Source organism: Rhipicephalus microplus, unplaced genomic scaffold (assembly GCF_043290135.1).
Source record: "Rhipicephalus microplus isolate Deutch F79 unplaced genomic scaffold, USDA_Rmic scaffold_14, whole genome shotgun sequence".
Taxonomy (NCBI): domain Eukaryota; kingdom Metazoa; phylum Arthropoda; class Arachnida; order Ixodida; family Ixodidae; genus Rhipicephalus; species Rhipicephalus microplus.
This window is the reverse complement of record NW_027464587.1, coordinates 21,248,436-21,392,614: the sequence shown is the minus strand read 5'-3', so window position 1 is coordinate 21,392,614 and position 144,179 is coordinate 21,248,436. Positions and strand designations below refer to the sequence as shown.

Genomic DNA, 144,179 nt, shown 5'->3' with positions numbered 1-144,179 from the left:
CCCATATACCATCAGTTCCTCGTGCCTCAACTGCTCTTCTGTCTCTCCCCACTTTCACCTATTCCTGCCACTCTGCATGTTAATATAGCACATGTCTTCATTCGCTCGGCAATTGTGCTCACGTAGATTTCTTCTCCCATGGACTCTGTGGCTCGAATATTTGTGCCCCTTTAGAACCGTCTTCGGCTAAACTGTTGGCCTCAGAGCTCTTGGCCTTCCTGAAAAAGCTGTGGCTTGACGACCCATCCTATTACCAACCCTCTTGCCCGTCACACCACTGTTGTGAATGCCATCCTGTGCAAAAGGATGGGCGCCGCGCTCACCTCCATTACGCTGTATTTGAGTTGCCGGCTCATACCCTTGATCACACAGTTGGCCCCCACTACCCCCCTTTCAATCCCACGACACTGCCCCCAGACCTCTGGGTCTGTGCATAAGGTCACGTGCACACTCCCAGAGGCTTCTCGGAGCTTACGCATCCCATCCTTTGACTGTCTTTGAAGGTTCTGATCCTTGCCCTTCAACACATCATTGAGCCCAGCATGAATAATTACGAGGTTTTCACCCTCCATGCTGTCCTGTACAACCTCCTAAGCTTTGGCCAGAGCATCTATAATGCCCTTCCCTGACTCGGCCTCCACCCTCACTCTCCCATCTTCCGTCACCGTTTTGAAGACACCATCCTTAACCCTTGCCACGTTAGAGTCCCCCAGCATCAGGACCCCTACACCCCAATCGCTGGCTTTCTGTTTTTGATGGCGCCCCTGTTTATTTCACCTATTTCTGTGTCTGCCATCTGTCCTGTGTTCCGGCCCTGCTCGAAGACTGCCGCGCCACTGAGCTGTAAGTTCTCGGAGCCTCCGTGCTGTCGCCAGACACGGCGGCCCCCTGACCGCTCTTCTCGCCTTTTCCCGCCTGTCACCTTCTCCGCTATCCACTCCTCCGTCTCACACCGCCCGGGGCTGGCGCAAAGCGCCATCAGCTCCTTTACCCGCTGCTCGAGCTCGGTCCGTCCTTCCCATTCTTTTCGAAGGTCGCCCTTCATTTGGTCTAGTAGGCTGGCGGTAGCCTCCTCCCGCTGACGCGAAGCTCCAGGGTGTTTTTGGTGTTCTATCCTCTGGTCTCGTTCCGCCCTGAGCTCCTCTTGAAGCCCCACGATGTTATCCTCCGTGCGCTGCAAGGCCGCCTTCAGTGCCTCGCACAGCCTGCACACGAAGCTCGCCTTCTGCGCGTCGGCCAAACTCGTGAAGGTTCTCATCTAAGTAGCACCAGCGCTTGCATTCTTCGCACTGCAACAGCTCACTCTCGCTCGTGGTTTTCCTAGCCTCTTTAGCAATCGCCCGCCCGACCATCGGACCGAGCGCCCGACAAGCCTACATTCAACCCTAATCCCGCTATCCAGCCGCCTCTGCATGTTAACTCTCCTACCTCAACAACTGTTTGAAGCTGCCGCCTACACCGCACTTACGTGCTCAATTTCGCTAGTAGCCTCTAACTATTCCCTTTGTGTATGGCTCTAGCTGTTTAACAACTAACCGGGCGCCCGAACTTCTTCAAAACAGCGGCCTAGCCCGTTCACGTGGACAACGTCACTACAACGTCGCTTGTGTCCCACACATACAGTAGTCGCAACGCGAAATATTGTTTAGGAGAGAAAAACTAATGATGGTGTTCACAAACACAAAGAAATTAAGAGAAACTTATCTCTCGTTTTACGCTGCTTCTGCACCAACCGACCTTGCACAACCTTGCACGACCTTGAATTCGCCGATCAGATGGAGCACGCAAAAACAGGTCCGCACACACGCAGGAAGAAAAGGTAGGAGAGGGCATGCCCAGCCGGCGCGCGGCGTGAAAAGTGTGCCAGAAATCACAACATAGCGGCCATATTGACTGAGCAAAATGGCGGCGTTGCTATGGTTACGTGTTGCGCAGTGGAGCTGGTCTAGCAGTGAGCGGCCGCGGCTGGTGGCAGAATGTGTGCCTCCCCAGGTCTCGTGCTGAGCCGTGGCGGACAATATCCGCGCTCTGCGCCGCGTTATTGGTTACGCAGTGTTCTCCTGGCAGTTACTGTACTCTTAGCAACGTTTACACATCTCTTTGTCCATCACGGGGTTTCAACAGTGCGTAGAACGAGTGCATATCCATGTGTCGTGCGGCGGATGAAGCAGTTAGTATTCAGCGAAATTCCGTTGGGCACCATGACAAAGCTGAACGACGACGAATACCTTTCAGGTCAGTGATGGCTGAACAGTGCTCCTGCTTGTGACAACGGACGACGCTGTTGATCCCAGCAAGACGCCATGAGGACCATGTGCACATACGTAGTTTCGTGTTGTGTATGTACAGTAACAACTGGCATGTGCGCATTGAAACACCTTTTCTGTTCCGCTTCATACACTCTTCACCAGCAGTGCATGTAATCTCAACGTAACAGCAACCGCGTTCAAGCGTCACTTGCACCGTTCTCAAAGTTACCACGGTCGCAGAATGCTGACGCCGGTGAGTTTCACGCGGAACACGGACACAATGGCCGGGGCGCTGCGTCGGCCTCGTGTCGGAATGCAACCATAGAAGGCGCACGACCGATCGTGATGTCTGTACAGTTGCTGAATTAATGACGTGAAAACACTCGCCGTTGTCAGTGCATCTAGCGCGCGTTCTCTTGTAGTTGCTTCGTTGTCGGTGAGCCGTTACACCCTGTTATTACTCGCCCGAAATGATTTCGCCGAAGGTGTCTCGCTGGCTCAGAGTGATGAGCCTCGTTCCATTAGTTTCGGATCATCACGACACACCCGCTGCGCAGCCCACGTGCTTTTCGGGCCGGAGAGAGAGTCGCGCCTTCTGCTTTACATTCGGATGTAAACAAGAGAGGAGAATTTGCCCCGTCAATATGGCCGACTTCCGTCTTCATCGCGGCTTCACGAGTGACGTCAGGGCCTCTCCTACCTTTCCTTCATGGAGGAAGGAAAAAATAAGGAGATGCCCTATCCTATCCCAATGCAGTGCGAGAAGTGTGGCGGAAGTGACGTCAAACTTATGCGGCAAACAAATCGGGATGGGGCAAACAAAACAGCAGACGCTCCTCGGCGTGCTCTCAGTGCTGTTTCGCTTATATAGTCCCGGCGTTAACTTAACGCATATTGTATGGTTTGCATGCAGTAAAATGTTGCGAGCACACCTTTTCCAGACTGTTCATGCGTGGCAGGCCCAAGCGCGGCGTGCTGAAGTACTTCATGGAATGTTTTGTGCAACGGCACAGAAATCACCGGTACGTGTCGGAATGAAAATCATTCAGCCTCTGCATCATCGCATTCGCACTCACCCGGCAGTGCCTTACGCGTTCATCTCGCCGCAAAGCCTTTTTTTTCTCTCTCTTAGCCATATTTCCTGATCTACGGGCTGATTAACAGTTCTTTGCTCGTGTATAGTGTCAGTGTGGCAATGCACGATATTGAGAGCTTGCTTCATAGTTATTCCGTGCAACGCCAGCCTAGTACTTGACGTACTTCACGTCGGCAAGAAGGCACAGCCGCATTGTATACGTGATCGTACACGTTAAGTGTGTATTTCCAGTGCGCACACAACTAACATGCTGCGAGCGCACACCGTACGCTGCATACACACTTAGTCTGGTAACAAGAAAAGTTTATTGCCCTTACGTATGAACGACACAACTACAAACGCGACACGATGCTTACAACAGTAAAAACAAAAGTTAGCGTGTATTCTCAGTTGACACAATGAATAAGAACCAACGGAGCGTAAAGCTGAGAGCTCTACATGCAAATTCCATCAACAGTGAAGCAAACATACGTGAAAAGTGTCACGAGGTACATCCGGCGGTGCACACGATTCGCACCGAGTATACAGCTGGGCATCCCACATCTTTTCTTTTTAAAACATGCAAAAGAAGCAGCACTCGTGGATTAACTCGCTGGCGGCAGAGAACTGCTTCCAAGGCCGCTGCGGCGACTTGTCACCGGAAATCGCGAAGTGTTTATCTGCTTCTCCGCTGAAAGAAGTGCGGGTGTTTGCGATGCGGCGGCTTCACGATTATGACGTCATAGCCTCTCCTATAATTTTTCTTCCTCCATGCTTTCCTTCCTCCGTGTCCGCACAGCTAGGCCCATCACAGCTCAAAAGTAAAGAAGTATTGCCACGATGGATAGATGGATGAATAGTTATTGCTGTACCCCTTAAATTGGGCGGTAGCTAGCGCCACCTAGTCGTATTACTTAATGAGTCAAAAATTTAATTTATTTTTTTCCTTTAAATAGTGAGGTTGTGGATTCGTACTTTACTTTGCAGTGAAAGGTTTAATTTTCACTCGTGCCTTGACTTTAACCACCAATCAGATAACCTCCTTCTAGTTAATTCTACCCGCTTAAAGTTCATTTGCCCTCACTGTCCCTAATCCCCAGTGCTTTGAAAAACTCTGCGCCATCATTTTGAACTATTGGGTGAAGCCCTTTACAGAACATTATCAAATGTTCCGAAGTTTCTTTTTCCTCTCCACACGCACTGCATACCGCGTCTACCCCTTCGTATTTGACCCGATATGTCTTGGTTCGGAATACTCCCGTCCTGGCCTCAAACAGTAGAGAACTACCCCGAGTATTATCATAGACTCTTTCCTTGGTAATTTTCTGCTTAAAAGTTCGACAGATCTCTAGTGCAGACTTCTTAATCATGCCGATTCTCTACATGTCAGTCTCCGTTTGCTTCACTTTCTTCTTAACCGATAGTTCTTTTTGGTTTGGCCACCTACTGTTTTCAATGTATTTACCAGTCGATTTCCTGGTTCGCTTCCTCCATTTTGTATCCACATTCTTCATGTACAAGTAGCTGGAAACCTTTCTAGCCCAACGCTCCGCCCCCATTTCGCGCTTCTCAAATTTTCTCTTGCTGCTAGCTTCCCTGCCCTCAAATGATGTCCATCCCATATCACTTTGTACTCTCTGATTTGGTGTATTCCCGTGAGCTCCTAAAGCAAGCCTACCTATTCCACGTCGCTTAATTTCTAGTCTTGCTTGAACTTCTGATCTCATGCACAAGACTACATTGCCGAACGTCAGCCCAGGAACCATGACCCCTTTCCATATTCCTCTCACAACATCATACCTATTGTAATTCCACAGTGCCCTGTTTTTCATTACCACTGTATTTCTGTTGCCTTTAGTCGTCACGTATATTTCGTGTTCCCTTAGGTACTCGGCCCGATTTCTTATCCATACGCGCAGATATTTGTATTTATCTGATATCTCTAGCGTGACCTCCTGTATTCTAAGCTCACTACCTTCGTTATCATTAAAATTCATGACTGCTGATTTTTCTTTACTGAATCTAAAATCCTACCTATCTCCCTCATTACCGCAGATGTCCATCAATCGCTGCAAATCTTCATTGTTGTCGGCCATTAGCACTATATCATCTGCCTAAATTAATAATGATACTGCCTGATAAATGAGCTTTCCTTGTTTGACTAAAGAGAGGTTGAAGCCAAGTCAACTTCCCTCTAATTTGGCCTCTAATCCTTGTAGGTACATCATGAATAACAAGGGTGACAGTGGACACCCCTGCCTAAGTCCCCGTTTCATCTCTGTGGGCTTGGATACCTCTTTTTCCCACTTTATAACTACCTTGTTACTTTTATAAATTTCCTTTAAAAGATTAGTGACTTCATCTTCCACACCCAGTGTGTCTAGTAGTCCCCACAAGTCCTCTTGAACCACGCTATCGTACGCTCTCTTGATATCCAAAAATGCTAGCCACAGGGGGCTGTGTTCCTTTTCTGCTATTTCGATGCACTGGGTCAGTGAGAACAGATTGTCTTCCAACCTCCTGTGTTTCCGAAACCCATTCTGCACTTCCCCCAGCACCCCCTCATCCTCTATCCATGCCTGCAGGCAGTCTTTCATTTATAATCTGCATCGCCAGCCTGTAGACCACTGATGTCGCTGTTATAGGACGGTAGTTGTTTATGTCATCTTTGTCCCCGTTTCCTTTATAGATCATAACATAACGTAACTTTATTTTCCTTAAAGACCCCTCGAGGGGGTATTACATAAGGGGTGGGTTAACATATTATTTTTTTTGTTGCCACAAGTTTTTATCACGAAAAGTGGACACATAATCGATCAAAAAGTGATGATGAGCATTCAGTGGTGACGACATCATGGGGAAGGTCATTCCAGTCTTTTGCTGTCCGAACAAAGAAGGACATAGAAAAGGTGGTCGTCTTAATCCTCGGCCGCGCAACTTGGAGCGAATCATACGTGCGGTGAGATATGCGGGCCGGTGGGGCGATATAGGGATGACGAAGAATGCTGTAAAAAAACTTATGAAAAAGGCTGAGACTAGAGATGCGGCGGCGAATGTCAAGGTTTCAAATAGCCGATTCTTTTTTGAGCGATGTTACACTTGTATTGTAAGAGTACGAAGAATGAATGAACCTGATGGCACGGTTTTGAACTGCCTCGAGTGAGTCGATCAGATAGGCTTGGTGTGGGCTCCAGACTGCGGATGCGTATTGTAATTTGGATCGGATAAGGGACTTGTAGGCCTGTAGCTTGACAGTTTTAGGTGCGTGCCGGAGGTGACGTTTCAGGAAACCCAGAGATTTGTTCGCTGATGATATAATATTAGTAATATGCGTGCACCAGTTTAGATCATTACATATAGTGACACCGAGATACTTGTATGACTGCACGTGTTCGAGGGTAACGCTAGCAATTACATAGAGGAACAGAAAGGGGTTGTGGCGGCGGTGAAATGAAACGATCTTGCATTTGTTGGGATTAAGTTTCATGAGCCACAGGTCACACCATTCTTGCACGTGGTTTAGGTCATCTTGGACAGCGGCTTGATCAGTGGGGTTGGTAATTGGTTGATATATTACGCAGTCGTCGGCGAACGAACGGATACAAGAGGACACACATGAAGCTAGGTCGTTTATGTAAATCAGGAAGAGAAGGGGCCCGAGTACGGAGCCTTGGGGGACACCTGACGCTACTGGAATGGGACTAGAGTGTACTTCATCGATGGAGACAAACTGCGAGCGGTTGGTTAGAAATTCCTCAATCCAATTTACTATGTCATGATGTATATTTAAAGATCTAAGTTTCAATAAGAGCCGCTTATGGGGTACCGTATTGAACGCTTTCGAGAAATCTGAAAATATGGCGTCCGTCAGCAGATTAATGTCAAAATTGGCCTGCAAATCCTGATTAAAGAGGGCTAATTTGGTTTCGCAAGAGTAACCCTTGCGAAAACCATGCTGTGCGAGGTGGAAGAAGTTATCGCAGTCAAGAAAATTATTGATTTGGGAAAAGATCACGTGCTCCATGATTCTACAGGGTACGCTTGTTAAAGAAATGGGGCGATAGTTTAGAGGGCTGTCTTTGTTACCTAATTTGAAGACCGCAGTGCCCTTCCCCATCCTCCAGTCGGCTGGTAAGTGGCCGGTGTAAAGTGACTGTGAGAATATCAGCGACAGAATCACTGAAGAAATACATTTAGTGATTTTAGGAATTGATTCCGTCCACACCTGCTGAAGAAGACAGTTTCAATTGTTCAATGACAGGCATTATACCATCTGGCATAAATGTTATACGCGACATAGAAGACGGTACACAAATTGGTAACACAGGGAATGGTATGGGGTTTCGTGGGTAAACACAGATGAAAAAGTAGTATAGAATTGCTCAGCGCTCTCAAAATTACCAATATCGTCCCCCACTTCACTTTTCAATGTAATGCTGCGCGTTTCCTGGGGATTAATTATTTTCCAAAACTTTCTGGGGTTATTAGTAAGTATTTTGGGTAAATCTGTGTGAAAAAACGAGTGCCGGGCGCTGCGTAAGGCGAGCAAGTGTGCTTTTTCAGTCACATAGTAATTTTCCCAATTGTGAGCACTGTGTTTTAGCTTGGCAGCGCGAAATAATCGTTTTTTCTTATTTTCTAGTCTTTTCAAGGTTTTTGAGAACCATGGTTTCTGGAAAGACGTACGAAATGTAGTTGTAGGTATGAACTTTCTTGCAAGCTCCCCTGTTTTGTTTTTGAAGATTGTCCAGTTGTGTTCGACTGTTCTGCTTGAAAGGCGAGCTTCAAAGTGTGGTAAAAAGCCTTGAAGTTCATTGTTGATTGCCTCGTAATTCCATTTATCATACAGACTGATAGTCTTCGATTGAATCTGGCTGGGCGAGTGACTGAAATTGAAGACTGAGTGTATAACCTTATGGTCGCTGATTTCGCGCAAATATGTAAGCGAAGATAGCGTTTCTGGATGTGTTGTTAATATCAAGTCCAATATGTTCGCTGAACTATTTGTCACGCGGGTTGGCTCCAACACCAGCTGTGTGAGGTTGAAGTTTAGGCAGATATTGACGAATTCTTTTGCTTCCGCGCTTGTTTCTGACAAAGCTGCCTGATTTTGCCAATCGATGTCGGGATAGTTAAAATCGCCGAAAACTAGGACGCGCGCGTTGGGGTGTTTCAAAATGAGATGATTCAAGATGTGGTTAAATTTCTGTGGAAAGACTGGGTTGCTTTGCGGGGGCCGATAGCACACTCCAAGTAGCAATGTTAGTGGTGTAGAACGAATGAGAAGCCATGGGATTTCTAAGTCAGTCGCAATGTCGATGACTGAGCAAGAAAGTAGCTTACTAGTGGCGATCAGAACACCTCCCCCACGGGCACCCTTACGATCGTAACGGAAAACGTTGAAGTTCGGAAGATCGGTCAGGATTTCGTCGTCTGTGACGTCACCAGAAAGCCACGTTTCGGAGAGCACGACTATATTGCTGCTAGATGACGAGACAAGACTACGTATTTCCTCGCGTTTTGAAAGGAAGCTGCGCACGTTAGTGTAGACCACAGAAGTAGTGATATTTGCTCGGGCGTCATTACGGGGGCGGTGTGGCCGTTGGCGATGCTGCCTTGTTTGCTATTGGATTTCTTTGACTTTTTGCGATATTTCATCGAAGGCATACTTTATTCAAACAAGAAACAACGTTTTGTAAGGGCATGAAAAAGCGGTTGACTTGTTTCTAGCGAAGGCTATTAGGTGTTTTCGTGCATTTTGAACCGAGCGTGAAAGTCCTGCCTGATTGCGTAAGTTATACCTTTCAGTTTTTTGCCTTTAGACAAGATTGCTTCTTTAGTTTTAAAAAATGTAAATCTTACTATGATAGGACGCTGCAGGCCAGCCTTGTAGCGGCCGAGCCGATGCGCCCTTTCAATTTCCTTCGGCTCAATTTTTATGTTTAAGTGCTCACTGCAGAGGTTCATAATTAATCCTTCCGATTCCAAGAAAGTTTCAGAGTGGTTAGTATCTGGAATTCCGTGGAATAGGAGGTTGTTGCGTCGCGAGCGATTTTCAGCGTCCTCAAACCGAGCCTCTAAGGTTTCATAGTGACGGCTGGTGGCCGCCGTAGTGGCCTGCAATGTCACTAGTTCTGATCGCACAGATGAAAGGGCTTTGTAGTGCTCCTCCAACTGTGCTATTCTATCACTTAGGCCACGAATCGTTTTTTCCGTAGTATGCAGCTGTACTTTTAAGTCTTGCACTTCCGAAAGGAGTGCAGACTGCCCAGTAGATATTTTTTGCAGCTCAGCGAGAATTACAGACACAGTAGGCCCTGTATTGGTTTCTATGTCCCCTGACAGTAGCAGTAATAAACCGTGAATGGCATCGATACATTCAAAAGCAAGGCATACACAGTACTGCGAGCTCGGCAGCTGGACGAGACAGTAATTACTTGATTTTTTTAAAACAATGAGCTTTTCTACCAACCTGCATGGCAAACAGGAGCGGGTTAGATGACTGTTCCGTGGCGTAGCCACCGAGCCTACAGCATGCCGCGTGGGGATGCTCCGGTTTTATAGCTGTTGGTGATGCTGATGACGATAGGGCTACTAGTGGCTGCTGTATCCATAGTCCCTCGCGTGGGGGCGCCGCTTGACAGGCCAGCGCATCGATGTTGAAACCGCATCGGGTATCACGCTCATCCTGCTAAGTTTCCATCCATCAGGGACTTCACCATCGATTATTGTTCTGCTCACTGCCTCTCTCAGAGTCTGTTTAGACTTCGGACCCAATGTCTTTATCAGCATAATTGGAATGCCATCTGGGCCTGTTGATGTACTACTTGGAACCTTCTTCTCAGCCCTTTCCCACTCTCGTTGTAAAAATGAAGCCATTGTGCCACTTGATCCATCCCTGTCTACTGTGGTGCATAAGGCACTTTTTTGTTGAAATTTTTTTGTCACCCCTGTTTTTATATATTCAATAGCTTCGTCCCCTCTTCCCACTTTAACCTATTCCTGCCACCCTGCAATATTATATAGCCTACGTCTGACTTAGCTCAGCCCTTGTGCTTACGTCGATTTCTTCTTCCACGGACTTCGTGTGGCTTGAATATTTGTGCCCCTTTTGGTCCGTCTTTGGCTACACTGCTGGCCTCAGGGCTCTGGGTCCCCCTAAAAAAGCTATGGCTTGGCAACCCATTCTGTTACCTACCCTCCTGCCCGTCGCACCACTGTAGTGAGTGCCATCCTGTGCAAAAGGGTGGGCGCCGGGCTCGTACACGTCTTCGTTAAGTTCCATTACGCTGTATCCGAGTTGCTGGCTCAAACCCTTGATTACACAATTGGCCTCCACTACCCTCCTTTCAATCCCACGAGGCTGCCCCCAGACCTCTGGGGCTGTGAATATGGTCACATGCACACTTCCAGAGGCTTCTCGGAGCTTACGCATCCCATCCTTTGACTGCCTTTGAAGGTTCTGATCCTTGCCCCTCAACACATCATTGAGCCCAGCATGAATAATTACGAAGTTTTCACTCTCCATGCTGTCCTCTACAACCTCCTAAGCTTTGGCCAGTGCATCTATAATGCCCTTCCCTGACTCGGCCTTCACCTTGACTCTCCCATCTTCCTTCACTGTCTTGAAGACGCCATCCCTAACCCTGGCCACGTTAGAGTCCCCCACCACTAGGACCCTTCTACGCTCCAATCGCTGGCTTCCTGTTTGCGATGGCGCCCCTGTTTGCTTCACCTGTTTCTTTCTCTGCCGTCTGTCCTGTGTTTCTGCCCTGCTTGAGGACTGCTGCGCCACCGAGCTGTATGTTCTCGGAGCCTCCGTGCTGTGGCCAGACACTGCGGCCCACCTTACCTCCCTTCTCGCCTGTTCCTTCCCGCCTGTCGCCTTCTCTGCTATCCACTCCTCCGTCTCACACCGCTCGGGGCCGGGGCAAAGCGCCATCAGCTACTTTACCCGCTGCTCTAGCTCGGTCCGCCCTTTCCCTTCTTTTCGAAGGTCGCCCTTGATTTGCTCTAATAGGCTGGTGGTAGCCTCCTCCCGCTTTCGCGACGCTCCGAGCTGTTTTTGGAGTTCTATCCTCTGTTCCCGTTCCGCTCTAAGCTCTCCCAGAAGCCCCTTGATGCTAGCCTCCGTGCGCTGCAAGGCCGCCTTCAGTGCCTCGCAGAGCCTGCACACGAAGCTCGCCTTCTGCGCGTCGGCCAAACTCGTGAATGTTCTCATCTTGACCGTCGTTCCAAAGCGGACTGTATTTTTTTAGATTTTGCAAAAGCCTTTGAGAAAGTGTCCCATAATCTCCTACTCCTGAAACTTAGCAAACTTAACCTTGATCGTGATGTGTTCAAATGGCTTGAACACTTTTTGTGTGGCCGTACACAGTTTGTTGCAGCCAACTCATATAATTCCCCAGAATGTTCTGTTAATTCGGGCGTACCCCAAGGCTCAGTCCTGGGCCCCCTCTTATTTTTAATTGACATCAATGACCTCACTGATTGCGTTTCATCAAACATACACCTGTTCGCTGACGATTGTGTGATATTTCGTGAAATTAACGACACAAGCGATGTTAGTATTATACAAAACGACCTTAACGCTATTTCAAACTGGTGCAGTCTTTGGCTAATGAACCTTAATATTAAATAGTGTAAAGTTTTACGCGTATGTCGAACTTCAACCACTCCCGCCTCGTACCATCTTAATAATGTTCTACTCGATAGTGTTTCATCCTACCGGTACTTAGGTGTGCACATTACTTCTTGCCTGACATGGTCCGTTCACATAAGAAACATTATTAACAATGCAAACCGTATGTTAGGCTATCTTCGTCGCAATTTTTCTTCTTCACCTGCCTCTCTAAAACTACTGAGGTATAAGAACTTGGTTAGAAGTAAATTAGAATATGCAGCTTCAGTTTGGGATCCCAGCATGGTTTATCTGATCAAAGCCCTCGAACTGGTCCAAAATAACTCTGCCCGGTTTATCCTACACGATTACGATCGAACAGCAAGCGTTACAGCTATGAAAAACTCGTTGCAGCTGACTTCCCTTTCTTCTCGTCGTAAGTTTTTTCGCCTGTGCCTTTTTCATAAAATCTTCCATAATAGCCCCCACCTTCGTGCTAATCTTTTTCTTTCACCGTCCTACGTGTCCTCTCGCATCGATCAAGCGCACAAAGTTGGTGTACCTATATGCCAAACAATTACGTGTTCAGAATCTTTTGTCCCACGCACCAGCAAAGACTGGAACCAGCTTCCTGGAGCGACTGCTGCGATTACTGATTATCAGCTGTTTCGCGCTGCACTAACAAACATTGTAAACTGAGGTTACTTATTACGTGTGCCTTTTTCGTTTTTTTATGTTCTTGCGTGTTCTGATGTGTTTTGTAGCTAGAATTGTATACTAGGATTATTTAAAATATGTACACCAGATCTCTTTTGTTCTACTTTTGTGTCCTAACTTTGTTATCAGCTAAAATTGATTATTCAGTAAACGTTGAATCCTGTACTCCCCTTTACTCACCTTCTGAATCCATTTTTTGTAAACCCACTCCCCTCTTCAATGCCTCTGGCCCTGAGGGTACAATAAATAAATAAATAAATAAATCTAAGTAGCACCAGCGCTTGCATTCTTCGCACTGCAACAGCTCACTCCCGCTCGTGGTTTTCCTAGCCTCCTTAGCCATCACCCGCCCGACCATCGGACGGAGCGCCCGACAAGCCTACGTTCAACCCTAATACCGCTATGCAGCCGCCTCTGCATGTTAACTCTCCTACCTCAACAACTGTTTGAAGCTGCCGCCTACACCGCACATACGTGTTCAATTTCGCTAGTAGCCTCTAACTAGGTCCCCTTTGTGTTCGGCTCTAGCTGTTTAACAACTAACCGGGCGCCCGAACTTCTTCAAAACAGCGGCCTAGCCCGTTCACGTGGACAACGTCACCACAACGTTGCCTGTGTCCCACACCTACAGTACTCGCAACGATAATTATTGATTAGGAGAAAAAAATAATAATGGTGTTCACAAACACAAAGAAATGAGGAGAAACTTATATCTCATTGCGCGCTGCTTCTGCACCAACTGACCTTGCACAACCTTCAATTCAAGTTCCGTGTACATGGACGCGACGGGGGCGGGCTGAGTTGAGTGGCGGGTTCAGCTTACCTCGACGCGCCCTAGTTTATATGAACTCGCACGGACGAGTTGAGGTGAGCGGTGATCTCAGCGACGCTTTGCGTCGAGGCGAGCCGAAAGCCCGTCTTCCGGTACCGGTTTCCGCTCCTTTAAGCCTGCGCTCTCGCCGCTGTGAGCTGCGGTTGTTTACGCAGTTGTCGCTCCGCCACCGCGATGGCTGTCTTGGAATTTTTTTCTCAGTTTGCACCAGCTGTACTTTATGGTTGTGTTGGTGTCTTACACAACACTGCACAACGCGATGGCAGCAGTGGTTCTGTTGCGGCATAGCGCTCGCCGCAGGCGTATCCGCAGCCTGACGCACCGTCCCCTGTTCACCCCTGGCTGGTCTCTCCAGGTATTCGCCGTGATGCTGTGGAAAATCCTTTGAAGCCCTGCACGCGAGTCATTTTTTGCAATAGTTGTGGCTTGTCGCTAATACGAATTAAGCGGCGCCTTGAACCTCGTTGAAAATTTTAAATTGAAAACAGTAAGCAGTTTTTAAATGAAAATGACTAAAGACCCTCATCAATTGTTGGAACGAAGTGTACAGTTCCACCACAATTAAGTGCACCGTGTTCCTCTTGCCTCATACGCTCACCCTGTTTGGCTAATCTGATTTCTGTGGCTTTTGGACTGGACAGTGAGATCCTTACACGATGAATTTTTAATCTGAGGGCTTGTAATTTCAATTGGAATGCAATATACATTTTGAGTAAAATTTCTATCGTCTTACGTAAAAATTTATACGGCCGAATACCATTTCGCCGTAATTTTACACCTCTATTTCTATTGTGCCTCGTTTATGCTTAAAAATGAAAGTAATTTGCTATTTTTTTATATTTCCTTGCAGGATTGGAGCAAATCACTCAGTTTTTTCTCGTTGACTAAAGCTAGCAACGTCGTTATTTCATCATCTGTCCACATGGTGCGTGGAGCCCGCGAGGATGTCATCTTGCCTAGCGCGCGCGTACCGGCCGACAGAGAAAGAGCAACGTCGGAGTGATGGGGACAGGGGAAGCGGAGACCGCGACGGGCGGGAGAGGTCACGAGCCGTCAACGCAGCGCGACCTGTTGTACATGCCCTTTCTGAGCGTGGCGAGTTCGGTGAACCTACCCCCTGTCTCCGGGTCGACGGGAGTCGCCGCGACGACTCTCCGCCCCGACGCGTCCGCTTATACATAGGGAGGGCGAGTCCAGAAAACCTGTTTATTTCGACTCAACGCGCCCTCGTAGGGTCAATGTAAACGGGCCTTCAGACAGTTTATGCTAAGGTGGCGTCATCTCGCGGCTGTCAATACCAACTCCAGCAGCCACGGCTTCTTCCCATAAGGCCCGTTAACACTGACCCGACGAGGGCGCGTTGAGTCGAAATAAACAGGTTTTCTGGACTCGCCCTCCCCATGTATAAGCGGACGCGTCGGGGCGGAGAGTCGTCGCGGCGAGTCCCGTCGACACGGAGACAGGGGGTAGGTTCACCGAACTCGCCGCGCTCAGAAAGGGCATGTATAACCGGTCGCGCTGAGGTGACGCCTCGTGACCTCTCCCGCCCGTCGCTGTCTCCGCTTCCCCTGTCCCCATCACTCCGACGTTGCTCTTTCTCTGTCGGCTGGTACGCGCGGAGGACATCGCTCTGTTATGCGGTAAATGCAGATCACTTTTACGTTTAAATCTTGCTTGGCACGTCCTACGGGAGCTTGTTGGTTATCGTTCTCACGACCGGCTATTTTGCTCTGCCCGTAGCAGGAAATCGGCTTGTGCGCCAGAAATCTCAAATACGTGCACATGAACGCTTTAATAAAGTTTCTGGTCACCTCGCCATCAGAATACATTTGCGTAAATTCATAGAATTGTCTACTAATGTGCAGCATTCCAACTCCGCTTGCATTTATTTTATGTTCTTCACAGCCAGGTTCAACTATGAAAAGGCAAATACTTTCGGGTATTTTATTCTTTGTAAGTTTTGTTTTCGGTTTTTCGCAAATGGTGTAAATTGACTTTATCATAAAAATTAAGTGCCTTTACCAATACATGTAATTTCCCCCAGAGGAAAAGCATAGTCCAGGGTTGGTTTCGCTCTTTTTAATTCATGTTTCATGAATCCCCGAATGGACTTGGGCATTTCGAACGTTTTTTCGGGTTTAGTGTTCGGGTTTTGGAGGAGAGGAGGGTCGTTCCACGCCAAATATCCCAGACAGTACGCTAGCCCATCTACGATTACACTCTAAAAAGTAATGGTTGGTCACTTTACTACACTATTCATTTTTGGAACCAATTTTCTAAAGAAAATTTTAATTTCTTAAATATGGTGGCAGTTAGGTTGCGACAAAACTTCGAAAAAGTAAAATATTATACGCAGCACGGTAAAACGATTCTAGTCGGCAGGAAAAGAACCGCATTTCCTTGTTAAAACGCATTCACCACTAGTGTATGTTAATGTGCTTTGCGGGGAAGCAATGCAGTGTTCTTGACCAAAGTCAGAAAATTTTACAGCTTTTCAACTTTTCCAGAGACAACGCAGCTGCATAGCTTGCTTGCATTGTTGACGGTAAGTGGGGGAAAAACACGAGTCGCAAAGACAGTAGTTTGGAAGCGCTGGCACATGAACTTTGAAAAATTTGCAATATTGTTCATGTTCAGGCACTTATCGGTCTGTGTGGCACTCCATATAAAAAATATACACTTTGGATCATTTCAAAGGGTGCAGAAACGATATTTAGTTCTGTAAGTTTAATACGAATCTTTGTTTTACGCGACAAAATATTATTTATATTCGGTACGGCGAATTCCTGGAGAGACCAGCCAGGGGTGAACAAGGGACGGTGCGTCAGGCTGCGGATACGCCTGCGGCGAGCGCTGTGCCGCAACAGAACCACTGCTGCCATCGCATTGTGCAGTGTTAGCCAAGACACCCACACAACCATAAAGTACAGCTGGTACAAACTGAGAAAAAATACCAAGATAGCCATCGCGGTGGCGGAGCGACAACTGCGTAAACAACCGCAGCCCGCAGCGGCGAGAGGCGAGAGCGCAGGCTTGGAGGAGCGGAAACCGGTACCGGAAGACGGGCTTTCGGCTCGCCTCGACGCAAAGCGTCGCGACGATCACCACTCACCTCAACTCGTCCGTGCGAGTTCATGTAAACTCGGGCGCGTTGAGGTAAGCTGAACCCGCCACTCAACTCAGCCCGCCCCCGTCGCGTCCATGTACACGGGGCTATAGAGTTTCCCACAATACTTACTAGAGTGAACTCTGGCGCTAGTGTCTATACAAATAAATACAAATATCTGGGCGTATGGATAAATACAAATATCTGGTTGTATGGATAAGCAATGGGACCGAGTATCTGAGGGAACACGAAATATATGTGACGACTAAAGGTAACAGGAATGCAGCAGTCATGAAAAATAGGGCACTGTGGAATTACAATAGGTATGATGTTGTGAGAGGAATATGGAAAAGGGTCATGGTTCCTGGGCTGACGTTCGGCAATGCGGTCTTGTGCATGAGATCAGAAGTTCAAGCAAGATTAGAAATTAAGCAACGTGGAATAGGTAGGCTTGCTTTAGGAGCTCACGGGAATACACCAAATCAGGGAGTACAAGGCGATATGGGATGGACATCACTTGAGGGCAGGGAAGCTAGCAGCAAGATAAATTTGAGAAACGATTGAGAGAAATGGGGGAAGAGCGTTGGGCTAGGAAGGTTTTCAGCTACTTGTACATGAAGAATGTCGATACAAAATGGAGGAAGCGAACCAGGAAGTTGACTGGTAAATACTTAGAAAACAGCAGGTGGCCAAACCAAAAAAAACTATCGGTTAAGAAGAAAGTGAAGGAAATGGAGACTGACATGTGGAGAATGGGCATGATTAAGAAGTCCGCACTAGAGATCTATCGAGCTTTTAAGCAGGAAATTGCCAAGGAAAGGATCTATGATAATACTCGGGGTAGTTCTCTACTGTTTGAGGCCAGGACGGGAGTACTGCGAACCAAGACATATCGGGCCAAATACGAAGGGGTAGACACAGTATGCAGTGCGTGTGGAGAGGAAGAAGAAACTGCCGAACACTTGATAATGTTCTGAAAAGGGCTTCACCCTATAGTTCAGGATGATAGCGCAGAGTTTTTCAAAGCACTGGGATTTAGGGACCGGGAGGGCAAAATAAACTTTAAGCGGGTAGACTTAACTAGAAGGAGGTTATCTGATTGGTGGCTAAAGTCAAGGCACGAGTGAAAATTGAACTCTTTACTGCAAAGTACGAATCCTCAAACTCACTTTTTAAGGGAAAAAATAAATATAGTTTTTGGTTCATTAGGTATTACGGCTTGGTGGCGCTAGCCACCGCCCGATCTAAAGGGTACAGCCATATCCATCCATCCATCCATCCATCCATCCTATGGGAGCTGCAACACACGGCGCTTCAGCCAACGTTTCTGGTCTACAAACGTTGGCTTCAGCGAGCATGGGAATGATGGGTAGTACACACATTTGTCTAAACTTCATACTCCTGGCCTGCTTTTAGCTCCGTGTGTGTTTGTGTGGCTTGAGGCTGTTTTCTCATGAAACAAAAATTAGCAAATGTTCAGCGATTGCGTTTCGCCACCACATTTTTTAATTACCTTTGCAAATTGGGACACGAAGTTTAAAAGGGTTGATTTTTTTTTTCAAAACAAAATCAAAAAATAGCAATAAACGAAGCCACAAGTACAATTCGCCGCCCGCAAGTACGAAGACTAGGCAAATGTGTGTTCTACGGTACAGTGTACTAGTACACTGTATCTATGGTTCTACTAGAGTGTACTAGAATAGGTCGAGTGGCGCGATCGCCGGGCGCCGCCTACGCTTCCTGGCGAAGCCCGAGCTGCGGAAAGTTAGCGTGGGGGCGCTGCGATCGAAGCGGCTTGGAAATTTCCTCCGCGTCCGCCGCCGGGCCATTGCAATTTGCAGCGAAGGCGACGGAGACTGCGTGTTCTCATCAAACTGATGACCTCCAGATTCAAGTCCGAGGCTCTTTGGCCGAACTGAAGTGGTAGTTCTGCGCTCTCCAGTTTTCTAGACTACATTGACCAGTGGGAGCAGCATGTCGGCAAGGGCGTCGGGTTCCTTAGCAAGCAGACAGCTACTGGCCTGAGGGTTACGCTGTCCAGTGTGCTTTCTTTACTGGACTAAGTTACCACAGAACTGAGCTACATGTACTTGATGACGAGTAACCTAAGCCAAGATCCACTCGAGAACTTGTTTGGAGTTGTGCGGCAGTCGTCGGGCTGTAATGACCATCCGACCCCAGAGCAGTTCTTAATCGCTGTCAACTGCCTGAGCTACTATAGGCCAGTGCACGGTGCGAGCGTTACACCATTGGCGCTTACATCACTGCTCGACACTGGAGATGCACACTCGGCAGATGCAACAAGCCTGCAGCAAACAATTGATGTCCACATCGCTCAAGGAGATCTTGACGTGATAGAAAGCGCTGCCTGCCATGACAGTATTGCTGCCCCAACTGAGCATTACAGCCTTGTGGGAAAAAAAGTGACTCTCGCCTAGCATATTACATGGCTGGATATGTTGCTAGAAAGTGTGTGCAGAAGTCAGGATGCACTGCTTGTCGTACTTCACTGCTTGTTCCAGCTTAAGGGAAGGAACATGAGTGTTCGGCCTTTACGAACTTTTGCGACAAAGGTGGTTTGTTGTACCCGTCTAAGGAGCTTTTTGACTTCGTTAGCTATTTGGAAGACACATTTACAGACTGCTTCAGCACTAATGAACTGCGCAGTGATAGCATTTTAGATGTGCTGCATCTGGTCAGGGTTGAAGGGAGACCCCTTGGCTGTACTCAACATGCAAAAGCAGTGAAGTCTCATGTGGTAAAATTTTATGTTGTCACTCGATTGCACTTTTTGGTTAAAGGAATCAATAGAGCTAAGGAAGAACGGCGCAGGAAGCTGCAGCACCTAAAGCTCCGTAGGTGCGTGTAGGATTCCCGTACAGCTGAGTGCTCCACTCGTCCTGTTACATACCTGTAACAGTTTTCTTTGTACATAGTATTTACAGTGATTTTTTTGTACTTTGAAGTTTATCTGTGTACATAGCCAGTGTAACAGTGATACTTCTTTGTATATATGTAAAGCAATAAGTTTTAAGCATCTTTATTTTTGTTTTGTTTTCCTTTAAAATGTATCTTTATGCATAGTGTGTGTGACTGATATTTCTTTGTATATAGCAGCCGGTTTCAAACATCTTTATTTTTATTTTGTCGTGTCTGTAAACACATTTAATATGCTGTTGACAGGTGGAAAAAACCGCGTTGGTTTATGACTGGCTTTATCCTTTGGCTAAATTACAGCTGCTTGTTTCTACACATTGAACGATATTTGTATATTTGCTGCTGATCCAATAAAATGCTAAGGGATGCAGACATCACTGTTGTCCTTTTAATATGGGTGTAAGAAAAAGCAGTTTTCTATTAGCATCGTTATTTAAAGCATTCCTACCCGTAGCCGAGGCGTTGTGATAAAAGCACACGTGTAGCTTTCGGTCACGACATTCATTCCAATTTGAACTGCTATTTACAGCTTCACTTTACTGCGGCCATGCACAATGAGACGGACAGCACGCGGACTTGAGAGTTTCTACCAATTGGTAAAAAGACTAAAAAAAACGGAATCGCGAACAACCTACGCAAGGGGCGCATTAGCGCGTCACCGTAGCAGACGCTCAGAGCCGCGAAACCAGTGCAGCAACATTTAGGGGCAATATTATGAGGCGAAAGCCTGATTATTGTGTGGAAACACCCTTTTTAATGCTACTCTGACAGTATGAATCTATAGCCGTACACCGGTAAGAAACTGGCCGTCGCACGTGTCGCCAAAGGCGCAGAAGGCCGGCAACGCACGACCGCGCGAGCGATGCGCGACCAAGCCGGATTGCTCGTAGCGCCCTCTATCGCAACCGCGTACGGAGCTTCAGAAAAACAGTGGTGGTCGCGCCACTCGACCTATTCTAGTACACTCTAGTTCTACCTAGAGGTGTGCGCCGAGGCGATTTTGACCGGCGGCGGCGTGGAGGTCGTCCAGAGTCGGCGGTGGTGGCGTTGTCGGCGCACGCCGGTTTTTTCATCGGCGGCGGCGTGCGGCCAATTTTCGTCGGCGGCGGCGGCGTCGGCGGCGCAGAAACCGAAACTGAAAATTCAAAAGGCTCTTCTGCCACAGATTACTGAATTCGTTGAAATTCAGGGATTTTCATCCAAATAGCATAAATGACACTACACAGATGTGTCGACATCCCAATGAATGCAAAGCGTTTTGTAAAATAGTTTTATTTCGCATTCATAAAAAAAATAACGCGTATTTCAATCTATGTCCATGTTCTACCGTAAATGTGCAGCACTTTGCTTTTTTTTAATTTAAAATGCAGCAGTTTGTTGCTATTGTTGGCTACGTCATACTTTATGAAACCTTCTTTCATTGAACAATGAGCAAGCAGTGACGCACGTCACTCATTTCGCTTTTTCCGAATCCGATCTTACTTTTACACTGTATGCTGCACAAAAAAGAAGCACCTCTGCTTCGAGTTTTCTTATTGCGATTGCATGAAACCACTTTTTTGAGTATCTGTCATGCAACTTTCCTTCAAACGAATCAAAATACCTACTTTTCACAATGTGAGAATCTTTTATGCGGCGGTATAGGATGCGGAAGGAAACAAATCTATGAATTTATTCAACTAGTTCTCAGCACGGTGTTCAATGAATGAAGTGTAGACGTGGGCGAGGCGGGTGGTGAAACACGGACACTTGAACTCTTCAAGCTCCACCAGCACTTGCTACCCACTCTAGCGACACCAACACGACCCGCTCCCTCAGTCGTGATGCAAGTTGAAAGAATGGTTTGCATCCCCCCAAGACAAAAACCTGTCGATGGTCATATGTGTAGATGAGAGCAAATGCAATATTTGCTCAGATACACAGCCCATAGTGGTCACAAGCTGGGCGTCCGTTGACCACGCCTGCAGAGAACGTTGACTCCCCGACCCCTTTGTGCTCGGTCAGGGGAGGGAAACACCCCTTGCAAGTGGGCCCCATTAAAATTTCTCTTAAAAATGTCACAAATAAGAATGCTTGATAAGTATGTATAAAACATTCCACTTTTCAATGCTTTTTTGTACCGTGTACACGTGCTCAATACCCATCAGATGTGTGAGACATTCGAAATAGCAACTGCCACTCTCGACTTGTTCCGGAAAAGACTCAATAGAAGAATGCAATTACGAGTGCTGGGAACCTATGTTCGTTTGTATATTTGATTTCTAGGCATGATTTGAATTCTTATATAAACAAAAATAAAACCTGCAACATATTAAAAACAGGCTGCTATTGCAGGATGTGTGTTGCAAGACGTGATTTTTCTGGACTTACATCTCTGCAAGGCACATCTGGTGTCACAAACTTGCAAGTGACCCCCATTTTCCCCACGACATTTCCCGATCTCCCCCCCCCCCCCTTTCTAATAAAAAGGCACCAATGTAGGCCTCCGTAGGCCTCCGTGATTGCCTGCTGGTGCGTGGCGGGCCATTCCGGTGGCTAGGACCAACAGTGCCGATTTCGACTTGCTTTATTGGAGGTGCTGAGGGATCAAGAAAAGGCCGATATTTGTAAACTTCTTGAGAGTTCAGTGATAGTTTCTTTGTGAATACCGTGGATTATTGAATCTCACTTTGAGTGTAATCCTCCAATGAAAAAAAAAATGGTTTCATCCTGTGTCACTGCAGAGTCAGAAACCATCACATGTGCAAGCATCATTGAGCTTCTATATAACATTGCTAAAATTCAGTACATTTGTACAAATAATTCTCGTTAATTGAACATTTTGAGTATAATCCTTGCTTGGGTTAGTATGTGTGAAACATAAATTTGAGTTTTAAAAATTCTCCTTGTGGGTTTCTGCAGCAAAGACACATTGATTAAAACTGATGACTTCGGAGCTACGGCAGAAGTAACATTCGTTATGTTTTTTTCGGTTAGGGTAACGGTAATGCGTTACCTTTTTTATGTATTTTTATAACGTGGACCCGTGAAACGATTCCCTTTTTCTTATTAGAGTAACGAGTGGGGTATTTAGTTACTTTTTACTGTAACAGATACATCACTAAATAGACTTACAGGAGTGATGTCGGCCCACACTGTCGGTTGTTGTTGCGGTCTATAGGCTGGCTGTAAAGATTACATGGATATATTCCTTTCACCCAGCACGTGATAGGGAAGGGTTGCTTGATCATTGAGGATCTCGACCTTTGAGAAATACACAACAGCTTCTTAATGATATGCATAACATCCCACCGAAGCGTGCACTTCGTTTCGTTAAAGTTTACAGTCAACGTGAGTGCTGTCGTCACGCCGTATGTTTTAGGCAGAAATTTAGCCTACACGAAATACCCAAAAACGCCGATCCACTTAGCAACGCGTGGCCACCCGCTGACGGCTCTGTATGAAAATGGCATCCACAATGAAACATGTTGCATCTGCTGAGATTTTATCGCAACATTATTATACTGCCACGCTCACTTGTATTTTTATGTCACTGTCTTGCGCAAAGGCACTGCCGTAGTGGTTCAGTAGCTAGGGTAGTCGGCTGCTGACCCGCAGGTCGCAGGATCAAGTCCCACCTGCGGCTGCTTTATTTTCGATAGAGGCGAAAATGCTGTAGGTCCATGTGCTGCGATTTGGGTGCATGTTAAAGAAACCCAGGTTGTCAAAATTTCCGGAGGCATCTCTCATAATCACGTGGTGGTTTTGAAACGTTAAACACCACATATTAATCAGTTGCCTTGCGCAAAGGACGCTTGGCTGCCTGCGAACACTCTAGATTATTTTAGAATTTTCTGATAAGCTTGAGACACCTACGATATGGATGCTACGTGTATAAATGGCGACGTACCTTCGCGCAGATCATATTACCAACGACCAATGCTCTGATTACCGCTATCTGTGTAAAGCACGAATTTCGAGCACTTTGCACTTTCCTATGCACATGTTCACTCAATAAAAAGTGTCGTCTTGAGCAACCCACGTACCATCTTCTTTGACGTCGCAACCACGCGGCAATACCGTAAGTGAAATGAGAACGCTGAAATGATCGATACAAAACAGTGAGATGGGGCGTAAGTGCACGCCCAAGTTTGATTTGAGATGCGTATACCACAAGCTATTTTCTTCTATAGAACCAATATGATGCGGATTTGTTAAATTACTGTGTAGTTGGATGTCAAGAAAGGAAGAACACGAACTTGGAAAGAGACAGTGGAGACGAAAAGTGATAGGTATTGACGTAAAGTTTTATCAGTCATTCCACGCCTAACGTCCAAGGCGTTTTGGCGACTATCTCAGGTGTATTCGAAAAACGTCGGGCTGATTTACTCTATTGAAAGCAGTCTATTGCGAAAATGTTTTGCAGAGAAAAATGTTTTTGGTCACCTATATGTGACCAAAATTCCGGCAATAGGCTGGGCCCTATATTGAGTCCTAAGATAAAAGCCTATTTACTGAGAGAGTCTATGTATAGGCTCTATTTATTTTGCCTACCTATGGTTTCGAATATTTAAAACCTCCCACTGTGGCGTGCCTTGTTGTCGTATTGACGTTCTGGCTTGTAAAGCCAAAAATTTTATTTTTCAAATTATAAGACTGTTCATATCTCCCCCCTCTCCGGAACTCGTTCTAGGGTTGGTCCTTTGATAAAATCCAGTCTTATATCTTAAAAAAATGCTTGGATATCAGCTATTCATATCTCTCAATAAAGATGTGGAAATTAAATGGCCATCACTAAATGACTGATGAGGTGAAATATTAGCCTTAAAAGGCATAGTAAACGTGACTGAAAAGCTAATTCTACAAAAACAACGTAACTTGAACTAATGATGTCACCACACATCTAAAACCTCATGCAATGTATATTGCATACCTGCAAGGTGCTGTTATTCGAGCGCTTTTTGCAGTGAAATTTGGTCACGGAGTTAATCCCGTTCACGGTGGTGCTATTTTAAATTTAACGGTTGAATATCTAACGAAGCATTAGGAAATTTTTTGCGTGAAACCCATATTTTTTTGCGACGTAATTGAGGATTGTATACATTGTGCTGGCACGAAGTTTAATGCAGGTGATGTGTTTATAGAGTACACCGTTCGGTGACTGTGGTAAAATAGAAAAAGCAATTGATGTTGATTCATGCTACAAAACTCACGTGACCTGGTTCCAGAGAACAGAAGAATGCATAACGAAGGGCGTTACCAACAAACGGAAGAATTAAATAATTCTCGGTCTTTAATGTTGTTTCTGTAGTCCAATCTACAACCGTTCGTATTAAACGAGCATGACGGTACGAAGGCATGGAATTGGGTTCTGCAGCATGTTGTGACGCATAGTGCCACTTCAGGTCACCTTTATTACGTGACATTGGAATCCACACTGAGCTTGATCTATGATTATGTACCTAATCAACGGAGAATGAGTGCTAAGCTCCGGTTTCATTATTAATGTGGCATCAAAGATGAAAAAGCAGCAGGATTCGCGATCAATCGAGCACCCGTTCTGTTTTTCTATTGCGTTGAACTGCTTGTGCCTTCAGATGCCACTTCAGTTTTTTCTTGAATAATTGTGGTGATTGGGAAAGTTGTGAGCACCAAACAAGACGTTAACAAGAACGAGAGAGACAGGACGGATGCTTGCGAACGTCGTGTGGAACCATTAGTTTGCGCTTAAGATTTGCCGATAGCAATGTGCCATCTGGCTGGATTTCAAATTTTGTTCAAATGTGGCGATGGCACAGACCATGGGCTTTTGTCATGCAATTTACTACCATTTAAACAGCAGCGGCGTAATTTAGGGTACCATGAAAATTGTCGCGGTCATATTTCAAGAAGGAAGGAGACAGAAACGCACCGTTCATGCCATACGTGATCCTTCATCACACGCGGAAATAAATTTATTCAAGCTGTAACATGGTCGAAGAATTCTGTTACTTCTCGGCAATCAGAGAGGCTTTTAATTCTCGAGTCTCTTTATGAGATATTGCTGCCATCTTTTTCCGACAGGCCTGCAGTTTTTTTGTACCGACATAGCAACGCCCAAATTTTTGAAGATTTTTTTTTCATTCCCATTCAAAAACTATTCCATTCGTAGTCATTTTTGAAGCGCGTAAGAACTTCCTGTCGTTCGTCACCCGTCGTTGCGTTCGTCCAGTACACACTGCAAAAGGCTTGATGGCAAAGTCGTTTTCCATGTTCAAGTTCCTCGTACCCATCCTTTCGCGCTCTTTGTGCACTTCAAGGAATGCAGAAAGACTACAAAACAACGCAACGAGCTCTACACCGTGCCGTCGGGACTGGTATGCATGGCGCAAACATGTTGCGAGTGGTCTCGCAGTGTTCTGCCACTGCACTCCGTTCGCTGTTCCGTTAGCTCAAGTTGGGTCGACACGCGGCGTCGTTGCGGCGCCATTGGTGTCGTGTTTCCCGTGTCTTTTCTTATACACAATGTTCTGCGAATAAATGCCTCTCTTTAGCCGCTGGTGCCAAGGTGACGCATTACGTTTTTCCTTCTTTCCTTCCGCAGCTGTCGTGACAATTGGTGGTTAGATTATCGGTTATTTCTTTATTTATTTTAGTTTTCTCGTTTAGCTAGTTTTCTGTATTCTTGCCCAAGAAATGTGATTCAGAACATTTTTTTTCTCGTGGGAATGACCATAGGTATGTGCGTATGTGGTTGCAGCTCCACATTTCCAAGTCGTACGACTCGGACTGCCCTGCCGACGGCCCCTATTCTCTTTCTGCTCTAGCAGCCATGGCCATCACGTTCTTCCAAACCTTCTCCTCCTTCCTACTTCTAAACTCTTTTCTCCACTCCCCCCCCCCCCCTCCCTTCAACCCACTGAGCCCTGCTCTCGCAAGGAAAGATAGCGTCTTTTTCCTGTTCTTCAACCACAGACTCATCCATTCAGGGGAAGCTTGCATGCAGTAACTGGTTTGGATGGCATGTAAGGTTCGCGGAAACTCACCTCACCCTGAGCTACCGAGCACAATACAAAGCTTAGCCCAGAGTCATGAGAAGGCTAGATTACACAGCAAGATGAAAAGAGAAGATATTTTGCCTAATGAAGTATTGCGAAAGCCACTGGGGCAACCCTTTCTTTACCACCATCCCCACTTCTATTTGTACATTAAAGTAATGAGAAAAGTCCAACCGAAACATATATATATATATATATATATATATATATATATATATATATATATATATATATATATATATATATATATATATATATATATATATATATATATATATACATATATATATATATATATATATATATATATATATATATATATATATATATATATATATATATATATATATATATATATATATGTATATATATATATATATATATTTATATATATTTATATATATATATATATATGTGTGTGTGTGTGTGTGTGTGTGTGTGTGTGTGTGTGTGTGTGTGTGTGTGTGTGTGTGTGTTGCTTACTTGGCAATTGCAATTCCTTCACATGTGTTTTTTAATGGTGCTCCTTCGACGTTTATGGTATGAGCCATACCACGTCGAATATCGCTCATTTTTAGTCCGAGTGAGTCCAAAGCAAAATATTTTTATATATGGTTATTGAGTTAGTCTGAGTGAGTCCCATTTATTTTGCCAACCTATGCCATACGTGGGATCTTTCCGTATTCCGCATGGTGTAGTCTGAGTGTTGTTTGCGAAATTTACTATAACCTTGCTCGTTTGAATGGCGAATTTGGTTTTCATATTAAGCAAAATCGTTTGTTCCAGGTGTTAAAAGCTGAAAAATATTGCTGCTATTTTTCTGTCATACAAGCATCGAGACATCTTGCTGAAATGCTCTTTTTGCGTTTTGTTTGCAAAACCACTTGATGCCGCTCTGGGCAACCCGGACAATGACGACGTTTGAATTTTTCGACAACGAATTGCACACAAGCTGTTTGCGATAAGCAAGAAATCACTCTGATGTGCGATTGGAGGTGAAGAATATATAGTTTGCTATTTGTATGAAGGCTTGAGATAAACGTAAAGGGACAACTGGAAATGAGGGTGAAAGAGTGTGCTGGCGTAACCTCTAATTTAGGTAGGTACCTCATCTTCCAGTATAGCTAGGTGGCGCAGACATTTTGATATTTCGACATTTCGGTAGTTAGGTGTTTTGATTTTTTGACTTGGTGCAGAAGAATGAGGCACTAAAAACATATCGTGAAGCAGGAAGAGCAGAAGAGAAGAAAGAACAGTGCCATTGACATTTTACACTTTCGGTATCTTGTTCAATCAACTTTTTGATTTTTTGGTGTACTAACTTTCGGCATTCCAATAGTTCGTCATTTCGATTTTCGGCGTTTCGAGTGCCACATTATTATAGCTTTAGTCAACAAAAAATGCGAACTCTACCCAGGTACATTTAAACCACGTGCAGCGCTCCGCTTACCGGGAAGTGATACCAACCTGTGCGACAAAAGCAAATAATCCATGAAAAAAATATTGCATAACAAAGCCACAGTTATGAACTAACTGAATAGTATTTGACGAACCATGTTTATTTAACCAGTACTCATGCGTTGGTTTATATTTGCAACTCATCCACCGCGAAACATACCTTTTTTTATTTTCGCGGATTCTTTGCTCGTTGTTCTCTGTCAATTTATTATTCTTCGGATGTAATTAACCAAGTGCTTTACACGTCAGTATTCCTTCACAGTGTCACAAGAGGTCCACGTGGTGCACTCTAAAAGTATTCGAATTCTTCGATGACCAAAGCTAATACTTGCGCGGAAATAATTTGAATAAGTACTTAGAGAGCTGTATGTACTGTCTAGATGTTTCTCGCGTTCACTCAGCTTGTACTTAATGCTCGAATTGCACTTAATGCTAGGAATCACCACAACCAACCACCTTAATATAAACACATGCGAGGACTGAGATCAGTAGTACGCCAATTTAAAATTATCTAGCTGACTGAAAACAAAAAAAGCTTTTTTTGAAAAAAAAACTTACAGTCGGTACACAAGGCAGGCTGCTAGCAAATGCGCTCTGGACACATCAATGTTAAATTTAGAACCTAATGCGGCGCGTCATTGGCTCAACATCTTTCTGCAGAACACCACAGTCTAGATGCTGATGGTCTACAAGTCCTTCAATTAGCAGAAGTGGTCTCTTACAACGCGCTTTACTTTTCCAACTGCGCCATGCGTATAGTCTTCTATGCAGCCCCCTAGAATAGGTTTAATCGAAGGACTCATTGAAGAAGAGATACAAGCTAGCTAGTTTTCTTTTTGTACCAGCACCAAAAAGCACATCGGCACTACTGCCGTGTGCTCCACATAGCACCACTCAGTGAATAGACAGACGCCATTATGAAAGATAGCAATGAGTAAAGTGCATGGTTTAACCCCCCAACCTCAAGACTAGAGGGTTTCGTTACACCGGCCGTACAGACAATAGCATAAAGGCTTTTACTTGCCATCTTCGTGTTCGCGATGGTCAAGAGTTGTAGTGTGCAACATCTGTGCACCGGGCCCCAGTGCATAAACTGAGTTTTCAGCAAAAATATGTCGCTTCTTTTAATCAAAATATGCCGGAGGGAAAATGTCTAGTGATCGAATGCTTGGTAGTCTGTAGGAAATCCTGTCACAGCGTTGATACGGCTTATTGTACACCACTCTATAGAAGCGGCAGCGGGGCTTAACATTCATGAACCATGGAAAAGCACAGACAGAAAACAAGTACTCCCACGTGCGAGCTTAGTTTAAAAAAAATGTTGGAGCGATTTCCTTTTTCTTGGCGCATCATTCAGGAGTATCATTTCCAGAAATCATGCGCGGAGAATAAATATTTGTAGTACTTTACCCCAAAGATATGCGACTAACAACCGCCTCATACTTCAACTATATAATGAAAGTATACTAGAATCCCAAAACTTTCTAAGAAAAGAAGCTATGGCATATACTGCACGCCTTTTTATAGCAGATGCACGTTACGTACGTCGTTGTGACCACTACCAATTCTCTATTGGAGTGAAACTGTGCGTGCTTGTGTGCGTGTGTCTGTAGAAGATGTTAAGATCGGCCGCTTTGGCTCGGCGCCGCTTGGACGCGAGGGACGATTGCAGCTAAGCCTATCCTGATTTGTTCCGGGTCAACGCTCTCAAGGTGTGCCAAAAGAGGCGACAACACGAAAGTCATACTTCGAATTCTTTAGGGCTGTTGGCTCCCCTCGTCAAAAACTCTTTGGACACGCCTGACGGACTGACGGCCTAGGAAGAGCTGTTGGAAATCGAGGCTGCTTGATTTGTTCGACGTGCCACGAGACGCGCTGAACAATTAGCCGAGAGCTTGGGATCCGTCGTCAGGTATGTTTCCCACACTCTGCGGTGCTTTCAAGTCTTACACTCCCCCAGGCCCTAGCCTGAATAGCGCTGCAGACACTATTCTGCACGTTCGATGCAAGTTGCAACGTTATTGCACTGTGCTGTATTGTGCGTATTATTGCATTATGACCTACGTTGTGTTTCTCTCTCGCCGTGGGATGAACTGAACGTGCATCTTTTCTATTTCCTGGGTAGAAAAGAAGGCAATCTTTGACTTTCTCTCTCTTTCTCCCTCTCGTTTTTTTTATCCTTATTCGCTGCGCCGTGCTCCCTGCTGGGCTGCAGAAATTAGGCGCCTTCTTCTAACCACTACCCCCACCATGTGGGGGACGGAGATGAAGACGGCAATTTCTTTGGACTGCCCTGGACTGAATGGACATGCAGTCTGTCCATTTCCAGTGACCTGCAAGGCGGCTTTCCTGTAAGGTTTATTTTCTAGCCAAAAACTATCGTTCACAGACTGCTTTTCTCCCTCATTGTGTCTTTACCTTTTCGAATTCCAGCGAATGCACGCGAGCACGCGAGTACAACAAAATGTCACCTCTCTAAATTCCAGCGAAGGCACGCGAACACAACAAGATCTCAAAAAGGTGAATGGCAAAAACAAAATGAGCGAGAAAAGCAGTCTGTGAACGAGAGTTTTTGGTTGGAAAACTAACCTTACAGAAAAGCTGCCTTGCAGATTATTGCAAACTGTGCATTGTTTTCTACTGCAGAGAGTTTTAGGAAGACCACGGCTTAAAACGCGAGCACCGAGACGCTCTGAACCAGCTCTCAGAAGCTCTCATCAAGCTTCAATGATGCTACCATCAACATATAGTATTACGCTACCTTTAGTGTGTAAATGGTGTATATAAACGTTGCTCTTATCAGCACCGGCTACTCTGCTTGACTTCTACCTGACACTTGGCTAGCTCCTTCGAATACATCACGAGCAAGCAAAAGGGCACGGAGTTGTTAAGATGAAAATCTGCAACATCACATCGCTTTTATTACGTGACATATTCGTTTTCCACCGCATTCGCCCGATCGTGTCCACATATAACTTTCCTGTTTTTATAGCGACGACACACCGTTGATTGCCCTCACGTCATTGAATGTCAATTAAACAGCGGTTGCATTATTTATTTGCAAATTACTTCTTCATAAAGTATGGTGAAGTAATTTATTATTTGGCCACCTAAGGAGCTTTCTAACTTGACTTACTTTTTTATCAAGACTTGAATATAATGTTAAGTTTTATTTGGTTGATTTTGAGCATTACGTTCGCAACAGAAGTACATCTGTCAGCGACAATCATTCTTGACCTCTCCCAGTGCCAGTAGGTCCGTTCAAGTTACGTGATGAAAACCAGTTTGCTGGACTATGTCATATATGACATGTCGCTCAAATTTTGGTCTCTGCATTTTTGATGAATCCAGCCGTCTTTTGTAAAGTCTCTACTGGCAAGTTTTTTAAAATTTTGTTTTGTTTTTTTTTTTAAACTGGTGGCCTCAGACAAGCTTATTACGCCGCTTCTCACCACTGGATAGCCGTTGTTACGCGCGGCGCCTGGGCCGACGGGGGAGGGCCGCGTTCTTTGTTCATCAAACAAGTCACCGAAGGGCTGCTGTCCGCCCTGTATCGTCCATCTTAGCCGGGAAGTGAGGTGGCATTCCGACAACATAATACGTTCGACGAGACGATCACAATGGTTTCTTGGTGTCACAGGTGCAGTGTGATGACCACGCCTCCATCAAAGATCTTGACTTGAGCGAGTGTGAGTGGCACCGTCAGAAATGGTGTGTGTGTCTCGTGATACAACAGCACATTCTGGGCCCATTCCCTGATTTAGTCAAAACGCACACTTTATAGTGAGCCACCCAGCTCATTCGCAAGAGATCTCTCGCCGTGTCTGTACAGAATGTAATAAATCCTCTGTTGAGTTTGCCATCTTACTCCTGAGTGCACATGCGTTTTCCTTTCTGTCTCTTTACACGCCCTTTCTTGCCACTATTTTTTCACCCCCAGTGCTGGGCAGCAAACCAGATGCCAAGATATGGTTAATCCCTCAGCCTTCCTTTCTCTCTCTTGCCATCTTACAGCCTTGGCATCTTCATCCCGGATATCCAATGTCTTAAAAGGCCGGTACAAACAGATAAGTTAAAGAATAAAACAGATGGTGAATATTTTCTGCAGCATGTTCAGACGCTGCATATAAGTGGTCATCCTCGAAAATTATCAACTTTAACACCGCGGACAGGTGCTGATGTACCCTGAGTAGGTTCGAGCATGTATTATGCCTCGACGCTTTTAATCTTCATTAAACTTCTCTCTTTCGATTTCATCCTTCGGGGCTTTATGTAGTTCTTCATCTAACGCGCTGCATTCGTGCTGCACTGCTACCACTTCATTTCTTCTGTATATGCGAACTGTTTCGGGCACAATTATAGGCTGCCATCTTGGACTGATAATGATGACGTTTTGCATCCGTATGAATATTCGAATAGTGCTATGGTGAACTCACACGCATCAAAACGCTGGGCCATTACATTCAACGTCGTATGACCATAATCGTAGCTAATTACGACGCAAAAACAGCAAAAATTGCTTTTAAGCCTAAGATGGCAGTGTCTATGCTTTACTGTAACTGTTGCATTTATTGTTTGTCAATTTGGCCAATATGACATTTCACGCAGCGGCCGTCGAACTTGTGCCGCTGTTCATACTGGTACTGCCGGTCTCTGCAGCTGGATGAAGATAACTAAGAAGCCTGATTTTTACTGGCTACATAAAATGTGAAACGAAGCTATTAATCAAGATGAAAAAGACGACAAATCTGTGAAAAGTCAGTACTGGCGCATAATTGGCGCGCCGATTGCGCCGATGAAAAACGTCGGCGCCGGCGGCGGCGGCACGCCGATCAGTTCGCGTCGGCGGCGGCAGCGTGGCGAAAACTCTCGGCGGCGGCGCGCCGACCAGTCGGCGCACACCTCTAGTTCTACCCACCATTTCCATGGTCGCTGAACGATCGCAGCGCCAGAGTGCTCTCTAGGTAATTTTGAGAAACTCTATGCTTCTTCCTGAACACCAAGGTTGCTAGAGGTGTGCGCCGAGGCAGTTTTGACCGGCGGCGGCAGCGTCGGTGGCGCAGAAACCGAAACTGAAAATTCAAAAGGCTCTTCCGCCACAGGTTACTGAATTCGTTGAAATTCAGGAATTTTAATCCAAATAGCAGAAATGACACTACACAGATGTGTCGACATCCCGATGAATGCAAAGCGTTTTGTAAAGTAGTTATTTCGCTTTCATAAAAAAATAACGCGTATTGCAATCTATGTCCATGTTCTACGGTAAATGTGCAGCACTTTGCTTTTTTTTTAATTTAAGATGCATCAGTTTGTTATTGTTGTTGTTGGCAACGTCATACTTCATGAAACCTTTTTTCATTGAACAATGAGCAAGCAGTGACGCACGTCACTCATTTCGCTTTTTCCGGATCTGATCTTACTTTTACATTGTACGCTGCACAAAAGAAGAAGCACCTCTGCTTCAAGTTTTCTTATTACGATTGCATGAAACCGCTTTTTTGAGTATCTGTCATGCTTTGAATGTAACTTTCCTTCAAACGAATCAAAATACCTACTTTTCACAATGTGAGAATCTTTTATGCAGCGGTATAGGATGCGGAAGGAGACAAATCTGCGCATTTATTCAACTAGTTCTCAGCGCGGTGTTCAATGAATGAAGTGTAAACATGGGCGTGGGCGAGGCGGGTGGTACAAAAAGGACACTTGAACCCTTCAAGCTCCACCAGCACTTGCTACCCACTCTAGCGACACCAACACGACCTACTCCCTCAGTCGTGATGCAAGTTGAAAGAAGGCTTTGCATCCACCCAAGACAAAAGCCTGTCGATGGTCATATGTGCAAATGAGAGCAAATGCAATATTTGCTCAAATAGACAGCCCATACTGGTCACGAGCTGGGCGTCCGTTGACCACGCCTGCAGAGCACGTTGACTCCCCGACCCCTTTGTGTTTGGTTAGGGCATTGGGACACCCCTTCCAAGTGGGCCCCATTAAAATTTCTCTTTAAAAACGTCACAATTAAGAATTCTTGATAAGTATGTCTAAAACATTCAACTTTTCAATGCTTCTTTGTAGCGTGTTCACATGCTCAATACCCATAAGATGTGTAAGAAATCGAAATAGCAACTGCCACTCTCGACTTGTTCCGTAAAAGACACAATAGAACAATGCAATTACGAGTGCTGAGAACCTTTGTTCTTTTGTATATTTGATTTCTAGGCATGATTTGAATTCTTATATAAACAAAAATAAAATCTGCAACATATTAAAAAAAGGCTGCTATTGCAAGATGTGTGTTGCAAGACGTGATTTTTCTAGACTTAAGTCTCTGCAAGGCACATCTGGTGTCACAAACTTGTAAGTGTCCCCCCCCCCCCTTTTCCCCACGACATCTACCGATTCCCCCCCCTCAAATAAAAAGGCACCAATGTAGGCCTCCGTGATTGCCTACTGGCGCGCGGCGGGCCATTTCGGTGGCTAGATCCAACAGTGGCGATTTCGACTTGCTTTATTGGAGGTGCTGAAGGATCAAGAAAAGGCCGATATTTGTAAATTTCTTGAGAGTTCAGTGATAGTTTCTTCATGAATACCGTGGATTATTGGACCTCACTTTGTGTATAATGCTCCAATGAAAAAAAAAATGGTTTCATCCTGTGTCACTGCAGAGTCAGAAGCCATCACATGTGCAGGTATCATTAAGCTTCTATATGGCATTGCTAAGGTTCAGTACATTTGTACAAATAATTCTCGTTAATTGAACATTTTGAGTATAATCCTTGCTTGGGTTAGTATGTGTGAAACATAAATTTGAGATTTAAAATTATCATTGTGGGTTTCTGCAGCAAAGACACATTGATTAAAACTGATGACTCCGGAGCTACGGTAGAGGTAACATTCATTCTGTTTTTTTCGGTTGCGGTAACGGTAATGCGTTACCTTTTTTATGTATCTATATAACGTGGAGCCGTGAAACGTTCCCCTTTTTCTTATTTGAGTAACTAGTGAGGTATTTAGTTACTGTTTACTGTAACGGATACATCACTAAATAGACTTACAGGAGTGATGTCGGCCCACACCGTTAGTTGTTGCGGTCTACAGGCTGGCTGTAAACATCACATGGAGATATATTCCTTTCATCCAGAAGGGTTGATAATTAATGATATGCATATCATCCCACCGAAGCGTGCACTTCGTTTCGCTAAAGTTTACAGTCAACGTCAGTGCGGTCGTCACGCGGTATGTTTTAGGTAGAAACTTAGCCTTCTCAAAATACCCAAAGACGTCGATCCACCGTGCAACGCGTGGCCACCCGATGACGGTTCTGTATGAAAATGGCATCCACAGTGAAACATGTTGCATCTGCTGAAATTTTATCACAACATTATTATACTGCCACGCTCGCTTGTATTTTTATGTCACAGTCTTGCGCAAAGGCACTGCCGTAGTGGTTCAGTAGCTAAGGTACTCGGCTGCTGACCCGCAGGTCGCGGGATCAAGTCCCACCTGCGGCTGCTTTATTTTCGATAGAAGCGAAACTGCTGTAGGCCTATGTGCTGCGATTTGGGTGCATGTTAAAGAAACCCAGGTTGTCAAAATTTCCGGAGGCATCTCTCATAATCACGTGGTGGTTTTGAAACGTTAAACACCACATATTAATCAGTTGCCTTGCGCAAAGGACGCTTGGCTGCCTGCGAACACTCTAGATTATTTTAGAATTTTCTGATAAGCTTGAGACACCTACGATATGGATGCTACGTGTATAAATGGCGACGTACCTTCGCGCAGATCATATTACCAACGACCAATGCTCTGATTACCGCTATCTGTGTAAAGCACGAATTTCGAGCACTTTGCACTTTCGTATGCACATGTTCACTCAATAAAAAGTGTCGTCTTGAGCAACCCACGTACCATCTTCTTTGACGTCGCAACCACGCGGCAATACCGTAAGTGAAATGAGAACGCTGAAATGATTGATACAAAACAGTGAGATGGGGCGTAAGTGCATGGCCAAGTTTTGTTTAAGATGCGTATACCACAAGCTATTGTCTTCTATAGAACCAATATGATGCGGATTTGTTAAAATACTGTGAAGTTGAATGTCAAGAAAGGAATAACATGAACTTAGAAAGAGACAGTGGAGACGAAAAGTGATAGGTATCGACGTAAAGTTTGATCGGTCGTTCCCCGCAAAACGTCCTAAACGTTTTGTCGACTATCTCAGGTGCATTCGAAAAAAAAAAAGTTGGGCTGATTTACTTCATTGAAATCAGTCTATCGGGAAAATTCTTTCGAAAGAAAAATATTTTTGGTGACCTATATGTGACTGAAATTTCAGCTATAGGCTGGGCCCTATATTGAGTCCTAAGATAAAAGCCTATTTACTGAGAGAGTCTATGTATAGGCTCTATTTATTTTGCCTACCTATGGTTTCGAATATTTAAAACCTCCCACTGTGGCGTGCCTTGGTGTCGTATTGACGTTCTCGCTTGTAAAGCCGAAAACTTTATTTTTCAAATTATAAACTGTTCATATCTCCCCCCCCCCCTCCGCTCCCCGGCACTCGTTCTAGGGCTGGTCCTTTGATAAACACCAGTCACATATCTTTAAAGAAATGCTTGGATATCAACTATTCATAGCTCTCATTTAAAGATGTGGAAATGAAATGACGTCACTAAATTACCGATGAGGTGAAATATTAACTTTAAAAGCACAGTAAACGTGACTAAAAAGCTAATTCAACGCTAAAACAATGTAACCTTAGCTAATAATGTCACCACACTTCTAAAACCTCATGAAATGTATATTGCATACCTGCAAGGTGCAGTTATTCGAGCGCTTTTTGCAGTGAAATTTGGCCATAGAGTTAATCTGGTTCATGGCAGTGCTATTTCTAAATTTGACGTTTGAATATCTAACGAGGCTTACGAGTTTCTTTCGGTGAAATCCGCGTTTTTTTTTTTTGGCGATGTAATTGAGCATTTTATGCATTGTGCTGGCACGAAGTTTATTGTAGATGATGCGTTTATGGAGTACACCATTCAACGACTGTGGTGAAATAGAAACAGCAATTTATGTTCATTCATGCTACACAACTCTCGTGATATGCTCCCAGAGAACAGAAAAACGCATAACGAAGTACATTACTAACGAATGGAAGAATAAATATTTCTTGGTCTTTTCATGTTGTTTCTGTAGTCCAATCTACAAACGTTCGTATTAAATGAGCATGACGGTACGAAGGCATGAAATTGGGTTCTGCAGCATGTTGTGACACATGTGCCACTCCAGGTCACCTTTATTACATGACATCGGAATCCACACTGAGCTTGATCTATGATTATGTACCTAATCAACGGAGAATAAGAGCTAAGCTCCGGATTCATTATTAATGTGGCTTCAAAGACGAGAACCCAGCATGATTTGCGAGCAATCGAGCGCCCGTTCTCTCTCTCTATTTCGTTGAACTGCTTGTGCCCTGAGATGCCACTTCGATTTCTTTTTGAATAAATGTGGCGATCTGGAAAGTTGTGAGCGCCAAACAAGGCGCTAACAAGAATGAGAGAGACAGGACGGGTGCTTGTGAACGTCGCGTGGAGGCATTAGTTAGCGCTCGAAATTTCCCGATAGCAATGCGCCATCTGGCAGGATTTCAAGTTTTGTTAAAATGTAGCGATGGCACAGATCATGGGTTTTGTCATGTCATTTGCTACCAATTAAACAGTGGCTGCGTAATTTAGGTTATCATGAAAATTGTCGCGGCCATATTTCAAGAAGGAAGGAGGCAGAAACGCACCGTTCATGCCATACCTGATCCTTCATCACTCGTGGAAATCAATTTATTCAAGCTGCAACGTGATTGAAGAATTCTGTTACTTCTCGGCAATCAGAGAGGCTTTTAATTCTCCAGTCTCTTTATGAGATATTGCTGCCATCTTTTTCCAACAGGCTTGCAGTTCTGTTGCACCGACATAGCAACACTTATGTTTTTGATGATTTTTTCATTCCCATTCAAAAACTTTTCTATTCATAGTCATTTTTGAAGCGCATAAGAACTGAATTCCTGTCGTTCGTCACCCGTCACTGCGTTCGTCCAGTACACACTGCAAAAGGCTTGATGGCAAAGTTGTTTTCTATGTTCAAGTTCCTTGTACCCAACCTTTCGCGCTCTTTGTGCACTTCAAGGAATTCAGAAAGACTACAATACAACCCAACGAGCTGTACACCGTGCTGTCGGGACTGGTATGCATGACGCAAATATGTTGCGAGTGGTCTCGCAGTGTTCTGCCATTGTGCTTCGTTCCCTGTTCCGTGAGCTCAAGTTTGGTCGACACATGGCGTCGTTGCGGCGCCATTGGTGTTGTGTTTCCCCTGTCTTTTCTTATACACAGTGTTCTACGAAGAAATGCCTCTGTGTAGCCGCTGGTGCCGAGGTCGCGGATTACGTTTTTGCTTCTTTCCTTCCGCAGCTGTGGTGACAATTGGTGGTTAGATTATCGGTTATTTCTTTACTTATTTTAGCTTTCTCGTTTAGCTAGTTTTCTGTATTCTTGCCAAAGAAAGGTGATCCAGATTTTTTTTTCGTGGGAATGACCATAGGTATCTGCGTACATGGTTGCAGCTCCACATTTCCAAGTTGTACGACTCGGACTGCCCTGCTGATGGCCCCTATTCTCTTTCTGCTCTAGCAGCCATGACCGTCACGTTCTTCCAAACCTTCTCCTCCTACCTACTTCTAAACTATTTTCTCCACTCTCCCCTTTCCCTTCAAGGGACTGAGCCGTGGTCTCGCAAGGAAAGATAGTGTCTTTTTTTTTTTTCAACCACACATTCATCCATTCAGGGGAAGCTTGCATGCAGTAACTGGTTTGGAAAGCAGGTAAGGTTCGCTGAAAGTCACCTCACCTACCCTGATTTCTTCCGGGTCAACACTCTCGAGGTGCGCCAAAAGAGGCGACAACACGAAAGTCATACTTCGAATTCTTTAGGGCTGTTGGCTCCCCTCGTCGAAAACTCTTTGGACACGCCTGACTGACTGATGGCCTAGGAAGAGCTGTCGAAAATCGAGGCAGCTTGATTAGTTCGACGTGCCACGAGACGCGCTGAATAATTAGCCGAGAGGTTGGGATTCGTCGTCAGGTATGTTTCCCACACTCAGTGGTGCTTTCAAGTCTTTCACTCTCCCACGCCTTAGCCTGCCTAGCGCTGCAGGCCCTATTCTGCACGTGCGATGCAACGTTATCGCACTGTGCTGTGTTGTGCGTATTATTGCATTATGACCTACGTTGTGTTTCTCTCTCGCCGTGTGACGAACTGAACGTGCATCCTTTTTATTTCCTGGGTAGAAAAGAAGGCAGTGTTTGACTTTCTCTCTATTTCTCCTTCTCTTTTTTTATCTTTATTCGCTGCGCTGTGCTCCCTGCTGGGCTGCAGAAATTAGGCGCCTTCTTCTAACCACTACCCCCACCATTTGGGGGACGGAGATGAAGACGACAATTTATTTGGACTGCCCTGATGAGCCAAGATCTCCTAGGAGACAAGACAAGACAAGACTGCCCTGGACTGAATGGACATGCAGTCTGTCCATTTACAGTGATCTGCAAGGCGGCTTTCCTGTAAGGTTTATTTTCTAGCCCAAAACTATCGTTCACAGACTGCATTTCTCTCTCATTGTGTCTTTACCTCTTCGAATTCCAGCGAATGCACGCGAGCACGCGAGTACAACAAAATGTCACCTCTCCAAATTCCAGCAAAGGCACGCGAGCACAAGATCTCGAAAAGGTGAATGGCAAAAAGAAAATGAGCGAGAAAAGCAGTCTGTGAACGAGAGTTTATGGTTGGGAAACTAACCTTACCGAAAAGCTGCCTTGCAGATTATTGCAAACTGTCTATTGTTTTCTCCTGCAGAGAATTTTAGGAAGAACACGGCTTAAAACGCGAGCACCGAGACGCTCTGAACCAGCTCTCGGAAGCTCTCATCAAGCTTCCATGATGCTACCTTTAGTGTGTAAATAGTGAACATAAACGTTGCTCTTATCAGCCCCGGCTACTCTGCTTGACTTCTACCTGAGACTTGGCTAGCTCCTTCGAACACATCACGAGCAAGCAAAAGGGCACGGAGTTGTAAATATGAAAATGTGCAACATCATATCGCTTTTATTACGTGACATATTCGTTCTCCGCCGCATTCGCCCGATCGTGTCCACATATAACTTTCCCGTTTTATAGCGACGACACACCGTTGATTGCGGTCACGCCATTGAATGTCATTTAAACAGCGGTTGCATAATTTATTTGCAAATTACTTCTTCATAAAGTATGGTGAAGTAATTTATTATTTGGCCACCTGAGGAGCTTTCTAACTTGACTTGTTTTTTTATCAAGACTTGAATATAATGTTAAATTTTATTTGGTTGACTCTGAGCATTACCTTCGCAACAGCAGTACATCTGTCAGCGACAATCATTCTTAACCTCTCCCAGTGCCAGTAGGTCCGTTCAAGTTACGTGATGAAAACCAGTTTGCTGAACTATGTCATATATGACATGTCGCTCAAATGTCGGTCTCATGCATTTTTGATGAATCCAGCCGTCTTTTGTAAATTGTCTACTGGCAAGTTTTTAAAATTTTGTTTTGTTCTTTTTAAAACTGGTGGTCTCAGACAAGCTTATTACGCCTCTTTTCACCACTGGATAGCCGTTGTTACGCGCGGCGCCTGGGCCGACGGGGGAGGGCCGCGTTCTTTGTTCATCAAACAAGTCACCGAAGGGCTGCCAGCCTGCTGTCCACCGTGTACTGTCCATCTTAGCCGGGAAGTAAGGTGGCATTCCGACACCATAAGACGTTCGACGAGACGACCACAATGGTTTCTTGGTGTCACAGGTGCAGTGAGGTGGCCACGCCCCTATCAAAGACCTTGACTGTAGCGAGTGTGAGCGGCACCGTCAGAAGTGGTGTGTGTGTCTCGTGATTCAACAGCGCATTCTGGACCGATTCCCTGATTAAGTCAAAACGTACACTTTATAGTGAGCCACCCAGCTCATTCGCAAGAGACCTCTCGCCCTGTCTGTACAGAAGGTAATAAATACTCTGTTAAGTTTGCCATCTTACTCCTGAGTGCACATGCGTTTTCTTTTCTGTCTCTCTACACGCCCTTTCTTGCCCCTATTTCTCAACCCTCAGTGCTAGGCAGCGAACCGGATGCCAAGATATGGTTAATCCCGCAGCCTTCCTTTCTCTCTCTTGCCATCTTTCTGCCTTGGCATCTTCATCCCGGGTATACAATGTCTTAAAAACCGGTACAAACAGACAAGTTAATAAAACAGATGGTGAATGTTTTCTGCAGCATGTTCAGACGCTGCATATAAGTGGTCATCCTCGAAAATTATCAACTTTAACACCGGGGACAGGTGCTGATATACCCTGAGTAGGTTCGAGCATGTATTATGCCTCGACGCTTTTAATCTTCATTAAACTTCTCCCTTTCAATTTCATCCTTCGGGGTTTTGTGAAGTTCTTCATTTAACGCCTAACCTCCATGTCCTTCCTCATTTATTCCTCCTCCTCCCTTCATCTAACGCGCTGCATTCGTGCTGCACTGCTACCACTTCATTTTTTCTTTATGTACGCCCTGTTTCGGGCACAATTATAGGCTGCCATCTTGGACTGATAATGATGCCGTTTTCCATCCGTATGAATATTCGAATTGTGCTATGGCGAACTCGCACGCATCAAAACGCTGGGCCGTTACATTCAACGTCGTATCACCATAATCATAGCTAATTACGACACAAAAAACAGATAAGTTGCTTCTAAGCCTAAAATGGCAGTGTCTATGCTTTACTGTAACTGTTACATTTATTTTTTGTCAATTTGTCCAATATGTCAGTTCATGCAGCGGCCGTCGAACTCGTTCCGCTGTTCATTGTGGTACTCTCGGTCTCTGAAGCTGGATGAAGATAACTAAGAAGCCTGGTTTTTACTGGCTACATAAAATGTGAAACGAAGCTATAAATCACGATGAAAAAGAAGACAAATCTGGGGAAAGTCAGTACTGGCGCATAAATGGCGCGCCAATTGCGCCGATGAAAAACGTCGGCGGCGGCGGCGCGCCGACCAGTCGGCGCACATCTCTAAAGGTTGCTAAACACACTACTCTATATTCTAGAAGCCGCGATGAAGCCGGAAGTCAGCCATATTGACTAGGCAAATTCTCCTTTCTTGTTTACATATGAATGCGAAGCAGAAGGCGCGACTCCCTCTCCGGCTCGGAAAGCACGTGGGCTGCGCAGCGCGTGTGTCGTGACGATCCGAAACTAATGAAACTGGGCTCATAACTCTGAGCCAACGGGACACCTTCAGCGAAATCGCTTCGTCCGAGTAATAACAGGGAGTAACAGCTCGCCGACAACGAAGCAACTACGAGAGAACGCGCGCTAGATGCACTGACAACGGCGAGTGCTTTCACGTCATTAATTCAGCAACTGTACAGACAACACGATCGGTCCTGCGCCTTCTACTGTTGCATTCCTCCACGCGGCCGACGCAGTGTCCGGCCACTGTGTCCGTGTTTCGCGTGAAACTCACCTGCATCAGCATTCTGCGACCGTGGTGACTGAGCACAGTGCTAGTGACAGTTCAACGTGGTTGCTGTTACGTTGAGATTACATGCAATGCTGGTGGAGAGTGTACCAAGCGGAACAGAAAAGGCGTTTTAATACGCACATGCAAGTTGTTACTGTACACACACAACACGAAACTACGTATGCGCACATGGTCCTCACGGCGTCTTGCTGAGCTCAACAGCGCCGTCCGTTGTCACAAGCAGGAGCACTGCTCAACCGTCACTGACCTGCAAGGCGTTCGTCGTCATTCAGCTTGGTCATGGTGACCAACGCAATTTCGCTGAACACTAACTGCTTCATCCGCGTCATCCGCCGCACGACACATGGATATGCACTTGTTCTACGCACTGTTGAAACCCCGTGATGGATAAAGGGATTTGTAAACGTTGATAAGAGTAATGTAACAGCCAGGAGAACACTGCGTAACCAATAACGCGGCGCAGAGCACAGATATTGTCCGCCACGGCTCAGCACGAGACCTGGGGAGGCACACATTCTGCCGCCAGCCGCGGCCGCTCACTGCTAGACCAGCTCCACTGCGCAACACGTAACCATAACAACGCCGCCATTGTGCCTAGTGAATATGGCAGCCATGATGTCATTTCCGCCACACTTTTTACGCCCTGCGCCGGCTAGGCATGCCCTCTCCTAACCTTTTTCCTTCCTCTGTGATATTCTAGAACACTATAAGTCTGTTCGATTCACCTGCACCGGTCGGAACCAGTTCATGGCTGTGCACGCGAAGTTCAGAAATTGTTCAGTGTGAGTTCAGCGGTGCAGGCACAGCACGACACCCGAAACAAATGACGATGTGCCGACAAGGTGTTGGCCTTATTTCTTTTCGGTTAATTTACACCGTTCAGCAAACACTGACCTATGGCGAAACGCACATGCGGACAGTTTATGAGGCGCGAACATCTTGGCAAAACACACCGCATTTGTAGAGGCGGGTACGGCGCCTAAGCCACCTACGTCTAAGTGCTGCGTCGTCTGCTCAGCTGCACGCGCGCCTGCACCAAGCCGGCACCGTCAGCGAAGGACGTGCAGAAAAATCGTGAACCGGTGCTGCACCTCTTCTGCACCTTTCGAAACGATTGGCAGGGTTCAGTGGTCGTCAATGCTGCACCACTGAAACAAACGGCAAGGTGCAGCAGCTCGTGAACTAGGCGAATCGAACGGACGTTATACTTGGCCCTACTCCCCTCCCGTCCGGAACCAAGCCAGGAATCCGAAAATCGAATAGGTTTGTTCGCCCTCAATCTCGGAAGCCGCAGCCGGCATGTCGGCAGCGCGTGTCTCGAAGAGTCTTATGTTCCATCGAGTTTTATAGGTACTGCCCGTGCTGGCATGTGGCGCGGCGCTTTATTGAAGCGCATCTCGCCGCTGAACACCATCGCATTTGAAGGGAGCACTCGCGAGCGCCCGTTGTGATGCGGCTGGACCACGTAGCTGCCGTACTCGAGCAGCTGCTGTCACCCGTGGGCATCGAAACATATCCTTTCAAGGTAAGGCGGTCTTCACTGACTGCGATCAACCATTTAAATGTCGCACAGTGACTGACGCTTTTAAAGACAGGCCAGGAGCGTACGCCTTGAGGAAATCAGTCAGTCGCATATTTCAAGGCCACCTCGTGTTTTGACGGGTGCCGATAACGGCTTTGTTTACGTGATGAGCCAGATTGTTACTTTTCAGATATTGTGGTACAACGAGCGCGTGCCGGATGCATTCAAGTTCCCGCACCAGTCGGACACCCTGTGCTTCGTGGCCCTCAGCACACCGTCGACGTTTGAAAAGGCATTCTTGCCATTCATCCTGGACAACCGGAACTCTACAATCAAGGACCCCTACGATCAGTGCATGACGGCCTGCTTTGCCAGGGTCAAGCAGGTCAGTTATCAGATTTGACACACATATATTCCTTCTCGCAGGTTGTGTTTTATTCATAAGAGGTGGCATAACTCTTGCGAGATGACTACTGTGCAAGCTAGATTACAGCAAATCCCGCAGTGATCAGCAGCATCTAGAAGAGCCAAGGTAGAAGCCATGGAGTTGGTTATACGTACTGTGAAAGTTTTGGGCGTTACATTGGCCAAACAGGTCTATGCATTAATGATCGCTTGAGGAAGCTTGCAAAACGCTCCGTTCCCAGCTACTTGGTGGACCATTGTAAAAAGTGTGGTTGTCAGCCAATTCTTGACAAGTGTGTGATTATGGGGCGATATAAAAATGAGCGCGAGATTCGCAAAGCGTTCCACATTCAACGATTTGGTGCTTCCTGTGTTAGCGACATTTGATTTTTTTTTTCACGGCTGTGAAATTAGTTATCTAGGGTCTACTAGCTCTTGATAAGGTAGGCCGTTTGGCACATGTATGTGCGATTTTGCTGATGTTGCGTAGTGCGCAGATTCTGTTTTCCTATTATTTCAGTTGGTTTGCAATAAACTTTGGTTGTTAGTTCAGTGCACTGATCACTTCTATCCCATCCTGTTGTTTGCACTGTTAAGCACTTTTTCCTCTACCATGCACGCTACTAATTAATATTGCTCACAACATTTTTCTTGTAAGGCGCAAAACGTTTTCGCTGTCTGCAGCATCGCGAGTGCTACATGCATAGAGCAGCTAGACTAGGCCCCGCTTATTTGGCACTTAGTATTTGACGCAATTGAATGGCGTAAAAGTAATCATTATCAGCCTGACTACACCCATAGCAGGACAAAGGCCTCTCCCATGTTCCACTAATCAAACGGGCTTTTGCTTGCTGCTGTCACGTTGTATTCTCAAACTTCTCAATGTCATGGGCCCGTGTAACTTCGCTTCATGCATTTGCCTTCTGTTGCAATCTACTCAGTTACCCTTAATGACTTACGGGTACCCTACCAGCGTGCTATGTTTCTTGTCTATGTTATCCATTTCTTCATCTTGATTTCAACCATGATGTCCTTAAAGGGGTCTTGCTGCCAATTTTGTGTTGTGGCCTGCACGTTATTTGCTTCAAGGGTTTCTTACAGCTTCAAAAAGCATGACACATGCACCAAAATTATGACCAAATAATATATATTACCTTATTCATGTGCACAACTTTCAGTTCTGGGTGCCAAGTTGGGCAGTGTCGTAGCAGTGTAGGTGGCTCGGTCATTTGACCACACAATTCTGTCATGCACGTCATGCCGAGTTTCATCTACTCTCTCACACACATGCCACACAAGCACTAGCAAAACAATGCGCCTACAGTTGCAATGGTTAGCTGCAGCGCTGCGAGTGATGTAGCAACCGATGTCTTGCCGGTCTGGAGGTCACTCACATTGCTAGAGATCTGGTGTGTCATCACTACAACTTTTATTGCTCGTCCTAAAGAGCTGTGTCATTGTTGGATGCGGTAGCGATGGGTTTTGATTGAGAAAATAAACATTTAGGTACCCTTTGAAAGAGGATTAAAATATAATCTAAACATTTAACTGGCTTTTCATTTGGGCTGTCCTTGCATATACAGGAAACCCATAACGGGCTTGTTATAGCCTTAAAATTTGATGGCACGACCTCGTTGGCTCCCTGACCCACTCTGCTCTCTTCAACACTCGTTACCTCAGATCATTTCCTTACCTTACAGAAAGAGCTCTTCATGCTTCCTCACTTTAAGGAGTTCCTTGAGGGATCCAGTGTATTTTGAAAGCTTCCTTCAACCTTCCTTTGCTAATGGACGCTTCAGTAAGATAAAGTGCGTGTTTCACTTGTGTGGTACCAAGAGTAGCTGTGAAATACAGGCTAAACATCCGTTTTGAATGCGAAGCATTTCTTAATGACCTTCCGCGATTTGGAGCGTATCTATCTATCTAGCCGCGTACGGCCTTTCTCTCCTGGCCGTTTCGATAATGGTATCGATACCAAATCTGGTATGGGATAACATGATCATATGAAGGACATATTTGACTAGTCATAACATGAAAATCATGACATGTGTCATGAATGTCATGATTTACATTTCTTAGTCCTGCAGCTCTTGCGGTGATTTCGATAATGGTATCGATACCAAATCTGGTATGGGATAACATGATCATATGAAGGACATATTTGACTAGTCATAACATGAAAATCATGACATGTGTCATGAATGTCATGATTTACATTTCTTAGTCCTGCAGCTCTTGCGGTGATTTCGTCCACATGGTATGTTGCAAAACTGCGATGGTATCGCATGATTGCATGGCGAACACAATCGACAGACCCTAACATGAAAATCATCACATGCATGTCATGTAACAACATGACTAACGTGCCTCGCTCATGATGTGCTCGCGGCTGTTTCGCTAGCTTCACATATACCAAATTTGGTATTATAGTACGTGAATGGATGATGAAGGTATGTGACTGGTGTTAACATGATAATCATGACATGGATGTCATGTAACAACATGACTACATGCCACGCTTATGATGTGCTGGCGGACGTTTCGCTAGCTTCACTTATACCAAGTTTGGTAATAACAGACGTAAATGGATGACGAAGGTATGATACTGGTGCAAACATGATAAATATGAGAGGTGCGTCATATAACAACATGACTACATAATACGCTCATGATGTGCTCGCGGCCATTTCACCAGCTTCACATGTGCCAAACTTGATATTACGCGACGCAAATCGACGACATAAGTAAATGACACATCCAAACATTATAAACACGACATGCGTATCATGTAACAACATGACTACATGATACACTGATGATGCGCTCGCAGCCGTTTCGCTAGCTTTACATATGCTAATTTGGTATTACATGACACCAATGAATGACGAAGGTATGTGACTGTTGCAAACATGATAATCATGAGATGTCTACACGCCACAGTCAATGCACCAATACATTTTGATGTGACGCGGTGTGCATGCTCGCCTGCGTTCATTTTGTTGTGTAACACCGGCGTTGCCACGCGAGGCGTCGGTCCTGCCATATACTCGCAGGCGCGCGCCGTGCTGCGTTGCTATGACACATGCGCGTTTCAGCGTGTCCCGTGTCCCTTTGTCACAAAAATAGGAAGACGCAGTGTTATCTGGGTAATAGACCGGCGCGGAATGCAGCATTTCGCATTTCGTGCCGGTTGCCGTCGGGACGCGCTCACGGACGCTAGTCGCGCCTGGCGTCAGACTATAGAATGCTCGCATTCGCTAACGTAGTGTCACTGTGCCCAGCGTGCGCGCGCGTCAACGCTACATGAGAGTATATTGGGCCCTTCATGATGCGCTTGCAGCCGTTTTGATAGTGCCACATATACCAAATTTGGTGTTACGTGATGTCAATGAATGATGAAATATATGACTGGTGCAAACATGATAATCCTGACATGCGTGTCATGTAAGAAGATGACAACATACCACGCCCATAGGGTGCTCGCGGCCGTTTCACTAGCTCCACATATACTAAATGTGGTATCCCGTAACGTGAATAGATGACGAAGGTAAACGACACATGCAAGCATGATAATAATGACACAGAAGTCATATACGGCATCATTTACATCCACCTCATAACGTTATGCTGATTTTAAGGTGACGTATAAAAATTTGTTAATTGTGCTTCGCATATCATCGATTCCCACTGTACGTGAAATCTGCCATTTTTTAAAGAAAGAGTGAATAATGTATTGTTCGTGCATTGTTGAATAATAAAGCGTACACTGATTTTCGTGATATGAATGCCCAGCCTTTCCCTTTTTAGCTGTTGCAGCACCGAAAAGAGGCATAGTCGAACACCCTTGAGGCTTGCTTTCATTGGTGCATTTTAACAGCCAGTTATATGGTAACGAACAATAAAGATCGCTTAAAGAATTGAGTAAATGGGCGAGAGAGATTTTCAGAACAGAGCAGTGCTAAGCATGTCCAATTTTCTGAGTTTGGTCTAATCTTATTTAGAATGTGGGAATATGTTTAAATTATCATGTTTACATTCAGAACAACGGTGCGTATATTGTGTCGTGCAGCATGCATATTCGAAGCGAAAATGCGGTGTCTCGAGTTTCTATTCTGATGTCAGAAATGGCCGGAATATTTTGAGAAAGTCCATTCATCTTGCCAAGAAACTTGAGGGCTCGCTTTCTGCAATGAGTATATTTGCTGAATCTGTGAACCAGGTGTAAACAAATTGTCCTTTTCTTCCCGCAGTAAACTTGTAAAAATGGGTATCGTTGAGGCTTGCTTCTTGAATGCGTTGAAGAAGTCCCACTGCCTCGGAGTAGGTGCCTGTTTTCAGGCAAAGGTCCCTCACCTGAAAGGCTCATCACGGCATATTCCTGATTTCAGTAGCCGAGTCGGTTCTCAGACAACTGAAAGCAGGTGGACCGTGTCATTCTTTCTTGCCCCGTAGAAGCTTTGCGATTTATCAAGAAGAAGCATTCCTACAAGGAATGAAGCCCTTTTAAATTAACCACAGGAACCAACTTGTGGTATGTTGAATTGGTGTCGTGTACAGAACTTCTCAAAACATTTAAACTCGTAGATCTTGGAACGATCAACCGTGAAAACATGCCAACTGTGTTAGGAACAAAAAGGAGGGTTTGCTGCACGTTTGCGTTTTCTGCGACCGTGGCAATTTTCTCGATGCGGACAACTGCACCTGCATCATTGTGGAAGAAGCTGGAATGGCATGCTCTGCTCACAAACTGCTTCGACATGCTGACAAGGTCACCAACCACACACTTGATCGCGCAGCGGCACTGCTTTCACTTTGTGATCAGTGAAGGAGGGTCGTCTGCTACCTCTGCACGCGAAACAGCGGGAAATTCGTTTCTGAATACGAGTACTTTATGCGTACTTCGTCAGTTTACGCGTACTTACATGTACTGCGTAATACGCGTACTTCGCGAGTTTCAGCCTGCTGAAACTCTCGAAGTACGCTCAAGCTTGCAGATGGTATCAGATTTTCATAGTCATGTTGATCACCTAAAGATATGCACGGGCTGTCATAGCAGCTTATTTCCTTTCATTTCAACCGCAAAATCCCTGAAGATTTGGAATGTGTGGAGGAGCACTGTCGGGCTGCCCCGATAAGCCTCATGTCCACCATGCAAGAGCACAAGGAAGAATGGGTGAGCGCGGTAAAAGAAAAAAAGAAAGGATAAATCTATGGAAGCAACGACCCCTCACCAAAAATTACTCTAGAATACTAAAACCCAAGAAAGAGAGTAATTAGTGTGGTAGTTTTTGAGAAAAAGCAAAGAACAACATTCGCAAAATGAAAACACAGCTTTGAAAAGGTCTACTAGTCAAGTGGACGAACTCACGACCGGCCTTCCTCCAGCAGAACAGCTGATTCAGCTGAGCAAAGCCTTATTGAACCCAAATTTTCGAGGCATTCCTTTATAATTTCTGCAAGGCGTGAGGATATCGGCAGAGGCAGCAATAGAGGCAGTATGTTCATTTTTGACATCAGCCCATAAACAGCAGGGCTCGGTATTTTAAGGAGCAGGCAAGTAGTCAGCCACTCAGTTTCGTAGCGCTAGCCTCCGGCTGACTTTGCTTTCGAAGCATTTAGCGCAAGACGAAGAGAGTTTAAAAAAAACTAAACAAAAACAACTTGTTTCTGGATAAGCTGGACATTTCAAGGTTAGAACTATGTTTGGTCTTGTAAAGCATAGAACCAAGTTGCCACCCCTGGAGACAACTCTGTATCGCAGGGGACGTCAGTAGCTCCGTCAACATCGCTGTTCTTCAAAATGGCGTCAGGCACATCGCCACCTCTTGCCGACATGATTCTTGAAATTCACGATTTTTCTAAGTTTCAGGGTTTCTTTTTGCGCTTTGATGTCGCTGGTTTAAGCAAGTGTGCAGGAATATTCGGGAAAATTCGAGGAACAGCATGGAGCTTAAGTGTTCCACCTATCACGTGGAATTTTGACGTTTCCCCCTACGATGCGCTCGTAGCAATTAAGTTCTCAGATTCGAGAGGTAGATCGCGAATGTAGGTCTTCACTGTCACCTGGAAGGCTTTTCGTGGAATAGTAGCTGTCTAGGCCTCGAGAACTGCAGTGTCATTTTGGGCTTTGAAGAAGTGCCGCCAATTGCAAGTGTTTTTCTCGGAGGCATAGCCACTTTGACTGCTCAGCGCGCTGCACGTTGGCATGTTTACTATGATAAACTGCTAATTCTTTCAAGCCTGCTTGGTCGTCATGTCACATGTGAAATACAATTTTGAATGACCGAAATCTAACCTTCAAGCTCCCGCCGCTGTGTTATGAGCAAGCAAAAAAAAAAATTCAAAGCAGGAAATGGCAGGTAGGCGGCGGCTTAATCTGAAGGCAATGCAGCACCATCCTCGGAGCGAATAGGAGTTGGAGCCGCCTTCGGAGCAGCCTTTTCCAACTGACAGTACCTAAAAATGTTGGGTCTAAAAGGTTCAACTGATACCCCTCGGGTTCCTTATTGAAGGTGTCGCATAGCAATACAAGTCGCCTATCACTCGCTCATTACGCGAAGTTGGCCAACGACGCACAAAGCACCATTCTGGTTTTTTTGTTTTTTTCAACTGGCTGTGGCAGCTGGCGTACTTCCCTTCCCCCCTGTTGGCAGATCCGAGAGCACTGCATCAAAGCGCCCTTTAAGGTTCAAGAAGCTATGGCACCTTCAAGCAGTTGAAGCCCCCCTCATTGAGGTGAGGAAAATATGGCCCTTAATTACACTTATTACATTCCTTTATATTGCTCGTTACAGCATCCTCAATTTAGGCTGAGCTCTTTTTGTTAGCCTCTAAGTTCCTGCTCTGTAGATAAGTACCAGTAAAATGCAGCTGTTGCATACTTTCCTCTTGAGAGTTTGGGGCAGATTACCATTCATGATTTGAGAATGCTTGCTGAATGTGCTCCACTATATCTTTATTTTTCTAGTTATTTTACTCTCGTGGTTCGGCTCCATGGTTACTATCTGTCCCAAGTAGAAGTATTTCTTAACAGCTTTCAGTGTCTTGCAACCTATCGTAAATGTGCTGTTCTATTTTGAGCCTTTTCTTAACACTTTGGGTACCCACTGTGAGCCCATTTGCAGGGTACCCACTACGCCATCAATAGTTGTGTAGTAGGGAGGCATTCACTCTGCCATTCCTTAGAAAAAAGTGGTAACCACTGCACACTTGGAAGGAAATTTGTGCCATTTCTTTTATGACGATGAAGAATTATGCCAGAAGCTTTTGTTCTTTGGGGCACAATCCCCACATGCACCACATTTAATAGATGAACAAGATCACGCTTTTGTAATTGGTTAGAGCAATCGACAACCCACTCGTTGCGTGATTCGCATTGTGTGACACCTGGTTGTTCTTCTGCTTTTCTAAAATGCTTTATTACTCATAATAACACGATTTATTTTCCGACATCAAGCTTGCCTAACGCCGGTTTACAAAGGTGTCTCAAGCACAGGTCTGGCTCAGTAGCAGAATATTGAACTGGCACGCAGGGGACCCGGGTTCAATCCCATTCTGTTCTTGATGTTTTTTATTTACTTTCTTTTTTCTTATTTCATGAGGTAGTGGTTACAGACACCGGCCGCAGCGGCAGCAGACAACTACGGTGACACACGCGACCCTTGTTGTGATCGCATGACAGCTTTCGCTATAAAAGTGCACAAAAAGATGACTGTGGAGGCAGTCACCGAACCTCCTACCTACGAAAAATGCGTCCCATACTCTTCCTGTTGAGCTACCGCGGCAGCCTTCTCCCTGTCCTCTTCCTTGATATAGCACATATTCGCAAAGTTCTTGCGACAGCATGTTCGCAAAGAAAAACTGCACATATATTTCTTAAAAAAATTTTTGGACCTCAGGGCTGTTTACTAGCCCTTTAAGGGGGCAGATTGGTCTTTCAGACAAAAAAGTTACAAAAAAAAATTTATTTTTTTAAATTGACATTTTTGGTTTTTGCATGTATTTTTCTTTCAGCAAATTTTCACACACCAGGCAGTAGTAGTTTTTTTGTAATGTCATTCTAACTGTCGAGATTCTTGGTGCTGTTAACATGCAGAACCTGCCAAAAATGGGGAACCGACTTTGAGGCTTCCTTATAATTGGTTGGCACCTGTGTTGGAAGCTCTGCTACGAATTTATGAGCACATTTATGAGGATTGCTAGACATGCGCAGCATGATTGTTGCTTTTTGGAGAAGCTGTGCATTTTCAGTTTTTTTTGTTCAGTTTTCTCAAACAAGTAAATTTACGACTGTTCAATTTTGAGGTCTGAATATTTCTGTAGCTAGGCAAGGTACAACTATAATTCTTTTTGCAATGGAAACCTGTATGTGTGTAGAATGTAGTTATAGGACCAGATTTTAGAGCACAAGCCTTTTTAATTGAATACTCGCCAAAATTGTAATACAATTCCAACTGCTTTTGAATATAGATTGTTCATTTTGCTGTAAAATAACCAATAAATGCCTAAAAACAAAAAAAAAAAACTCTTGTATACTTTCACTCTATAGTCATCAGTAAAAGTTGGCATATCCTAAATGTCACTTTCAATTAAGCACTTTTTTTCTATGGCGGCCTTAAACAGTAGGGGGTAAACTTATGTTATGGCGGGAACAAGATGAGTTACAGGCAAACTAATGACATTTGAAATCAGCAGAAAAAGCTGCATAACCCTGTGCAGTTTGATCAGCATCACTGAAAAAATAAACAAAAAATGTCTAAGACCAGTCTGTTTCTTTAAATGCACATATATCACATCTCCCTGTCCTTAGAGAAGAGGGAGATGGGTTATATGTGCATTTAAAGGGCCAGTAAACAGCCCTGAGGTCCGAGAGAGAGAGAAAGATAAAGATGCAAGAAAAAGCAGGGAGGTTAACCAGACGCACATCCGGTTTGCTACCCTGCACTGAGGAAGGGATGAGGGTGAGAAAGGACGTTGCAGAGAGATAAGAAGGTAGAGACAATCACAAGCACACTGGGGGAAGCACACACAGTCTACAGGCGGTCGCTCAGGTTTGTTGTCTTCAAGTAACGTAGGAGTGCTTTAGTCGCTTTCTGCGCAGTAGAGGCAGACGCCCAAGGTTCCAGAATCTTCTGCACACAGAATGGTCTGGAGTCAAGCTAATTCAAAACCAACCGGAGTTGGCATCGCTGCGTGTCGTAGCAAGCGCAGCTGCACAGGACATGTTCAATGGTCTCTTCAGCTCCGCAGGAGTCGCATGTAGAGGTGTCTGCCGTACCAATGCGAAAGGAGTACACCTTTGGGAATACAGCACTTGTCCAAAGGCGGCATAACAGTGTCGCATCGGAGCAGGAAAGTTGTGATGGTAGCTGTATCTTAAGGGAGGATCCAGTTCTTGTAAGTGACACCTTTGGAAGCTGGTAGACAACCAGAACGTGCATGTGAGATCTCGAGCCAGCTAGTAAAGCTGTCTTGCTGCATCAGTCCTTGATAGAGGTTTCTGGACCACACAGGTTCCTTCATGGGCTGAGCGGGCTGCATCATTGGCTAATTGATTTCCAGTAACGCTGATATGTCCAGGCAACCATTGATATATAGTATCATGCCCTCGTGCTAGAGCTTCATGATGGCAATGTCTTATTTCATGTACCAATTGTTCATGATTCCTCTTACGCATGGCAAACTGCAAACTCTGAAGTGCTGCCTTCGAGTCACAGAATATGACCTATTTTCCTGAATGCTCTTGAACGAGATATTGTAAAGCGGCTCTTATAGCAGCAAGCTCTGATGCCGTAGACATAGTCATATGCGACAACTTGAATTTGATTCTCATTGCTGCAGCCGGAATTACAGCAGCACCTGATGAGCTGCTGGACGAGACAGACCTATCAGTGTATATCTGCGTTCGGTCCAAGTACAACTCATGTAATAATAGCAGTGTTGCTTGCTTCAATGCTACTCTGAAGTGATTGCTTTTCTTTTTGATACCCGAATTTCTAGACAAACTTGCGGCTGGTCGAGGCACCAAAAAGGACATGCAATTCTCGTAGCTGGCATATATCCTGATGGAATGCTGTTTAGGTGCTTGGCTATGACGTCTGAAAACGTAACACATGGTCTTTCGAAGGGTAGAAGGGCGAAGTAGTGGTCGGGGACACGGCTAGCATGTCGAATGTGCGCCCCGAGGCAATCCACATCTCTATATGTCCTGACCAAATGGTCTTTGGCAAGCACAATTGTGGCATAAGTAGAAACGCATCGGGGCAGTCCTAGGCAGATACACAGCGCCTGACCCTGCAAACTTTCCAATGAATGAGTATTGGATTTGCAAGTGTTAGCCAGTACCGGCAAGTTGTAGCGCAATAGACCCAGAAATAGGGCCCTGTACAACTGTAGCGTGGAGGCCACAGTAGTTCCCTATGCTTTCTCACACATGAATTTCATTAGATGCACAATAGATAGCAGTCTCTTCTTCAAGTACGCACAATGCGTGCTCCACGAAAGACTTCTGTCTATTATTATTCCAAGGAAACGATGCGTCCGTGCATATTTGACACTCTGCCCATTGATGTAAACAGGGTATGGCGTCATTGGTTTGCATGTAAAAGCAATCGACGCGCACTTCACAGTGAATATAGTCAGGCCTTGTTTCTGAAGGTAGGCTGTTGTGAGGGTTGCTGCCCGCTGTATTCGTGCATGCACCTGAGGGCGAGTAACTGCAGCACTCCACAGGCAAATATCATCGGCGTATATTGATAGGCACACCGACTTTGGCAGAACCTCCGCCAGACGAAGGAGGACAACAATGAGCAAGGTGGGGCTTAAAGCACGTCCCTGAGGTACTTCGCAGCAGGTGTAATGTACAATAGTTTTACCCTCATTTGTTAGCACAAAAAAAAAACCCTGCCAGTTATATAATCTTTTATTTATTGATACATTCGTCCATTAATGCCCATTGCTGCGAGAAAAGTGAGGATGGCATCGTGAGCTACATCATTATATGCACCCTTCATGTCAAGAAAGAGTGCCACTTATATACGCTTGCGACTTTTTCTTGCTGATCAAATGTCGATAAGTCAAGGACACAGTCTATGGAGGAGCGGCCCCGACGGAAGCCTGTCATGCAGGAAGGGTAGTTGGTGTATCGTTCCAAGTACCACTCGAGACGAAATAGGATCATTCTTTCCATCATCTTTCCGAGGCAGGTTGCGAGGGCAATAGGGCGATATGCTGTCAAGTCCAATGGTGATTTTCCAGATTTCAAAAGTGATATTAATCGACTTATTTTCCATTCTCGGGGAACACTGCCGCTGAGCCAGGAGTTGTTGAAGCATGTTAAAAGTTCTGTTCTGGCTCTTTGTCCAACGTGTTCCAAGGCACTATAAGTAATACCATCAGGACCTGGCAATGACGTGTGCTTAGAAGCGGCTAACGCACGTTCCAGTTCTTCCACGGTGAATGGAATGTCCGTTTCTGCTAATCGAGTCTCAGGAACGATCATAGCGTCGATGCTCTCGTTCATAATATTCCCGGCAACTCTCGTGCAAAATTCTTCAGCCACTTCGAGTTCTGTTTTTCCATGATGGAGTGCCAAAGCTTTAAAAGGGTTCCGTTATTCCGGAGAGGAGCGAAGACCACGAACTGTTCTCCAGATATATGACAGTGGTTTAAGAGGGTCTAGAGGTTCGCAGAATGCTTTCCAGCGTTCACTCTCCAGCTTGTCAATGTGTCTTTGTACCTTTTTCTGGAGCCGTCTTGCTTCCCTAAGGTCGTCAATCGATTTTGTGCGTCTGTATGGTTGTTCAGCACGCCTTCGTATAGCTGGTAATCTTTCCAGTTCGATGTCGAACTGTGTTATTTTAGAGAAGAATGATAACTTACATTTGGACGCTTGCATAGCTTCCGCGATGGTATCTTCCAGGCTGCAGGCAAGGCCTTCTTGGCAAGCGTCTTCAACACCCAATGTAAACATCGACCAGTCAGTGCCAAATACAACACCCGAGGATAAATTTTTTCTGATACCATCGATCTTCGCATAGGTGGGTATGTGATCACTCCCATGAGTCTCAATATCGCAAAATCATTTAACTTTGCGAGAGAAGCACCGTGACACCAATGTCAGGTCAAGACAACTGCCATACGTGAGACCCCGCAATTATGTTGGGGTACCATCGTTTATGATGGAAAGGTCGTAATTGGAAGCGAATGTAACAATATTGTGGGCATTTAATATACAAATCCTCTTCATCTGTACATTATCATCATTATCATGTGTTGCTCATGCATCCTCATCGCTGTCACGTATCATCATCATCTTGGTTCGTTCATCTCAGCTGTCGGCTGCCGGTTCCGCGGGCCTAATAAAGGTCATCAAAACCAAGACTTCATACGTGGTGGAGGAGCTGTTAGATCCCTCGTCATTTTCTCGACCACTCTACCCCCTGGAGCTACGTTCAGGTCGCCGCTTGGGCCAGGTGTCCGGAAATATGTCGCACCAAGAAGAGGTCGGTGCTGCAACCGTTCCGACTCCGCCACCGCGTGCCGCGCCTTCTCACGTCATTAACAACCTCCAGCGTGAGCCCCATCCCTTCGCTGGTATGCGCGGGGAAGATGTGGAGGAATGGCTGGACGATTTCGAACGTGTCGGCGCTGCTAATCGGTGAAATGACACCTACAAACTCGCTTACGTGTCATTCTACCTCACGGGTGTCGCGAAGACGTGGTTCCTCAACCACTTCATTGACATCCCCGACTGGTCAGCCTTCAAAGATCAGCTTCGCCATGTCTTTGGCACACCGACTGTTCGTTCGGCTCTCGCAAAGAAAGCTCTCGCGGCTCGGAAACAACACATCGGGGAGTCTTATACATCCTACATTGAGGATGTCCTTTCACTTTGCCACCGGGTTGAAACCCCAATGACAGAGTCAGACAAGGTACGCCAGCTTCTTAAGGGGATTGCACCCGTCGCATTCAATGCCCTTGCAATCCAGAATACGGCTACTGTTGCTGACGTTGCGACAACCTGTCAGCGCCTCGAAGAACTCGAGTCTATGCGCCTACAACCGGACAGTGACACGGCCCGTATTACGGCAGATCCAAACCTACGAGACACAATAAGGGTGATTATATGCGAAGAATTAGAATCAATGGGATTCACACTACCTTCAGTGGGTCCCATTCATTCTTCTTCAACGTCATTGCGGGATGTCATCAGGGAGGAGCTCACGTCCATGACCCACACGGCCCACCTGCAGCCCACTGTCGCTCATACTCTCCCATCGTTCTCGCATGCAGTCGCCCCACCATCAGGCACCGTCAGCTCGACGTCGCCGCCACCAACGTACGCGTCGGTTGCTGCCGCACCTCCCAGAAGCTTTCCCACGAGCTTTCCATCACCACCGCCTGAGCCATCATCTGTCCCTCTCACTGCTCTCTCTCCCGGTGCATCTAACACAAGCTACTACCCTCCTTATCGATTGACTCGCCCTACGGGCTATTATTGCGGCTATCATGGTCACATTTCACGCTTTTGCCGCAAGCGCCAGCAAGATGAGCGCCGAGGGTACGACATACGCGAACGAGACTATACCGCAGGAGCCTTGTACCAGGGTCGTCGTTATTCGTCACCGCCGCGTCGGTCTCCATCTCCGCCAGCATCCGGTGAACTTCGCAGTAGTCATCGATCAACAAGACGCCGTTCACCATCACCCTACCGTCGCTCCTCTTCTCCTCTTCAGCCTGCTTTCCTCGCTTCTGATCGGCGTCCGGAAAACTATGCGATGCAGTTTTTGGAGGACAAACTGCATTCCAACACAGTACTGCAATTCCTCCAGCACGCCCTTACAATATGATTGCAGTCTCAGTTGAGGGAGTGGACGTTGATGCTTTAGTGGACACTGGGGCTGGGTTTTCTATTATTCGTGCTGATTTGTGTGCCCGTCTTCGAAAAGTCACGACGCCTTATGATGGACCAACACTGGTTACAGCCCAGGGAACAATGATTCGCCCTTCCGCTCTCTGTACTGCCCGTGTGCTAATCGACGACATTCTTCATCATATACAATTCGCTGTGCTATCCCCGTGCTCCCACGAACTCATTTTAGGCTGGGACTTTCTTTCATCTGCTTCCGCGGCTATTTGTTGTGCACAACATCTTACTGACACAGACCGCTTGCTCAGTGACGAAACCTACAGGCCACTTCGACTCATCGCTGCTGTAGACATCGAGCTACCCCCAAATGAACATCAATTAATCACTGTTTTGTTCAACGAGGTTGACTCTGGTGACATTTTGTTCACTCCATCGTTCCGTTGCCTTAATAAAGGCATAGCTCTCGCACCAGGTGTGGCTCGCTTCAACAAAGGATCAGCTGTCCTCGCTGCTACGAACACCACACCAGATAAAATTTTACTGCCGCGGGGCACTACTGTCGCCTGCATTGCCGATCTGGAGCCTGTGTGCGTCGTGCCTCTTACACCTGCCTCCCCTAAAGGCCATCCTGGAGATCATGCTGCTTCTTCGGCCTTTACAGCAGCCATCAACAAGGACTTGACAGACTCGCAGAAGCAGCAGCTGCTTGATTTGTTGCAAAAGCATGCAAACTCTTTTGACGTTCATTCATCCAGCCTGGGTCAGACAACTGCTACAGCACATCGTATTCAGACCGACGGAACATCCATTGTGCATCGTCGTCCGTACCGCGTCTCCCTAGCCGAACAAAAAATCACTGAGGAAAACGTAGACGATATGCTGCAACGGGAGATAATCCGACCCTCAACCAGTCCTTGGTCGTCTCCAGTGGTTCTGGTGCGTAAAAAAGATGGTTCCGTACGATTTCGCGTCGATTACCGAGCACTCAATAAGATCACTAGGAAGGACGTATACCCCATGCCACGTATCAACGACGCCCTCGATTCCTTACAAGGTGCTCAATTCTTTTCAAGCCTCGACTTGCGTTCCGGCTATTGACAAATCCCCATGCACGAAGATGACAAAGAAAAAACTGCGTTTGCAACCCCGGACGGCCTGTACGAATTCAATGTTATGCCGTTTGGTCTGTGCAATGCGCCCGCAACTTTTGAGCGCTTGATTGACACCATGCTGCGTGGCCTGAAATGGAAGACTTGCCTATGTTACCTCGATGACATTGTTGTCTTTTCATCGACGTTTCCTCAACATCTGCAACACTTGGACGAGGTCCTGACTTGCCTTGCGGGCGCTGGTCTTCAAATTAACACCAAGAAGTGCCATTTCGCCAGCAAATCTACCAAGTTCCTCGGTCATGTTGTGAGCAAGGACGGAATTCGTCCAGACCCTGAGAAAACTGCTGCGGTGCTTCGCTTCCCTCGCCCTGACAAGCCGAAAAATTTGCGAAGTTTCCTTGGTCTCGCCTCTTACTTTCGGCGATTCATACAAAACTTTGCCTCCATAGCCGCACCACTCCATAAGCTACTTGCTTCTGGTATGCCCTTTCAGTGGTCTCAGGAATGTGAATCGGCTTTCGACAGGTTGAAGAGTGCCCTCACGACCGATCCTGTACTTTTTCATTTTCACGATGGTGCACCGACCTTCCTCCATACAGACGCTAGCGGCCACAATTTAGGAGCCGTCCTCCTCCAGCGCGACAACTCTTCGCGAGAGCGAGTCGTTGTGTACGCCAGCCGCGTCCTCTCCGCAGCCGAGAGGAACTACACGATCACCGAGAAGGAGTGCCTTGCCATCGTTTGGTCAGTGCAGAAATTTCGTCCCTATCTTCACGGCCGCCATTTCATCATTGTGACCGACCACCACGCTTTATGGTGGCTTTCGACACTCAAGAACTTGTCCGGATGCCTCGGCCGCTGGATTCTACGCCTACAAGAGTATGATTTTGACATCATATACAAGTGTGGCAGAAAGCATAGCGACGCCGATGCTCTTTCTCGCTGCCCACTACCAGCGGCTCCCCCCAGCTCTTCCGCAATCACTTTGCACAACACATCTTGGAGTCCACGTCTACGGCGGTTTCCTCTCTTGCCTCTATGGACCAACTGCCTTCGGACGACCCGCTCGATTTTTCTTCTCGACAGCTGGCTGACTTATACTGTCGACGTATTATAGGCTACCTCACTGGCAGTTCCCGTCCACCTAGTGCGAGGTTTCGTCGCCAACTCTCGCAGTTTAAGCTGGACAACTCGGTGCTGTACCGCAAAATTTATCATCGTGACGGTCAGCGCTGGGTTCCCGTTCTACCCCGATCGCTTCGGTCCGAAGTCCTCAGAGCACTTCATGACCATCCGACGGCTGGTCACCTTGCTTACCACAAAATCTACGATCGCCTTCGAAGTCGGTTTTATTGGCCAGGTATTACCACTAGTGTAGCTCGGTACGTTGGGTTCTGCACTACCTGCCAATGTAGAAAACTACCCACATCTGCTCCAGCCGGTACACTACAGCCTCTTCCATGCCCAGCCACACCATTCGAAGTTGTAGGCATCGATCTTTATGGCCCCCTTCCAGTCAGTGCTGCTGGAAACCGATGGATAGTAACAGCCGTTGACCATTTGACGCGCTTTGCCGAGACGGCATCCATCACTACAGGTTCAGCTTCTGAAATTGAAGACTTCATCCTCCGAGCCATTATACTGCGTAATGGTGCTCCACGTGTATTGCTCAGCGACCGTGGAAGGGCCTTCCTTTCACAACTAGTGAAGGAACTTCTTCGCGCCTCTGGCACAACTCACAAGACTGCCTCTAGTTATAATCCCCAAACTAACGGCCTCACTGAGCGATTCCACCGCACTCTTGCTGACATGATCGCCGCCTACATTCAACCAGGCCACAAGAACTGGGATGTAGTTCTACCATTCGTCACTTTCGCCTACAATACGGCTATTCAGCGGACAACCGGCTACTCACCATTTTACCTAGTTTGTGGACGCTCCCCTACTTCTCTCCTGGACGTCTCTTTTTTTACCTGCCATGCAGATTCATCTCCATCCACTTCAGAGGAATACGTTTTACGGCTCCCAGAGAGCCGCCAACGTGCTCGTATAAACACTGAAGCCCCACAGCAAGACAGAAAGCTGGTTTATAATGAATCGCATCGTGCCGTATCCTTTCAACCTGGAGACGAAGTGCTCATTTTGACGCCTATTCGCACACCTGGTTTGCGCGACAAATTCCAGCCACGATTTATCGGGCCGTACACAGTTCTTGAAGAAACTTCACCAGTGAATTATCGCGTTACGCCACTTGTAGCCCCAGCAGATCGCCGTTATCGAACTACAGAGGTCGTCCATGTCTCCCGTATGAAGCCCTTCATGCGACGTTCTTTGTCCCCTTGACTTGCCGCGGCCAGGCTGGCCACTTTCACGTGGGGGGAATCAGTGTGGGCATTTAGTATACCAATCCTCTTCATGTGTACATTATCATCATTATGATGTGTTGCTCATGCATCCTCATCGTTGTCACGTATCATCATCATCTTGGTTCGTTCATCTGAGCTGTCGGCTGCCGCTTCCTCGGGCTTAGTAAAGGTCTTCAAAACCAAGACTTCATAATATTCCTGCCCCTGGCATTCATCCTAGTGCTCCCCCAAAGCGTTGAAGTCACCGGTGATGATGCAAGGCCCATCAGTCTTCATTAGGATGTCTTTTAATCTGTCTCAGTCAAATCGTGCTGACGGAGATATATATACACCAATAAGTGTGAACAAAACAGCATTCTTTACACGAAGACATTCGTACTGGTTGTCGTTATTTGAACTTATTAGGTGTGAGTGTGAACATAAGTCAAGTCTGTGCAGAGGTAAACTATTACTTTGCTTCATTCTTCGCAAGCGGCTGAACAAAGAGCTTCATAACTGGACAATCCATAAGGCGTTGATACGTTTGGTTCACATATGACAAGTATAGGGAATTAATTGGCCCGAACAAATTGGCAAAAGTCCGATATACGGGACTTCATACCTCTGGCATTCCATTGAAAAATCGACGCACCTTTAACTTCAGTGCGGAAGAAGAGATTTTCTTGAGCCATTGTGCTTATACGATGTTAGCATGCACTGGATTCAGTGCATCCAGTATTTGCAGTGCACTGTTAGCAGACGGAGATTGTATGCTGCTCAGTAGCGTGCGAATCGTGGCAATTAATGATTGCACGATTGCAGTCACTTGCCTGCCTTGGTTGGAAAGATCTCGAACCGGGATCCCAGGCTGGCCGTCATGAAACTCCTTCGGTTCGCTTGATGCTGTTTCCCTTTGAAGTGCAGGCCACTCTGTCGCAGTTAGGGCAGGCTCACTGGCCTTGTCCTTTAGAGTCTTTCCTACAGCATGTGGGCTGGGAGGTAAAGGAAGTGGTAATGAGGTTGAGGGAGCTGGTAAACGCATCGAGGAGGTAGCAGGCGTTCTTGAAGACCGACGTCGCCGTTAACGACGCCTTCTGACTTTAGCTGCGGCTTCTCGATTAGATGAGTGATCGCGCACCATTTTCTTCAATATGGCAATTTCCTTGTGAATTCGCGGGCAGTCCTTCGATGTGGCCTCATGAGATTTATTGCAATTCGATCATTTCTTGACAGTAGCGATGCACTTATCCGCTGCATGGGGCTCAGCGCAGGGGTGGCATACCACCGAATTCTTGCAGACGCTGCTCACATGTCCGAGTTTCATGCATTTACGGCACTGGAGAGACTTTGGAATGAAAGGCCGCACAGCATGTCTGAAGTACCTCACCTTAACATGAGAAGGGAGGGATGTGCTCTTAAACACAATCTTCACACAGTGAGACTTGCCCAGCCGGGTGACATCAACGATTGGAGTATCAGTTGTTGACTTGACAATAAATTGTAAGTCATTATCTGAAATAGCCACATTTATGTCGTAGATCACGCCGGTTACTACATCATTCCAAGGGAACATGAGAGCGCATCTGATTGTCGTCCAAGTCAGTTACACTGCGCAGAACGCCCAAAGCACTTGCATGCAGGACGTCAACAGCCAGTATATTCTTTCTTGTGTTCACTCTTACGTCCGTGATCTCATTTGGCATGAGCGCTTCCAGAGACCTCGACACAGACTGTCTGTTAAGGCGTTTCATGTTGACGGTAGAAAGTGCAGGCAGAAACAGGATGGTATAAGTGTTCGACTAGGTGTTTCACTTACAGGTAATACTTGAGGATGAGGATGTCCTCATGTTCCTCCTCTTCGCTTTGCGGCTCCCCACAGGTTGAAAACCGTCATTTAAAAAGTTATTACTGCTGAGAGAGTAGGCTTGAGTATCTTCACTGTCGCTGTCGCTCGCTTGTCCAATCCACCTCCTGGAGGCGGCCGCCGCTGGTGCCGGGAGGCGCCCGGGGTGGTCTACATACATCCCCTCCAAAAGAACAGCGAAAACCGATCGACAGACTTAAATTGCCACAGAAATACGCCGGAGTTAGCAGAAGTAGCACTTATTCAAAACACACTTCTTTGTCTTTCGCCCTCAAGCACTATAATCTATTTGGTTGGAACCCTGAAGTTAAAAAATTTCTAAAAAGAGATATATGTGCAATTTTTCTTTGCGAACATGCTGTCACAAGAATTTTGCGAATATGTGCTATATTAAGGAAGTTACAGGGGTTAGAACATCGGTCTAAGCTGGTTTCAAATTTTCGTGCGGCCTTGCCCCCCTTGTCCCTTCCATGAAGGGAAAGGCGTAGCCTATCGTCGTGACTCCGCCCACTTTGGCAACGTGGCACCACGTCAGCGATTGACGTCATCGGGGAACTCGATCAGTCGCAACACACTTCCGCTTGCTGCGAAGCGTGGTTGTTTGTTTACTGTTTGCCGCGCCAGCCGCGGGTCAACCGTGTAAGCCTCGGGAGAGGTGTACCACAAATGATCAGGTCCCTGTCGTTTGTCGCTGGATGGCCGATTCGCTTCAGTCATGCAGCGCGCAGGGCCCCATCGTGAGGCACCCAATGATTCTCCGGTGCCCAGTCGCTCGATTCGCAGGGGACGACAGAGCAACGCTTTTTACCCGTGTTGCTCATATCAAAGGCGAAGTACGTTTGTATGTGCGCACAGGTGCTGTAGTTGAGCGAGAAGTGTACACGTATACGCGACAGCTGCGAGGCTGGTTCTTTCGCCGCAGTGCCAAGAAACAAGGGACAGTTTGGATGTGGGTGGGAACAGGAACTGCCAGGGATTTCACTGCTGTTTTTTCACACCTGAATTGACCAATCGGTGAGCTGCTTCGGCGAGCTTCGTGCTACATCACGTCGCCGATCGCCAAGTTGACATCACTGCGTGCGCAAGGGGGTCGGTCAGGCATAGGAAAGATGCGTGGGAATTGTTTCTCGAAATAGAGGCTCTGCGCGGCGCTCAGCGCCGTAATATTCAGAAAACGTGATCGCTGCGGTCTAATCTACGAATTGCCCAGCTTGTATGGGTGGTGTAAAAAAAAAGAAGTCGGAGCCTGTTTACTGGCCCTTTAAACATGGGAGCATCAGTCAGTGCCATTACTGGCCGTGACGGCAAGTGTTGGACACTTTTACTGCTTGATAGCATTACGTAACATTCTCATCTACCTACTTGCCACGGGCAGGAACCGAATTTGGGAATAACGCGTCCGATGCTCTGCCAACTCGGCTACCACATTGGCTGAGCTACCGTCCACTTTATGGGGTATATATGTGCATTTGTAAGATTGTAAAGAGTGCTATAGCCTTGTCATGCCTTAGATATCGTCTCGCCAAGTTGTGTGAGCATAAACTGAGTGCCAGCTTTAATAATACGCAGGTTACGTGTCTTTTAGGTGTAGGTTATCATGACAGTGGCTGCTGTTGATGAATGCTTAACGAAGTCCATTTCTTTAGGTTTTAGCATGGTTGAAGAAAGCAATAGGAAAAAAATCACAGCATATCCATGGACTGAATGATGAAGAGTGGGGTGAAGCGTCCGTCCGTTCGTTTGTGCACCCATCCGTCCGTCCAACCAAGGGTCGATCTGTCTGTCTGTGCGTCTGTCCGTCTTCTTGTCCGTCCGTCTAGTGAACACGCCAAGTACCACCATTTCACATCTTTTTATTATATATTGATTATATACAAGTACCGTCGTCTAGTGGACATTATAAACTTGAACATAGACACATGCATTTCAAGTTCAATGTCATATATTACAAAGTAATCAGGTCCATTGGTTCTACCGAACCAATCAACTATAATGGCAGGGCATTTCATTTGTTAATAGTGCGAGGAAAAAAAAAAAGAAAACTTGAAGGTGTTCTTGTTTGATATGAAGTTAAGGACTCAGAGTGATAATATCTAGCTAGTCTTGTTGCTAACAGTCGTAGATTTGTAGCAAGTTGAAACGAGAGTTTGTTATTTTTTAGGAGAAAAAGAAATTTAAGCCTTAGTATTTTACATCGTAACTTCAAAGTTGGTATGCCATGAGAGCTTTTGGTAAGTCGATGCTACAGAATTTAGAAAAAACAAATCTAACAGTCTTGCTCTGCAGATTTGGGTGCACGTTAAAGAACCCCAGGTGGTCGAAATTTCCGGAGCCCTCCACTACGGCGTCTCTCATAATCATATGATGGTTTTGGGACGTTAAACCCCACAAATCAATCAAGTGGTGTTGTATATTTACCTTAATTTCTCAATTAGTAAAGCACTGCCCTCAGCAATATTGATGTTTCAGCTGTTATAAAACATTGATCTTTCACTATGACTTAAATTGTGATTTGCCTTTAGTGTCCCTTTAAGAAGCCTGTGTTTTTCAGCTCAGTTTTTTTTCTGCCAGGTTAGGCAGAAAAAAAACTATATATATATAGCGGGTAACATACAGTAAGACGAAAACAAATACAATATGTATACCGCACAACAAAACACCCGTCATCAACTGAAGAGCTCACTTGACTCTAACAAAGGAAAAAATGAATCACTACCAATAGCGACAACGATCGCTGAAGGTAATCGATGCCACTGGGAAACCGTTTTAGGGAAAAAAGAATTACTGAACGCTGCTGTCTTACATCGGTACTTCCGCACTTTGTAAATGTGGTTGACTCGTCCAGACATGTAATGAGGTGGAAAGATGTAGCTGTCACGAGGAATACAAGTTCGAGATAAGTATACATCATGGAAAAGCTTCAGACGCTGCTTAGCCCGGCGTGTGACCAGCTGTTCCCATCCTAAAGCTTGCTTGCAGCGCGTCATGCTGAAGTTGTGGCTCTTAACAATGTTTCGCAGGACATAACGGGCGCCCATGTTTTGCACTTTTTTCAATTTATCTTTATCGAGGGCAGTGGGCGGGTCCATGCGCTACTTGCGTAATCAAGTATCGACCGCCCGCATGATTTGTACAGTAATTCCCACGTGGACTGGGGAAACTCACGCGTGTTTCGCCGCAGGAACCACAGCGATCTACAAGCCTTAGTTGTCGCATAATCAATATGACCGTGCTAACACAAAGTTGGCGTGAAAAATATGCCCAAATACCTGTACTCAGAGACTATTTTTAAGACCTTCTTGTTTATAGTATACGAAGGCGAAGCTTCATCCCTTTTTCTAGAAAACGTCATACACATTCTCTTCTCCAAATTAAGTTGCATTTGCCATTTTTTACACCATGCATTTATCTTGTCGAAGTCGTCTTGAACTGCGCCCCGATCACTTTCGCAGTTTATTGCTCTATAAACGATGCAGTCATCTGCAAACATTCTCATCGACAATTATACCTTTAGGTTGATGTCATTAATATGCATTAAAAACAGTAATGGGCCCAGTACTGACCCCTGAGGGACGCCGGATGTCACATCTGGGGTCCTTCAGGGACTGTTCACCGTTCACGATGACGTACTGCTGCCTGGAATTTAAGTATTCTGCTATCCAGTTAATAACTTTCGGGTTAATGTTGTATTGGGTCATTTTCTGCAATAATAAATTATGGGGAACCAAATCGAACGCTTTTCTGAAATCCAAAAAAATGCAGTCAATACTGGTTCGGTTGTCCAGTGCGCATGCTACCTCATGAGTAAATTCAATTAACTGGGTCACACAGGAATGGTTCTTGCGAAAGCCATGTTGGCATTCATTTATCATGGAATTGACTTCTAAATGCTTCATTATTGATGAGTATAAGACATGCTCTAAGATTTTGCAGCAAACGGCTGTTAACGATATAGGACGATAATTTGAAACAATTTCTTGTGGTCCCGATTTGTGAATAGGTACAACAGCAGCCAATTTCCAATCACAAGGTAAGGCACAATCGCATAAAGATTTTTCGAAGATTATTACTAAATACCGAGACACTATGTGCGCACAAGATTTCAAGAAAGCGTTAGGCAGTTCGTCAGGTCCAGAAGCTTTTGATACATCTAGGTGCTTTAGCAGGGTTTCAACTCCTTGGCTACAAAATACAATATCGTCCATCTGAGTCTCGCCCAGAGAAGGTACAGATAAACGTTACGCATTTGTTTTCGTAAATGGTACAGAAGAAATAGAGGTACTGGGCACAGCGACGCTGTGTTAGCAAAACGCGAGCACTCTATAGTCTGATGCCAAGCGCGACCAGCGTCCGGCGGCGCGGCCCGACGGCAGCTGGCATGAAATGCGACATGCTGCATTTTGCGCCGATGCGATAACCAAACAACACTGCGTCCCCCTTTTTTCGTGACGGAGGGACGCCGGACGTGCTCAAACGCGCATGCCTCAAAGCAATGCAGCGCGGCGTGCGCCTTTGAGTATATGGCAGGACCGGCGCCTGGCGGAGCAACGCCGACGTGACGCGACAAAATGAACGCCAGCAAACACGCGCACCGTGTCACGTCGAAATGTATTGGCGCCTTAACTGTGGCATGTAGTCATGTTCTCACATGACACGCATCTCATGATTATCATGTTCGCACCAGTCACATGCCTTCATCATCCGTTGGCGTCAACTAATTCGAAATTTGGCATATGTGAAACTAGCGAGACGGCCGCGAGCGCAGGATCAGTGTGGCATGTAGTCATGTTTTACATGACGTGAATGTCATGTTTATCATGTTTGGATGTGTTATTTATCTATGTCGTCTGTTCGCGTCACGTGATATCGAATTTGGTACGTGTGAAGCTAGTGAAACTGCCGCCAGCCCATCATGAGCGTAGCATGTAGTCATATCGTTACATGACACGCATCTCATTTTATCATGTTTGCACTAGTCTCATACCTTTGTCATTCAATCACGTCCCGTAATATGAAATTTGGTATAAGTGAAGGTACCGAAATAAGTGAAGTGAAGGTACCGGCGGGCGGGCGGGCGGGCGGGCGGGCGGGCGGGCGGGCGGGCGGGCAGGCGGGCAGGCGGGCAGGCGGGCAGGCGGGCAGGCAGGCAGGCAGGCAGGCAGGCAGGCAGGCAGGCAGGCAGGCAGGCCGGCGGGCAGGCAGGCGGGCAGGCAGGCAGGCAGGCAGGCAGGCAGGCAGGCAGGCAGGCAGGCAGGCAGGCAGGCAGGCAGGCAGGCAGGCAGGCAGGCAGGCAGGCAGGCAGGCAGGCAGGCAGGCAGGCAGGCAGGCAGGCAGGCAGGCAGGCAGGCAGGCAGGCAGGCAGGCAGGCAGGCAGGCAGGCAGGCAGGCAGGCAGGCAGGCAGGCAGGCAGGCAGGCAGGCAGGCAGGCAGGCAGGCAGGCAGGCAGGCAGGCAGGCAGGCAGGCAGGCAGGCAGGCAGGCAGGCAGGCAGGCAGGCAGGCAGGCAGGCAGGCAGGCAGGCAGGCAGGCAGGCAGGCAGGCAGGCAGGCAGGCAGGCAGGCAGGCAGGCAGGCAGGCAGGCAGGCAGGCAGGCAGGCAGGCAGGCAGGCAGGCAGGCAGGCAGGCAGGCAGGCAGGCAGGCAGGCAGGCAGGCAGGCAGGCAGGCAGGCAGGCAGGCAGGCAGGCAGGCAGGCAGGCAGGCAGGCAGGCAGGCAGGCAGGCAGGCAGGCAGGCAGGCAGGCAGGCAGGCAGGCAGGCAGGCAGGCAGGCAGGCAGGCAGGCAGGCAGGCAGGCAGGCAGGCAGGCAGGCAGGCAGGCAGGCAGGCAGGCAGGCAGGCAGGCAGGCAGGCAGGCAGGCAGGCAGGCAGGCAGGCAGGCAGGCAGGCAGGCAGGCAGGCAGGCAGGCAGGCAGGCAGGCAGGCAGGCAGGCAGGCAGGCAGGCAGGCAGGCAGGCAGGCAGGCAGGCAGGCAGGCAGGCAGGCAGGCAGGCAGGCAGGCAGGCAGGCAGGCAGGCAGGCAGGCAGGCAGGCAGGCAGGCAGGCAGGCAGGCAGGCAGGCAGGCAGGCAGGCAGGCAGGCAGGCAGGCAGGCAGGCAGGCAGGCAGGCAGGCAGGCAGGCAGGCAGGCAGGCAGGCAGGCAGGCAGGCAGGCAGGCAGGCAGGCAGGCAGGCAGGCAGGCAGGCAGGCAGGCAGGCAGGCAGGCAGGCAGGCAGGCAGGCAGGCAGGCAGGCAGGCAGGCAGGCAGGCAGGCAGGCAGGCAGGCAGGCAGGCAGGCAGGCAGGCAGGCAGGCAGGCAGGCAGGCAGGCAGGCAGGCAGGCAGGCAGGCAGGCAGGCAGGCAGGCAGGCAGGCAGGCAGGCAGGCAGGCAGGCAGGCAGGCAGGCAGGCAGGCAGGCAGGCAGGCAGGCAGGCAGGCAGGCAGGCAGGCAGGCAGGCAGGCAGGCAGGCAGGCAGGCAGGCAGGCAGGCAGGCAGGCAGGCAGGCAGGCAGGCAGGCAGGCAGGCAGGCAGGCAGGCAGGCAGGCAGGCAGGCAGGCAGGCAGGCAGGCAGGCAGGCAGGCAGGCAGGCAGGCAGGCAGGCAGGCAGGCAGGCAGGCAGGCAGGCAGGCAGGCAGGCAGGCAGGCAGGCAGGCAGGCAGGCAGGCAGGCAGGCAGGCAGGCAGGCAGGCAGGCAGGCAGGCAGGCAGGCAGGCAGGCAGGCAGGCAGGCAGGCAGGCAGGCAGGCAGGCAGGCAGGCAGGCAGGCAGGCAGGCAGGCAGGCAGGCAGGCAGGCAGGCAGGCAGGCAGGCAGGCAGGCAGGCAGGCAGGCAGGCAGGCAGGCAGGCAGGCAGGCAGGCAGGCAGGCAGGCAGGCAGGCAGGCAGGCAGGCAGGCAGGCAGGCAGGCAGGCAGGCAGGCAGGCAGGCAGGCAGGCAGGCAGGCAGGCAGGCAGGCAGGCAGGCAGGCAGGCAGGCAGGCAGGCAGGCAGGCAGGCAGGCAGGCAGGCAGGCAGGCAGGCAGGCAGGCAGGCAGGCAGGCAGGCAGGCAGGCAGGCAGGCAGGCAGGCAGGCAGGCAGGCAGGCAGGCAGGCAGGCAGGCAGGCAGGCAGGCAGGCAGGCAGGCAGGCAGGCAGGCAGGCAGGCAGGCAGGCAGGCAGGCAGGCAGGCAGGCAGGCAGGCAGGCAGGCAGGCAGGCAGGCAGGCAGGCAGGCAGGCAGGCAGGCAGGCAGGCAGGCAGGCAGGCAGGCAGGCAGGCAGGCAGGCAGGCAGGCAGGCAGGCAGGCAGGCAGGCAGGCAGGCAGGCAGGCAGGCAGGCAGGCAGGCAGGCAGGCAGGCAGGCAGGCAGGCAGGCAGGCAGGCAGGCAGGCAGGCAGGCAGGCAGGCAGGCAGGCAGGCAGGCAGGCAGGCAGGCAGGCAGGCAGGCAGGCAGGCAGGCAGGCAGGCAGGCAGGCAGGCAGGCAGGCAGGCAGGCAGGCAGGCAGGCAGGCAGGCAGGCAGGCAGGCAGGCAGGCAGGCAGGCAGGCAGGCAGGCAGGCAGGCAGGCAGGCAGGCAGGCAGGCAGGCAGGCAGGCAGGCAGGCAGGCAGGCAGGCAGGCAGGCAGGCAGGCAGGCAGGCAGGCAGGCAGGCAGGCAGGCAGGCAGGCAGGCAGGCAGGCAGGCAGGCAGGCAGGCAGGCAGGCAGGCAGGCAGGCAGGCAGGCAGGCAGGCAGGCAGGCAGGCAGGCAGGCAGGCAGGCAGGCAGGCAGGCAGGCAGGCAGGCAGGCAGGCAGGCAGGCAGGCAGGCAGGCAGGCAGGCAGGCAGGCAGGCAGGCAGGCAGGCAGGCAGGCAGGCAGGCAGGCAGGCAGGCAGGCAGGCAGGCAGGCAGGCAGGCAGGCAGGCAGGCAGGCAGGCAGGCAGGCAGGCAGGCAGGCAGGCAGGCAGGCAGGCAGGCAGGCAGGCAGGCAGGCAGGCAGGCAGGCAGGCAGGCAGGCAGGCAGGCAGGCAGGCAGGCAGGCAGGCAGGCAGGCAGGCAGGCAGGCAGGCAGGCAGGCAGGCAGGCAGGCAGGCAGGCAGGCAGGCAGGCAGGCAGGCAGGCAGGCAGGCAGGCAGGCAGGCAGGCAGGCAGGCAGGCAGGCAGGCAGGCAGGCAGGCAGGCAGGCAGGCAGGCAGGCAGGCAGGCAGGCAGGCAGGCAGGCAGGCAGGCAGGCAGGCAGGCAGGCAGGCAGGCAGGCAGGCAGGCAGGCAGGCAGGCAGGCAGGCAGGCAGGCAGGCAGGCAGGCAGGCAGGCAGGCAGGCAGGCAGGCAGGCAGGCAGGCAGGCAGGCAGGCAGGCAGGCAGGCAGGCAGGCAGGCAGGCAGGCAGGCAGGCAGGCAGGCAGGCAGGCAGGCAGGCAGGCAGGCAGGCAGGCAGGCAGGCAGGCAGGCAGGCAGGCAGGCAGGCAGGCAGGCAGGCAGGCAGGCAGGCAGGCAGGCAGGCAGGCAGGCAGGCAGGCAGGCAGGCAGGCAGGCAGGCAGGCAGGCAGGCAGGCAGGCAGGCAGGCAGGCAGGCAGGCAGGCAGGCAGGCAGGCAGGCAGGCAGGCAGGCAGGCAGGCAGGCAGGCAGGCAGGCAGGCAGGCAGGCAGGCAGGCAGGCAGGCAGGCAGGCAGGCAGGCAGGCAGGCAGGCAGGCAGGCAGGCAGGCAGGCAGGCAGGCAGGCAGGCAGGCAGGCAGGCAGGCAGGCAGGCAGGCAGGCAGGCAGGCAGGCAGGCAGGCAGGCAGGCAGGCAGGCAGGCAGGCAGGCAGGCAGGCAGGCAGGCAGGCAGGCAGGCAGGCAGGCAGGCAGGCAGGCAGGCAGGCAGGCAGGCAGGCAGGCAGGCAGGCAGGCAGGCAGGCAGGCAGGCAGGCAGGCAGGCAGGCAGGCAGGCAGGCAGGCAGGCAGGCAGGCAGGCAGGCAGGCAGGCAGGCAGGCAGGCAGGCAGGCAGGCAGGCAGGCAGGCAGGCAGGCAGGCAGGCAGGCAGGCAGGCAGGCAGGCAGGCAGGCAGGCAGGCAGGCAGGCAGGCAGGCAGGCAGGCAGGCAGGCAGGCAGGCAGGCAGGCAGGCAGGCAGGCAGGCAGGCAGGCAGGCAGGCAGGCAGGCAGGCAGGCAGGCAGGCAGGCAGGCAGGCAGGCAGGCAGGCAGGCAGGCAGGCAGGCAGGCAGGCAGGCAGGCAGGCAGGCAGGCAGGCAGGCAGGCAGGCAGGCAGGCAGGCAGGCAGGCAGGCAGGCAGGCAGGCAGGCAGGCAGGCAGGCAGGCAGGCAGGCAGGCAGGCAGGCAGGCAGGCAGGCAGGCAGGCAGGCAGGCAGGCAGGCAGGCAGGCAGGCAGGCAGGCAGGCAGGCAGGCAGGCAGGCAGGCAGGCAGGCAGGCAGGCAGGCAGGCAGGCAGGCAGGCAGGCAGGCAGGCAGGCAGGCAGGCAGGCAGGCAGGCAGGCAGGCAGGCAGGCAGGCAGGCAGGCAGGCAGGCTCAAAGCCGCTGAAGTTCGCAAAGAAATGCTTCGCATTCAAAAAAATAGGATGGCGGTAAGGTGTTAAAAATAAAGTGGTGTCAGGCTCTCAGAACAGCCTAGTGAAGATGGTTGCACAGGACTGCTCATCAAGCCCACCCACATAATCTCGTTCATTTTGCCACTATACTTCGTTATATGACGCTTATGGAGTAGGTGGTTGACGCTTGCATGTTAACTGCTAATTTTTTTTTTTTTGAAATTTCCAGTCAAAAGTGCCTATTTTATTTATTGCTCATTTCGAATCTGATTGTACTAAAATGTAGCTAGTCGGTGTTGAAAAAAATATTTTCCTCGCGTACTTTGTCAAATCAACGGAATAAAGTTTATTTCTGAGCAATACATAGGAAGCCAGCTACCTGCTGCTGATAGGATTTGAAAATCTTATAAATCAAACAGTTACAGATGCCACATGTTTCTACACTTCTGTAGGCTAAGCACCCTTAGGGTATTTCACTCGGGAAGCTTTGGGGCTGTGTAGAAAATTTAAAAATGCGGAATAATGCAAGGCGGCTTCACTGGCGGGCACTCGCAACGTTCGCATCCGAGCTGTCTTCATTGTCACCGGAGCAGCTGTCTACGCTTCTCGGCACATTATAAATATCTTTACTCGAATCGTCAGCACTCTGAGAATATCGCGAAAACGAATGGCATTTTTTTCTTTCGTGTTCATGGGCCAGCTATGCATGTATCGGCACCACCGCATGTCGTCTTTCCCTACAAAAACTATGCTCCTGTTGCAGCAGAAAAATCAATTTTCGAGAAATCTGCCATCTCGTCAATGACACGCAAAATAAGCCGTAAATGTGTGCTTTTCGGCCTGAACGCTAGAGGGGTGTATCGATTCCGCAAAGACGAGTTCTACTTGTCCAAAACAGTTCGGTGACGGTTTGGGCAGGAAACGCAGTTAAGGGGTTATGGTTGAAAAACTGGTTGCTGTTCATAACTAAAAAAGTCATGGTTTCACCTCATGACTCAGCAGCGAGTGCGATAGCAATAAATTGTAATGTTATATGAAGTGAAGCTGACAGCTAACTCTTTTAGATACAATCTCACATAACTCTATAAAACACTGGTGTAAAAGAATATGGCCACGCATTTTTCGCAGTCTCTTCACGATGACAACACAACTCTTCAAAGCATTTGAGAGCTGCCCACTGATGGCAGCCGAGCTAGCGCATGCGCTAGCTAGTGGGACCGCGTCCTTATGGAAGCAAGGTTCACAGCTGCTGATCGAGCGACACCCATTCCTTCACCCGCTTCTTTTCATGTTATTTCAAAATGGGTGTGGCATTTCCCCGCTGCTTGGACAAGAGGCCTCCCGAGCGGGGTAATGCTACACATGCGCCTTCTGAGTAATCGAGGTGGGTCCGCTCGTTTGACCCCTGCTTCAGCCTTGCTTATCACAGCTGCTTGCGTGCTTTTACCCAAAGGTAAAAACATAAAAAAGGCGCAGGCGTATGCTATCGATTCGGACATTTGGTTTCATGTTGAGCGTGGCTTCTTTGTGTCCCATGTTGTTTCGAACAATACACATCATTAATGTCGCTCACACTAGCATTCCTGCCAAGTCTCTTGGATTGGCTGGGAGACTCCCGGATTTTGACTGTTTCTTGAGTTTGTATGGTAATCATGAAAATCTCCCGAAAATTGAAATTGCTATGCATGTCTGGCTGTATTGGCAAAAAAGCAGCTCAATCCGCTCCAGGCTTTTTTAACCTACCCTATTTTATTATAAATGAGTTTAAGAGGCATTCATTTAAACGTAAAGTAGAATCTCAGTTATGCGAAATCGCGGCAGATACGAATTTGTGAAAATTTCCGGCCAAATTTCACTATGTCTATTGGGCCTAAATTCGAATACTTCGAACACATTTCTTAATCGCGGCGGGTGATGTGAACTTTAGTACAAAAATCGTTGAATGAAGGCCGAGAGCAGCGTACTCAAAGCTTTAGAAGTATGCGTGTGACTGGCGCACACACTGTCTTTTACAGTGCGTGTGATTTTCGTTGCCACAACTGGTGTCGACGAAACCGCGGTCGCTCTTGACAGGATCACGTATGGCAAGGACGTAACTGACAGAACCTCCGAAAGTGTGCGCTTAACTAGTCAAAGCAACGCTGCTTTCTGCAGACAGAACCACGGCAGACACGCTCTTACATCGCATAAAACGACTTAGTTTTGGCGCGTGCGCATCCGAGCGCGGTGGGATTGTAAAATGAACTACCGTTTGCCGCCGCCCACAAAACCGTGGTGGCAGCGACGCGATAGCTATCTACAAGCTCCTAGGGCATGCAGCGGTAGATTGAAGGCCGTAAATACGTAAAAAAAAAAAGTCACAGTTTTGCTTTAAGGGCGAAGCAACGAATGCGACAGCAAGAACTTGGAGTGTCATGTTGAGAACGGCAAGCAGATCGAAACGTGCAGTGCGCCGCTCCCGCACACATGACGCAAGAAAACGATACACACAGGACGACAGTGAACTAACAATGTTTACCGCTCGACTTGTAAAGCACTGTTTATACAAAAACTGCACGAAACGTAATCACAGGTACTAATGAGTGCTAACTGACAAGTGTCCCAGTTGTTATACCTCGCTTTGTATGAGAAGCGTGCTCTTTTATAAAAGCAAACGGGGCCTGTGCAGAAACCGAAGTGACCATTGTAGGCCTGGCAACTAACGCAATAGTTCCAGTGAAAGCTGAAGGCACACGATTCTCCCCTCCAAAGGATAAGCGCGCGCGCATAGCATCAAGATTTCCCCTCTCCTCCTATCCGTGGGGCAAAGTACGTGTGAAAGATAAGCACGCGTTGGCGCATCGTGACGAGCTGAGGCTTTTTTTTTTCTTTTTGAGTGTTCGTATATATACACAGTAAATTGCTGATTTTTCGGGCACCCGAATTTTCGGACATGCCCGATAATTCGAACGTCTTCACAGCACCACCACGAGCACCATAGAATCAATGTATAAGGAAGACTGAAATTTCGGACGCTCGAACCCCCCGGAGTCCAATTTTCCAGGCTTTTTGACGCGACGGAAGGTCGCAAACCACCGCAACTGCGTCACACGCGATTACGATCGCATAAATGAGCGCGCCAGTCTACTGTGGCAGCATCTGTTGCTTGGGCTCGTTGATCGATAGCGGAGAAACACACACGTCCTCCGAGATTTCTAACACTGGGCGCGTTCATCGTGCAAGGGTGCTTCGCTGATAATCGAAACTATCTACCCGGAAATTTTTTGACGCCAATGAAGTTCCTTTCGCTTTAGCGCTTGTGCTCGTGCGTGCCACTCTGGCTTCTTGCACAGCGCTTTCGCGAAACATTTCACCACTTCGAACTATAACTAACCGTCACACACCGATTTGGTCTGGCCACGCTGGCTATCTTGAATGTTTACCAGCGCCTCCTCTAAAGTACCCGAGGCACCGTCGCCTGCCGTCACGCCGTTTTGTTTATGCAGCCCACATGGTGTTTGGCTAGCCTAGTGTATGGTTGTGCAATCGTGTGAAGTGTGCTCTGCAACGCTAAGCCTAAATGCTAGCCTAAATGCTTCGACGCTCATCAGAAAACTCCTTTGTTCACATCGTGAGGATTTCGCTTGCCTGAGATAGCCCCCACTCCACCTTCAACGTCCTCGCCGATGGCGTCGAAGCGCGGAAAACAGTACCATCGATGGAGAAGAAAGCCGCCATTATTGAGTTAGTGAAGAGTGGCCGATCGCAGGCTGACGTGAGCAAGGAGTTCCGCGTTTCCAAGCAAACAGTTTTTGATTTCCTGAGGAACAAAGACAAGATCTTGAAAGCGGCCGGAAAACCGTCTGGTGCCCGAAACCGTCTGGTGCTTGCATTGATAAATATTAGCAAAATAATGCGCTTTTTTTTTTGCTTGCATCCATTTTTTCCAACTGCCTGAATTTTCAGACGGTTTTTCGCTCCCTAGACGGTCCGAAAAATCCGCAGTTGGCAGTATATATATATATATATATATATATATATATATATATATATATATATATATATATATATGTATATCAAAGGAGTTTAAGGGGAGATGCGGGTCGAAAAATCGCGTTTTTTGCGAAAATTTCCACTTTTGAGATATTGCTGCTAAAATCACTTTTGATCATTCAACTATCATTTCCCCAAAGGTCATAGCTGAATTCAAACGAGAAAGTGGTAAAAAGTCGATCTGCGCTAGTGAAGGTAGCTGCCGAAGTCGCGAATTCACGCATCCGACAGCTATTTTTGAAAATCCGCCACTCGGCAACACGATGACGTCCGCCATCGGGGTTTGTTCGGTGGTGTAGATCAAGGCTCCTTCTAGTGTACAGGCGTCCCCCTAGTTTCGTATTTTAGTGAGGAATTTCACAAAACAGTCGTTTCCAAGTCGGTTTGCAGCCAAGCTGCAGCCGCTTCGCGCATCTCTACCGGTCACATGGTACGCTACCGAGGCCGCCATTGGCTACATCTGATCGGCCTCGCTCGCTAAGCGCTTGCGACGATCGGCACTTGCCGTGCGTTTCTATGTTTTTCCGAGTTCACCATGGATAACTCGAAGAAGCGAGACTTCCGAGCACGAAAGTTTGCAAGCAAGAACAAGTACCAAGGGCGTCGACGTAAACCGAAGCGCAAAGCAGCGGTAGAAGAATGCGAGCCGCGGGCCACTAGGCCTAATCAAGGCAGCGGGGATACGGCGGCTTGCGGGAACTTTGACGAAATCGACGCCGCGATCAAGTTCATCAGCGCATCAGAAAAAAAGATTGAACAGTTCGAAAGCGAAAGAACGAAGAGTGTTTGTGGCTCTGTGAGCGGAGTATTTTGTGACATCGGCGCACTGACATCGATGGTAAGCCGTGCTGTTTGTCCAACATGCCACACCGCTGGACTCGTCGTTCGCGACACCGCAAGTAAACGTAAGGGCCTCTCTTCGTTCCTCGAGCTGCACTGTGATAACAGTGAGTGTCCTGAGTCAGTGGTTTCTGCCGCGCATAGTTCGCGGCGTGTTCTGCCGGAAAGACAGCCCACCGATGCCGGTGATGACTGGAGCTACCGAAGCGGCAGCTCGCGCGACAGCTTCGCTGTCAATGTGAAGGTAGTTGTGGCTGCGCGTGCAATAGGCATTGGGCATGAACAGCTGTCGCGTTTTTGCGCTATTCTTGGACTGCCAATACCTATGCATCATAAGACTTTTATTGCAATCGGCAAAAAAGTTCATGCTGCAGCTACCAAAGCTGTGCAAGAAAACCTGGCGAAAGCGCGGATGATAACTAAAGAGAAAGTGGATGGGGCTGATGTTGCTGTCATGTATGATGGCACATGGCAAAAAAGAGGGCACAAGAGCCACAATGGCATCGGCACTGCTGTGTCTGTGGACACTGGTTTGTGCCTAGATTTTGAAGTGCTATCGAATTACTGCCTTGCCTGTAGCCGGCACCAGGACTTGGGTGATGAGGAAGAAATATGGCAAGCATTCCACACACCTGTCTGCGAAAAAAATACAGAGTGCTCCTCTCATGCCATGGAGACTGAGGCAGCTTTGCGCATATGGGGCAGGACATCCTCATACACAACACCATTGCGCTTCACCAAGTTCCTCAGTGATGGGGACAGCAAAGCTTATACCGCTGTCGCTGAGGCCAAGGTATATGGTGAAGCTGTTGTGGACAAGGAGGAGTGCACAAACCATGTGGCCAAGCGTCTAGGCACTGCACTTCGGAAACTGCCAACAAGACTTCCACGAGGGGAAAAGCTGACAGATGGCACAATTCAGAAGCTGCAGAACTATTACCGTATTGCAATCACAAACAACAGAGGTGATATTCTGAAAATGCATCGTGCCATCTGGGCCTCATATTTCCATTCATCATCGAGCAACACAGCAGGCAGCCACCGATACTGTCCAGAAGGAGCGACTTCCTGGTGCAAGCATAGGCGAGCTGAAGCGCTTGGGGAGGCCCCACCCGACCACACACCAATCTTGACCAAGGCTCAAGGATTGGCTGTGCTTCCCATTTACAAGCGGCTCACAGATGAAAAGTTGCTGGTGCGTTGTATCCAAGGGAAGACCCAAAACGCTGCAGAATCTTTGAACAGCAAAATCTGGTTTTGTGTCCGAAGACTAAGTTTGCCTCCCGGACAACAGTGGAAACTGCAGCTGCTATGGCCGTGTTGTGGTTCAATAAAGGACATTCAAGCTTTGAACACGTGCTAGAGGAGCTTGGTGTAGTCCCACCAGATCAACTGATCACCCTGGGCCGATCCCGCGACCAGAGGAGAATCGAAAGAATGTCTGCGTGTGAAACAGCCGAGGCAAGGGCCCATCGGCGGAACGTGGCAAAGAAAGCGCGCCTTGATGACTCCCTTCTCAAGCGGCGAGAAGGATCCACATATGGAGCAGGACAATTTTAGGTGCTCTAGCTGTGTCCCTTCTATGATATCACCAAGTTTTGTGCAAATCGCACTGTGTAATCATGAGTAAACATATTTACAACTTTCAAATGCATTTTTCTCGATTTCCATTTTGAGGTAATTCTCTCATCTTGTGCACAATCTTTTTTAGGCATAAAATAGTCCTATCTTGATGAAATTTTGCACAGAGCTTAATCAGCCACTCTAGAATACAAGTATCTACTTTAGGTTGCATTATACATCACAGATTTTTTGTTACACAACTTGATACACTGATAGAGTGATGTAAAATATGCATTTAGTACTTTTAATTTTTTTTTTTAATGTAGCAAATAAATTTTCTGTTTGAGGTACTTTTCTGTATTGTACTGCTCAAGTGCAGCAGAATGAGCCATTTTGCAATTCTGTGTGAAAATTTTTAGTAAGCTTTATTATGTGCACAAAAAACACTATATTTTGATATCAAAGTTGTAGTAACTCCGGAACTACTATAGCTATCAAACAAATAATTGCAGTTATGAAATCAGCACTGCAAGCTTTACTAACACCTAAAATTTCAAGGAGCTGGGTTATGAAATAAAAAAAAACCTTTTTCGAGTAGCATCTTCCCTTAATAGCGACGCCAGGTTGTAGGCAGACAGGCGGTACGGACACAAGTACTCTAGCAGTCCAGCGTCTACAACTCGTGTACACGCTCGCACTTCGCACTCAAAGATGGCCCCACTGGTCATTGCCTTGCGAATTCTCTCCTACAATACCCCGGCGATGAAGACAAGCCATCCTGGCGACTCAAGGTGACGAGAGAACAGTAGGGTCGTAGCAGGGCTTGAGGCGAGTAACGTGGGCCGTCTCACGACCAAGGTGGCGCTTGTCCGTGGACGGCTTGAGCAGTTCAATCACATAGGTGACAGAAGAAGGGCCCTGTATGACGGGGTAAGGGCCAGTATACTTTGGCGCAAACTTGGGAGTCAGTCCAGAAGAGTGGAAAGGCAGTCGGAGCCACACGAGAGAACCGGCGTGGAAAGTGCCTTGAACAAGATCATGGTCAGGGAGATCTTTTGGGAGGGCTTGATTTTCGGCTGTGAAGGACCGTGCAAGCTGACGACACTCTTTGGCATGTTCGGCCGTTTTAGAAACTGGGCTGAACTCGGAGGCATCAGGATTGTATGGCAGAATTGTGTCGGGTGTGGTGCATGGGTCACGACCATATAAAAAAAAAAATGGAGAAAAGCCTGTTGTTTATTGAATCGCCGTGTTTTAAGCATATGTCACGAAAAAAAGAACGACGTCCCAATCGGAGTGGTCGGAATCAATATACATAGTGAGCATGTCTCGCAGGGTTCTGTTGAAACGTTCCGTTAGGCCGTTTGTCTGAGGGTGGTAGGCTGTTGATGTGTAGTGTACCGTACGGCATGAATGTAGGAGCTGCTGCAGAACTTCGGACACAAATACGCGACCTCTGTCACTCAGGAGCTCCCGTGGTACACCGTGACGAAGAATGAACCGATGCAAGATGAGGTTGCAACGTCATGAGCACCAGCCGAAGATAGCGGTGCCGTTCCGACGTACCTTGTCAGATGGTCGGCAGCCGCAATCACCCATCGATTGCCACCAACAGAGCAAGGTAGCAAGCCGTATAGATTAACTCCAACACGGTCAAGTGGGCGTGCAGGTCATGATAAAGGCTGCAGTTGACTGGGTGAATGAGGGAATGTCTTGCGCTGCTGACACAGGGAACATGAGCGAATGTGTTTGCGTACAAACGTATACATAACCTACCAGTAGTAACGTTTGCGGATACGCTCATACGTCATTAGCACACCGGCGTGTGCGTGTTGCGGTCCAGTATGAAAATTTCACAGATATCGGACCGCACATGGTTGGGTGTAACTAGCAGCCATTTACGACCCGCCACTTGTTAGTTGCGACAGTGTAGCAGGCCATCCCGTAGAGCGAAATGCATTGCTTGGCGGCGAAGAGCACGCGGGTAACCAGAATTTAATATGTCAGAAAGCATATTCAAGAGCGAGACAATCCAAGGGTCCTTCCCTTGTTCGGATGGCATGTCTGTGACGCTGACGGCAGGGAGGGGAAGGTCAAGGGCTGATGTTTCCGTATCATCAGATTTCATGGGGGATCTTGAAAGCGCATCTGCGTCAGAGTGATTTCGCACTGATCGGTAGACGGCGCGTATGTCGAATTCCTGGAGGTGTAGTGCCCAACGTCCAAGGCCACCAGAAGGATCTTTCAGTGAAGCAGAGTGCGTGATCGTCAGTTACCACATCAAAAGTTTGGCCGTACAGATAGGGGCGAAATTTGTTTAAGGCCTACACAATCGCGAGGCACTCTTTTTTCCGTAACAGAATAGCTCATTTCTGCCTTAGTGAGTGTGCGGCTGGCATAGGTGACTGCATATTCTATAAAACCTGGTTCGTGTTGCATGAGTACTGCACCAAGGCCGACCCCATTTGCATCCGTGTGTACTTCGGTCGGCGGAGTAGGGTCGCAATGGCGCAGTACAGTTGGTGAAGTAAGGAGTTGGCGCAGTGTTGCGAAGGATTCGTCACAAGCTGCTGTCCAATTTGAAAGATCTGCAGGTCCAGCAATGCGTTTGGTGAGGGGAGCGATGATGGAAGCAAAGTTCCGGACAAACCGATGAAAATAGGAGCACAGGCCCACAAAGCTACGTAGTTCCTTAACTGTAGTCGGCTTAGGAAATTCGGCAACAGCACGAAGCTTGTCAGGGTCGGGAATGATGCTGGCTTTTGACACGACATGACCAAGTACGGTGAGTTGTTTAGCCCCAAAGCGACATTTCTTCAGGTTAAGCTGAAGCCTGGCGTTTATAAGGCACTGTCGAATTTCACGCAGATGAGTGAGATGCGAAGTGAAATTGGATGAAAAGACCAAAACGTCGTCGAGATAGCATAAGCATATGTTCCATTTGAGACCGCGTAAAATGCTGTCCATCATTAGCTCGAATGTGGCGGGCGCATTGCAGAGTCCGAATGACATTACGATGAATTCGGCGCCGAAAGCAGCTTGCGCGTTGTGTTCGTGAACTTCATTGATTGATATGTGGGGTTTAACATTCCAAAACCACCATATGATTATGAGACGCCATAGTGGAGGGCTCCAGGAATTTCGACCACCTGGGGTTCTTTAACGTGCACCCAAATCTGAGCACACGGGCCTACAACGTTTCCGCCTCCATCAGCAATGCACCCGCCGCAGCCGGGATTTGATCCCACGACCTGTGGGTCAGCAGCCGAGTATCCTAGCCACTAGACCACCGCGGCGGGGCGTTCGTAAACTTCAGGTGGCACGTGAGGTGCGTGGTATGGAGGCCGAAACGAGAAGTCAGGGTATCTTGGTGCGTTAATTGCGAAGCGCCGACCACTTAGACGTGCAACGTGGCCTGGAATTCCGCAAAAGTAACATATTAACCGCTTGTCAGCAGTGCGCCAAGGATGTCTGGCGAGCTGCTGTGTAGCTCGAAACGGCGCGGTGGACGGTCACACAGGTTGTGGCGTATACAATGGCAGACGAGGCAGAGGCATTGCCGCAACGGCCGCATAAGTCAGTGGGGCGGCAACAGGTGTTGGTGGAGAGGCACAACACGTAGGTAAGGGCAACGCCTCGGAGACCTGCTTCTTAATCGCCTGTCTGATGGTAGAAAACGGAGGTAAGCAGTCTGAGGAGAAGGGGACTGCAAGGCTAGTGGAAAAGTGTACATTAAAGGCGTTGGCCACGTCACTGGCCGCAGTGAGGGTGACGTTGTCGACACGAATAGAGGTCACTTTTCTGCGCGACTGAGTGGGATTTAAAAATTCTTTTAAAAGCTGCCATTTTTTCCCTGAGTTATGTCTACAACTCTGTAGTTCCCGCTCATAATAACTTTGTTTAGCCTTTCTCAAAAGTGTGGCTAATGTGCTGGAGTAAGTTTTATAGCGTGATTTCAAGCGTGAATTAAAGGCTGACGTTTCGTCTTTTTATATAGGTTCTCTTTTTTGCGAAGAGATCATATCAGTGATTGTGATAACCAAGGGCACCGTGGGGCGAAGTAGCGTCTGTTAGATGATTGCAATGTAGTTGAACGCTCAACTGCTCAACTGCAAATAGCGTCGTAGAACCTGGTCAGGATCATTCGCGGCATATACACTGAACCAATCTTCATCGGCAATGAGCATGCAGTACTTGTCTGAATCAAAGCGATACTTTTGACGTATTATGTTGCTACGAGTAATGACCTGTTCAAAGTATAGGAGTACAGGAAACTGATCTGTGATGTCACTCTCAATGACACCAGCGTGACTGGCGTCATCAATGTTTGTGAGGATGTGATCAATTGATGACCGTGAGCCGTTATCAGAACAGCGTGTTGGTACAGATATTAGCGATTTAAACCCAAAACTATGAAAACAAGTCTTATACTCGAGAGCAGAAGGGTTAGAGGAATCTAGTAAATCAAAGTTCATATCGCCCATAATTATTATATTCTTGCGCTCAGCAGTAAGTTTATCAAGCAAGTGATGAAGTGCATTACAAAAAGCTGAAGGGTCACTGGAAGGGGATCGATAGATAGTAGCAAGGATAGTTTTTCGTTGATTCTGACAAAGACCCGGCAGATCGATTTCCAACCAAAGAGATTCACATTTCGTCACATTTAGGTTTAAATCAGTGTGCCTTTTATCCAGAATGATGTTTGATATAAAAATGGCGGAGCCATCATGACGATCATCAGTTCGGTGAGCATATTCGCTTACCTACCCAGGAAAGCCATACAAGTCCCCATGACCAGGCGATAACCAAGTTTCGGAGCAACAGATAGCCGAGAACTAATGATTAAGGGAAGCTAGTAGAGCGGTAATACCGTCATGATTTTTAGGGAGGCTACGAGCATTGAAATGAATCGAAGAAAAACCCCAGTTCTGCGAAGAAATGTTATTAAAGTCACCCGGAAGAAAATAAGCCATTATGGTTTTTTTTTTTTTTTCAAGCTTACGTTATTTCACACCTATGAGTTGAACACATGTAGATCGACATCACTGACAATTCTGTGCACTACACTATCGAGAGTTTGTCTTGCCTTAATAACACAATTTTCAGTCCACGGAAAAGCCCACTTCGTTTGTTTTTTGAGTGCAAGTGCTTTAGAAAACAGCCGCTTATTATCAGACGTTAGGTGCTCATTAACGTATATGGGCTTTTCCTGCGCTGCCGAAAAACCGAGCAAGTCTGTTTTTGGGCGGAACTTCCGAGCCTTCTTCAGAAACTCTGTGCGCATGTCGCGCGAGCAGAAGCGCACAATGATGCTTTTGTTATTTACGTCGCGCGTTGGTACTCTGTGTACAGTATCGATGACCTCAGGTTTGATAGGACAACCGACCTTTTTGCCGAGAAGCTCGACAATGTTTCTGCAGTTTTCGCCTTGCGTTGTTGGAACACCTCTTATTTCCAAATTATTGAGGCGAGAGTACTGTTCCAAATGTCTAATCTTTTGCAGCAGGATCTGATTATTTTCATTTAGGTACTTATTGTCAGATTTGAGGCCGCTGTTTTCCGACTTTGCAGCCTCAAACTTACTGCTCATGAAATCGATGGCTTTTTTGATGTCATCGATCTCAGATTGCAGTTTCTTCACACTTTCAGGATGACACCCAGTCACTGCAGATTTTACAGATTCCAACGTGTTATGAACGGTAGTTAATTTTCTTTCAATTGACACCTTAAAGTCTTCAAACTCTTTGGAAAGCGATGCAATGGTAGGAGCCATATCAAAACGAGCGATCAGAGCACTGCAGTCAGGGGGCAAAATAAAATAGAATAAAACGTAAAAATGAGGCACTTGAATCACCTGTGTAGGAAAGGTAGACGGATTAGATGACCGAAATACAGCAGTCCGCAGGCTCTGATCGCTCGCTCAAATGATGCTGCTGGATGGCCACGGGGCAGCTTAAGTATCCTGAATACAGGCACAGCAGCGACACCAGTGGCAGAGACAGCAGATAGCAGTTGTTGATAAAATCCAGTTGCTTGCAAAACACGTGTTAAAGTTGACGGACTGCCAGTTCACCAGGAGGGCGATATGTAATCGACCCGTAGATACAGTAGATTCAGCCACTCTAAGTTACTCTAAGACTGCATCGCTGATATTGGCGGTTGAGATTGAGACCCCCCACACTCTCTTGCTTTTTGCGATGTTTTTTGTTTGTTTGTTTGTCCTTGGGTCATTTTTTTTGTGTCAAGAAAAAACGAGCAAATAATTCAGCGACCCCCCCCCCCCCCCCCTGAACTTGGCAGGTATGCTATACAAGAAACACCTTTGGGCTTTCCTATCCCTTTCAGGTGTCAGTACACTTAACTGCCACAGGTGCGGCAGCGACTGATGTGTTCTCGGTAACTGGTGGCCTTCTACTTGTCTAATGTTCGAGTATCGCCTCTGTTCTATTAGTCTGCGCTGAGGTTTACATTGCTCTTAATGAATTGGGCAGAACGAACCAACGCGGTCCTAGTGGGAAGCCACTTTTGTGACGTGATCGTTGTGATGCAGGTGCTCTTTCTATCATCATCCGTCGAAATACAGAACATTTTGACTAGCATATAAAATTAGTTCAAGCTTGCAGACTGCATCTCTTGGCTTGACGCAGCTGTGCTCGAGTTGTGAGCGCTTCATCAGAATAACTCTATCTGCATAAAACATCAGAACACAAGTAGCCACGGCCAGCAACAAAGGCTAAAACCACGCAAGAACAAGCTAAACAGGAAGTTTCCAAGGGTAGTCTTCCGGTGAATGCACAATCTTGTCGGAGACTGGCAGGCATAGAGTTATTATAGTCAGTATATTAACTCTATGCTGGCAGGCGCTGGCGAAACCATCTATAATACACTTATTTTGGAAAATCAATGAACCTAGCCCTGAAAGACACATGTTCGCCGGTTTTACAAGCTTTAGTCAAGAGTTCGAGAGAATCCTGTCCGGGTGGAGTCAAACATAGTAGAATAAAATGTAAAACACCGACCCAGATAACAGACACGAAAACAAAAAATTCTGCCTTTCATCTTAGTTTGCATTTTTTGTATTCCAATTTCACAAGCTGTGAATTGACAGGCCCAGCACCATACTTCTATAATGCCCTTGTGTTTGTTTTTGTCGGTGTATGCTGTGTATTTACTCGCAATAAAGCGCACTTTGTTTTCCCCAGAGAATCTGGCGCCAAGTTCGGTGTGAAGCTGTTAGGGGGGTAAAATTTCCTTAGATTTTATTTGCCCCTACAGCATAGACCGCTGATAACATAAATCGCTGAAGTAACGATACCCACACTACAGCCGAAACAACCGCCTTCATGTGCTACACTAGCCCAAAACGAGTTGAGCATGCTGTCTCTCGTGTCTGAGAATTGAGACTTGCAGTTAGGTATGTTTACAAACAAAAATTTCCCAAAAACTAACTTTGGAGGACCTGGGTTGCCAACAAAATGAACGTAGAAAAAGAAAATTACGAAAAGAAAGCGCCATCACGAAAATTCACCGCTAACGAGGCCACTCCGGTTATGTGCATTGTCACGACCGAACATTATTGGGCGCGAGGCCCTCCACTGGAGGCGCAAGCGCTGCAATCGCTGTGACGTGCAGGGTTGGATCACGTGATCTCGCGTCGCTCTGGCGAAGGAAAGTAGGCAGTTCGATGCGTTATTTTTAACGGCGACTTCACGGTGTTTTCATTTATTAACAGCATTGTATTGCGCTGACTTCAACTGTGTGGACATCTGCAGACTACACAACGCAGAAAGTTGCAGTAAATGTTACCGACAGCGTGCCACAGTGCGCTGCGTACGCTATGCCACTGTCGCCTCTCTCTTTCTTTGTTGTTGTGGTTATTATTTCAAACTCATGTGGTTAAAATGAGCACAGACCATGAATGTTCACATCGAAGCAAAACATTTCAGTTTCTGCATGGGACACATGTTCACTATGAAAAATGAATGTGCAAACACTTTGATTATTTATATTTTAAAATGGGACTATTAATAGTCAGATACACGAGATACAGCTGGGAAGTCTACTTTCTTTCCTTTTGTTTTCGTTATTTTTCCTCTATACCGGTATATTTCGTGGCCTGTTGCTTCTGCGTGTTCGGCTAGCTGTTCAACGAAATCTGCTTTCTTAGATCATATATGTGTGCTCTATTCTATGCTAAAGCTTAGTTCTCTCCCCAAGCTAACTTTTGCCGCAGTCGGCGCCACCACCATCCTCCTCTGGGGTCAGTACCCATATGTGTACTCGATGACGCGGGTTTTGGGCACGTCATGGGCACGTTTCCGGCAAAAAGTAACACTGTTACAGTTACAGTTACCTAAGCCAAAAAAGTAACCCTGTTATATTCACAGTTATCCATTTTACTAAGCAACTTCTTAAAGTTACAATCACCGTGAAAAAGTGAGGTGGTTACTTTTTCGTTATCGTGTAAAATAAGTTATTGAATATATACATCATTATAAAATTTATTTAATAAATGTGTGCAAAGAACAACAGGAGGGAGTAACGAGTGAAGACGACGTCCATGGAGTCTATTTCTCATATACTTCAAGGTCCATCAGCCCACCCTATCCGGAAAGCTTTGTGTCAGCTGGGCATACAAACCGGTTTTGATACCCCTGTCACGCGGTCCATCTGACGTGATTTCCAATGATCGACATTAGGTGAACCTAATGTCATTTTACCTGCCTACTGTCACACAATGAAAATATACAGCATTTTAGATATAACAATGACTTTTATTCTCCTGAGACTTTGGGACAAATAAAAATTCATTTAAATTTGCATGAAACATTTTTGTATTCTCGAAAATAACATTTATCAAAGAAAAGCTGCTACAAAAATATAAACCAAGCCATTTCATATAATTTGTCACATCTACACAAAAGAAATGAAGGGTAGTCAATGGTCAAGCCAAGAGTCAACCGAAAAGCAACATTGCCAACAATATGACGGGATATGGTGACAGTCTAGGATATGGTGACAGTGCTAGGAAAAACGAACACCATTGCTCACACAATTGACACTGGGAAGAGTATTCCTTTGTGTCTGCGCCCCTATCGTGTATCGCCGGCGGAGCGTCGCGTAATTGCAGAACAAGTATACGACATCCTACAGCGTGGAGTCATCAAGCCTTCTTGTAGTCCTCGGTCTTCCTCAGCTGCACTCGTAAAAAAAAAAAAAGAAGATTCAATCTGGTTCTGCATAGACTACAGGCGCCTAAACAACATTACGAAAAAAGATGTTTATCCTCTTCCCCGCATAGATGACTCTCTCGATTGTCTCCAAGGTGCAGAATTCTTTTCCTCGCTTGACCTTCGCTCAGGTTATTGGCAGGTCCCAATGGCTGAGTCTGATCGTCTGAAAATGGTGTTTGCACACCGGAGGGCCTCTATGAATTTATCGTAATGTCATTCGGCCTCTGCAATGCGCCCGCCACATTCGAGCGAATGATGGACAGCATTTTACGTGGTCTCAAATGGAACATATGCTTGTGCTATCTTGACGACGTTTTGGTCTTTTCATCCAATTTCACTTCGCATCTCACTCATCTGCGTGAGATTCTACAGTGCCTTACAAACACCAGGCTTCAGCTTAACCTGAAGAAATGTCGCTTTGGGGCTAAACAACTCACCATACTCTGTCATGTCGTCTCGAAAGCCGGCATCCTTCCCGACCCTGACAAGCTTCGTGCTGTTGCCGAATTTTCTAAGCCGTCTACAGTTAAGGAACTACGTAGCTTTGTGGGCCTGTGCTCCTATTTTCATCGGTTTTCGTCCGGAACTTTGCTTCCATCATCGCTCCCCTCACGAAACGCCTTGCTGGACCTGCAGATCTTTCAAATTGGACAGCAGCTTGTGACGAATCCTTCGCAACACTGCGCCGCCTCCTTACCTCACCACCTGTACTGCGCCATTACGACCCTACTGCGCCGACCGAAGTACACATGGATGCAAATGGGGTCGGCCTGGGTGCAGTACTCGCGTAACGCGAACCAGGTTTTACGTAATATGCGGTCGTCTATGCCAGCCGCACACTCACTAAGGCAGAAGTGAACTATTCTGTTACGGAAAAAAGAGTGCCTCATGATTGTGTGGCCGTTAAACAAATTTCGCCCCTATTTGTACGGCCAAATTTTTGATGTGGTAACTGACCATCACGCAGTCTGCTGGTTGGCTTCACTGAAAGATCCCATGGTGGCCTCGGGCATTGGGCACTACACCTCCAGGAATTCGACATACGCGTCGTCTACGGATCAGTGCGAAAGCACTCTGACGCAGATGCGCTTTCACGATCCCCCATGAAATCTGATGATACGGAAACATCAGCCCTTGACCTTCCCCTCCCTGCCGTCAGCGTCACAGACATGCCATCCGAACAGCGGAAGGACCCTTGGATTGTCTCGCTCTTGAATATTCTTTCTGACATATTAAATTCTGGTTACCCGCGTGCTCTTCGCCGCCAAGCAACGCATTTCGCTCTACGGGATGGCCTGCTACACTGTCGCAACTAACAAGTGGCGGGTCGTAAATGGCTGCTAGTTACACCCAACCATGTGCGGTCCGATATCTGTGAAATTTTCATGCTGGACCGCAACACGCACACGCCGGTGTGCTAATGACGTATGAGCGTATCCGCAAACGTTACTACTGGTAGGTTATGTATACGTTTGTACGCAAACACATTCCTTGTGTCAGCAGCGCAAGACATTCCCTCATTCACCCAGTCAACTGCAGCCTTTATCATGACATGCACGCCCACTTGACCGTGTTGGAGTTAATCTATACGGCTTGCTACCTTGCTCTGTTGGTGGTAATCGATGGGTGATTGCGGCTGCCGACCATCTGACAAGGTACGTCGGAACGGCACCGCTACCTTCGGCTGGTGCTCATGACGTTGCAACCTCATCTTGCATCGGTTCATTCTTCGTCACGGTGTACCACGGGGGCTCCTGAGTGACAGAGGTCGCGTATTTGTGTCCGAAGTTCTGCAGCAGCTCCTACATTCATGCCGTACGGTACACTACACATCAACAGCCTACCACCCTCAGACAAACGGCCTAACGGAACGTTTCAACAGAACCCTGCGAGACATGCTCACTATGTATATTGATTCCGACCACTCCGATTGGGACGTCGTTCTTTTTTTCGTGACATATGCTTAAAACACGGCGATTCAATAAACAACAGGCTTTTCTCCATTTTTTTTTTTATATGGTCGTGACCCATGCACCACACCCGACACAATTCTGCCATACAATCCTGATGCCTCCGAGTTCAGCCCAGTTTTAAAACGGCCGAACATGCCAAAGAGTGTCGTCAGCTTGCACGGTCCTTCACAGCCGAAAATCAAGCCCTCCCAAAAGATCTCCCTGACCATGATCTTGTTCAAGGCACTTTCCACGCCGGTTCTCTCGTGTGGCTCCGACTGCCTTTCCACTCTTCTGGACTGACTCCCAAGTTTGCGCCAAAGTATACTGGCCCTTACCACGTCATACAGGGCCCTTCTTCTGTCACCTATGTGATTGAACTGCTCAAGCCGTCCACGGACAAGCGCCACCTTGGTCGTGAGTCAGCCCACGTCACTCGCCTCAAGCCCTGCTATGACCCTACTGTTCTCTCGTCACCTTGAGTCGCCAGGATGGCTTGTCTTCATCGCCGGGGTATTGTAGGAGAGAATTCGCAAGGCAATGACCAGTGGGGCCATCATTAAGTGCGAAGCGCGAGCGTGTGCACGAGCTGCAGACGCCGGACTGCTAGAGTATTTGTGTCCGTACCGGCTGTCTGCCTACAACCTGGCGGCGCTATTAATTTGCCTTGCTATATATATATACATACAGTCAACTACGAATTTTTCGGACCGTCTAGGGAGCGAAAAACCGTCTGAAAATTCGGGCAGTCTGAAAAATTGGATGCAAGCGAAAAAAACGCTTTATTTTACTGATAGTTTTCAATGCAAGCAAAAAAAAAAGTGCATCATTTTGCTAATATTTCTCAATGCAAGCACCGGACGTTTTTTCGGCCGCTTCCAAGATCTTGTCTTTGTTCCTCAGGAAATCGAAAACTGTTTGCTTGGAAGCGCCGAACTCCTTGCTCACGTCAGCTCGCGATCGGCCACTCTTCCCTAACTTAATAATGGCGGATAAACAAGCTGCACGCTAGACAGCAACCGAGTCAACAACAGCAAAACACGCTGTCATACGCAGAGACACCAATTCAGCAGAACCCAAGTCGCCATGACGGCGATGGGTTAAATTAAATGTGACTGTCACCATGGCTAGACACGCACATAATCGCATTAACACTAGCCAACAACAGTACAAGATCTGGCAGTGGAACTGCCGGGGTTATAGGAGGAAGCGTGGCAATCTAGAGCAATATATTCGCGGCCACGTAATGAAACCTGATGTTATCATTTTACAGGAGACAAACTATCCGGCAAAACTTGCTGGTTACAAAGCCATAAACGCGGCAGCGATTGACAGCAGACAGAGAAAACAATAGGTGACATCCCGCTCGGCACATGGCGGGTCGCCGGGGGTGGCCGCGGGACGCCGTTAGTGGGGCGTTCCGCTCACGTCGTCGATGCGCCTGTGGTCGCCACCGTCGCGCTCACCGCCTCTGGCACCGGTCGTGGCCGTGCTTGTTAGACGTAACGTCACACTGGCGCAGCGTGAACTTGAATGTCAAATATACCACACAATTTCATAGAATTAATTCCTAGGCGTTGGCGAGGACTGTTTGTCCTTAACGTATACAGTAATGGTGCATTCAGACGACGGATCGAATCCCGATGTGGCGGGACGGACGGCGCGTCACGTGACCTCACATCAGCGATTCCCCTCGTCCGCGACTCGTCCGCGCGGCTCGCTGACGGATGAACCCAACCTGTTTCTCACATCGAGATTCTGGCGGGGGAGAGCCGGTACTTCAGCGGAATAGCTTGGGGTCGGTGGCAACCAGTACACTTTTCGTCTGCTCGCGGCGTGTCCTCCATGGCTTGCGGACAGCTGCATGACTGGTCGGCATCATCTACGCTTGAGCATTGTTTACTTAGTTTCCGGAGACTTTGTTCTCAGGTGATCAAATATGCAGAAATCACTTTTGGTGGTTCGGGAAATGTCGCCGCCGTCGCTTAACACGCGAGATTCTTAGCCGTCATGGTGGTGAAATATTCTAACTTCTGCAATCGGCGACGTGCCGCTTCTAAAAAAAAAGGTGGGAGACACGTTTAGAAGTTCTACAAGTGGGGAATAATGTAGTTGAAAGAATATCCTGCTAGCAACTCCCCTTTCTCCTGAAAGAATAACACTACTCGTTCATTTGTCACAACACGACAGACATCGCAGCCAAGCTTCGCTTCTTGCGGGCATCCATGTTGAATACTCTCAAACCGGTCTGCTGCCAGCGGGCGCAGGTGAGCGCCGAATCTGCTGTCGAGGGTAATCCGGCTGTTTTCCCCTAGGACACCGTCCGTCGTGTGGATGCGCCTGCAGGCGGACCATCCGCGGATTAGCTGTCCGCGTCCACGACAAATCGGGATTCAGTCCGTCGTCTGAATGCACCATAAACCCACGTTGCAGCACCGATTTTGGGAGCCGCTCCAGATGGCTGGCACGGCCGCCAACGGGGAACCTCTGCTAGTCGCGGGTGATTTTAATGCGCTGCACGGGGCCTGGGGATACATGCGTGAAACGCCTAAAAGCAAACACCTTTGGGAAGACTCGCAAGACCTACGGCTTGAACTCGTCGCGAACCCCACCGATCCAACACGCAGGGGCAATAGCGTGAGTGCAGAGACGCTGCCAGACCTTGCGTTCGTATCGAATGTAACCGCAGCGTCTTGGCAAAACATGCAAGACGACTTGGGGAGTGACCACTCGCTTATAGAGATTATAATTGACACGGGCCCGAGTGATTGTGGAGCATGCTCAAGAGGCAATTGCCGTAAACTGAAACTAGTAAAGTGGGACGCGTTCCGGAAGAAACGACAAGAAGGAGGGCGCGGCGACGAGCCGATCACGAATATAGACGAATAGACTGCGACGCTCAATAGGGACGTAGATGCGGCAACGTGTGACATTCCGCGCGAGGCCAAGCTTGAAGTAATCGACAGCCGGCTGCTTCATATGTGGGAAGCAAAGCAAGCCCTACTTAAAAGGTGGAAACGCCAAAGACACAACCGGGCATTGCAAAAACGCATGGCACTATTAGACAGACAGATCGAGGAACACGCGTTCAAAGTATGTATGGCACAGTGGGAAGACATGTGTAATGGCTTGGAGAAGCAGATGCGTGGGGCGGGTGCTTGGGGTCTTTTTTGGCATCTGTTGGATCCAGAGGAGACTCGGGTCGCCGAAGGCCATAAAACTCGAAGGCTTGTTAAAGATTATGAAGGTGCGAATATCCTCGCCACAATACGAGACCGTTACTTCAAGACGGAAGACAGCGCCCAACACCCTAATTACGATGGAGTTGCTAATGATAAATTAGGCGCAGACTTTAGCGAGGCAGAAATTCGGGCAGTCCTTTTCAACTTAACTCCCGGTCGGCGCTAAGACCAGACAGGGTTACCCACAAGGCTCTCCGAAACTTAGATGATTAAACTTAGAGATGACTCTTGTTTATTGTTCTAATCGGTCTGCCCCCAGCTAGCGGCAGTCGGGCTTCTATGTTTTCTATGCGCACCACATGCGCGGTGAGCATTTGAGCCATTTGCTCAGACAGTTTAGTCATCGCACTGTTTAACATGTCATTCATCTGCGCCACATGGTTTGCAAAACGCTCATCGAGGCTGTTTTCTATAATATCGATGCGTTTTTGTAGCTGCTCATAACGCTCACTTTGCCGGGGGGGGGGGGGGGGGGGGGGTTCGGGTCTCACAGGATCTAGTGCAATTCTTTTCACGGTACACGGTACACGGTCTCGGCCCTCTGCCTCTTCCCCCGAACCGCTCTCATCGTTTCTGTCTATCTCCGCCGCCTCGGGTCGCGTGGAAGTCGAGTACCTAAGCGACAAAGGAGCGGCGTCACCTGTTGCTGCGAAGGTTGCGATTGTGGAGCCTCGCCTTTTAACATTTTCTGCTTTGAGGATAGCGTTTTCGCGTTTGAGCTCAGAAATTATCGATTGTAACGGTCCTAGGCGTTGTTCTAGCGCTCCCTCTATTGCTTGCTCGAGCTCGCTCCCACCACCACCACTGACGGCAGGACCAAGAGAACGACCCGCGAAAGCGACGCCACCGGCGGGAAAAGCGGCGACATCCGTCCATCTCACCTGTCCCAGTGCTCATATGCCCTTGTTGCGGCTGCCGCCGCGTCCGGTGCTGCAGACTTTGTGTGCCTTGGTTAAAGGCTGCGGTGCCTGGATAGGCACCACCACGCGTCTTCGACGTGCCTCTCGGCATTGGTGTGCGACTGCGAGAACGGGACCGGCATTTCCCCCAGCCGCCTCTCGCGTCTCGGCTAGTCGAACGTCTTGTTCGGCTGGCGTTGCATGAATTATTGTCAAACGATGGATAATGACCGTAGTGACCTGCGTTGCCTCCTGTGCCGATGCTGCTGTTGTATGTGCTGCCGTAAACCTCGGCCGCTTCCTCTTTTTCTCGTCGTCTTCGCTCTAGTTGGCGACGCTTGACTATGTACGGAGTCTTGTATCTCGCTTTGCAGCTGCGGTCTCCTGCGAGGTGGCCTTTGCCGCACAATTGACACCGCGGCTCACATCGATGGTCAGACGGCGGGTTGTTGCTGTCACAGCCCCGGCATATCTTGTCCTGCGGGTTGGGGCACACGTCAGAGCGATGTCCTAGCCTGCCACACTCATAGCACAGGTCGATGTGCTTCCTGCACATGGAGCATCTGACAAGCATAGGTCCATAGTAAACGTGTCTGGGTATGTGGAAGCCTTTAAACAATATGATTATGTTGTCCGTAATGTCCATGCGCTTAGCGTGCAGCACTCCGGGGTTGCGCTGCCTCACTAAGTTATTAACAATGTCCGATGGGCTCTCAATCTTGGAAATGTTCCTAATCAGGCTTTTTGAAGTGTTTTTCGGGGTGGCTTGATAAGCATTAGCGGCGGACTCTTTGCCACTGATGCAAAGCTTGCTGATGGTTCCGTAGTGTGTGGCTCTGTCTGCTGATGGTGTGCTGTGTACAACGACGTTTTGCATCACATTGAGGCAGATGCTATCTTCTCTAGCTGCTTCTCTGCCAATACCCGCCGCATTACATAGGCAGCAAGAAAGGCGATCTATTCCATATTCGGCCCCGTTGAAGCCATCTCTAGGGCATATGGTGATCTTGAAATCATCGGGTGGTAGCTCTGGCATTCGACTCGCCTTAGTGAGGTGCCGCGATTGACAGGCATACCTTTTCTTGTAATACGCAGCCGTGGCCGCAGCTGGGGCTATTCCTGTAGTCGATGCGGCAGCCGTCGCTCGCTCCGTTTTCGCCTGCTGCTTTTGTGCCGACTTGGACGCGCCATCGGCCTGTTTTGTTTTCCGGACGCTGCACCATCCTGCTCCCTCGCCGAAATCTTCCGGATGAATCTCTTGTCCATCTACCACGACGACATCCATTTATCTCTTGGAAAAGCCTGGTGCGTTTTCGTCGGAAATCTGGAGGTCCGAGGAGGTCCGGCGACAGTTCAGGCTGGCTAGCCCTACCACCGCAGCGACCTGGCTATGGCACAGTACGTAGAGACGCTGGACTTTGCGTTCGTGCCAGCGTAGCGGAGGAAAAGGCTCCGATAAGTGGCCAAAAAGTGGGCCCACCTGGCAAACTTGATGATAGAGGAGTCCTTTAAACTTCCGCTGATAGATGGCGAGAATGGTTTCCACGATGAGCTAGACAAACCACCAAAAACATAAGAAAGTTACGGAGCCGACGCGAAACACGTCTGCACTCTGTGGCCCCCTAGCGGTGTCTCTCCGCATTTGGAAAAACAATTTTATTTGACAACAAAGTACTAAAACACGAATGCATTCCTGACACAAAAGAGGCAGTACGTTAACATTCATTTTAGCAAGAAATTTCAAAGAATGGCATTGCGAATAGTTCTGCCATATAGTAATACCCAATTGCCAGAGAGATTGCTCCTACGAATCATTTTACGAAGAGAACCCACGTGACGCTATGTGGGCGTTTACAGTGCCTCGCAACCAATGAGACGCTATGTGGGCGTCTACAGTGCCTCTCGCATGCTCATGCATCTTGGCGCAGGGCAGCGCATGCCTCTGATGCACGAGCACGAGCCGGGAAGACAGACATAGTTGTTCAAAAAGGGACACGTAGGCGGAACGCTTTCAGCAGACTCTTCTTTGTGTCATAGCTGCTTTTCTGGGCACAAGTTCGCCCTCAATAAATCATTGTGTGTGTGTTCCCCCTCTTTTATTACGTTGCATTCTGGTGGAAGTTTGGGGTATGATTGGAAGCCCCCTGGGCGCAAGAGAAAGAAGCCCTGACCCTCACCGATTGGAGCCTGGCGAACTTACTCCAGTACACCAGCGTTCAAGCCGCCGCCTCTGAGGTGAGTCACCTGAATTCGGACCACTCCTCACTGCTCCAGCAACATGGGCAGCGGTACCCGCCATTCTCAGAGAAATGACCAATCCAGCTTCAACATCTGAACTCATCGTGTCTCCCCCGTGCTTACCTGAACCCTTTCACAGTGTCGCGCACGAAAATGTGGAAGACTGGCTGGAGCGTTTCGAGCGAGTCGCAAGGACCAATGTCTGGGTTGAGGCGAGGAAATCGGGCCGCGTGAATTTAGCGTTGGAAGATGGAGTGAGACTATGGTTTGAGAACCACGAATGAGCAATATCGACGTGGGAAGACTTTCGGCAGCATTTGCTTGCTGCATATACCAGCACGGATGGCCGGGAAAGGGTAGAAAATGCGCTTTAATCAAGAAACCAATGCACGAACGAGTGTCAGCATGTATATCGAAAACATGTCTCGCCTCTTAAAACGCCTGATCCGAACATGACCGAAGAAAAGAAAGTGCACTATTTGATGCGTGAAGTCAAGCAGGACTTCTTTGCAGGCCTGGTTCGCAATCCTCCATGTACCGTTGCGGAATTTCGCACAGAAGCCTCTATCATAGAAAGAGCACTGCAGTAGCGTGCTCGTCACTAAAATCGGGATGCCGGTAGTGATCCCGCGGACGTCCTTTTGGCAAAGCGAGACAACAGTAATGAGACACTAATGGAGCTGGTGCGTTCTATCATGAAAGAGGAGCTTCGAAACATTCTGCAACCGCAAGTCATGCCGACAGTTTCATCCCTCACATCCGTCATCCGTGATGAAGTTTGGCACGTCATTCTTTAGCCGAAACCAGAAGCGCAACCTTTTCTACTTCAACAACCACTGCAGGAACACCATGTACCAACATACGCAGTCATCATCAGCCTGACTACGTCCACTGCAGGACAAAGGCCTCTCCCATGTTCCGCCAGTTAACCCGGTCCTGTGCTTGCTGCTGCCAATTTATACCCGCAAACTTCTTAATCTCATCTGCCCACCTAACCTTCTGTTTCCCCCCAACCCGCTTCCCTTCTCTGGGAATCCAGTCAGTTACCCTTAATGACCAGCGGTTATCCTGTCTACGCGCTACATGCCCTGCCCATGTCCATTTCTTCTTCTTGATTTCAGCTATGATATCCTTCACCCCCGTTTGTCCCCTAATCCACTCTGCTCTCTTCTTGTCTCTTAAGGTTACACCTACCATTTTTCTTTCCATTGCTCGCTGCGTCGTCCTCAATTTAAGCTGAACCCTCTTTGTAAGTCTCCAGGTTTCTACTCCGTAGCTAAGTACCGGCAAGATACAGCTGTTATATACCTTTCTCTTGAGGGATAGTGGCAATCTACCTGTCATAATTTGAGAGTGCTTGCCGAATGTGCTCCACCCCATTCTTATTCTTCTAGTTACTTCAATCTCGTGGTTCGGCTCCGCGGTTATTACCTGCCCTAAGTAGACATAGTCTTTTACAACTTCAAGTGCACTATTACCTATCTCGAAGCGCTGCTCCTTGCCGATGTTGTTGTACATTACTTTCGTTTTCTGCAGATTAATTTTAAGACCCACCTTTCTGCTCTCCTTGTCTAACTCCGTAATCATGAGTTACGGAGTCATACGCAGTCACTTTACCCCAACTTGCCATGCACAATGCCTCATTCGCGACTCCTGGTGCCCGCCAGTCAGCTTCTCCCAGGTCACCTTTTCTTGGAGAGAGCAGAGACCACAGAAAAGCGATGTGTGGCGCACACCTGACAGGACACCGCTCTGTTTTCACTGCGGAGAAGCTGGACATCTTTACCAACACTGTCCATACCGAAGAGTCGGTCTGCGTGGGTTTTCTGTGTATGCTCCATGCCCGCGTAATGGTGAAAGGCCTATAGAAATAGAGGAGTATCTTTCAAGGCAGGGATCTCCAGCTGCTAGCTTCCAGCACCAGCCAAGATCACCAGCACCAAATCGATATCGATTGCCAAGTCCGCGACGTTCAAGTTCATCACCAATTCACGCCCGCGTCAAGAAAGCTGAAGCCAGCGACCGGGGGGGGGGGGGGGGGCAAGGTCGCTAATGTCCGACAAAGCAAAGATCCTCCGTAAAGGCCCCAAAGCAATGGCGAGCAGAAAACGACGACGAAGATAAGTCAAGAAAAAAATTTTTCAGACTTTCATGTTACAGTGAACGGGTGGGAATTTAACGTATTAGTGGATACGTGTGCTGATTATCCAGTCGTAAGCGATGCAATTGCAAAAGATTTGAAGAAAGTGTTGACGCCATGGAGTGGACCGAAAATACGCATGGCTGGGGCCATCTGATAACATCTCTGGAAAGATGCACCACCAGGATCGGCATTCAGGGTGCTACTTATGTCGCTAATTTCCTAGTTCTGCCAGAATGCCTGAGAGACATAAAAATCAGGATGGATTTCCTGCTAGCTAACGGCGCCATAATAAACCTGTGGAATTCTAGTATTTCCTTCTCGACAAAGCTGGCCATAGACCAGGAGACAGGAAGTTCTGCATTGCGTGTTATCGACGGCGTCGTAACCGTGCCACCGCGATGCAGTGTCTTGGTCGGCGTAAGGAATGACGAGTTTGTCGACTCTGAAGGAATAGTGGTTGGCAATGTCAAGCTGCTGGTAAAGAAAGGCATTCGCATAGCTCAAGGCATTATTCGCTTACGTGGTGGGCTTGCCAACATACTTCTCACCAATTTCCGAAATGAAACTCAGCATGTCGCAAAAGACACTGCCATCGCTTTTCTACACAGCTTTACTGAAGTCACCGACTTATGTAATGTTGCGCCAGAGCCACCTACTTAGGAAACTACGCATGACCTTGGAACATCAGTTTCAATTAGCCGAAGTCTATCGTCAGCCGAGAGGAAAATCCTACAAGACCTCATAGATGTATTCGCAGAATGTTTTTCCACCTTATCAAAAGTACGTCAACCCCTTACAGAGTTTCGCCAAAAGAACGAGAGGTTGTAAAGAGTCAGGGGCAGTAGATGTTGCAGGACGATGTCATTCAGCCATCTACCAGCCCGTGGGCATTGCCGGTAGTCCTTGTGAGAAAAAAAAACATGTTGAGATTTTGTGTAGACTACCAGGAACTAAACAGCGTAACCAAGCGGGATGTATACCCCGTACCGCGTAATGATGACAGATTGGATCGGCTACGGCATGCCAGATATATCTCTTCGCTCAACTTAAAAAGCGAATATTGGCAAATCGAAGTGGATGAAAGAGACCGTGAAAAGACCGCTTTCGTAACCCCGGATGGCTCGTATGAGTTTAAAGCACTACCTTTCTGCCTCTGTTGTGCGCCAGCGACATTCCAGCGCCTGGTGGACAGTGTCCTCACTGGGCTGATGTGGCAGTCATGCCTTGTCTACTTGGACGATGTTGTATTTTCTGCGACGTTTGACCAACACGTAGAGAGACTGCGGTCAGTGCTTCAGGCTATCCAGTCAGCCGGCTTGGCAATCAAACCAAAAAAGTGCCAGTTCGGATGCGACAAGCTTCGTTTTCTGGGACACGTAATCAGCGCCGAAGGTGTTGGCCCTGATCCTGACAAGACTACGACAGTCGCAGGATTCCCAAAGTCCAGGGACAAGAAAGAGGTGCGTCAATTTTCGGGCTTACACTACAGTAGATTTGTAGAAAATTTCTCGAAAATGGCCGAACCTCTAAACAAACTCACAAAAGACGAAGAATCATTCGCTTGGGGTACAAAACAAGAAACAGCTTTCAACGAATTAAAGCAACGTCTGCTAAGCCCATTGATACTTGCCCACTTCGACGAGACCGCTGACACGGAACTCCATACAGACGCAAGCAATATTGGTCTCGGCGCAGTACTTGTACAAAGGCAAAATGGAGAAGAAAAAGTGATAGCTTACGCCAGCCGCACCCTATCAGAAGCTGAAAAAAACTACTCCGCGACAGAAAAAGAGTGTGGTATGGGCTATCAGCAAGTTCAGACCATACCTCCACGGAAGGCCATTCCGTGCCATCAGCGACCACCACTCACTTTGCTTGCTGGCGAACTTAAAAGACCTGTCGGGACCTCTTGTCAGATAGTGCCTCCGACTTCAAGAATACGTCATTACTGTTGTATACTGGTCTGGGCGAAAACACAATGCTGATTCCTTATCACGCTCACCACTTAACTTTACTCCTTCAGAAGAAGACTCGACACTTCTCTGTGTGATGGAAGCCTCAAATATCGCGGAGCATCAACAAGCTTGTAGCGAGAGAGGAAGACGGGATGACGGCCAACGTGGTCGTGTCATTCTCTCGCCACTTTATTATCCAGGGCGATGGCCGAAGCGGAGCGGCGGCGGCTGCCACATCCGAACCGCCAGGCACGTTTGAATAAACCTTCAACAAGTTTGAATAGATCTTCTTGAATCATTCCCCGTGTCTTCATCGGGCAAGAGGTGGATCGTCGTTGCCACCGACTACTTAAAGCGGTACGCTGAAACTGGCTGCCTTGAGCGAGGAACGGCGGCTGAAGCAGCCGAGTTTTTTGTGCACAGCATAGTTTTTCGACATGGCGCCCCAAAGGGCGCCGATCGAGAAGCAGCCTTTACGTTGGAGTTGATGCAGTGTTTGATGATAATGACGAACACCGGTCATAGGAAAAGCACTGCGTATTATCCCAAAACAAATGGGTTAGCGGAACGCCTAAATCGCACGATCGCTGACATGCTGTCGATGTAGGTGGACTTGGAGCATTAAACGTGGTATGAAATCCTGCCTTACGCAACATTCGCCTATAATACGGCCCTCCAAGAGACCACACACGTCACTCCATTACAGCTTGTCTATGATCGCATAGTCAATTCAACTCTCGACACCATGCCCCCAGTCGACAATGACCACTACAAGCCATCCGACATTGACGAATTTCTGCAGAAAGCTGAAGAAGCACGCCAGTTGGCAAGGCACCGAATACGTCAACAAGACTTCAAGGATCCGGACTACTACACAGGGGAGTTAAGTACCAGCCAGGTGATCAAGTATAGATCTGGACATTAATACCACGCCGCGGCCTGTCAGAAAAGCTTCTTCGACGGTACCTTGGTCCATATAAGGTGCTTCGTCGGCTAAGTGACTTAACTTATGCAGTAATCCCTGACGGACAAGAGCGCTCGAAACAGCAAAACCACGCGGAGGTCGTCCACGTTGTCCGCATGAAGCCATACAACGAAAGAGAATTAGGCATCTACCCCCTCGTCAATTAACCTTCCAAATTCACACATCGAGACGATGCGTATTTCGGAGGGTGAGTAATGCCACAGAGATTGCTCCTACGAATCATTTTACGAAGAGAACCAACGGGACGCTATGTGGGCGCCTACAGTGCCTCGCAACCAATGAGATGCTATGTGGGCGTCTGCAGTGCCTTGCAACCAACGAGATGCTATGTGGGCGTCTACAGTGCCTCGCGCGTGCTCATGCATCTTGGTGTAGGGCAGTGCCCGTCTCTGGTGCACGAACAAGAGGCGGGAAGACAGACCTAGATGTTGATCAGAAAGGGACTTGTAGGCGGAACGCTTTTAGCAGATTCTTCTTTGTGTCATAGCTACTTTTTTGGGCACAAGTTCGCCCTCAATAAATCATTGTGTGTGTGTTCTCCCTCTTGTGTTATGTGACAATATAGTAAAGGTCAATGGAAAAGAAAGAAAATGAACATGCAGCCTGACTGCAGAGAGCGGTTCACGCTACAATTTTCTTGCGTCGTGATATCTCCTCAGACACAGTGATAACTTCGTCGACATTGACTTGTGTCCAGTGAATGGACATTAAGGCTAGACTGTTGAGCTGTTCCTCAGCTGTCTGGTTCCTCATACACTTTTTCACTCTTTTCAGCATCACTAGGAGCGTTGCCAATATCTTAAGGAGTGTGTGAACGTTCAGGAAGAGGGCTTTGTCGCGTCCATCCATAGCAGGGAAATTCGACCTCTTGCATGACTTGCCATTTAATTTTCCAGATTCCCATTGACCTTTTAGTGTAAGGATATGAGCTGTTGTCATATTACTTATGTAAAAATCGAAGGCATAGAGTTAATATACAGACTCTAGAGGAAATACTCCTCACAGGGCCGCCCATTCATCAAAACCTATAATCGCTCGGATGTCGCCGTGACGGATTCATACTCGGCTTTCGAGTGATGCCCACTCACACTCGCCACTCCATGTTGCAATAACCCTTGGCATTTTTATCTATTCTATGGATCTCTGTTGGATTGCAGTAAGAGACTGTCATATAATGTCGAGTTGTTGGCTCATGGCAACAAAAAACACGGACGACGAGGCACTGTATAGGACTCACCCGGCACGCAAGCAAACCGGCGCAATCAGCTGCATGCCACACCAGCACGCTCTCAATATTAAAAGGATGATGATACAATCTACTAAACAAATCTAGAAACGCTTTTTTCTACACATAGTAAACTGTATAAATGATCGTTGTATCTTTCTTAAAAGTAGTCGATATAAATGTCATACAATTTTCTTTTGTTTGTAATACGTGAACAGACTTGTTTACATATATTAATGCAACATTTTTAGTGTTTTTTAAGCAATTACCTTTAACAATTTTGTAAAGTATTGTGATGGCAACAATGAGAACATTTCAAGAATTCAGCGCTTTGGTGGCTATAGGTTTTTTGGCCCAGCTTTTTCTCTATAGAGTCAGTTTATTAATTTTATGATTGAAGGCCGGCTGCAAAGATTTAAATATGCCTTTGGAGGCCTGCTTTGGCAACACAATTGCAAATTTTGCAGCGTTTTGTGATGATTTGTAAAGTGCCGTTTGAGGGTAGCTTTCATGTCATCTATGTATGAATTGAACAAGGCTCACCTGTATTACTCTCCCGCTGAATACAATCGTAGTTTAAAACTCGTCTTGCTGCACATGCTGAAGGAAAACACGAAGGTAGACAGGAAGGAGTGCAGTTCTGCTGTTTTCTGTGCTTTTTCCTAAGCTCTTTCCTGTTTTCCACCTCATGTCCTTCAGCTTGCGCAGCAAGTATGAGCCAACTAATCTTGAAAGAAGTATTGAATGGTAGTTTTCATAGTATCTCTGAGTTCCTACCACACGTTTCTCATACATTTTTTCTTGTGAACATGCAAGCTTATTAGCTTGCAATCTTCTTGCTATATACGTATGGCACTCATTAAAAAAAAGAACACAAGGAAAATCAAATCAAACAAACATACGCTGGTGCTTAAATATCTTGCTTGATAGAAAAAATAAGGATGCAGGCTATTATGTCACTGATTGGTTACCTTGTCATTGGTGCTGCAGAACAAGCTACAAAAAAAATTTAGAGTTGTCGCTAGAGGAAAGACACACAGTAGTGAGGTCCATAATGGAACTGGGTACAAATATTAAGAATTTCAGCCCTCTCGAGTATCTTGTGTAAGCACTGCACCTGTTCAAAATCTATTATCTATTTTCTTGAAACTTATTTCGAGAAAATTTTAGGTATTTTTTTATACGTGAACATTTGTAGCTCTTGCTAATTTTCATTTTTTATTAAAACTTGCCACATTTCTTTATCACATTATTAGGCGTGCAGTGAACCGCAATGAGCAAAATTGTGCCAAAAGATTTAATATGGCTGCCTGTTATATAAAGGTGCCCCTCATGCTACCGCATATTTTTTTTGCTTATTTGATTATTATATTAATAATATTGAATAAATCTCATTTGTTTCGGTTCATTGCACAGACCAAAGTTTTTTACATGTGCCTGAAAGAATGAAAATTTTTAAACAACCAGAACTTGAGTCAGGAGTGTTCACGCAAGGCATACTTTTAATGAAATCTTTAATTATGACAAATTAATAAAATATATGACTTGCTTTATAATGCTCACATAAGCCTAAAAAGATGTGCTTCATATTGCAGACATAATTTCTAGCAATTATTGCTTATTTTAGAAAGTTTTTCATCACTTGGCCTCATACCTTGAGCAGCAAGTAAAAATCCAACACATTTGATGATTATCTAGGGAGTCATAAATTCTAATGTCACTTCAGCATGGTAGCCAATACAGATAGAAGCTTTACTGCTATGGCTGACTCTGGAAAGCTAAGCTTTAAGTTGTTCACTGCCTTGTTCGTAGCACAAATTGAGTTTCTGGAGGCATCTCGGCTTTGAGTATCAATCACCAGTATATCTATGTAGCAGATAGTTCTGTGCCTTAGGCGAATGTGCCCCTGCAAACATCTCATAAGCAAGGCAGCTTTCCTTTTACGAAGCTGTTTTCAAGTAATGTTGTGTACCTGCTCACTGTAACCTTCAAAATTGCGCTTTGACATCAAAAGGAAGATCGTGGTGGGGGTCAGATAGGGAAAAAAAGGGGGTGGCATATGCCGCATATTGCATTTTTTTCCTCTTTTTTTTTTTTTCGAGAAATGCCAGTTAAATTTTGCTCTTTGGCCCTGGTTTCCACAGGTGGCCGTCTTGACTATCGTATAGATCTAGCAAGCACTCAGAATTCAGGTTAGAAATCAGCTTGACGCCACTAGACAGGATAGCAAGTGCAGACAGAACACACTCTACTTGCCTGACCGCTTGGATGCAACGCTGCCTCCGGAGCGGCACTGCTCCGTTGCTTTCCTATGTATGGCACCATGACAAGCTGAGTCAGTTATGTGAAACTCGTGAGTTGAAATTCTTTTGCTTCCGCAACGTTTTCACTTGGAGTGGTGTGAGTAATGCTGAAAACGCTAAGTGTACCAGTAGTAGAACAAGTAGAACTCACTGTAGGGCGAGTTGGTGCATGTCCGAATCAAACAGTCACTTTCACGCCAAAATCAGAACCACACAAATAAAGAAAACGCATAAACAGGATGGGCATCTAGTAGAAAGTGTACCAAGTTTAAGGATTGCCAACTTAAAATATCTCGTGCAGGGTGTGAATGTCCTGAATAGATTGTTCGGGCTGCACTCAAAGCCGGCTCAAGTTCAGCTCATGCACTCTAACACTTTAAACTGGTCATTTTGCTATGTGTGTAAAACAACACTGTCATTAGACGCTAAAATCACCACGACACTGGAATACAAAGAAGCAAATAGACAGAACAAGCGCTCATTTCAGACGGGATGCTCATTTTACTTATAGACAGTATGAAGCACCTGGCCTGTCTCTGTATTTTTTCGTATTAGTGCAGTTGGGATTTTGGCACAAACTTGACTAATGGCAGTGTTGTATCTTATACTTGTAGCAAGACTTGCACTTCGTGAAACTTGCTTAGATGAGTGAGGCTTCGTCATTTTATTATGCAGCTCTGTCAACAAGGACGTTATGATAAGCGGGCCCAGTTATCTCAGCAGCAACACGCATGCCGAGTCTTTTTACTAGCACGTGTGGCCATGCTGTTTTGAAGGTAGGCTTTTTTGTTTGCAGGAGCTTCGTCATCTTGTCTCGAGGAGGGCAGCAGCTGAAAGGACTTTGAAATGAGTGGAAAGTGTTCATACCGAACTGCAGCTGAAATATGGGAATAGCGCCCATCTGTCCCTGTGTAGTTTGCAATGCAGTCTGTCGCAGCAGTTACGGTGCTCTGCTGCTTACCTGAAAGTTCGACCTCAGGAGTGGAGGTCACATTTTCATGGAGGCTAGGATGTCAGTGCACATTAAGGAACTGTAGAAATTTCTGGTGCCCTCCGCCAGCACCGTCCCTCACAATCATATCGTGGCCCAGATATTGTCAGTGTACTCACTGGGGCAACAGAAGACAGAAAGTTTTTCAAGTGTTTAACTGATTTTGGTAACTCAGCTCATTCTTGATATGAAAAATTTGTGTGCCAATCGAATCGTGAGGCAGTAAACAGAGGTACTGAGGTCATTTGATGTATTCGGAATAGTTGTTCAAGGGGAAAAGCTTCACGTGTTGAATTTTCTAAAACAAATGCGGTCTCTATTGAAATACTGACGTTACTTTACGGGTCAGTACAGATGATGAAAGTTTTGCTTGTCACATGTGGAACAGTGAGTTGCTTTATTCTTGCTCATTCTAAAGAACCTTGTGGTTGCCTACATATTTCACAAGCTCTGATCTGACGTATTTTTCTTTTTGCTGTGCTCCCACATATTGTCTGCATTTTGCAGTTTTGTAAGCCATTTTGCTTTAACTGCAGGCTTTTCCTAATGATGTGGTGGAGGTCATTCAAGATTTTGAACTACATTCCAATCGACGACCAAAGGTCATCATGCAGACTGCTGGTCATGTGGCCGGTGCTGTGCACTATTACAGCTGTAGGGGCATGCAGTTTGACCAGGAGCTACCACCAAAAAAAGTGAGCTTATTATTATACGCAACCTTTTAAGACGAACGGTGATATGAGTTTGGTGACGTAATTGTCCTGCCATTTACTGGGATTCTAACCCAAACATTCTGCGTGGCAATCGAACATTTTACTACAGTGCCAAACTGGTGCTTAGAACTCCTTATCAAAAAGGTCTTACACGTGCATTATGTCGGCAAAGGAATCTCGTTAACTTATGTAATATGCTGTGGTAGCAGAGTAAAATAACAGCTAAGTGTTGCACGTTGAGAATCGTGTAATGAGTGGGTGGTTTAAAGCTTCTCACCCATTCCCACAGAAGGCTCAGCCGTAATTCTTCATTGTCAGCTACAGCATCAAAAAGAACTCACATAATGTCTTACAGATGTACAGTGGGCACTTTCCGACTTCATAAAAATTATGATTTATGTCAAAGTGGATATTGAAAGGGTTTGCAGCGCGAGCACGAAAGTGCTGAAGGAAAGGTGTTACAGCCAAAAATGGAACGTAGAGAGGGACAACTTTCCTTCAGCACTTCCGTGCTTGAGCTTCAAACCCCTTCAATGTGCACTCTAACCAGCAAGCCCAAATGCCTGTTCTTCCTTAAAGGCAAAGTGGGTACCTTATAAGTGTATTGTAGTTGTATCTTCCTCAAGATAATTTACAAGAGTCTGTAGAAAGGCCACTTTTCCAGGTTTCCCTGGGGCTATGCTGAGTGTTCTGATCGGGCCTACCATTTTTTTATAACACGGTTATAACACAATTTTAAAACATTGCCGGCATGATATAACACAATTGTACTTTAGCCAGATTACTCTCAGGAGTTCATATTATTTTCGTGTCGAAGTAAAATGAATATTTAACTAATAAATGAAGTACCATATTAGCTCGCGTAATGAATGCACTTCTTTTCTCCAAAAATTGGAGCCAAGTTGGGGGTGCATTTATTATGTGGGGCAAATTTCATGAATACTTTTTCGGTGCGAGCAAAAAAATGCGGTAATGCAAGAAAAAGTTTGGTCGCTTAGTCTTTCGCAATTCACATATGCATACACTGTTTGGAAACATCTTCTTCGTTGCACTTCATTCATCTGCCGTGGTTGATGGCGCTATCTTCGGCAAGCTGTCCCCACGCTGCCTGCGCACGGCATAAAAGCGCTTTATGCCTATTTTTTCTCGCAATCATTTAACAGGAACAGTGGTATCTGATGTGATCTCAAGGGGTGCTTAGAATAAGCGTGTGCTACGACGCACTTTGCCAAGTTCGTGGAAACTTTGCATGATAATCGTCACGACGCCGTTGACATTCTACCAAGTAACCAACATTACAGCAAGCTACCATCGAAGCATCAAAACAAACCATCGATCACAAGATTAACGACAAAATGCGGCTGCCGCCTTGCTGCCCACATGAGAAGTTACTGTAGAAAAGGTATAGCTTATATATAGCATTCTTTGAATTACACGCAGATAACAAGCACGAAGAGCGAATTGTAACCAAAGTAAGAATTGGGGGTGCTGCCATGTTGCGGAAATAGTCTGGATCTTTTTTGACGTCAAGCAATTTTTTTTCTGGTTTTACAAAAGCCTGCGACACGATGGCGACAGCGAATCCTGTCGTCGTCGCTCAAATATTACGTGCATGTGACTGGGCCTTAAAGTTTCATATTTGCGGGAAGCGACCATCGGGTGCCGCGGGCAATTTCGTGACCTTCGCTCGCTGTGTGCTTGTCAGTTGCGATGTCTCTACACTGCACTAGCACCGTTCGTGAACACTGCTGTGGCGCACAAATAACTAAAAAAAGACTGGGGATGTGCCGCACACAGGTAAAGAAAAAAAAAGAATATGGCGCGTCACAGCAGGCGAACAGGGGGTTGGAGGAAGCCGAGGTGGCCGAAGGGGTCGGCATAATAAGAAACGGAAGAGATCTAACGGCAAGGATGGAAGTGCTGCGCCAATTGTGCCATTCTGCGCCAATAGAAGTTGCTGCGCCAGACTGCGCATAAACGGCAATTTCGGTGATAATTGTCTATTGGAAGTGTAAGCCTCAAATCTAGCCTATTATTATCGTCGACCGAGCAACACTGAGCGTTGGCTACACCCAGGACAGGACGCAGCTGCATTCATATCCATTGTTGTTCGATCGCGTTGTATCGAAGTGGTATAGCTGTTCTCTGGTTGTATTTCGGTTTGCTACTGCTCGTCTCATAGCAGTTATCGTCATGGTTTCCCCGCCATAGTGGTGGCACCAGCATGAGTAATTGTGAATTAGCTAGTAGTACAGTGAAACCTCACTAGTTTGTACCAGCCGGGAATACGGCTAAACGGCAGTGCGCGCTTACAAGCACAAATGTATATCTCCTGAAACAGGTACAGTTTCAGGGGATATACACAGCAGATGTTGCCAAAAGTACCTGCCAGGAAGTCTTTTCTTGGTTCTGCTAAAGTGCGAAAACTATACTGGGCTGGCACTCCTAGAACGATCGTGTTATAGCACGCAGTGCTCACGCCTAGGAGCATTTCGGCCCGTCCGGGATACATCATGACTGAAATAGCGATAGAACAGACACTATCAGCTTTCCGGGATACATATGTGCGCTTCTATACTGCGATACTAAGCGACAACTGACAGTTTCATTGAAACGCGAAGCGGTTGCGTGGACTTGGAAATTCTTCTGGTTAGTTGCGTGCAGAAGGGGGCCTAGGCTGCCCATGCCGTTGATGTCGGGCAGTTTGCACTACCGTGTGCACAGATTTGCTGAGTGATTTGCTCGTCCCCACTTTGCTCCAGACCGAGTACAGGTGAGCAGAGTAGTGTGTTTATAACTAGCGTGGGGATAATAAACTTCCTCCAAGCAATGTTCGCTGCGATTACCTATACTCCGTTTCACACATTAGTTGTGAAGGGTTTGACGCGAGTAGGTTGTTGCTCCGGGACGTCCGAGCACGCTAGTCTATATTTATTTTACCTTTCTCTTTCCCTTTATGCCAGATAAACAATAAAGTTGTTTCACTCACTCACTTCTTTTTGTTTCAATCCGAGTATTAAATGAACATGTTTTGTATGACAGACACCCACCCACGCATATTTGTGGTAAGCTCGCTAGTACTGAATGTTTAGCGCAAACCATTGCATTTTTTTTTTCACCAGAAATAACTTTGATGGACGATGATGTCTGACCCAAGAAAGCTGCTCTTGAACTAATTCGCGTTGCTTTTTGGTGCTCCGAACTTGCTCCAAAATTACCCTTTTACTGTGCGAAACCTGCTCCAAAACAGCATTATTCCTGCTCTCTGAGCTGCTCCAAAACACTCAAGTCCACTTCCACCTCTGTAATGGGCTAGGAGGTGCCAGGTGTCGGTTAGCTGGGCTGCAGCGGATGAATGCTGGGGGTGCATTCACTATTAGGGGGGGAAAAAATGCAAATTTTGACGACTGAAGATGCGGGGGGGGGGGGGGGGGGGGGCATTTATTATGCGAGTGCATTCATTACGTGAGTAAATACAGTATTAATTACTAATTGGTTTAGGGCGTGTGTGGTAATGTATGCCGCTGCATTAGTTGACTCTCAGGCGACTGATGCGATTCAAATTTGGTCAGGAGGACCTACACACACCCAGCAATCGAATGAAGGGCACATCTCGATTCTGAAGTTTCATGTCAGTTCTCCTTTAAGACAATGAATAGCCTTTGTAATTCCTGCAGCACTTATAATGAGTTCCGACATCAGCGATGTTCAAGAAATGGAATCGGGGTGCATACAGGTTGTTGAAAACCTTAAAACCCCTTGAATTTGAAAAATGCATTTTAAGGCCCTTGAAAGTCCTGGAATTTTTTTCATCCTTGAAAATCCTTGAATTTCCTGAGCACTCCCTATCGACATTGCGACCTCCTTCATGTGGTGGAACAGCATACCTGGCAAGTCTCCAGGATTTTGAACAGTTCTTACGTTTGTACACTTGTCAGGAAAATCATGCGGAAGTTTAAATTTCTGTATATGTGATCTGGCCGCACTGACAAAAATGCAGCCCAATCCAATCCAGGTTTATTGTGACTGAATTTATTGTAAATGAACTTACCAGGTTATTGTAGACGAATTTAAGAGGTGTCCATTTAAATCTACATTTAGCCAAAATTCGGATATTCCGAGCTCTTTTCGCTATCATGGCAAATGGTGTGGTCCTTGCGGTGCCACTGCACATGCTTTGTAATGCGAGCCGCCTCTGGCCGCATTGAAAAAAATGCAGCCCAATCCAATCCAGGTTTTTTTGTGAACCCACCACATTTTATTTTAAATGAATTTAAGAGGTGTTCATCTAAATGTACATTTAGCCAAAATTCAGATGTTTCAAGCTCTTTTCGCTATCGCGGCATGTGGTGTGGTCCTTGCGGTGCCACTGCATATGCTTTGTAACGCGAGACGCCGTTCGTGCCTGCGGTCCGCCCGCAGAAAATACGAAATGCAGCCCGTTGGTGAGCGAGCGAGCTGCAAGCATGTGGCAGTGTTTCCGGGGGCAAACTCTGGTCTAAAACATATTTGGTGCCCATACACTTACGCAATGCCTGCCAACTCCAATAGGGAGCTTTAGAATAGCGTTAGCAGACGTTGTGGGCGCCATATGAGTATTAAAATAGCGTTTGCCTCGCCGCAGCTACACCATAGTCTCGAAACCAGCGCTTTGTGGGCTGCATGCTATTTCTGATTTCCTGCAGGCGGGCCGCAAGCGTTAGTGGAGGCTCGCGTTACGACCATGCACAGTGGCAGCGACCACTCCGGTGCGCTGCTTGTGGCGCCCTATTTTAAAACTCTCTAAAAATGGAAAGAACGCTAAAAGTGTTCTGGCGTTCTTGTCCAAAAGAATTTAGAAACGTTCCTGTCGATGTGGGTACCTTGGCTATACTTTGGCATTAAGTTTTCAGCTGGCCTTAACAAAGGCTTCGACCCGCACTTTCCGGCAGGTGGCTCCGCCATCCCGTTTGTTCACGTGTTTCCCCAGGAAGACATATGCGAGTTCTTTTGGCAGAAATAGATTTTGCTAGCTGTTTTGATGATGCGAAATTTTGAAAGATACAAGTGTGTTCGCTCCCCTTTGATAATCGCACATTTTACTTTAGTTGGGAAAACCTACCCTCGAGTGTTCGGACACTACAAGCCAGTATGAAATTGCGCAACACCGATCTTTACTGACACACACCCCTCCCCTGTCTTACTTTTGCATTGTTTTTCTTTTGGTGCAAAAAGGAAAGGGGGCAAATAAATCAGCGACACACGAGCTGCAATCCTCTTTTCGTTGCAAAAATTTCCCAGATTCATAATTCTTCAACTTGGGACGTAAGGATCGGCATTGACTTGACCAACTCCTCATTTCTGAAACAGTAATTTGGTGTGACTTGATATGGTTTCGTTTTCCAAGACTGCATGGGGAATAGTTTTGCTGCATCAGACCATGAGCAAACTAAGTGAGAGACTCTTAATGCTCTTTGGTGCTGGTGTTGCCCTATTGTGCAAGTGGTGAAGCTAGTGAAGGTAAAGTGCAGACTATACATGTTTCTTATAATTTCAGTATGCAGGTACTATATGACTACAATAAAAATAAGTCAATTTGAAAGATTTTAGAGTAAAAGACTTTGGACATTGCCTGCTGCTTTTAGTCTTTGAAAAACCTTTGACAGGTACTGGAAAGTCCTTGAATATCTTTGAATTTTCGCTTTAAAGATCTGTACAAACTCTGGGCGAATATGAGGCAGGATGTAGTCAGGCTTATCAGTGAAAACAGAACAAAATGCTGCGCTCAGAACATTGGGTACACGGCTGTCGTGTATCACAGAATCATACTGATCACGTAGCGATACCAATTCGGCAGGTTGCAAGTTTACCCAGAAACCTGTTGGATTAATTTCTAGCATGTTTGAAAGCGTAGAAGAAGGAAATCTACACTTTGTTTCAATAGCAAGACACTGAAATTCTTTGTCAATGTCATGGTATTTCTGCCAGGCAAGAGGCCTATTCAGTGATATTGCCCCACGGAATCAGCGTTTTTTGTTTTTCATGCGTTTTAGTGATGAATTGTGCTATTCTTAACCGGATCACTAAGCAACAGTTATAGTAGGAATACACGTTTCTTTAGTTTCTCCACTTTCTTTTTTAAAAAGGCACTTATTTTGCTTGACATTTCTCTGGGAAGAATCACTGAGTAATCCATCACGAAAAATACCTAATTCGTCATTAGTTGAGTCATAGTTACCTCAGTTGTAAAGGGTTAATATTTTTTTTCAATCTTCAGTGATAGTGGCAGCTGATACTTGTAAGTAGCGAGAATGACTGCTTGATCACTCAAATGAGTTGAATAAATGAGAGAAGTGACTTTATTAGGGTGATTCGTTAAAAATAAATTATGAAGACTCAATGTATCTTTTGTCTGGCGTGTTGCTGTGTTAGACAAAAATTTCCATAGTTACTTTCAACGCTTTGTGTAGCTGTTGTTAATGGGAGATTAGACCAGCTGATACTAGAAAAAATAAAATCACTTAGCTAGAATAATCATGCATTGCAGTATCTTTCACTAAGTAAGCTTCATGGGATTCAGCAGTATCCGGAGAATAGTAGCAAGTTCCTATGATAACAAGGCCCTGCCGCGGTGGTCTAGTGGCTAAGGTACTCCGCTGCTGACCCGCAGAACGCGGGTTCGAATCCCGGCTGCGGCGGCTGCATTTCCGGTGGAGGCGGAAATGTTGTAGGCCCGTGTGTTCAGATTTGGGTGCACGTTAAAGAACCCCAGGTGGTCTAAATTTTCCGAGCCCTCCACTACGGCGTCTCTCATAATCATATAGTGGTTTTAGGACGTTAAACACCACATATCAATCAATCAATAATCCTATGATAACAAGTGGGTAAGATGGGCTACAACAGATGAATAACAGCTGTAGACGAGAAGGAACATCAACCACGCGGTATAGAAGACGATGGTGGGTGGCAATCATGACAGCGCCATTACAGTTGTATATCAGGATCCTGGGGAAAGATGTCAAGTGATGGAAAGGACAATGCCAGTTCACTATCTTGAATACCATGTTGGATACTACCTTGGATACTATGTTTCTGTCAAGGCTTATAGTATAAGGTAGTAGTTTTGGTTAGTAGTTTTGATCAAGTTTCACAATGCGTCTGACCGCTTCGGAATAACACTTATGTGAGTATAGATAATGGACAAGCCCTTTAAATTATTATTAGGGTCCTGCTTAAAGGGACACTAAAGTCAAATAACAATTTACGTCAGAGCGAATGCTCAATGTATGACAACATTTAAAACGACAATATTATCAACAACAGAGTCCTACTTACCGAGAAATTAAAGTAAATGCACAAGAACACAAGCGCCGCAGTAGGACATTTGCAAAATGATCCCGATGACTTCAGACGGACCGTCTACCCCTAGTAACCACTGGTAATGGATCTAACTGCTCTAAATAAAGAACTTTCTGTGTATTAAGAGTCGTAATAAAATGCCGCTTTTTCATTTCTGTTTGATTCATGTAAAAAAGAACTGCCGAACGTTACTATGGGGAATGGAGCGAGTGGTTCAAAAATTCAATTTTCGCGAGGTTACACGGGACAGGTGGTGCCATTTAATGGGGCGCAGTTGAAACAAAAGCATCTGCAATCTCAAAGCCAATGGCAGGAAATTGATCAATGGCTTTTGTTGCTGCTGCTGCTACTCCCGCTGCTTTCGGTGTGCTGCTACTAGTGCAGTAAAGCCGGGCAACGTTGTGCATGGCAACAGTGACGCGAGTCGGTCGAGTTGGTCGGCTTCTTGAGGCGGGTAATTTGAAGTGCGTTAACCCGATGCGGAGCACTAAAAAGTGATTTTAAAATCACGAAAAAAATGACAGATTTCCGCGATAGTTATGCAGCAAGCTTCATGCACTACGCACACCTGACACACGCATTGAGCCATCATTCCTGGCGACGGGCAGCCAAGCGCTCACTAACGCAAAAAACGTGGCCACTTTCGAGAAGGTTTTCTCATTTATTCATGGTGGCATCGCAGAAGATTGTCACCCTGCGATATCTTTCAATTCTGCTCGAAGCATGCACTAACCCCCCGACCACAGGCACTTGTGCCATCGTAGCTATCTAAGCAATTAGGTGCTGCTGCCTGCTACGACTCTCAACGTCGTAGCAGGCCTGCTACGACTCCCAACTTTTAAAATTGCCACATTCTCTTCTCAGGTTTTGATATCACCCCATTTTACTGCCAGTATTTCTCAGTGCAAATCACGCCGACACTGTTCAAGAAGCTTGGAGATGGCAGATCATTTTAGTAGAATTACGCTAACTTCATGAACAGTACAGTTTTTTCTGAAACCTACGTTGCCGCTAGCGATAACGCTAGAGTATTCGATGGCAAGTGTATGAATGCCGACACGCCTCGCTGCTTGTTACTTGATGGTTGACTGACACTCTGTTCGCCGCTACTGCAGTGCCGGTGCTTTGCTGTAATCTGACCTTCAGCTTCCTGGCCACAGGTTCGGCCAAAATAAACAGTTTTATCTTCGATCTACAGTCTGCTCCCTTAGTTCACGTCACGACCCCGTGATATCCGGTGGAGATGTTGCTTCATTCATGTATTGTACTCCCCCGTCAAGCCGCGAACCCAGCCTAAGTGGCAAAGAAGATGCTAACATCGAGCACGGGCCCCTTACTGAAAAAAAAAATGGGCAGCTCCGTATCACAACATCGAGAGCAGCAACGATGATCACCCCACGCAGTCTGCCCCAATCGTTTGCCTAAGGAGCCGCCAACCTTCCGCGGATCGCAAATCGAGGACTCGGAAAGCTGGCTCGAAGCATTTGATCGAGCTGCTTTCAAAACTTGGACCAGCGAAGATAAGCTTCATCGTGTTTACTTTGCCTTAAAAGATGCCGCTCATGTATGGTTCGAGAACCAAAAGGGAACCCTGACAACCTGAAAACTATTCTGCACCAGGTTCCTTGCTACATTCACGAGCGTCATTGGCAAGGAGAGGGCTGAAGTGTCACTCGAAAGCCCTTCGCAGCTTCTAAATGAGAACGTGATGCTCTTCGCCGAAGAGATCACCAAACTATTCCGCCACATCGATTCAGAAAGGCCTAAAGATAAGTAAGTTCATTTTCTCTTGCGAGGAGTAAAGCAGGAGCTGTTCACAAGTCTGATGCGGAACCCACCAAGCACTGTCCAAGAATCGATCTCCGAAGCGACGACCATGGAAAAGACGCTGGAGATGCGCACCAAACAATTGAATCGCTGCACGACACCAGAGTACGCAGAAGTTCAACCACTCTACTCCGACGACTGCGCGAGACCATCCGAGCAATTGTGCGGGATGAGCTGTGCAAGGTGTTACCTTTGGCGCAGGCTCAAGTGGGTTCGATCGCCGACATTGTGCGAGAAGTTCAGCAATTACTTCGAACTCCCCAAGCACCGTGGCCCAAGCCAGAAGCTATGAGCTATGCTGTTGCGGTGCGCAGCAACGCTCCTTCCCGTCCACGCCAAGACGCTGCTGCACTGCAGTTCTGCCGTCAGACACTGCCGCCATCATCGACGTCTTATCGGCCTCCCATAGGTCAGTGCTACGCGCCAAGAAGAACAGACAATGGGTGCGACCCTAATAACCGCCCGCTCTGTTATCATTGCAGGGAGGCCGTCCACACCTAACCCCGTCGCCAGTGCCAACAGATGGGTCTATCGTGTTTCAAGGTCAACACGTCGTGCCTAGAACGGGTTGAACGACCACACGACATCGCCAACCGCAGGGTGGACACCCCAATAACCTTGCCGTTCGACCTCACTTGGCCAGCACACCTCACCATATTGCAGGGACGCCAGCCCTGCTTGGGGCAGATCTCCAAGCCCTTACCAGGAAAACTAAGGGCAGGAGGTGTGGTTGCTGAACAACGAACTACCAAAGACGCCTCAAGAACATGCCGCACCCCGAACACAGCTCCGACACCGATGCTTCACAGCCATCATAAGACCTGACGACGAAATGTCAAAGCAGCGGTACAAATCGTCGTAGCTGTGATCCGACGCCACAAACCAACTGCAACGCGAGACGACGACCTAGCGCCCTCGATGTTCTCATCGATGGCTGTAGCGTCACAGCTCTTGTCGCCACCGAAGTTATCTACCGCCAAGCTAAAGAAAGTAAGGACCGCCTGGGAAGGCCCCGAAATTCGTACTGCTGGGGGTCCCCTAGTTGCATCATCAGGAGTTTGCGCAGCAAGAGTCGCCCTCAATAACCGAACATATCCTGCGAGCTTTGTAATTCAACAACATTGCTCCAGGAATGTGATACTTGGGATGGACTTCCTAAGTCACCAGGGCACTATTATTGACCTGAAGTCTGAGTCAATAACATTATCGACAGAAAAAGCACTGCAGCCACACACGCCATCAAAAGGCATGCCTTAAATGTGCTGGAAGACCACGACATCATTCCTCCTCGCTCCAGCGTCAGTATTTCAGTCAGCACTCAAGAATCGAGACATGCAAGGCATCATCGAAAGCGACGAGCGCCTGTTGATTAGCCGTGATATTAGCGTTGCTAGAGAAATAGTCGAGTTGCGAGAAGGGAAGGCAAGAGTGATGCTCACAAACTTCACCAGCGAGTACAAGCATGTGAGCAAAAACACGACGAATGGGTACATTGAAAAGATACTCGAAGCTAGCAAGGCTTTTGCGATCACCGATTCTGCCGAATCTGCTTCGACGACTCAAGCCCTTCAATCAGCTTTCGACATCAGTGCGAGCCTTCTGACGCATAAACAAGAACAGCTCAGAAACTTGCTCCTGAAATACAAGAACTGCTTTTCGTCGTCAAGAATTTGACAGACCCCTGTCGCGAAATATCGAATTGTAAAGTGCCAGGCCACTCCGTCAAAGCCCATACAGAATTTCGATGCGAGAATGCGACGCATTAAAGAAACAGGTCAACAAAATGCTGTGTGACGAATTCATCCAGTCGTCAAAAAGTCCATGGGCGTCACCGGTGGTGTTAGTGATGAAAAAGGACGGAAGTCCAGGCTTCTGGGCCGACTATCGCCGCCTGAACAAAATCACAAAGAAGGACGTGTACCCACTCCCATGGATAGACTATGCCCTGGATCGACTCCACAATGCGAGGTACTATTTCCTTATAGACCTCAAGACCAGCTATTGACAAATCAAAGTCGACAAGAAAGGCCGAGAAAAGGCTGCCTTCATAGCACCGGAGAGCCTGTTTCAGTTTAAGGTCTTGTCCTTTGGCCTTTGCTCGGCACTTACAACTTTCCAATGAGTCATAAGTACCGTCCTGGCTGGCTTGAACTGGCATGTTTGGCGGCTCGTTTAGTGTGGCAACGTGTTTTCCTTGAGCTTCGACGAACATCTCCAGCGCCTTGAATCTGTACTTCAAGCAATTAGGAGCTCTGGACTCGCCCTCAAGCCAGAGAAATGCCGCTTGGCGTACAAGGAGCTCCTGTTTTTGGGTCACCGGATCAGCAAGATGGGAGTGTGTCCAGGCTCGAATAAAACAGCTGCCATCGCCGCAATCCCGCCACCCACTGAGACGAAGGCCGTGGGCCGATTTCTCGGCTTGTACACCTATTACAGACGCTTCGTCAAGGACTTTTCACAAATTGCTCAGCCACTAATGCAGCTCACGAAGACCAACGTCGATCTCGAGAGGGAAACGGCACAAATTGAAAGAAGCAATTGAGGAACTGAAACGATGCCGGCAGACCCCTCTGATAATTGTTAATTTCAACGAGTACGCCAATATGGAGATCTATACCGACGCAAGTAGCGTAGGCCTTGGCGCTGTTCTCGTGGAGAAGACTAACGGAGAAGAAGGGGTAATCGTTATGCTAGCCGGTCACTATCAAATGCAGAATGCAACTCTTCCACAACAGAAAAAGAGTGCCTTGCCATCATCTGGGTTACATCCAAGTTACCGCCCCTACCTCTACGGCAGGCCTTTCAAAGTTGTGAGCGACCACCACGCCCTCTGTTGGCTAGCTAACTTGAGGACCCTTCAGGTCGCCTTGCATGGTAGAGTCTGCGTCTTCAGGAATTCGATGTTATCATTGTTTTCAAGTCCGGACCAAAGCACTCTGACACCGACTGCCTGTCCCATTGACCCACCTCCGCAGAATGACGAAGACACTGACTACTTCTTAGGAACTTTAAGCTTCGATGACTTTGCCAATTGACAGAGAGCCGATCCTTAAATCAAGGGCCTTGTGGAATACCTCAAGGGCAAAGCTGCCGTCATTCCAAAAGTATTCAAGCGAGGACTGTCATCGTTTTCCTTGCGGAATCGGATCCTCGTCAAAAAAAAACTCTTCGCCACATCGGGCCAACTGCTTCATACTAGTACCTTTGGCATTACGTGCAGAAGTTCTTGATTCTCTGCATGATGACCCTACGGCGAAACACTTTGGGTTTTCTTGTACTCTGGCGAGGATACTAGAAAAAGACCACTCACCCCGCTTCACTGCCGATGTAACCCACTATGTAAAAACCTGCCGAGACTGCCAGCAATGCAAAACGCCGTTGACAAGGCCAGCAGGCTTTCCTCAGCCGATCCAACCACCTTGCTGACCGTTCCAACGAATCAGGATGGACCTACTGGGGCCATTTCCGACGTCAATCTCCGGAACCAAATGGACAGTCGTAGCTACCAACTACCTCACCTGCTATGCTGAAACAAAGGCTCTCCCCAATGGTAGTGCGGAAGAGGTAGCCAAGTTCTTCATTCAGAACATCGTCCTTTGTCATGGCGCCCCAGAGGTCCTCACCTCCAGTAGAGGTATGGCCTTTACTGCTAATTTGACTCGGGCAATCTTAAGACATAGGCAGACAAGCCACCGCCACACCACTGCCTACCACCCATAGACAAATAGGCTTATCGAGCAGCTAAACAAGACAATTGCCGACATGCTGTCCATGTACAGCGATGTCGAACACAAGACGTGAGACACCATCCTTCCATACTTGACCTTCACATACATCACAGCCGTGCAGGAGACGATGCAGATGCCGCCGTACAAGTTGGTCTACGGAAAGAACCCGGCAAGGGCACTCGACACATTGCTCCCCAACATCTCTGACGTAGGAAACCTCAACGTCGCCCTCTATTTTCAGTGCGCAGAAGAAGCTTGACAACTCGCCTTCCTGTGCATCACAAACCAGCAGACGACCGATCGCCACCACTATAATCATCAACGAAGCTTCTTAGAGTACCAGCCTGGGGACTGTGTCTGGGTATGGACACCGATACGCCGACGTGAGCTCAGTGAAAAATTTCTGCGACGGTACTTCAGACCGTACCGAGTAGTTTGACATTTCGGCCCGATCGACTACAAGGTTGTTTCCGACGGCATCGTGAACTCTCTACGGTGCCGTGCTCGACCTGAAGTCGTCCATGTCTTGCGCCTCAAGCCATTTCATACGTGAACCTGAGGACTGTATTTTGTTGTTGTTGCTTTGCTTTATTGCTTTTACTTATTGTTTTTTTTTTTGTTATTGTACTTTCGTCTTTTGTTAAAGCATCGGGACATTGCCTTCTTCAGAGAGGGGCATTGCCACATTCTCTTCTCATGTTTTCATATCACCCTATTTTACTGCCAGTATTTCTCAGTGCGAACCACGCCGACACTGTTCAAGAAGCTTCGAGATGGCAGATCTTTTTAGTAGAATTACGCCAACTTCGTGAACAGTAAAGTTTATTCTGAAACCTACGTTGCCGCTAGTGATAAAGCTAGAATGTTCGATGGCGAGTATATAACTGCCGACATGCCTTACCGCTTATCAGTTGATCGCCAGACGACGCTCTGTTTGCCGCTACTGCAGTGCCCGTGCGTTGTTGTAATCTGACCTTCAGTTTCCTGGCCACAGGTTCGGCCCAAATAAACAGTTTTATCTTCAACCTGCAGTCTGCTTCCTTCGTCTGCGTTACGACCCCGTCAGTTTACCTACGTTAGAAAACTTGCCAGACATTTATGTTACAGTGCTCTGGTGCAATGCCATGACCGATATTTGTCGCGTCAAAAAATTTGCGGCACTCACGTTATATGATATTTTGACTACCGACGACATGTGAAAGCCTTCTACGCAGTGCTTGGCTGCAATCTCAAAACCAACATCAAGAAGTTTTAAATGCATTTTGTAATTGGTAAAGGATGGATAAACTACCAACAAAGTATAAAAGCCTTCAGCACAGCACTGATCTGCAATCCCAATCTGAAAGCCATTTTTAGCGCTCTATAATGCATTCAAATAAAATTATGAAACACTAGAATTATCTGTTTGGTTTGGTTTGTGACACCACTGTGTGTCATTCTGTGGAGCCACTTGTATGATATTAATGTTCCAGTTCTCTCCTTTTTTAATTTTTTACCTGGCAGCACTCAGGAGGTAGCGATACTTTTTTTTATTGGTGCAGTTATTGTAATATTACTGTTTAAATGCTTTCATTTTGTATTTATGTACACCTCTCCGGCAGTAGCCCCGCATTTCGCTGCTGTATTTGAAAGTAAATAAAGATAACATCATGGGCAGTAGCAGCCCGCAAACTCACGGGCTGAAGAGAAGAGACACAAAGTCATCCCATGAGTATGTGCACTGTTGCTGCCCATTATATATCACCAACTAGCCAAACTATCAGTCCTGCTTCAGATAACATCAGACAGCATTCCACGCAGTGTTCTATTACAATCTTATGACCGATATCTGTTGCATCATCAAGTGTTGGGTGTGGTTTATTGCTTAGGAAAACATTTTGGCTGCAGACAATGTTCAAAAGCCTTCCGCACAGGGTTCAGTTGCAATCTTATTACCGATATCTGTGACTTCATGAAGTGTTGAGTGCGGTTTATTGCTTTAGAGAATACTTTTTCTACAGATAACGTCAAGAAGTCGAGAGAAGGCTGCTGAGTAAAAGTAAGATGCCTCATACAAATGTCATTCATTACGCTTTGTGCTTTGCAAGAATAAAACAACACGCTGTAGCTACTTCTGGGAGGAATACACCTGGCGGAGCAACGTTACAATAATCAAAGCGGTCGTGTCAGCACCTCAGCTATCTCCAACATACACCGTTTTTTGCGCTCAAAACAAGAAGGCTGTTTTTCCCACCCCTCTTCCCCGAGTAGCCGCTACACCACAGTTTCACAGATCTATGAAAGCGATCCACAGCCATTAACAAGCAAGCAGCCACCCTCTTTGTTCCCTGAAGATGCCTATCTTTTGTAGTTTTCTTATGACGGCCTTGGATATTTGAGAGTGTTGTCTTTGTGGAAAAGTCTCTCTGGAGCCTTTATTGCTTCTCAGCGCAGCACCGTCTACAGCAAAGCAAACATTCGAACAGTCCAAGAACAAATAAGCCTCTGCCCCACTATCCTTCTTCTTCAGTCAGTGTCATGTGTAATTTTCTGCAGTCTTAAAGCAAGATCCTATTCAGGGTTTGTAAAATACCTCTCAATAAAGCACCAAAGTGAACCGGCTGGCGACTTCTCTAGCGCTCTCATTTGAACACAGCAGATCGGGTGTCTGGAGTGTTGTCCTCGCCCAAATACCATGGGGTCTCCTTTTTTTCGACAGCACAGATACGGATAATCGTTCAATATACCACATCGTCGGCTCCTTTTGTTACGAGTTGTCGTTGACCAAGCCCTTCTCACCAGCCAAGAGCAACATCCTGAAGCGGCGTCAACGCGACAGTCATACTGCAAATTTTGCAGGGCCAGTGGCTCTCGCGTGAAGCCCTCGTGAAAGCCTCTTGGAACACACTCGACCATCTGATGGCTTAAAAAGAAGTATTTGTACCTGGAGTGCTTTTGTTCAGCAGGGTACACTGGACAATGAGCCGAGTGCCTTGGATACGTCTCGGTTTATGTTTCGGACGAGCAAGTGGTCTGCCCGGTGGCAGAAACTCTATTGATGAGTAAACACGACACTGAACTACACAGTCGATCTGCACTTGGGAGACATCGTCACTGCCCTGTGCTGTGTTGTGCATATTATAACATTGTGCATTGTGTAGTGTTTCTCCCTCGCCGTGCCACGAACTGGGCATGCCTCTTTTTTTCCTGTGTTGGAAAAGAGGAGGGGTCTAATCTTCCCTTTTGCTGCCAGAGATGAGGACTACCTCTTCATGGGACTGTTCTGTACTACATTGTCTCTCCTTGTAGGGAAGCTTTGAAAGACCCAGACCATAAAACGTGATTACTGAGACGCTCGAAGGATGCTAGCATCATTCATGTTATATATATCGCGCTCCTTCATCACGTGAATTACTGTAAAAAAAATTTTCCTGTCATCAGCTCAGGCTCCTTTGTTCGTCCTCTCTCTGGGACTGAGATGGCTTCGGTCCAGACCATACTACCCAAAGTTGCAACAGCGGTGGCAACATTGGGAAGCTGTGACACCCCTTTTGCAACAGTTATGGAAGCGGTGGAATGCATCGACACCCGTTTCGCAACCAGCGACGGGACGCCCTAACTATTTGATCCACAACAGAAGCGCGCTGCTTCGCAGGGACCAGAAGCAGGATACTGGGTTGCCCAGTTGCCGATGGTTGCAGGCTTTCAGCTCGCGGCAGCGACAATATAGGAGATGGATATGTATAGCAGAAAGGAAAAAACGGTGACTATGGCGGGGAAGAAAAGGTGGTGGGTAAACAAAAAGAGGCATGCCCGCCAAATATACTTCGACAAGCCAACCAAGAGACATTCTTCGAATTTTTAACAAACTTTTTGTTCAATAAGCATTGCTACTTGTGATGCCCTAAATGTAGCAGGTAGCCTATGTAATGTGCCCATCACAAAAGAATCGAAAATATCAGTAGCTTAATATAATTTTTGAGGTGCAACTCAGACCAGGAAAGAAAAAAAAGGAGACAGGATAGGGCGCCAGTCTAGCAGCTAGTCCTTCTTTTTCATTATTAAAAATCCTTCTTTCATATATACATAGTTGGCCACGTGATAATTTCAGTGCATTGATGAATTTAATTACAGCATTTCTTTCTCTGAAAACAGTAATAACGGTGAGCTGACACATTTCTCCCCTTCGATGATTATGATATTTGCTTCGATGATTTTGCAAGTACACATATCTTTGTGCTGGCTGATTATGATACATCTTGTATACATAGATGAACAACCACAGCCATTGCAATGTGTGGGCATGTCTGAGCTGTGCCGCAACTAATATATATGTACGTGCCAGTGCATGGAGATGAAGAGGACAAAGCAGATAGACTGGAGCGAGCTAATCTGTGTGGCTGGCGCTGCTCGCTTAACCGGCTGGAAATATATCTGTGTCTACTATTCCGAGTCTGTCTCCTTCTCGTAACATATTTGGTGGAGGTGCTCGGAGAGAATTTAGGCGAGACTGTAGGGGTCATGTTGAAAGCGGCAAGCGAGCGTCCGCTTCAAAGTTCCTTGGCGAAGACTGGGATCGCGCCACTCCACCAAATATGTTATGAGAAGGGAACCGATTCAGGCACAGATATATTTCCAGCTTTCTCGTAACAATATTAGGCTATTAAATTCCAAATCACCCAAAAAACAGCTCTCTTTAGATACATCAGTAGCTCCTGCACGAAACCAACACCATGCATTTTTGGAAACTCGGAAAAGGCAAAAGCAGGAGGATGAGAAACAAAAAAAAGAAATCGTGAATTGAGGAAAAGGTTGAAATGCTTACAAAAAAGGAAAAGAAACTAGAAGCTGCTGTAAAGGAATTAATAGTTGCAGCAGACTCATGTGTAGAAAAGGCTCAGACAATTAACGACTTGACGCACACCAAGTCAAAAAGCCCTACGAAGCTGCCAAAAACAGGCAGAAAGGGTAGTGGATATTGATATGAAAATTCAGGAAAAGCAACAAGGCATTATATAGTAATGGTCCTTTAATTTTTTTTTCCTTTTTGAATAAAAGTTTGCAACTTCTGTCATACTGAAAGTGATTACCTATGCAACTTTAAACAACTATTATTGAGAGTTGTCTAGAAAAAAAAAATGTCATTGGAGCCACGTTTTCAATGTCTTTTCCAGTGATATTTCCTCTTTTTTGAAGAATTCTAGTTATTTCATGCTTTTATTCTCCTTTGAACATGTGTCGATTGGTTTCCAACATACAATATGGTCCTTGAAAATTCGCACACATAGCCTTCTAAACACTTGAATATACTTGGAAAATTGTCATGTAACCATGCATGAACCCTGTACCTATAACCTTCAAAAGACAAAAGCACTCATGCAATGTTGCACTACGGTATTCAAAGGACTGTTTATACAGTGTGTACAAGAAATGTGGTGTACCAGATACCTCTGAATTGTGGTCGTGTTTATATTCGACAGCCTAGTCAAGTTTTAATGACAGGGCTGGACAGCACAATAATGATGTCAAGAAAGGATGTGGTAGCCACTTAGCAGAACGTCGCAAGTAATGTGCTTGTACACCTTATTTGATAGATTTTTAGTAAAACTTGTTGTTGGGCCAGTTGGTTCATGTTACAAGAAAATTGGATGACGCAAACCACCAGTGGCGAGTTGACGCTCTCTTTCCTTTTGCCTCACCTTCCCTGGCTGCTTACGTTGTCTAATTTTTTTGGAAGTGGCTTTTCTTTCAATGCATTTGGTTGCATGACAATGTTTTCAAATTTCAATGCCTAAGGTTGAACCATGCAATCTTTTTTGGGATGATGTGCGTGTATGTACGAGCTTCACACGTGGGTGTATTGTGTTAATGTTTCAAATAATTGCAAGGTGCAAGTATGAGCGCCAGTGCTGTTGTATGTGTTTTATCTTCATCGTTTGTGCTTTTCAAGTTTTTTTTAACAAAAACTACCTGCTGCTTAAATGTTAAAAGAGTTACATAACATTACACAGTGTGAATAATGTATGGTCATATTTAAGGAGATCACCACTGTAATGATTGATTTCTGTAGTTCGCCTGTTTTCGTCGTAACAAAAGTGCAGTTCCCAAAATCAGAAGATTTAACCCTTGCTGTAGAATCACGTCTCCAGGAAAACAATCCCTCATAGCCTTGGTTTGTTTACTCTGCTAAACAAGGAAGTGTGCATGGCAAATACTGACTCGATGGAAAGCCAGTTAATGCTAGATGCATACAATGTGTTCTCCTCTTCCCATTTTCAGAGGCTTCTTGGTGTCAGCATTCACCCGCGATATGGTGGGTGGTTCGCATTTCGAGCCGTGCTCATCTTCCACGATGTCAGTGTACCAGATCTGCAGCGGAGGCAGCCGGTGGATGTTGTTTGTTCTGACGAGCAGCGAAAAAACCTTGTGCGCCTGTTCAACTTCTCATGGCGTGATGGACGCTATCGTGACATCATCAATGTGGAGGAGCGCTACTCTGTGAGACAGCAGGAATACTTCAACACGCTACCTGCCTACAGGTGGCAGCTCATTGAGAAGTGGAGGCAAGAGGCTAGCTCCCGCACGCAGCTCTCCTGATGACGCTTGCATTGGTTAGATGGCGAAACTTGTAGTCAAAATTCCACATCTTGAATTAACATTCTAAGCGTTGGAAATTCATCCAGTTCCACAAAATTTTCTATAGGTGGCATGGAAACTGTAATTTCTGTGAGTTCGTTTATTTAAACGAAGACGTTCTATGGCATCAGTTAAAAGAAGATGCAGAAAGAATGTGTTGTGAAATGGGGGCCTATTTCCAGCTACTACATTTCAACTTGTGCATGGGCATTTTCGACATGGCCAGTAAGTTAACCTCCAGGCTTATGTGCCTTTGTGTTGATTTTCTAATCGTTTTCTGGGTATGGATAAAGTTGTCTGTGTGGCATGGCCAGCTCCGTCAAGTGGTTTTGTTAAAGGGACGCCGAACAAAGCTTCTGCTGGCAAGATTTTCGGTAGTATTGAGACTCGGGTGCTAAAAGTTGTTAGCACACATTGTTTTCAGGTAAAAGCAGGTGGAAAATAATGAAATTATTGCATTTTTTATAAACTCCTGCATCTAGCAGCTGAGCTAAGAGGCGGCACCTCCCCAGGGAAGTAAGCATGGCTACCGTGTCCAGCCTCTTGCTCTCCAAAAACACTTTCTAAAACCATATCAGATAGATGGCACCTGGACTGAACAGTACTTCCAGGTGGGGCAAGTCTCAGCACTTCTTTGAAAAGACACCCTGCTTCTGCAGTGGGGATGTCGATGTGCAGCTCTGTGCACGGTGCTGTACAGCCACTCATAATCCTCCAAAAAATGCAGGTCTCCATTGCAAACCAACTTCTGTTCGTTGTAACACTGCTGTCTTTCAAGTGGAATCGATCACTTCTACCTAGTTTTGTTCAGTATCCTTTTAGACATGTTCATAACCAGCATTTGTGCTCTTCACAAGAAAAACAGGTTGCATGTGTGGTGATAGCGTGCAAGATAATTGAATGCTCCAGTTTATATTCAATTTATTTTCATCAGCTCACAAAGGGATCAAGTTGTGATATTGATTTAACCAAGTCCCAAACTACCTAAAAGAAAATTGTTTACTACTATTGGTTCAATTTTTTATTTACTTCATTGGCATCATGTAGATAAAAAGACTGCAAAGAAAAGATTTTGCATAAATGGCTGCTGGCAGGGCAAAACTTGACTGCAATTTCGCAGCCATGCCTATGTAATTATAATAAAAAAATGTTTATAGTAGACAAGCCTGTTAAAACTTAGCTCAGGTGTGCATAAATATTGAACTGGTGACTTGATTTCTGTTGAAATCGAGCTCTGATATAAATATATAAAAATGGTAGAATTATATTCTGCAGTGTTTATTAAAACTAAGTTCGAATGGGGTGATTGCTGAACATAATAATTGAGAGCACAGGTTTACTTTGTATTTTAATGCTTCGGAAAAAGTTATACTTCAGAAAAAAATTGGCCCCATATCTGCATGTAATCCGCAAATGTCGTCGAAAGACGATAGTCTTGCGTGTGGCGAGAGTGAACAAAACATTTATTTGATGTTCTGCGCAAGTAAATCGGTGAGTGGTATTCCGGAAGCGCTGTGTTAGAGTGCCTCGAGCGGGCAGCGGAGGCTCACAAGCGCATCAAGTCATGTCACACGTGAGCCATGAGCGCCATTTGGCAGTTTCTTTTGGAAAACAAAGCATGTGGCCGTGCGCGCCCGTCTCGGAGGTGATAAGGTGTAGAACTCGAGGTGACAGGTAAGTGTCAGCACCATCTCGTCTTAGCAAAGCGTTGGAAACACTTCCCGCTCCGTGCAATCGTTGCATGGTAAACACAGCGTGATAAGCGCTACGGTCCTTAATATTACTTAAGTATGCGTTTTCTAGTAAGGGATGCATATGCAGAATATGTGCGTGTCGTTATGGTGCCTCAGACTTGTGCAATATTTGCTTTTTAATTGACAATTGCACAAGCATGAACGCTCAACCTTGAGCAACATTGGTGGTTGCTGCGAATGGGGTCGGCTGTTTCAAGTACCCAATGCGGTAAAAGTGGACAAACAGACAAATGTACAGACAGACAGACAGACAGACAAACCAAAATTTTTGTGTCGAAGGTCCCCAAGAAAGACTATCCTCTTTGAAAAGCTTGTCGGTTTTTGACACTAGTGTCGCGATAAATATTTGCAGATTTATTGTAGAAATTTCATGTGACCTGATTATACAGAGTGTCTTTCATTTTAAGCGATATTGATTTTAAAAAAATGATATGATAGCAAAACACCTATTATTTTTGTACATAAGCTCATCACCGAGGTGGAAAAATTTTGCTACACCTTAAGTTAAAATTTAAAAAATAAACTAAAACTCATGAAATAACTTTTTATTAACTTCAGGAATGTTCTATTGAAGTTTAGGGTGTGACTATTCATGGCATTCCTTTTTTTTTTAATCTTATAAATGCATGTAGTTTGGGATAATAATAATCAAAATTGGAAGCCATTGTTGAGGTTATGTCTGAACTGAGTGCTTCCAGGCAGTGGAATAGCTTTTACGCGTCTGGCCAGAACTTTACATGACAAACTAATAAAAGGGTGCAATGCAGCAGAATTGGGTCATCAAAAATGGTAAGTGATCTCAAGTGAGTGGGTTGTTGCATGTGAAGCTTCATGCCTAACTTTTGTGCTCTACCCAAGAAAACCTCTTCACTCCCTCTTCTGCATTAACCTGGAGGCAGTTAGAAGCAAAAGATTGTTTGCATTTACCTATAGTTCAGATTGAGAAATAGAGTGGTTTGGAATCTGTATTATGAAATCTGACTATGTTATCCAGATGTGCTTGCCATCTCCGATGGCATCGAGTTGATCTAGACCTGGCGTTGGTTCTCTGGAAGTGGGCTGTGCATTTCTGTTTGCAAGTAATTAAAAAAATTTTGAATAACTAACGTCCTAATTAATTCAGTATTTGAATGAATCATAGCTTCCTAAATATACATTAGAGGGACCTCTGCCGCTAGTGTCTATGGGAGTTGCAATGCACGGCACTTCAGCGCGCATGGGAATGATAACAGTGACTGCTACGACCCAATGAAATTAGCGAAACCTCAACTTGGCTTGGATCCGTGCAAAACTGTGGCTTTTGGAGAACGGTGGGTCAGGCAACCTCAGGTTCTCTAGGCATATTTTTTTGCATGTGGTGTACTGTGGGTTTTGGAGAACGGTGGGTCAAGCAGCCGCTGCAACCTCAGATTCTCCATGTCTGGGTGTGTAGCGTGTGTGCATTAAGAAGGTTAAGTTTAATCTCCTTGTTGTGCATGCGTGGGCATGTAGGATAAGCTGTACGCGATCGCGAGCTGTGTACATTTGTGTTGTGCTGGATGTGTGCTAAGTGCGGAGTCCTTGTGATGGGCGCGGGCACTGTGAATTGTGCTTATTATTACCTATGTGCTTGACCAACGTGGATGGTGTTTCCAGCGTGAACTTGCACTTTCACTATGTTCTTCAATGTTATTTTTGGGATTCCTAATATTTGATTTTTTTTTCGTGTAAGCCGGCAGCGTACGTTGACTGAGAATGAAATTATGTTTTTTTTTGTTTTTGAAAGAAATATACCTTATAAGTGCGCAGCGAACGTTTTAAGAAGGAAGATAGAGCCGAGAGATTGGACAGAACGCACACTTAAACCAATTTTATTACACAGATGGCGGGAATGTATATACATTCAAGAGGGTGAGCAGATCACACACAGATGAAAACTAATGATGGTGCATGCACCAGACCACATTCTTCCAACCTTGAAATGACAACTTAACTGAGAAGATACTCATATTCATTATCGGACAAATTGACGGACGGGGCACTTACACACTCAGTTCCTGTTTGCGAATCAAAAAGCTTCATATATTTCATATGCCCTCTTGTCTTTATACCTTGCCATTACCTGGCATTCATCAAACTTCGGTGTGCACCCACAATTCGCACAGTGACTTGCCAAGTGGCTGCCCACTGATCCGCGCATCAGATTTGCGTGCTCCCTGAGGCGATCGCTCACACAGCGCCCCGTCTGACCGATGTAGTATCGACCACATGATAAATAAATCAGATACACAATGCCTGTAATACATTCTACAAATATCTTTGCGTGCTTCGTATTGCATCCAACATTTAAATATCCCTCGTAGTCAACTCTTTTACAAAGAGAGCTCAGCTTGTTTTTTTGCCATGAAGACAACCTTTACCCCAGTTTTTTCAACGATTCTTTTTAAGCAGTGCGAAACTTTGTGCACATAAGGAATGACAGACACTTTCGGCTTTTGTTGGTCCTAAGATGCGTGCCGTGCCTTCTTGCCCTGCCTAAGTACATTCAGAAGTGATTCCGCTATGCCCGAGAGAAGGTGATCAGGAAAGCCTGCTTTCCCAAGTCTGTTAACTTGGTTGCCAAAACTGCTATGAACCTGGTGAAGGCAAGACCGTGACAATGATGCCGTCACACATGCTTTGGCAATTCTTCGCTTGACAATCTTGGAGTGTGCTGAACTAAAGGGTAACAGGGCCTTCTTGGAGCGGGGAGCGTATTGCCAGCACATGTATTCTGGCAGAAACATGAGCTCCAGGTCTCAACATCTAAGGCGTTATTGTCAGGGAACTCCGTTCTCAGCTGCAGATTAGTCATGTTCTCATAAAAAATGCTAGAAATCTCGTCAGCGTGCTGCCTTGTGTAACACTGTTCTGCACTATAAAAGACTAAAAAAACCATCAACGTAGCGGAATACCTTAACAGTATGTGTCTCAGCAAGCCTCGCTTGTATAAGTTGGTCATAACGAGCTATTAAAACGTCACTGACGACTGGAGCTAAACCATGACACACGCCCTGTCTTCTAGTGTACCATTTGTCATTTCTTGTGAGGAACGTCGACTGCGAATAAAAGTTCAGAAGTTCAAGAAAGCTATCTACGTCAGTTCCACAAAGTTTACAAAAAACATCCCCACCATATCGCTCGATGCACTCTTCAACCACCTCGCAGAAAATGTCCTGAGGTAAGGAATAAAAGAAGTCTTAACGTCCACAAAAAAAGCACAAGGATTTTGGGGACACCTATCACGTAAAAAGTCTGAGACTTCCTTGGGTTTTCTTTCGATGAACGGATTTTCAATGGTCAGGGCTGTAATATGCATATGTAGATACCTTCCAACAAGTTTTTTCCAGGAGTCACGCACTGATACGATGACCCGAAAAGGACAAAGTTTCTTCTGGGTCTTGGCAGTGAAGAAGACAGAGAGGCTTGTACCTTTGCATGTCCTCACTGACAGGGCCGATCTAGTGAGCCCCGCTATTTCGCACAGCTTCTCGGCTTCTCGTTTTACTTTTGCTGGAGCTACTTTCGGCAGTTCTGTGACGTTCCCTGATAAGGCTGCTACCACCTGTTCTTCACAGAGTGGTTTTGGAACCAGGACAAATCCTCCTTCCTTGTCAGACTGGAGTAGCTTGATGTCCGCTTCTTTAAGAGCAGACACGACATGTGGAATTTTTGGAATTCCTTCTCTCATGAATTCCTTAGGCAAACACTTGACTCCCTGTTGAACGCAGCTCTGAAATTCACCAGCTTTTGTTCATCCCGAAGCCTGCCTGACGAGACTGACCAATTCAGTCTGATCAAGCCCCGGATGTACGCAGTATTTTGGACCGAGTTCCAGAAGGCAATCCACATCATTGGGAATCCTTTTGCTGCCAAGAACGACCACTTTCAGCCCCACAACGGGTGATTTCGAATATTTCTTTGGCATGTCATGTCTGCTCTTAAAAAAGCGGACATCAAGCTACTCCAGTCCGACAAGGAAGGAGGATTTGTCCTGGTTCCAAAACCACTCTATGAAGAAAAGGTGGTAGCAGCCTTATCAGGGAACTTCAGAGAACTGTCGAAAGTAGCTCCGACAAAAGTAAAAGGAGAAGTCGAGAAGCTGTGCGAAATAGTGGGGCTCACTAGATTGGCCCTGTCGGTAAGGACGTGCAAAGGTACAAGCCTCTCTGTTTTTTTCACTGCCAAGACCCACAAGAAACTGTGTCCTTTTTGTGTCATCGTATCAGAGCGTAATTCCTGGCGAAAGCTTCTTGGAAGGTATATACAAATGCATATTACAGCCCTGATCATTGAAGATTCCTTCATCATGAGAAAGCCACAGGAAGTCTCAGACTTCCTAGGTTATAGGTGTCCCCAAAATCCTTGTGCTTTTTTTGTGGACGTTAAGGACTTATTTTATTCCTTACTTCAGGACATTCTGTGCGAGGAGGTGGAAGAGTGCAATATAATGAGGATGTGTTTCGTAAACTTTGTAGAACTGACGTAAATAGCTTTCTTTAACTTCTGAACTTTTATTTGCAGTCCACGTTCATCACGAGAAATGACAAATGGTACATTCGAAGACAGGGCGTGTGTATTCGTTCATGTTTAGCTCCAGTTCTCAGTGACCTTTTATTAGCTCGTTATGACAAAGGCATACAAGGGAGGCTTGCTGAGACACATACCGTTAAGGTATTCCGCTATGTTGATGATTTTTTAGTCTTTTATTGTGCAAAACACAAGGCAGCTCGCCGACGAGATTTTTAGCATTTGTTCTGAGAACATGGCCAATCTGCAGCTGACGATGGATTTCCCTGACAATAACCGCCTTAGATTTTTAGACCCGGAGCTTATGTTTCTGCCAGAACACGTGTGCTGGCTATACGCTCCCCGCTCCAAGAAGGCCCTGTAACCCTTTAATTCAGCACACTCCAAGCTTCTTAAGCGAGGAATCGCCAAAGCATGTATGACTGCATCATTGTCAAGATCTTGCCATCAACAGGTTCAGAGCAATTTTGGCGTTTTGGCAACTGAGTTAACAGACTTGGGAAAGCAGGATTTCCTGATCACCTTCTCTCGGGCATAGCGGAATCACTTCTGAATGTATTTAGGCAGGGCAAGAAGGCACGGCACGCATCTTAGGACCAGCAAAAGCCGAAAGTGTCTGCCATTCCTTATCTACACAAAGTTTTGCACTGCTTAAAAAGAATCGTTGAAAAAACTTGGGTAAAGGTTGTCTTCATGGCAAAAAACAAGCTGAGCTCTTTTTGTAAAAGAGTTAACTACAAAGGATCTTAAAATGTCGGGTGCAATACGAAGCACGCAAAGATTTTTGTGGAATGTATTATAGGCATTGTGTATCTGATTCATTTATCATGTGGTAGATACTACATCGGTCAGACGGGGCGCTGTGTGAGCGATCGCCTCAGGGAGCACGCAAATTTGATGCGGGGATCATTGGGCAGCCCCTTGGCAAGTCACTGTGCAAATTTTGGGTGCACACCGAAGTTTTATCAGTGCCAAGTAATGGCAAGGTATAAGGACAAGAGGGCATGTGAAATATATGAAGCTTTTTTTATTCACAACGCAGGAACTGAGTGTGTAAGTGCCCCGTCCGTCAATCTGTCGGATAATGAATACGAGTATCTTCTCAGTTATGTTGTCATTTTAAGGTTAAAATAAGGTGGTCCGGCGCATGTGCCATCATTTGTCCTTTCATCTCTGTATGATCTCCTCGCCCTCTTGAATGTATATATATTCACCCCATCTGTGCAATAAAATTGGTTGCAAGTGTGCGCTCTGTCCTATCTCTCGGCTCTATCTTCTTTCTGAAAAGGTTCCCTGCGCACTGAGGAAGTATATTTCTCTCAAAAATGCAATACCAACTTGCCCAAGTTGCCACTCTTTTGCAGTATGTTTTTTACTGTGCTTGATCATACGCTTCGGCGACTTGCTTTTGACTGTTTTGCTGCGTACTCATCGAATGTATCAATCAATTATTGAGTACCGTTGAAGCCATTTTATTGATCAACGAGGCCTATTTAATCTCAATTAAGCCATGCAAGTGTTACACGATATAATTTTTATTGTAATTCTGATAATGATCGCAAAATACAGAAGCAAGTCGTTCGAGGTCGAGAAACACGAATTAAATCAAAAGAGCCTGTATGGCACTGCTCAAGCCTCATACAGCTGCACGATCGATAGTTGTACATAAACAAGTGTTCAAGGAAAAGTTACATCGTACGTTTGGTTTGCACCCTGCAGGTTTTCCTGCTCACGTGAGCCTCATTTTCCGGCATGAAATGGCACCCTTGAAAACAATTAGCAAACTAGTATCAATCCCTTTCAGAGATTAAAGAACAGATAAGCATCTGTTTTGTTTTTTCTGGAATTGAAAAATAAGCGAGGAAGCCAGAAAGCTCGCGCGTGTGCGCATCTGTCATCAACAGCATCAAGATGCACAACGGTACGACCCCTGACACAAGTTTATTAGCTACACACCAGGCGACAAGGTCTGGGTCTGGATTCCGATACGTCGACTTGGACTGTCGGAAAAACTGCTAAGACGATAATTTGGCCCATACAGCGTCGCGCGACGCTTGAACGACGTGAACTATGAAGTTGTTCCCGACACTGACTGTAGTTCTAAGCGCCAAAATCATTTACCCGAAGTCGTACACGTCATGCGTATGAAACCGTATTTATCCAGTCGACGCGACCACTTCATACGCCTGGTAGAGCACCTAAGTTGCGCATCGGGACGATGCCTCTTTCGGAGGGAGGCAAATGTCACGTGCTTGTCAAAAAGAAAGATAATGACAGTTGTGCATGTGCCATGAAGTAAAATGAAATGAATGAAAAAGAAGAACTCTCTTGCGCGCTCTATTAAAAGCACCTACCTGCTTCTGGTGTCTCAATTTCTGCGGCAAGACCTCTGTTTTGACGTCGTGACAATAGTACGCCAATCTTCTGGGTGCAACGACAACCCTACGCCAACTCAGTTTCTTATAACCATGAATCGTATGTCATTTTACAGCTTAGTGAAAACTGTAAGGCATGCGAATGCAGACCCATATCCTTAAGTGCACTACTGGAAACTGAAAAACATTGCATTACTCAGGATACAGTGAGCACCCTTTGGGATAGAGTTGGCAGCTTCATTGATGCAGGAGATTTGCCTGCAGCAGAGACAGCCTTATCATCATCTCGTGATCACAACCAGCATGTGGAAAGGAGTGATTCACGACCTATATACTATTGCAACGACTTCTTCGTCTTTTGCCCTCGGCCAAGGACACTCGCGCTGCTTCGTTGTCCTCACCAATGGCACATACGCGCGTCATTATTCCCCCTTTAAAAAAACATCGTCCCGATGTTAAACGTTTGAGAAGCAAGGCGAAACCAAAACTGCACAGTTAGTCACTGAAAGTAAGGCTTCATCCGAAGCACGTGGACAATTTCTGGTGAATGTCTGCGCCGCTTTGAACACTGCACGCCGTCCGGAACAACCTCGTAGTTGACGTCACTAATGCGTCGCAGAACCTTGTAGGGTCCGAAGTATCTTCACAACAGCTTTTCGGAAAGCCCACGCTGACGAACAGGTGTCCAGACCCATACTTTGTCGTTCACATTGTATATGACGGGTCTGTGCCGGAGGTTGTAATACTTGGCATTGTCGTCTTGCTGTTTGGTGATTCGCAACCTGGCAAGTTGTCTGGCTTCTTCTGCTAGCTGGGTAAACTCTTCGGCGTCTGTCTCATTGCCATCATTTTCATGAGGAAGCATTGCGTCTAACGTTGTTGTAACCTCGCGCCCGTAAAGGAGACTAAAGGGTGTCTTTCGAGTGGTCTCTTGACGAGCCGTGTTGTACGCGAACGTGACGTAGGGCAAAATGATGTCCCAGTTCTTGTGCTCTACATCTACGTACATGCTTATCATGTCAGCCAGGGTCTTGTTGAGGCTTTCGGTGAGCCCGTTGGTCTGGGGATGATACGCCGTTGTCTTCCTGTGAGCTGTACCACTTAGTCGAAAAATGGTCTCCAAAAGCTCGGCCATGAACGCAGTACCTCTGTCGGTGATGACTATTGCGGGAGCACCGTGTCTTAAGACGATGGCTTCAATGAAAAATTGCGCTGCTTCGGCTGCCGTTGCCCGTGGTAGAGCGCCTGTCTCCGCGTATCGGGTCAGGTAATCCGTGGCGACGATTATCCACCTGTTTCCAGTGGCAGACTTTGGGAAGGGGCCCAGAAAATCCAAACGGTGTCGCCGGCACTCGAACAGGCTGCAGCAGGCCAGCTGGTTTGATGGATGGTGGCTTGCGGCGCTGGCAATCTAGACATGCCTGCACGTAAGTTTTGACAACTTCGGCAAGTCTTGGCCATTAATAGTTCTGCCTTATCCTCGCCAATGTTCTTGCGTAACCCAAGTGACCAGCAGTAGGTTCATCGTGACAGGCTTGCAGTACCTCACGGCGAAGCGAAAAAGGAACGACGAGCAAGTAGCTGCTGCCGGTGGGTGAAAAGTTCCTCTTATAAAGAACGTCATTTCGCAAGCAGTACGACGGCAGCCCTCTCGCAAATAACTTCGGAACGCTATTCACTCGCCCTTCTAGGTAATCTATAAGTGGTAGCAGCCCAGCATCGCCCCGCTGCTGCTGAGAAAAGGTGGCAGTGTCCACAATACCGAGAAAGGCCGTGTCGTCATCGTCGTTGTCCGGGGATGCCGTCTCAACAGGAGATCGAGAAAGACAGTCGGCATCGGTGTGTCGTTTTCCCGACTTGTAGGCAACAGTGAAGTCAAATTCTTGGAGCCGAAGACTCCATCGTGCAAGGCGGCCAGACGGATCTTTCAAGTTGACTAACCAACAGAGAGAGTGGTGATCGCTGATAACGGTGAATGGGCGGCCGTACAAATAAGGACGAAACTTCAGGACTGCCCATACCATTGCAAGACATTCTTTTTCCGTCGTAGTGTAATTAGCTTCAGCTCGGGACAGCGTCCTGCTGGCATAGGCGATCACGTTTTCGTTGTTGTCCTTCGACTGTACGAGCACTGCTCCAAGACCCACATTACTAGCGTCTGTATGAAGTATTGTCGGCGCGTCTTCATCGAAGTGGGCCAGCACGGGGGGTGTTTGCATTCGCTGACGAAGCTCGTGAAATGCCTGCTGTTGGTCTTCGCCCCATCTGAAGGGGGTATCTTCCCGAGTAAGCTGTGTCAATGGCCATGCGATGCGCGAAAAATTAGCAATAAACCGCCGGTAATAGGCACAGAGTCCTAAAAAACGTCGCACTGATTTTTTGTCTGATGGCGTCGGGAAGTTTGCCACGGCGGAAATTTTATCCGGGTCGGGTCGGATCCCTTGGCTGCTCACAACGTGACCGAGGAATTGAAGTTCGTGGAAGCCGAAGTGGCACTTCTCTGGTTTGAGAGTAAGACCGGCCAAGCGTATTGCTTCAAAAACTGCTTCGAGCCTTCGTAAGTGTTCCTCGAAAGTCGCTGAAAAGACAATCACGTCATCGAGGTACACCAAGCTGGTTTGCCACTTAAGTCCCGACAGAACTGTGTCCATGAGACGCTGGAATGTTGCTGGCGCCGAACACAAACCGAAAGGAAGAACCTGAAATTCATAAAGTCCGTCGGGCGTAACAAAGGCGGTCTTCTCACGATCTCTCTCATCCACTTCAATTTGCCAGTAGCCGCTTTTTAAGTCCATAGACGAAAAGTAGCGTGCGTTTCGTAGTCTGTCCAATGAATCATCAATACGCGGCAGAGGGTAGACGTCCTTCTTTGTGATCTGAATAAGCTTACGATAGTCGACGCAGAAACGCAAGCTACCGTCCTTCTTTTTGACGAGTACTACAGGTGATGCCCAAGGACTGTTAGACGGCCGAATAATACCATCTTCTAGCATCGTTTTCACCTGTTTTTGAATTGCCTCACGCTCCTTTGGGGCGACTCGATAAGGATTTTGCCGGATGGGTCTGGCATCGGAATCCGTGATGATGCGGCGTTTTGTCAGTGCAGTTTGACCAACTCTTGATGTGGATGAGAAGCAGCCGTGGAACTTGTTGATCAGCGTGAGAAGGCGGTCTCGCTCAATGGGAGATAACATTGGACCAACGTCTACAGGTGTCGGTGTAGTGATAGTAGACGCTGCTGCTTCCTCCACTAAATGACAATCTTCTGTTTTCGACAGTTCGTCAAAATAGGCAATAGCCGTGCCTTTAACTATGTGTCGGCGTTCTCTGCTGAAATTTGTCACTAGCAGTTCAGCGCATCCGTCAGTAACAGTGATGACAGCCCTGGCAACAGAAATGCCGCTAGTGAATGCGAGCTCCTTGATGTGTTCAGCGATGCCAGTAGCATTTTGTAATTTGTCACAGTGCACGGATACGAGAGAACAACTTCGTGGCGGCAGTATGACGTCATCATCGGCAATACGGAAACGAGGTGGCTGGTGTTCCTTATCTGTAGCAGTCTCCGAGCTTACAGTGAACGTTACGCTTCTGTCACGGATGTCAATCACAGCCCCGTATTCGCGCAAGAAATCCATTCCCAATATGAGCTGTTTACAGCACTCGTGGAGAATGACGAGGGTGGCGACAAAGGTGGAACCAGCAATGAAGAGTCGGGCCGTGCACTTTCCAACCGGTGTCATCAACTGACCTCCTGCAGTTCTTATATTGGGTCCCTGCCATGGCATTTTCACCTTCCTTAGTCTTTCGGCTAGCTGTAGGCTTATTATAGAAAAGTGGGAGCCAGTGTCCACAAGTGCCGTCACTTGGTGGCCGTCAATGTGAACGACGAGGTCAGCGCTGATAACGTCGGTTACGTCGGCAGTTGTCTCATTCGTCGAATTAGTCGTTGCTGTCTTTTTCTTCGGTTTTGATGGCTTCGAGCTGTCACTTGTCTGCAATGAGGGCTGTTCGGAATTTCGAATATTGGCAACCCCACCCCCCGAGGTCGCTGCGTCTAGTTCCCCGTCGCGGGCTAGGGGACCTGCCCCTGGTGACGTCGGCAAAACTGCGACGATTCGGTGAACTGGGCCGCGCAGGAGATGGAGAACGTGATCTGGGCATTACTGGATTCTGCGGCGGTGTGTTCACAGGGGCGTAGTTGTACATGCGTTGATCGTCGTACGCAATGTAATCAGGGTAGGGAGGAAATCTCTTGTACTGAGCGTCGCGATAATGGCAAACTCTGTAGACGTGCCCAGCTTCGCCACAATGAAAGCATACCGGTCGACGGTCAGCGGTACGCCACAAATCGGTTTTCCGACGCTGGTAGGTAAGTGGAGACTCACTATTGGGCCACGTTGTGGGGCTACGTTGTGGGGCATGTTGGTTATACGGCATTCGTCTTGTCGGAGGAATCGGTGAGGTTGCGAAAGTGGTCGGTGCAGACAGTGGCTGTGTTTGCAGGGTTGGTGGTGGTCCAGTCATTGGGGTCTGCTGCGCTGAAGGAGCGACGACGGGGCGTCGGACGGCATCAGCATAAGTAAAATGTCGTCGCACACCATTATAGCCGGATGAAGAGAGAGCCTGGCGGACCTCATCCCGGACAACATCAGCGACAAAAGACAATGCCGGCGTCGGTTCAGTTGCTGGAATTAAACCAAGCTGCCGAAGCTCCTCCCTCAAAATCTCCCGGATGACTTCCCGCAGAGGCCTGTCGTTGTCGCAGAGGCTCGCCGCAGTTGTAACAGGGCTACTCGCGCGAACGTTGACCGGGTTCTGCTGGTGGTACCGTTGCTGTAGGGCTCGTTCAATAGCTGTGGCTTCTTTCGTGAACTCCGCTACTGTTGTTGGCGGATTTCTCACAAGCCCAGCAAACAGTTGCTCCTTCACGCCTCGCATTAGATACCGCAGCTTCCTGTCTTCTGGCATCTCGGGATCCGCCCTGCCGAAAAGACGGGTCATGTCCTCGGCGAACATAGCGACGCTCTCGTTAGGTTTTTGGATTCGAGCTTCCAAGAGACGTTGCGCATTCTCCTTTCTGTCAAGACTACTGAAGGTGTCAATCAGCTGGTTGCGGAAGTCATCCCACATAGCCATGCTTCTTTCCCTGTTGATGTACCACGTCTGGGCGTTGGGTTTCAGGTAGAAGTACACATTCGCGAGCTTGTCTTCTGGGGTGGTCCAGCCAGTCTTGTGCATCTTCATCGGTCTCACCATGAAAGCAGTCAGGAATCATGGGATTCTGAAGCGTCATGTGTGATGTAGCTGCAGTGGCCATGGTGGTTGAAAGAGGCAAGCGATTGCTGGCAGTTTCTGGAAAGGGATTCAGCTCGGGAGCTAGGCCTCGCTGACGGCGGCTGGAACGGTGGACTGGTGTGTCGACGGGTGGTAGTGATTCCGGGCTTGAATGTCGGGTCCGCGAAGGGGTGCCAAGCATGAAGACGTACCCAGCACCTCGACCGGTGTGACGACGCGAGATGGACGAGCACACAAAGCGCCTCAAAGAAATACGATTTATCGATCGCAGGAAAACAGACTGCAACGACTTCTTCATCTTTTGCCCTCGGCCAAGGACACTCGCGCTGCTTCGTTGTCCTCACCACTGGCACATACGCGCGTCACTATGTATCTGGCTATGCCGCTCGTAAGTGCCTAAAGAAGACCAATTGTAACCTTTGCATGCAAGCCTTGACATTGTCGTCCACGCAGAAAGTTCTGACGTTGCCTCATATACACGACAGAAACACAAGGGAGGGCTTCTTTACTCTACCAGTACATTCTTCTATTTTGTGAAAATGCTCGAAAACATGTTCACGGAGTGTTTCAGCAGGCAAGAACTGCATGCTGACAGTATAATGGATATACTTGCCCTACTGAGGTCAAGGTGCACTAGCACCATTGGTTGTTCTGAACATGCCGCTGAACTTACAAGGAAGGTTGTCGGCTTCTATATTACTACACGGCTGCATTTTTTTGTAAAGGGAATCAACTCAGAACAACGAAGTCGAAGAGAAGCAGCTAAGCATAGAAAAATTCTCCCAGCTCTCGAGGTTCTGTACAAGTACAGAGCCCTACTCACTGCCCTCACAGGCAGCGAGTAGGGCTGCCTCATAGAATGCCATTTCTGAAACACAGCAAGGTTTAACATATAATGAATTGTAGAATGTGAATGATGTTCCTTGTCTGCATTCGTTTTAAGATAATATTTAGGACATATAACATCTCTCTAGGTGGAGCGACCATTCGTTCGATCCCACGTACAGGCCTTCCACTGGGCTAGTGCGAAAAGCACCCGTAGAGAGGCAGATGCCTACATTATAAACAGGGTCAAGCATTTTAAGGGCAATAGGTGTCGCAGACTTATGTGCTATTGCTCAATATTCTAGGTGTGTACGTATGTGTCTTGTATACAAATCGATCAGACACTTCTTGTCACTTCCCCGCATAGTGCGTGACTACACTTTTAGAACATTTAATGCTTTTATGCACTTGTTTTTTTAGATACCTGATAAGCGGTATGAAGGTTAGCCTGGTGCCCAAGATTAGGCCTAGGAATTTGTGTTCAGTATTTACAGAAAGGTCGTGCCCATGCCGTTGAGTATTGGGTTCAGAATAAATGCCTCTCTTCCTGGAGAACAAAACACACTTGCATTACTGTGCATACAGTCGGAACCCGTTTTCTTCTGCACAATTGGAGACATTTTTTTTTCAAACCAAGCTGAACCTGCCGCTCACACATGGCCAGATTACAAGGCTTAAAAATAAGCTGGACGTCATCTACACATGTGCAGTAAAACATATTTCGAGGGATGAGCAAGCGCAAAGAATTCATTTTGATAACTAGAAGTGTGCAGCTAAGTACACAACCTGGCGGCACTCCTGTTTCTTAGACAAATGTTTGGGAAAGAACGCTGCCCACTCGAACAGGGAATGTCCAATTTGACAAGTAACTTTCGATTGTGTTAAACATTCTGCCAGGCACGCCAAGGTGGGACAAGTCTCTTAATAGTCCAAGGCGCCATGTTGTATCGCAAGCCTTTTTGATATCGAGGAACCCAGAGAGAAAATATTGTTTGTACACGAAAGCGTCTCTGATCTGTGCCTCAATAAGAACAAGGTGGTCAGTGGTGGATTTACCTTCTGGAAACCCACACTGAAATGGATCGAGCAAATTGTTTGTTTCAAAGAAATGTACAAGTTGGCAGTTTATCATTTTTTTCAAAAAGTTTGCACAAACAGCTTGCAAGTGCATAGGCTTATAACTCGAAACTGAAGAAGGGTCCTTACCCTTTTTCAATATGGGACTAATAGCCTCTTTCCAGGAAGTAAGGATAGCATCAGAAAACCAGATAGCATTGTACAAGCAAAGTCAATTTTTCTGCGTTTCGATTGGTAGGTTATTCAACATATCTTACACGACTCGATCAGAACCTGGGGCGAAATCACTGCAGGAGTTTAGTGATGTTTGAAGCTCAGCTAAGCTGAAAGCTTGGTTGTATGCTTCGTGTTTTGTACATTTGTGTTCTAGTTTCTGCTTCTCAATTCTTGTTTGGTTTTTATAAAGCGTCAGTATAGTTTGACGAGCTGGACACCCGTTTGAAGTGTGCACCAAAAAGTTCGCCTAATCTTCGATGCTGTCACCATGTGTTTTCACGAGTTGAAGTGAGTGTACTTGTCTTCCTGCTACCCTACTAGCCATGTTCCAGACTTTAGCCTTCTGTGTATACGAGCTAATCCCTGTTAAAAATTTGTGCAAACCTTCCCTTCTGGACTGCCTATACGCGCTCCTGCCTTGAGATTTTATTTTCTTAAAGTCGTCAAGGTTTTCCACTGTGGGCGAGTTCCGCAGCAACCTCCATGCCCTGTTCTGCTCCTTTTGCGCATTTCGACATTCAATATTCCAGCTGCTACGCAAAGGTCGGGATGACGCTCGCGCACGTAGCTTGCAGTGAGGAGACGTCCGGCATCCGCGGAGCACATAAAGTTGGTGACGCCAGTGTCTGGGTCGTGCGCGTCCCTCGCGGCACAGTCGGCTGCCTCGTTGCCGGGTATTCTGGTGCGTGAGGGCGCCCAGCGCAGCGAAAGGTCGCAGCCCGTTTGCTGCACAGGATGTAGCTTCCGGGCAATTTTCTGCGCAAGGCGGCTGCTGTCTTCCTCACGCAAGATCGCGGCCAACGCCACCCGAAAGTCGGAGATGATGGCTGCAGCGCTTATGGGTGCCTGGTCCTTCAGGAAATCGGCTGCCAAATTTGTAGCGGCGAGTTCCGCCACAGTGGAGGAGGCGAGGGAGGGGAGGCGGTGCTTGACAGCCGCGCCTACTGATGGCACAACGCGGGCGGCGACCGCGGAGCCATCGCAAAGTACTAAACCATCGACGTAAACAAGCAGCCGGCCGTGCAGCTGTTCGTGAAGGAGGGCGCAGCACTCCTGCTGCATCACTGCCAGCGGGGTGCGCGC

General features: G+C 47.1%; 1 protein-coding gene across 1 annotated transcript; it reads left to right on the top strand.

The window, feature by feature from the left end:
* Nucleotides 1–43,779: 43,779 nt before the first annotated feature.
* LOC119180682 (cyanocobalamin reductase / alkylcobalamin dealkylase) lies at nucleotides 43,780–129,866 on the top strand. Its single transcript, XM_037431809.2, has 4 exons — nucleotides 43,780–44,139; nucleotides 44,327–44,521; nucleotides 107,322–107,480; nucleotides 126,650–129,866. The coding sequence occupies exons 1-4, from the start codon at nucleotides 44,065–44,067 to the stop codon at nucleotides 126,965–126,967; spliced, it is 747 nt and encodes a 248-aa protein (XP_037287706.1). The 5' UTR covers nucleotides 43,780–44,064; the 3' UTR covers nucleotides 126,968–129,866.
* The last annotated feature ends 14,313 nt before the right edge of the window (nucleotides 129,867–144,179 follow it).

Excerpts from the sequence above, each read along its gene's own strand:
- LOC119180682 (XM_037431809.2), top strand. The coding sequence starts at position 44,065 with ATGCGGCTGGACCACGTAGCTGCCGTACTCGAGCAGCTGCTGTCACCC. Across the intron at positions 44,522-107,321 it reads GCTTTGCCAGGGTCAAGCAG|GCTTTTCCTAATGATGTGGT; the intron begins GTCAGTTATCAG and ends CTTTAACTGCAG. Across the intron at positions 107,481-126,649 it reads AGGAGCTACCACCAAAAAAA|AGGCTTCTTGGTGTCAGCAT; the intron begins GTGAGCTTATTA and ends TCCCATTTTCAG.